At 36.1% G+C, this 144,179-nt stretch overlaps 2 pseudogenes; both read left to right on the top strand.

The window, feature by feature from the left end:
* The first annotated feature begins 54,839 nt into the window (after positions 1 to 54,839).
* LOC125172917 (40S ribosomal protein S27-like) lies at positions 54,840 to 134,957 on the top strand (annotated as a pseudogene).
* LOC125171662 (sorting nexin-19-like) lies at positions 59,185 to 62,676 on the top strand (annotated as a pseudogene).
* Positions 134,958 to 144,179: the final 9,222 nt, after the last annotated feature.

Here is a 144,179-nt window from a genome sequence, read left to right as displayed (position 1 = left end):
GCAATCTCAATCTAATTCAACATTATAAAGGAATCTCTCTATGCCTCTGTTAAAAAGTTTCTGGTTTACATTTTGGACTAGGATCTACTTTTTCTTGATATGTAATTGACAAATAACATTGTATCAGTTTTACATGTGAACATAATGATTTGATATATGTATATACTGTAAAATGGTTATCCAAGTTTAATTAACCTCCATCACCTCACCTAACTACAATTCTTTGTTCTTGTGTTGAGAACTTTTTAACAACTATGATCCATTTTGAGTTATTCTTTGTTTACAGTAGAAGATCTGTGCCTAAGTTAACTTCTTTTTTTTTTCTTCATACATGGGCATATACTTGTTCTGGAACCATTGTAATAAAGATGATTCTTCAAATGCCTTTGCATCTTTTAAAAATTCTTGATTATATCTGTGTGGGTTTAATTCTGGACTGTCTAGTGTATTCATTAATCAATGTATCTTTTATAATATGTTGTATTGATACAGAAGCTTTATGGAAATTTTTGAGTTGAATAAAATGTGTTCCCGAAATTTGTTCTCTTTTAGAATTGTGTTGAATATTCTAGGTTCTTTGCTTGTTCAATAAAACTTTAGAACACTTTTTTAATATCTATCAGAAAATCTTCTATGACAATATTGCATTGGCTATTCTGACCACATTGGAAGGTAATGTTGAAAAGAGACATCCTAGCCTTGTTCCTGATTATAGTGGAAACATTTCCTTTTGATTATTTCTAAAGTTTCTCTTTCTCTCTGATATTACACATCTGGTTTCACATGCTGTCTATTTTTTCCTTTAAAGCCCCTGACATACTAATCATAGTTATTTTAAATTCTTTGTCTGATTATTCTAAATATGTGTTGATCTGAATCTTGTCCTAATGGTTTGTTTTTTAAACTGTGCTTTTTTTCTGATCTTTTAGCATGCTTGTTATTTTTTGTTAAAGGCCAGATGCACTTTACTGGATAATAGTCATTGAGTTAAATAAGTCTTAAATGTGAGAAATTTTGGTAACCAGCTATTGAATTGGGCCATATATAACTTGTTATATTTCTAGGCGTCAGTGCTTTTAACTACTGTGTCTACTGCCCCCCTCCCTCTTTGGCATTGGTGTGTCTCTTCAGAGATATTCTACATTTTGCAGCTTTTCAAATTTTATCTACTGGTATTTTACAGGAACTTTTTCTGTTGATATAGGCATGGGAGATGGGACATGTTCTATGATCTTTTGTTTCAACTTCCTTCAACATGTAAGGAACATGTGCCTGGGACTGTCCTTTACAGGTTTTTTTCCTTCCCAGGTAGAGAGCTTATTCCCTCTTTTACTTCATTCCCAGAATGCAACATTCTTACCATCCCAAATCTCTTTCCTTGAAGTTCTGTTCCTGCTGACATTCCTTTATTTATTTTCTTTTCATGAAGCAGGAGAGGAGGGAAGCTGAGACTACATTTCCTTCCCCAGGTAGAATAAATTTTCAGGTGTGTTGCCTTGTGAATTCCTTCCTCCTAATGACTAGTTCTTTAGAGAGTTAAGTCTAGATGTGTATTAAAAAAGCTGCTCTTCCCTTTTCCTGCTGAGGCTAGGAGGGGATGTTCTCCACATTATTGTCCGTCTTATCATAAGAGCCTGGTGGAGATCCTGGAACTGGACAGACAACTCATAGAGGTGTGAGAATTCCCTGAGGCTGTGGCTCCATGGGTGTTTCACACTCCCAAGCTAATCCACTTTCAACCTCCTCCAATCATCATAAGACCCTTCAATTGTTCCTGCCAGTTTTTCCTCCAGCTGCTTCTGCTTCTGGTGAGCAAATATTAGATAGTGTATCTCATTAGTTGCACTTGTCTAATCAAATTACTGGATGATGTTTTTCCCTGTGACATCAGCTGTCTTGAGAGGTCCAGGACAAGTCATTTAATTGTTTAAGTTCCCCCAGTTTTTTTTGTTAAAAGGACCAGAGTGATACTTTCTAAAATCTTTGCAAGCCAAAAGTGAAATTGTTTACCCCGTTAATTTTTTTTAATATGGTGAAATCTTCTGATTTACATTTGAATGTGAAAACATTACATTTCTAGAATACATCCTGCTGGGTCATAATATACTATTACATTTAAAATGACTGAATATGATTATTATTTAATCAAGAATTTTTGTTCTATGGACATGAGTCTTAGCGGTACATCTTTTTTAAAAGTTTATTTCTCAGGTGTGAGTAACACTGTTGGACTTCTAAGATGACCAGGTATCATGGCTTTCTTGAGACTTTCAGTTTTAACACTGAAAGTTCCATGTCCATGGAAACCCCGCAGTGAGATGCAAAAAGATGTTAGTGATGGATGCAGAAGTTCATAGAAAAAGTACAAAATGCAACACAATGTAAAAAAAAAAAAAAGTAAGAACTAAACATACACTGTTTCTAGTCAAAATGGTATGGTATATCCTAGTAATCCCTATAACTGTTTGTTTGTTTTTTTCCCCCAAATATGGTCAACTGTATGAATGAAGCAACTTAAGTGTGGAACTTAAATGCATTGCAGTTGTGAGTATGGATGGTCTACCTGATTTTGCAATATGACTATTGTGCTTTTCATGAGCTTAGTACTAGTATAATTTTGACCCTTTAGAATATTATGGCCATGTATTCTTCTACAAGTTCAAATAATTAAATGGGAAAAATTGTAACAGTACCTCAGATATGATAGTTGGGAGGACAAATCAACTGGATTAGTGTGGTAAATTACCAAAGCAGAGCACACTGCACAATACACATATATCAATATCATATTGGTTACCTATTGATTACTTATTGATTGCCCCAAAATGTGCAGAAGCTCTTACTGAGATTTTGGACTTTACAGAAACAGAAAAGAGTTTTCTCAGCTTATGAGATGGATATCACTCCTGCTAACCATAGAAAAGATGTTAACATGTTGGCTTGCCATGAAATCATATTTTATACATGTGGGACAAGGAGAATATATTGAGGAAATGAATGGAGAAAAAATATTACAGTAAGCAGAAATGTATATGCTCTTTTTTCCAAAACTCTGTGATGATCATTGAAGAGGCTATTGGACCATAAAAATGGATGAATTGACTGCGCCTGAGTTGTTCAAGGTTCTGTGCAGATAGTGACAAAAACAGAAAGAATTTTTAAAAACTTCATTTTTTTGGAAACAAAACTGTTTCTGAACTAAAAAATATGTCTCAGGAGGTGCTTAGTCGGTTAAGCATCCAATTCTTGATTTCAACTCAGGTCATGATCTCACAGCTTGTGAATTCAAGCCCCACATCAGGCTCCATGCTAACAGTGTGGATCCTGCTTGGGTTTCTCTCTCACTTGCTCTTCCACCCCTGCTGTGTGCTCTCTTTCTCTTTCTCAAAGTAAATAAGATAGATTTAAAAATACTCTGTAGCTATTAAAAAACAAGACATGCAGAAAAAAAAAATCTCAGGAAAAGGGCAGCCACGTTAAACAGGACTTTCTTAAGTTTCTTTATTAAAACTGTAACTCAATTAGTTTCCAACGTCAGCTTCAGAATTTCAAATGATCTCTTCACTTTAAGAAGTGTTTACCTGAGAAACAATTTCAACCTCTACCATCTAATGTTTTTCAGTGTGTTTATAATTGATGGACATCTTAGACGTGGATAAAATATATGATGAATGTATAGTTGCAAAGGACCTGATAACAAACAGCTGATATACCAAAACAAGCATGGTGTAGTGGACATATTTGAAAATCTGCACAACTAATTCCACAAGCCTAAAAACTGCTGTTGGTGGTAATTTCCGAAGTGATCCATGCTTGAACGCTTATTGAGAGCATATTGAACATTATGTGACCTGACAACAGGAATTCTCATAAGGAAGTCTTGATAAAGGAGGAATTGCAAGCCAGAGACGTTCATGTTTAACTGTATTCAATTATACCATTCCATGTAAGAAAAGAATTTCTTAAATTTTACTGACAATTCAACATAGCGTTATTAGAAAGGGAAACAGAACAAATAATCTACAGTATCGTGGGACAAAAATAAAACAGTTCAATATTGGAGCACCTGGGTGTCTCGATAGTTTAATCATCTGACCAGCTCAGATCATGATCTCATGGTTCATGAGTTCTAGTCCCGCATGGGGTGAGCTCCTGCTCCACTTTGGGTAAGTTTGAGCCCTGCGTCAGGTGAGCACCAACCCTGGTTTGGGTGAGCACTGCTTCTCTCTCTCTCTCTCTCAATCTCTCTCTTGGCCTCTTGTGGGATTCTTTCCCTCTCTCTGCCCCTCGTTCACTTGTACCTTCTCTGTCTGTCTCAAAAAAAAAAAGGTCAATATTGTTATATTATTAAATAGGTAATATCTGTTTATATAGTCCTATTACAATTGTATCCTCCCTTTAAAAGTCATTTTTGTAGCTTAAGAATATGTAATGATACAGCATACAGAATTTAAATACTCAATGAAAAATTAAAACAAAGAAAATAAATGTTAAAATAAGTGTTAGAGATCATTTGAAATGTTAAAATAAGGGTTATACACCAGCATACAATATTTTATCCAATGTTTTTCCACATGTTTTATTTGTTTAATTAGTCCTATCATTATTTACTAGTAGCTGCCACTGGTATCTGGCAAGACGGTTGTTTCGTTTCAATAACAGCATTTGTATAACAAAAAATAAATAGAACAACACATAATTTCCAATAAATTACAATATTATTTTTAATACAAATTAATAAAATATGTATGTATGATCATTTATTATATATATATATATATATATATATATATACACACACATATTTTGTTGTTGTTATGACAGTGTCCAAATTTGGCTCTTTAAAAAGTTGATTATCATATGACTTGCCTTATAAACAAATTAAGTGTGCAATTCTCTCTTATAATCTTAAAAGGTTTGCATAAATTTATTCTTTAGTCTTCAAGTTTTGGTAGAATTCACCAGAAAAGACTATTAGTATCAGAAATTTTCTTTAGGAAATGTTTATTGCAAAACCAGTGCCTTCAGTAGACATGAGCTTTCTTAGTTTCTCTTTTTTGTTGTATTGTGCCAGTTTTTGGTAGTTAATGTGCTTTGTTTGTGTTAGGAATTTGTCCTTTTTGCTATAAATTACCTTTTTCACTAGCATGAACTTGCTTCTAATGTTTTTATTATCATTTTATTAAATAGTACTTATAATAATGCTCCTCCTTTATTCTTGCTGTTGATACTTTGCATGTAATATATTTTTACCTACATCTGTATCATTGGGTTATACCAAGTTTATTAATCTTTTCAAAGAATCAAAAATATTTTGGTCTACTGTTTGTTGTTTATTACATTGATTTCTACTTTTGTTTTTAATATTTCTTACCCTCTACTTACCTTAGAGGAAAGGGGAATATGAACTTTTAGAGTAATATGAACTATACTGCTCTCCTTTTTTTAAGTTGTAAATTTAGTTAATAAATTTTAAGCATTTCTCCTTTTCAATATAACATTTACAGCTGTAAACATCTCCCTACACACTAAACTACATCCCATAAGCTGTGATAAATTAGGTTTGTATTGTCCATCAGTTCAAAATACCTTGTCTGTTTTCTTCACCATTTCTTTTTCCACATAGGAATTATTTAGAAATTTTGTTCACATACATTTGTGAAATTTAACATATCTTATTGATATTTATTGCTAATGTAATATTGCTGTGAGTCAGAATCTATGTTTTGCATGATTTCAATTTCTTCGTATTTATTGATTCTTACTTTTGACCCAGAATATAGTCAATCTGCATGAACACCGAATGTGCACTTGATAATATTGTGCATTATAGTCTTGTATAATTATTGGCTAAGTCAAGTTTGTTGATTCTATTGTTTTCATCTATATTTCTACTGAGTTTTGTTCCTTTGATTTTTTTAATTCATTTTATTATTTTTTAATGTTTACTTATTTTGAGAGAGAGAGAGAGAGAGAGAGAGAGAGAGAGAGAAAGGTGGAGGAGGTGAAGGGAAGAGAGAGAGAGTCAGAATCTGAAAGAGGCTCCAGGCTCCAAGTTGTCCTCCCAGAGTCCAACGTGGGGCTCAAACTCGTGAAACATGAGATCATGATCAGAGCTGAATTCAGATTCAACTGACTGAGCCACCCAGGCACCCCTATTTTTATTATTTAAAAAAATGTTTAGTTATTTGTTTTGAGAGAGAGAGAGAGAGTGCGTGTGCACATGCTAGTGGGGAAATGGCAGAAAGAGAGGGAGAGAGAGAATCCCAAGCAGGCTCCATGCCCAGGGCAGAGACCCATGCAGGATTTGATCTCACGACTGTGATATCATGATTTGAGCTTAAATCAAGAGTTAGAGGCTTAACTGACTGAGCCATCCGTGTGCCCCTTCTTTGATTTTTATTTACTGAGAAATATGCATCAAAACCTTAGCTATGATTGTGGATGGATTTGTTGCTTTCTATCTTAAAATCTACCAATGTTTATTTAATAATTTGCAAGCACATATCGTATTATACATATTTTTGAGTAATTAATATTTTCCATTATAAAATGTTCTTTAACTCATAATTATGTTTTCTTGAAATCTTTCTGTGTTATTTATTTATTTTTATGTTTGTACGATAGAACTTTCATCAGCTTTATTCTTTCTACCTACTGGGTCTTTACTTTTAAATTTTCTTACAAACAATACATAATTTGGTCTTTTGCCTTTTTATTTCGATTTGTTTTCTCTGTTATTTTAGTTATTTTTAATTGAGTTGATAATCTCTGCTTTTTTAATTTGTGCATAATCTAATAACATTTAATACAAGTATTGGTACAATTGTGTCAATAGTTTTTGTATTTGCATTTATTCTATACTTACCCCTTTTTTTCTGTTTGTTAGCTCTCCCTTTCCTGCCATGTTTTGGGTAAAAGATCCATTTTCAATTTATTATTTTTTCATTGGTTGCTCTAGAAATTATAATTCTTATCTTCAAGTTATGGAAGTATGTCTTTAAATAATTCACTACCTTATGGACAATGTAAAAACTTACAGGAAATGTAAACTTGTTGACCCCCTTCATACTTTTACTTTCATTGCCTTAAAGTTTGTTTCTATAACTATGCCATAAACACTACTGTATCTATTATTATTCTTACCTTATTTACTCAATGGTATTTTCAAATATAGGGAGACAATTATAAAAGGATATTTCATATTTAACAATATATTCATTGTTTCTGTTGTTCCTTATTTCTTCCTGAGTAGCTGGATTTCCCTGGTATTATTTATTTCACACTAAATTTTTGTTGTTGCTGTTAGCATTTTGAGTTGTACAAGTCTGCTTGAAAAAAATTCTTTCACATTGTGACTACATAAAAATGACTATTTATTTTCAGTTTTGAAAACTATTTTAAGCAGATACAAAATTCTACTTTGGCAGTTTTTTCAATGTCTTATTTATTACCTTCAATATTTTGTTTATCTTCTAACCACCTTTGTTTCTTATGAGAAGTCATTATTTTCTTGTAAGAACTGGTATTTTTTCTTTGAAAGCATTTAATATCTGTTCTGAAACTTTACTTTACATTTTTATAATGGTGTGTCTATGTGTGGTTTTCTATTGCATTTATACTTTGGGGGTTTACAGAACTCCTTGAATCTGCGGGTGGATTTTTTTTTAATCGATTTTAGAAAGGAAATCTCTTCAAATTTTATTTCTTCCCATTATCTCCCTTCTCTCTCTTTTTTTAAATTTTTTTAATGTTTATTTTTCAGAGAGAGAGAGCGACAGAGAGACAGAGAGACAGAGATAGTGCGTGAACAGCAAAGGGGCAGAGAGAGAGGGAGACACAGAATCCGAAACAGGCTCCAGGCTCTGAGCTGTCAACACACAGCCTAATGTGGGACACGAACTCATGAACCATGAGATCATGAGTCGAAGTGGGACACTTAATGGACCGAGCCACCCAGGCGCCCCTCTCCCTTCTTTTTTGAGGGGAGATTCCAAGTATACATACACTTATACTGTTTGGTACTAAACCTTAGATCTCAGATTTTCTGTTCCATTTTGTTCCACGGTTTGTTCTTTGTTTCAGTTCGGGTATTGTCTTTTTATCTGTCTTCATAGTCACTGATTTTTCCTTCTGTTGCCTTCAATCTGCTATTAAGCACAAATCATTTATTCATGATATTGTGTTTTCATTTCTAGCATTTCTATTGGGACTCTTCTCATTTTTATGATTCTACTGAAATGTCCCATATTTTCATGCATGTTACCCTTATATTTTATTATATTAGTTATTTTTTTTCCTTATAATCATTTCAGAGAACTGCTATATATTTATATATGGCTGCCAGGCTTTTGTATCATTGATCTATTTGTTTTCCAGCTTAGTCCACTTTTTTCTGTGCCTCTGGTGATCTCTTACATCTTTATTTCTCCTTCCAAAGACTTTGAAATGCACATGGCAGATGCCACAGGCTTCTTGAAGACCTTGAGGGGTTCTTCTTTTCCTCTCCTTCCCTACATTCATTCTTCAGTGATTGAAATATTGGAATGATGGGCTTCCTGTACAGCCTTCAGTTTTCTTTTCTTTTTTAAAAATGTTTACTTTTCGTTTTGAGAGAGAGAGAGAGAGAGAGAGAGAGAGCATGCACGTGAGTGGAGGGAGGGGAAGAGAGAAAAGGAGAGAAAGGATCCCAAGCCAATCCACAATCTCAGTGCAACGCCTGAAGCGGAGCTCATTCTCATAAATCATGAGATCAAGACCTGAGCCAAAATCAAGAGTCAGACCCTTAACCAACTGAGCCACACAGATGCCCTAGCCTTCAGTTTTCTTAAGCTGAAAGAGAAATACCTCTGATGGGTTTTTTTTTTTTTTCTGTTTTCCTGCTGTCTTCCATTCTTATGTGGGACTTCATATTTGGGAGAGATGCCACATGCCTGAGGGAAGATATCTCTAAACTCTTCTTTATAACTTAGGCACTTGAACTACCTTCTGCCATTGCAGTCCCTGAAACCGGCTGGCAAGTACAAACTTGTTCCAAGTATGGGACTCTTCTGGATTCTAATCAGTCACTCCAGCAGACAAGTGATTGTTAAAATTTGATAAAAAATTAGTTCTTTAGTACTTTATTCTTTTATTCATTCATCCATCAATCCATGCAACAAATACTCCCTAAGTGTCTTTGATATGCCTCAGCATGACGCTGGCGATTTAACAATGTGCAAGATAGAAATAACCCTGGCCTCTTGAGGCTTAAAGAAGATTGGGGAATAACAGCTTCCAATTTAGCACTTTCTTCTTGATACCTTTCAAGGAATAGTGAAACAAGATAGAAATGAATATCCTGAAAACCCTTATCCATGGCGGTGTCTACAACAAATTGTTTCCACAAATGGGCAACAAATAAATATTCATAGACCATTTTGACTATGAAGTCATGCTGTAAATAATTCAAATATCATATTTTTATGTGTGGGTAAATATTCAGTTCAAATTATCTACTTATTCTCAAGGATTTATATATTACATCATGATATAATATATTTGTGCTGTGCTTTTGAGAATTGGCAGAATTTAATTCCATGGAGGTGTTCTTAGTGTGCACCATATGTGCTCATTCATTTCTAATCAATGGCCTATGGTAATTGAGATGACTGGCCATGGTCCATACCGTCATCTGTCCTTTCCTGAAGATTTCTTCACAGATTCTCTGAAACATTATCTTCATAGATGTGTAGAGCTACCAGTGTATAATATGAAGTAATGTCTCCCAATGATTTTGAGTTTCTTAATAAATATAAAGTATAATACAACTGGTAAACCATAATAATGATGGTAATGAAGAATGGAGCCCGGTGTTTAAAGCAGTGGTTGTGTATTTCATAAATAGTAACTATGGTGTCTACCGTGACATCAACAAAATGGCAGAACAGTCACTTCAAAGCTCTCCACAGTCACTTCAAAGCACCCCACCACCGCAGAAACACTAAAACACAAGCAGAAACTGTGAACCAATTTTGTCAGAGCTTCGGAAAATACACAAAGGCTTACAGCATCCAAATGAATGCTACATCAAGAAAAGGGCAATGTGAAAATGGGTGGAAAGCCTGGTGCCATTCCACTCGCTTGCTCTGTTCCATCCAGTTTACACAGTCTTCCTTAAATCTTGGGCAACCTGTATTCCCAGTGTGCAACCCTCCTCTCAGATTGCTGAGGAAGCAGAGCACACCTCACTTGCAAATTATTTCAACATTTGCTCCATCCTGGCTGGGGGCTATATGAAGGACTGATATAAGGCACTTTTTTCCATTTTGCTTAACTAGCAATTCGAATTATATATGTGCATGTGTGTGTGTGTGTGTGTGTGTAGCCACAGTAAATAAATAAATAAATAACTAGGGTGTCTGCTTTAAGATAAGTGTAAACTTTGTTCTGTGCAACTTTGTATGATGGTATTTTGGCAGAGGCTTTTCAGTGGAGCCAGCATTTTGAGAGCTGTACTATACATCAATTTTATTAATTCATTCTTTCATTTATTTAATTACTAATAAAACATTCATTAATTACCAAATTTTGCTATGCTTGTTTCTAGATGCGGGTCATAAAATGATGAATTTGATAATGTTCCTTTCTTCAGAGTACTTACAGCTACTTTGAGAAGATTAAGAAATTGCTTTCATGAAGTGTCCTAAATGCTATGGTAGAGACAGGGAAGATAAAATAATTAGCAGCAGGGCACAGGTACTGACCGTAGAGAATGACTGCCAGTTGTGTCACAAAGAAAGGACGTTAGGCCAGTTAGTTGGATTTGTAGACAGTGTGACATATCTTAGGAAAGGAGATGGCCTCTCTCACTTGGTCAAGGCGGACTAAGTTGTCATGGTGGGTCACTAGTATGGCTTGTGGAAATAGCTGTGTACCACATGGTATGGAATTCTCTCAATAATTTTCCATTGATGTGTGTGCCTCTTCCAGGGTTCACCCACTGGATGTCAGGCCTAGAGAGAACTAAACAAAGGTTCTCTAAGATCTAGAATTAAGACAATATAGAGTTAATCAACCCAAAGTTTATGGGTTAACAGGTTTTACCATTAGTATTGCAGCTGTGGTAAGGCATGGGTAAGAATTATTCATATGAAAAAAAAAAAAAGGGAAGTGTCCAAATTCAGTAAGGCTAATAGTGTACAAATGAAGGGAAGCTTGAGGAATCACACAGTAGTTAACCAAAGCTGGCCTACAATACAAAATGTTTGGGGACAATGAGAAGAAGTCCATCAGGAATGCTTCATAAATGCTTTGTACATAATGTCACTTGTACCTTGCAGTGAATCAAAAAGTGTTTAAGAATTGCTCAAGGGGGCGCCTGGGTGGCTCAGCCGGTTGAGCGTCTGACTTCAGCTCAGGTCATGATCTCACAGTTCGTGGGTTTGAGCCCCGCATTGGGCTCTGTGCTGACAGCTCAGGGCCTGGAGCCTGCTTCGGATTCTGTGTCTCCCTCTCTCTCTGCCCCTCCCCTGCTCACACTCTGTCTCTCTCTCAAACATAAATAAAGATTTAAAAAAAAATTGTTTTTAAAGAATTGCTCGAGGAACTGATATAAAACATTTGCCTCTTAAAAAATCTCACTGTTAAGTCCATTTATAGTTCAGAAGGGGCAAAAATGAAAGCAAAGCATCATTTTATCAAAATAAAAGTCTAAGTGATAATTGTCACATTATAATAAATAAATGAATCAAAGTAACATGCCATAGGATTTAAACTTATGTAATGTTACATGTCAAATTTATTCCATAAAATAAGGAAATTTTTAATTTAAGAGTAAGAAAGGAAGGCTGAGGGCCAAAATTAGGATTGGAAATGTAAAAGAGAGAACAGAGTTTAATAATATCTAAGCAATTTTAAAAGACAACTTATGTATGTGGGTTCTGTTTTCTGCTTTGTCCAGCAAAGCCAAGGATGGCAGAAAGGATTACCCAAGACTTCATGCAAGTCAAGAGAGGTGAGAAGGATGCTAAGGGAAATCTCCCTGAGCTGCTTACAAGCTCCCATATTTATTGAGCACACATTTAGGGAAACAATGAACAGTATGTCAGTGGGCAATGTGCCAGTAAGAATGTGTAGAAAACATGCAGAAAAACAAGTTAAGACAGGGTAAAATATTCCATGGGATAAAACCTGGTCTAAGGAATTTATGAGTATAGGTAGGACCTAATCCCCTAGGTATGCATGAACTAGATAAGTAAAGTGAGTGCCCCCTCCGTAGAAATGAACTAGATAAGCGAAGTGTGGCCACTGTTTTCAGCAAGGCCAGAAAGCAGTTTTCTGCTTTGCAATGTGTTCCCTATAATCTCCTAGCTCATGATATAACTGTTATGATTTCCCACATACGTACATCTGTTATTTTGGTCAAAAACTTACACGATGCCTAACCGATGAAATAAAATACATAACCTAGCCATATACAATCTTATATTCACATACATCCTTGATGGATTACATAGTGTCCCCTAACCAATGGCACAGGTTTAAGAATTGTTTTATGAAGGCATGTTGTTGGAGCCTTGACAATAGCAGACCATAGGAAATCATAATGTGGATGCGTGCATAGAACTATAGGAAAGGGAGGACTTGTTTTTGGCCATAGAGTCCTGTTTGGAATTATGAGTCTGAGATTTACAGGTTACTGCATTTCTTCCAGTGGATTACAGAGCTGTATATATAGTAAACAGGAAGACACCATAGAAGGCAGGCCTGTGAAAATGTAGCCCATCTATTAGGACATCTGGGGGAAGTTCGCTCCAAATAGGGCTATTCACCAAAGAAAACAATGATCGATGGAGTTAAAGAACTATTTAAACAGTTTTTCATGGAGACACACACTTTGCGGAACAGATTTTGAAATATACACAAAACTTGGGAATTGGAGGCAGACTGATCGGCTTTACCGATCTGTTTTTGTTTTTGCTTGTTTATTTTTTTCTACTTACTACCTGTGTAATCTAGAGTTGGTTACTTAATCCTTGTGAGTCTTAGTTTCTTATTCACAAGATGTGTAAATGAATAATGTGTAAATTAATTCACAAGATGTGTAATATTAATAATATGTACTGTGTTTCATTGTATAGATGAAATAATATACTGTATATAGTGATTCAGTTTTTACAGGGATGACACAACGAATACATTAGCAGTTGTGCCCTCTGCCCCTTTGCCCATCTCAAGACAAACCCACTGAATATCTGGCTAAACATTGTCCCCTCACCCCATTGTGACATCGGTTAAGTTTCTTCTAGACATCTGGTAGAGTCTGAACTCAGTAAATTAGTATCATCCTTACCATCACCTTGTAGATGAATGCCTAAAAACTCAGTGACACTATGTGAGATCAAAGAGTTTGAATTTTCAAAAAGAGTGACTTTTAGTTCTCATCTTTTTAATCCACTGCTCTGTCCATGTTAGCCTCCTGTCTTCTAAGAGCTGAAGGAATTTCTGTTAGTTCTTCCTTATTGGGGATACGTTTTGTTCTGTCTCTGGTGGTGCCTGGGCGTTTGTCCATCTTCAAAATATGTATGTGAATTTCACAAGAAAAACTCAGAGCATTGTAGGTTCCATCAGGGCTATGTTTACCCCAAGTCAATTTAAGAGTCTATGGGAGAAGCATCTAAGTGATAAAACACACTAGAAATTCCCATGCCATACTATATCATCCTTACATCAACCAATTATTTTTGTATTTTATTGATTAGTAAAGCAAGTTACATACTTAATATGATGGAGAAAAAACAGTTGGCCCTAGATCTCTCAGATTACAAAGTCCATAATAGCAGACCGTAACTATCACTAAACTGAGTCTGTGCTGGAAAGACAAACTTTATTAATTTCTAAGAAACTATAATCAGTACATTCTCCATAAGAAATTCTGTCTGGCTTATCAGAGCTCCTAGTACACTTAGATAATAAAAATAAAAATAACTGTTACATCGTTTCATTCGGTGCTCAAAAATGTGATTCATGAATTATAAATATAGAATAGGAATACTATATACATCTACACTCTAGCTTAAATAGATTTTTACACATCTAATTTAAATAGATTTCTATATCCATAATTTTATATAGATATCTACACCTCTAAACTTACATAGATATCTACATTCCAACATTTATGTCAATATCTATCTTTCTAACTTTTATCTACTTCTTATGCTCATATAGAATTTATACCTGTAACTTAGATATTTATGCCCTTAACTTAAATAGCTATCTACAACTTTAGCGCTATAAAGCTGTCCACAATCCTAAACCTATATAGATAGCTACACCTCTAAATTTATATAGGTAGCTATGCTCCAGACTTAAATAGATATTAATGCTCTTAATCATATAGATGTCAACATCTAATTTAATTTATCTATAACTCTCTAATTACATAGACATTTATATCTCTAAACTTAAGTAAATATCTATATATCTCATTTATGTAAGTAGCTGTACCACTAACCTTATATTAATATTTTTATAATAGAACACTATTTTTACAAATTAAAATTGGGAACAAATTCAGTGGCAAGAACTCTGTTTCCCTACTATAGTGTTCTTTTATTAGAAGACAGATATTATCATTGAAGGGAGCTATGCTGTCATTAAAAAAAAATGAAAAAACAGTCAGGACTTTTTTCCTAAAGCTCATAATTTCTATCTGCACAACTTTAATCCCATTTGCCCATCTGCTTGGTCCAGATGGAATATGTTGCTCTTCTACTACCATCTGTGTTAGAAATTGACTGATATTACTCAGATTAATAATTAGATGAAGATATATAAGAGGTTTTAAAAAATCACCTTGTGAATATGATGGCTTTGTTGGGGATCAGTTTTGATTTGTGACATAATTAAATACAGCACAGACTCTCTATTGAATTTGAGTAATTACTTATCAGAAAAGGAAGATAGAAATGGTTCTGTGTCTCCCAGAAAAGAGGAAGGAATCTCAGGAGGCTCTCCTGGCCATGGAGTTTCCCTCCTTCTCCCCACCTCCCCCCCCCACCCTCAGAATAAATTTATTGGAAGAAAATTGAATTGCCTTTTCAATCTTAAGAGCCACAGGCTCTAGATCTGTGCATAACTATACAGGTTACTGACAGAGTGAGGGACTGGGGTAAAAACAGGGGTGGGTGGATCATTAATATGCATAATTTGTGCAAAAAGAAGCAGCAAACTAGCTAACTGTCATTTAAAGTCCTGTCTGTGTACTCAATAAAGGTTCCAAAGTTGGCTTTCCCTGGAACATCTCAGTAACTGAGCAATGTCATTAGGAACCCAGGACCCCCCTTGTTGTCGTGTGGCCATCAAAGTAAGCCTGCTCTTGTTTCTAGGCTGGTGCACTTGTGTCTTCAAAGTGGTTGGCTGCAATATCTACTTCAGGTGTTTTCAAACAGCTTTATGTGAGGGAAGGCTATTCTCAACTATTGTTTTCCTGATAATGAGCAAAAGTTTTTCCCACAAGCTTGTCAGCAGACTCACCTCACATTTTATTGTCCAGAAGGGGTTGCTTGCTTACTGTCAAGCAGCTTGCTTTTAGCACTGGTGTGATTGGCCTGAGCCAATCATGATTCACCTCAAAAAGTCGAGCCTCCAAGAAAGTCCCTTGGACTGATAACTTGAGTTTCTGGACTATTTGAGAGAGAAAGAGCTTTTTTTTGTGGATAGGCACTATGCCTGTCCCCCCAAATTCACACATTGAAATCTAACCCCCAATTTGATAGTATTAGAAGGTGGGGTCATTGGCAGATGATTAGGTCGTGAGGGTGAAGCCTTTGTGATAGGATTCATGCCATTATAAGAAAAGACAGGCCATCTAAGCACCCAGTAAAAAGGTGACCATCTGCAAACCATGATACTCATTCTCACCAGGAAGCAGATTGGCTGGCACCTTAATCTTGGACTTCAAAACTGGGAAAAAAGTGATTGTAGTTTAAGTCCCTCAGCCTACATTATTTTTATCACAGCAGCTCAAACTAAGATACACGACCAGAACCATCAGAAGGAAGGCTAGATGGTCCCTTCATGTCCTCAGAAGCACATATGTCACTTCCCCCTGAACTCCAACTTTTCCTTTTAGTTCGTACTAAAGTTTTAGTTCTTAAAAGTCCCGTGGTATCTCTGAGGATTGTATCCTGCTGTCCCTTACTTACTTCCTGATTAGCCTTCCAAAACCATGCGTTCCAGTTCCAACAATGAAGTTAGCATGAGGCCAAGCCACCGAGACAAATTCTAGATCTTAGGTGACAACAAAATTTACACCATTTTCTTGCATTTTGGACTGTTGTCTTCTTTCCAGGTACCAATATATATGGTAAAGAAAAACCTGTAGATTGGAAGAAGAGAGTAGGAAACCCTCTACAAGTTTCTATGGCAACATAAAGATGTCACATCTTGACTTCATAAATTAAATTACATAGTCTACTGGAAGGTTTGAAAAAGCTCTGTTACTATCACTCGTTTTTCAGATGGTCTCCTATGAAATAAATCAATTTGGTATATTGGAGACAGGTAAAATCAGAGCTAAATAATTTCTATCTTGAATTATTTTGAGTTTTATTACCAAGACATGACTAAGGGAGACTTTCTTCATTCATTGGCTGTAGCTCTGGAAGATCCCATCAATAAGTTAGTATTTCATGCCAACAATACATTATTTGGACAGCTGCATACTCCCAATTTCTTCCTATTTAAATATCCTTTCATTAATTCAGAGTGCATCAAGGCAAATGTTTCAATTGAGTACTAAAGATTTTAACCAGAGTGTTCAACACCTGGTAATCTTTTACAGGAAGAAGGTACACCAAGAAAAAGGCAGTGTGAAAACAGAGAGGAGATGAAAGGTGACGTTGGATTGACACCCGGAAGTGATTTTTTTAAATCTCTGAAACTAAATTATTGCACGTGATCTTTATGGAAGACTATATGAATGAATGCATGACTTATAGGACTTATAAACTTTTGGAGCTGAAGAGATCTGAGAACTCATGTCTTTGATTTCCCTATATTTTATAGATTAATAAATCAAAGCATAGAGTGCTTGAGATAACTTATAAAAGATTATTCACGCATTTTTTGACAGAACCATGTCTAGAACCTTGAAGACTTAATAAGCATGCTTTCCGCAATACTATACTACATCTGAATCAGAAAATTGATGAACCACTAAATAGATTTTATTTCTCCCTTGTTAGGATATTCTGCAACACTTGCAGAAACGATGAACTTTTCCACATGGCCCATGCTTAGTCCTTTCTGATGCAACAAGCCCACTCATCTGAAACACCATTAGTAATTTCAAGATAGTTATAGTTTCTTACTCACTCACCTCTTCTCTGAGCTAAGTCACCCCAATAAATCATTGTCACAGGCAGTGGCTGTATTTCTTCCCTTTTTCATTCCATGAAAACCAGACCTATTATTTTACAGGATCCTAAAATAGGTTCTCCCCTTGCTCAATGCAGTTGGCATCCTGCAGGGCAGAGCGTATTTACAACAATGGATTAATAGTAGTATATTTTCTGTTGGTATTCATATCCATCTGTGTTTCGGCTTCCAAATTAAGAGATTCACACCTGTTTTACATTCATAGTTGATGATAAGGACTAAGAGTACTCACCCACAGGTGACTAACCTCTCCTTCTTGGCCAAGAAAATACTACACTTCCCCTCCCACTTTTGGTTTGGTGTAGCCATGTGACTAATTCCAGCTCGTGAAGTTGAGTGAGCATGTGCTATATCATTTCTGGATGCAAACATTTCACAGCGTATGTATTACCCTTCCACAGTTTTCCTTTCTCATGTCAACCAGGGGATCATACAGGTTCCAGATGGTAAAGGCACAGGGTAATGGAGTTGCTATCTCCCTGGGTCTCCGAGAAGGTGGATGGTCTAGAGGGCTGCTGCCTTCTGTGGCAGATTTTGCATGAGTGGGAAGTGAAGCTTTGAGATTAGGAAGCTCTTTGTCTCTTAGGCATTATTTAGCTTATCCTGACTAATAAGCTTTAGTCAGATAACTTAACCTTCTTCCAAGATGCTTTTAATATTCACGTTTGGGAGAGTAAAGTTTGGTCATTCATTTATCTAGTCACACTCATCTATGAAATCTATTTGATTCTAAGAATTTTGCTAAGTACCAGGAACCTTGAGATGAACAGAACACAAAATTGACCTGTAGTACTTCACAGTTTGGTACAGAAAACAAACAAAAGTATAATGGATACTTTTATGGATAGATGATAAAAATGAGGCATGTACTCAGCACCCTTGTTGAACCAAGAACAGATCTAACTCTGCATGGAAAGTCAATGGGGCTTTATCCAAGAGTTGACATTTGAGCTAAAAAGGGAATGAACATGAACTCACCTGTTGGGCAAAAGTTGGTTGATGACAAACCACAGAGAGGAAATAGCATGTGCAGTGGCACAGGGTGATAAAACAACACATTTTAGCAAATTTTCATGGCCTGGTTAAAATGAAGGACAATCATTAGAGATGAAGTTAGAACAAGAGGCAAGGGCCAGATCATGGAGGGATTTTGTGTCATTCCATGGATTTGGGTTTTGGTTCCACAGATCTGTGTTGGTACACAGGCTTTACCATGTCTGCAATCTACAACAAATTGCAGCAGCTCCTTGAAGCTCTGGGCCAAGATGGATTCAGAATGTTTATACTTAATTTGTAAAGTCCACCATGGGAGAACAGAGTAGTATCATACATGATCAAATCTTTGCAATGAATTAGCATCAATCCAGTACACATAGGAGTAATTCACTAACTGAAGACCATACAAATACCCAGGGGTTCCATTTTGTTTTTTTGTTTGTTTTTTGTTTGTTTTTTTGTTTGTTTGTTTCATGAAAAAAAAACAACAATAACCAAACACACACACACACACACACACACACACACATGCGCAGAATTCTGTAACTGTTACATCAATGAGAGTGTGAAATGGAATTCAGAGCTGAAATCAGCAGATAGAATACATCTTTCTAAACCAATAAATAAAAACAATATAATCCTTTAGGGGTCTGTAAGATGTTTCTCCCTTCTTTTTGGCTGTGCAAAGAGGAAATTATTAATCTCAAAAAATAATAAATTAAAACAGGAAACTTCAAATAAGAGCATGGGGAAACTACATTGTCTCCAAATTCCAGCATTCAGGAGTAAGTGTCATTAACAATTGTAGGTCTTCCTTTCAGATAGCATTCCATGTGTAAACACAGGTAAAAGATTGAGAGATGAATGTTTTTGTAATCAATGTGTTGGGGATGCAAAGCTTCTGAGTATGAAATTATATTATTGGTTATCTCATATTTATTTACAGGAAGTGCTACTACTTTATGGGGCATTCTTGGATGGAAAAACCTAATGGCTACCATGGAGGCAAGGAAACTAATTGCCACAGACTGAAGCTGTGGGTTCAGACAATATACCCATAACAGAGTCAAAAATTGTGTTTGTAGGATTTGCTTTTTGTTCAGGGTTACACAGCTGATGGAGACCATAACATATGCTTGACCTAAGGTAATGTTGACTGTGTGGTACATATCTTTGTTCTCCCCATTAGTTTGTGTGGGGGGCTGGGCCCCGGTGCCAGGCTGAGACCGGGTCGAGCAATGTTCCCCGTTGACTCAAGCCAACCCGGTGGTTCCCCCTCCCATTCCCCCACTTTCAATGGCATATGAAAGCCTTGTCAAGGCTGAGAAAGTTAATTCCTGAAGACTGTGGTCTGCAGGTGTTGGCAGTAATGCTACCTCCCTTTTTCTACCCTGAGTCAGATAGAAACAAACATGGGAATTGTGTTTTGCTAGCAATCTTATCAACAAGGTCTTGTGACCCGTCTAGAAAATGCACAAGAAACACAGAACTAAATGTTTTGGTGGGCAGCAATTATGTGAAACCTGTTTATTCTTACAATGACCTAACCCATAAGAGTCTGGTTATAAAAGATTGTGTATAGCAACAATAAAGTCGTCACTTGGGCCATCAGCCCAGGGGACCCTCCTGTTCCCAAACGTTCTCTTCTCTCTTTTTTTCTTGCATTCCCCTACCCTCAGGACCCTGACCTCGGTGTTTGTCGTGCCAGCCGCAACAAGTTTGAGGTTTATCTTCACATATAGAGAATTTCTTTCTGAAAGGCAGAAGAAACAGCTGTCTCGGGAAATCATGTCTTTATCAACAGATTGTTAAACCCTAAGAAACTGAGATACCATATTGCTATCATGTGTTTCCCTTTACAAACATAATCTGTATATATTGATTCTAAAAAAAAATCTGAATTACTTGAGTTGACCAATGATTTGATTAGATCACATAATAAGTATACTTCTCTGATTTTTACATTTTGTAAATCGTTTGCGATGTTATTATTCTGATTGCATTCTAATAAATTTTACTGGGTTCTCAGTTTAATCTTGTCTTCATGAAAAGTGGTTTCCAAATCTTCTCATACATCTGGAAATCTGAAACTAGAGTGCACAGAAACTGGGAAGTCAAAAACAGAGATCAAGAAAAAGGGAAGAATGCCCCAGGATCTATCCTGGCAATCAGAAAGCTTGGAGACTGTTGATTTTATATATAAAACTACTATTACAAGAATGGTTCCCACCAGAGCATTACAACACCTGAAGAAAAAAGAAATCCAATGCTTAGAGATTTCAAAGAAAATTATATTTAATTGACAACATTTTCCAAACAATCAATAGCTTACTGTCGTAATTTGCTATTAAATCTCATATGGCTCTAAGCAAACCATAGTCAGTTGAGTTATAATGTTGCATAAAGGCGAAATGAAAGCAATTATTATCTATTTTAATATAGAACTATAAAGTCACATAGACTAAAAAACGTTTGATAGTTCATATTCTAAAGAGTGTCAGAGGAAGCATAAGAGCAAAGTGGCTAGACGGGAGTGTCAGGGTGAATGAAAACCGGCTTGCCATGACTTGCTTTTGTGCATTCCCCATAGGCATCTTCCTTTAAAAGGGCCAGGGAAGGAGGTGCCAATCAAAGGCTACATTTCCTTTTGCATATGACATCTTCCCTTAAGAGGATAATTCTGGATTACTTCAAAGAACTATCGGCTAACTAATAAGAGGGACATACTCTATCACATATTTTACCATTTAACACAAAAAGCTGCAAGATTCTTGGCATGGATTTACTGCTGCTAGCATCTCTTATGGTCTACAATATGACACAAATTTACTTTTCCAATGCAACTTGAGTAAATATATGTCTGGTGGGAAATATTTTATCTGATGGGCATCTCAATGAAAAATTTTACTTCTAAAGTGGGAGGAACTTAAAGTGTTCAAGAAATATAGCTATAATAAAATATATATTCTAGGGAAACAGTGAAGAAACAGCCCCAGAAAAGAGAAAATCCAGAATAGAATAATTGATGCTTACAAATAAAAACCATGATGAGAGTCTTAATAGATTTGTTTATTTGGAAGCTATAAATGCCACGAGAGGGTTTTTTTTTCTTTTGGCACTTCTATATTTTTGTTTGAGGATAGAAATATTAACAGTAATGGGGTGAATCACAGAGGCAAGAAAAGCCCACAGTCACAGACCTGTGAACTGTATACAGGCATATAAACTTCACAGTAAAAATTCAAGGAGTGTGTACTCTGAGATGAAAAATGATAAATTTAACCTCAAGGTTTGATTGGCTTCAAATTGATGGTACGAAAGGAAAGAGAAACACCATAACAGAGACTAGATACAAAGTCCTAGCCATCCTAGTGCCTAATCCGTAATTTAGATGGCTGGGAAATTGACTCCCCAGATTCACAGCACTCACTGGAGTGCAATTAATTTGTGGTGTGGCCCCACCCTGCTAGGTAGGTGCAGGTGTATGTTCTCCCGAGCCAAATTTCCCATTCAGAGGAATCTTTAAGGTCACAAAAGCTACACTCCTGGACTGAAGAGGAAATTGGGCAAGCACTCAGGGGATAAAAGAAAAGCAATGGAGGAAAATAACAGATATCCTTCCAAATGATTGAATTTCCAATCAGTTTCTGCTTGTGCAGCTGTACAATATTCTACTCACATTTTCAAAGACTTTTCACAGAAACACTAGGAATCCAGCTCAGTGTAGCTATTTAAAAAGAATATGATACTAACCATGATGACAATTATGATGACAGAAATTAGTATGATACTACTCAAAATTTTACATTTTAATCAAACTTTTGGCATTCAAGACAGATTTTAAATTATTGTTTTATTTCATTTTACAACAGTCCTATTTGGGAGGTAATCTCCAAACAAATTATTCTAGGAAAATCAACTTACTAAAGGCCAGAAATTAAGTCTTTGAAATCTGAGAGTAGCAAAGCATCCAATAGATTATGCTACATTATGTCTCATCAAAATGGTTCCTATCAGCAGAGCTAGAAAGACAGATTTATCACTTTAAACAAATAATGTATTAACAATCTGGTGTATGCAAGTCACTGTGCCAAGCCATAAATATGTAGGAATACGTAAGAAATAGTTCATTTCATCATAGCCAATAGGGAGATAACTATGTAAACAAATGGATTAAAATACAATATTAATTTTTATGATGGCTGAGGTATAAGTTATAGAGGTAATGCAGGAGGGAGTGATGGTCACTCTGTCAGAGTGGAGGAAGACTCAAACAACATTTTCTGGGGATAACGGTGCTTTAGAATGCCATTTAATGTTTTGAAATCTTTATAAGCCGTGGAGACTGATGAATTTTCTATCTGATAACTCACTGAAGTTTAGTAAAAGTTACAACGCAACTCAATAAACAAGTATTAAATCCCGCCTTACGCCAGACACTATAAATGCCGCGTGTAGTGCACGCCCCCATGAAGATTATGGAATGGGAGGAGATACAAACATATAGGAGCAAGTTTTCAAAATATTATGGCAATGCTCTGATAAGGAGTAACACAATGTGCTCAGTTGCTCAGTAACTTTAGTCTATAAACAACTTGACCTGAGAGGTCATGCAGAATGGAGGGTAGAGGAGCTTCTGAGAGGATGATATCTGAGCGGAGTACTGACTCTGTAATAGGATATAGCCAGGGAAAGAGAATGGGGTGCTTGGTGGGAAGGGGAAGAAGATGGCAGAGTGTGGTGGTTGTAAAGGAAACACTCCAGACAAGAGAAACATAATGTGCCGGGAGGTACAGGAAAACAGAAGCTCTATGGTGTAAATAAGGCTGGAGGAATTAAGGCTTGGTGGGTTATATGGCCAAGGAAGGACACAGTCACCTTAGTGTTTCCAAAAAAGCTCACTTGTTGTTTTTGAGATTTGTTTTGAAAGGAACAGTATTTGAGACAGGGCAGCAGAGAGACGTCTATTTTAGAGATCCAGGTAAGAGGCAATGAGGACCTGAGTAAGACAGAAGTAGAAGGCAGTGAGAGGAAGAGCAGGTCCAAGAAATATTTTGATGATAAATTGATAGGATGCCTTTATTGTTGTGGGAAGGTGAGATTTTATGGCCTAGCTAACTTGATGGTTTCATATGGCAGGAATTTAATGGAACAATAGCATTATTTCCTTGCTTTTTAATGGAACAATAGCATTATTTCCTTGCTCCATCTACAGAGCATAATTATAAAGGTGCTGTGTTTCATCTTCTGTAGCCAAAAAATCAATATATGTATATCTATGACTTTAAACTCTCTCTGTATATCTCTCTCTCTTCATATTATCTATTATCTATCTATCTATCTATCTATCTATCTATCTATCTATCATTTATCTATATCTATCATCTATCTATCTATCTATCTATCACCTATGTATATCTATCTATCTATCTCAATATCTATATCTGCCACTCAAAGCTTTGCTTTATTGCCACTCAAACAAAAAGGCAATTCTAACAGGCATTATTAAGAAGTTTTAAGCACTGGGGCATTAGTCTAAAGGTTTTCACTTCCTTGATAATATAAGGTAATCATAGTTTCAGAAGATTTGTTAGTTTTTGTTTTAGTTATTTGAATATTTCTCCTTTCTCTTTTAAACACATTCCAGAAGGTCCTGAAAAAGAGGAAAGTCATTTATAAGATAGGAAGTATCCTTGCTCATCATTGATCACTTCAATAATAGTTTCATGCATTTTATTGATATTTATTTAAAAGTTGTGCTAGTTCAGGGGCGCCTGGGTAGCTTGGTCAGTTGAGCATCCAACTTCAGCTCTGGTCATGGTCTCAGAGTTCATGAGTTTGAGCTCCCATATCGGGCTCTGTGCTGACAGCACAGTGCCTGGAGCCTGCTTCGGATTCTGTGTCTCCCTCTCTCCTTGTCCCTCTCCCAATTGTTCTCTCTCTGTCAAAAACAAACATTAAAAAAAAAAAAAGTTGTGCTAGTTCATATTCCCCTGGGAAGCAGATGGTGTGACAGAGTTAAGAGTGCAAGAGACTTTCTGGTACAAAACACAGTGAGGAGAAGCATAATTGGGCAAGTGAAGCTTCCGAAATGTTGTGCAAATCTATCTGTGGAAGAAAAGGATGGTAGGAAATCAGAGGGGGGGCCCCACTGTGCAGCAGAAGAGTCCTACTTAGGACAGAAATGGACAGACTCTCATATCTCCATACTCTCCACTCAAGGGCTGCCCAAGAAGAGTCTTGCTTGAGATATAATGCTGGGGGGATTCTTGCAACATAACAACTGTTCTTTCCTTGAGGGAGCTCCAAATGAAGGATCACTTGACTTCTGTTATCCACCCAACACTATGTGGTCCACATCTCCAAACACATTTGGGGAGCAAATTTCCCCAGCTTATCAGTAAGACTTTTTTTCTTTTTCTTTTTTTCCCCCCTTAGGAGGATTTTGAAAAGAAAAGTTGGTGGGATGAATGACATTCTCAACACTGCACTTGGTCACATGGCCTGAACTTGTACTCCTTCACTCCCTCCCTACACTACACTCTGGACATATTGTCTCTGTTGGTCTTGGAGGCTTGCCTAGTGGTGTGAGCCATACCCTCATTGGGGGGGGGGGGGGCAGCCTGAGTCTCTGGTAACCATTCTAGTTTATTTCAGAAACAGAACCACAAGGGGCACTCCAGTGCATAGGTACTGCTTCCTGCCTTCCTAGGGTATCAGCAGCCCTACCTCCACCCAGGTAATCAGGGTCAATTACCTTGTCAGGATGGTGACTCCTCTTCTTACCCAAAAAAATCTGGTGATGTCAACTGGCCATGTCCTTTTGTCTTTCCTCTTTTTTTTCTTGGATAGACTTGCTAGAAGTTGATCAACTTTACTGATCTTTTCAAAGAACCAGATAGTTCATTAATTTTCTCTGTTGTTGTCTTGTTTTTAATTCTATTGATTTCTGATCCTTTTCATTCCCCTTGCTCTGCTTGCTACAGATTAAATTTGCTCTTCATGTTTTAGTATTCTGAAGTGAAAGCTTAGGATTTTGATTTTAGGTTTTCCTTATTTCTATTATGTACATTTAATACTATAAGTTTCCCTCTAAGTACTACTTTAGATGTATACCACAAATTTTATTCAATTGTATTTTATTTTAATCTAATTCAAAATATTATTTAAATCTCTTCTAAAAATCTTCCTCTACCAATGGATTTAGTGGAGGCATGTCTAATTATCAAATTGTTGGGTATTTTCTAGTTACCTTTCTGTTAGGATTTCTGATTTAATTCTGCTGTGGTCTGAGAACAGACTTTGCTTCATTTCTTCTCTTTCGCCCTTGTTAAAATGTGTTTTGTGGCCCAGAATATGTTCCATGTGAGCTTAGAAGAAGGTGTATTCTGCTGGTTTGGGATGGTCAATTCCAAAGATGCCAATTTAATGTAGTCTATTAATAGTGTTATTCAAATCATCTATTTGCTTTTTACTGAATTTCTGCTTGATTGATCAGTTAGTGACAGAGATATATTGAGGTCTTCAATTATTCCTCCTTTCAGTTCTATCTGGTTTTGCCTTGTGTATTTTGATACTTTATTGTGGAGTGCATACATGTTTAGGGTTTTTATGTGTTCTTGGAAACTTGATTTACTTATGTATGATTATGTAATCATTTTCTGTATCTCTTACAGTCTTCCTCATTCTGAAGCATGCTTTAGATGAAATTAATATAACTGCTTAAGCTTACTTTTGATTAGCATTACTGTGGTATATTTCATCCTTCCTCTACTTTCACCTTATCTGAGTCTGTATGTTTAAGGCAGTTTATTTCTTGCAGACAACATGTTGTTGATCTTTTTTAAGTCACTGTGATAATTTGTCTTTTAATTGATAGGTTGCGACATCTGGCATTTAACGTGATTATTTATCTAGTTAGATAATATCTACTGTCTCTGAAACTGTTTCCTATTTGTTGCATTTGTTCCTTCTGAAATGGTTGATAATTATTTTCAAGGGTTAAAATGCAGTATGTCATTTTCTATTGATGAGAATGGTATCCTGCTGGTTTTTCTGTAAAAATGCTGTCATAAATGATGATTTTCAAAACTGTCCTTTCTACTCGCCTGAAAGCTTCTGATGGTAGGGTGACTGCATTATTCAATATCAGTGATGGCTAGCTGAGTCCCTGTCAATTAGCAAGTTCCTAATAAGTGTTTATTGGAAGAGAAATGAAAATATAAGTTACAGATTCTGGGGGGATAGCATGAGGAAAGTAACAAAAATGTAAAGACAAGATGAGAATCAACATTAGTAACAATAATAATGTTTTAAAATAAAACACTTGCTATATACTACACAATATGATACATGGCATACAAGAATTATCCTTAAGTCATTACAAAAAACCTTAATAAATCATAAAAACATATAAGTGAGGAATGTAAGAGTTTTAAAAATGTTAACCAACCTTCTCAGGAGTTCACAGCTTGTAACTTTCAGGGCCAAGACCCTGTCTAAGGTTTTCTAGGCCTCCAAAGATCAAACTATATTTCCACCAAAAACATGCTCTAGATGCTAACATCAGATTGCTCACAAGGCTGTGATTAACCAGACATCTATCCTTAAACCCCTTACTAACTCCTCAGTTTAAGTGCACAGGTTTTGTAATGAAGCCACAGTTACCAAAGAATAAGCTTTCTGTACTAATTCAGGGATTTGCTTTCAAGACAGCTCTCGCCTCTAAGTTTTAGTTGTTTTCCTGAAATCATTCTTTCCTTTATTTGTCACCAGCAACCCGCTTCACCCTCGAGGAGTGACACAATGCACCTCAAATATATTACTGTACATGAAATTCACCCTTCTGATGCTTTTTGGGAAAAAAATATGTGTGTATAAATATTGGGCCAGGCATAAAATATTTGCTCAGATAGCCAAGTGGGTAGAATATTTATTTCTAGAAGGGGAATAACAGTAGGCAGGAAGAAGACATAGAAGGTGTCTCCCATGAAAGTCTTCATTCATATCACATAAAAGTGGCCAGAAACAGAATAAACTCTATAGAAATAAGTAGAGGGAGAAATGTGCTAATATATTTATCTGAGAATTGTAGACTACAGCAACGTGCTGGGATCTTCCTGTCCATTAGCAGATTTTGACTTTCTGTGGGGAAACATCTGGATGTGTAACAGTGAGGAACAGACTAGGGGAGAACTTCTGGGCTTGTCTAATCTTGGGATCACATCTGTGGTAAGAAGGGAAGAGAAGAACTGTACTGAATGCAAAAGTATTGGAACTAGCATAATTGCCCACACTTATTTGTTGTGGTTTTGGGGCTTATTACTGCATTTCTTACCGCCTCGGAATTTTTCTTACTTGGAATATGGGGAAAACAGCACTTTCAAGGTGGCTGTAAGGGATTATTGAGGTAATGCATGAGAACTGCCTAGCACAGAGATCGGTGCTTTCTGTTCCAGTGTTTTTTCTTCTTAATATTGGGGAACATTTTTTCAAAACAAAGACTGTATGGTATTAATGCTGGAATAGCACTTATTTTCAATGAACTATCCTTTTGAGTGATTAATATGTACTCTGCAATGTTGTACAGGGAGCCCCAAAGATTTCCCCCAGTGATTCCCAGTTCCTGGTACTCATGCCCTTGCTCAATCCCTTCCCAGAGAGGATGGCCTCTATCCAGTGACTGTCATCTAGTGAATGGAACACAGCAAAAATGAAGAAATGCCACTTTCAGTGTTAGGTTATAAAAGACTGTGACTTCCATATTGCTTATCCTCCCTCCCTCATTAGCTAGTTGGTTGCAAAGGAAGCCAGATGCCATGTTGTGAGCTGCCCTCGGGTGAGGCCTCTGGTCAATAGCCAATGCTGAACTGATGGTCTCCCCCAGTAGTCTGTGGAGAATCAAATCCTTCCAAGGAGGCAAGGAGGCAAGGAAGCAAGGAAGCAAGGAATTCAAGTCAGCAACGAAAAGGCTACTTCTTGAAATCTAGTTTTGCAATAACTGAAGTTCCAACCAACACCTTAATGGCAGCTTTGTGAGAGACCCTGAGACAGATTCATTCAGCTAAGCTGTGCCCCAGTTCCTGACCCACAGATGAGTGAGATAACTTATACATGCTCTTTTCAGCCACTACATTTTGGAATATTTTTTTACACAATAATAAATAATTAAGTCAACTCTTCCTGGCATCATGAAGACGTAAGGGAAATTGAAGATCCTAATAAATCAACAGATATATTCAAATGTCTATCATGACTCTGAAATGTTGCTAGACCACATTTCTAGTCATATATATTCTTTATGCTCCAGATGCTAAAATATACCAGGATCTGAAACTGATGGAGCATCAGTACTCCTGGTAGAAGCATGGCTGGTTGCAATGATAGAAGACACAGTAACATGTTATATGTTATATGAAGTTTGGCAATTGACTTTAGATAATTATTATATATTCAATTTCTTTTTGTTTGAAGCCTTCTAAATTACTTTGATTTTTTGTTTTGTTTCTAAATTATTTTGATTTTTTTTGTTTTGATTTTTTTTGCTGTTTGTTTGATTTTATTTGATGCTTTGCTTTCTTTTCTTTCTTTCTTAATCCCTTCATTGAAAATGATTGACATGTGAAAAGCTGTCTGTAGCTAATGTGCACAACTCAGTGAGTTTGGGAATATGGCTACACCCATGAAAATATCACCAAAGTCAAGGTCATAAACATCCATCACCTCCCAACATTTCCTTCCCTTAACATTATTTTTTGTGTGCCCTGGAAAAACACATAACAAAGTGGTAGCAAATTTTAAGTACATAATAGTATTATTAGTTATAGTCACTAAACTGTATAGTGGATCTCCAGAATTTAACTGTCTTTTTTAAAACTTGTCAATAAAAAGTCACCAAAGTTGATCCTACATATAAATATCAAGTCAAAGAATAAAAACACTTTTGACAAAAACGATAGATTCTCATTCAACCCACATAGGCAGATTATTTTGATGGTTTGTATGGGAGTATATGAGTGTGTGTGTATGTGTGTGTGTGTGTGTGTGTGTGTGCGCGTGTGTGTGCGCTTAATTCTGGTGGCAATCACTATGGCTCTAAATAACAATCTTGTATCTCATTTCTTACTTGTTAACATTAGAAAATAACTATTGACTCTTGGATTTAAAAGAAAATTGTTCTGATATAAGATTATTATACAACAGTGCTTTATATTACGTTAGAATGTATTATTCTTATAATTATTACTTTAGCTGCTTTATTTATTGCCCTTGTCACTTAAAAAAATATGATAACTTAGGGGCGCCTGGGTGGCTCAGTGGGTTGAGCGTCTGACTTCAGCTCAGGTCATGATCTCGCTGGGTTTGTGAGTTTGAGCCCTGCATCGGGCTCTGTGTAACACCTCAGAGCCTGGAGCCTCCTTCGGATTCTGTGTGTCCTCTCTCTGCCCCTCCCATGCTCATGCTCTGTCTCTCTCTGCCTCTCAATAATAAATAAATGTTAAAAAAATGTTTTAATATGATAACTTACCATTAACCTAGAAAAAGACTAAAGATTTCTTTTTTTATAAAACATAAGAGCAGGCTGGGGAAATACACAGAGAATTAAAGGGTTTCCCAAACAAACAAAAACTATAGAGATTTAGGAGATACATCTTTCACTTTTGGACATTATAAAATAGCTGTGCTAAAGGGATAGTTTTATATCATTCACTTGATTATTTCCTTACTTTTCCTTATAGTTTTTCCACTTATTTGTCCACCTGTCTACCTCTAAATAATATAATTTAGCTTTACAAATGTCTTCACTCCATATAAATACTGTATGTGATTTTCAAGGCTTCCTTATTTGTTTGTTTGTTTGTTTGTTTATTTATTTATTTATTGTAAATGTTTATTTAAAGAGAGAGACTGCATGTGTGTACATGTGCATAAGTGGGAGCAGTGGCAGAGAGAGAGAGAGAGGGAGAGAGAGAATCCCAAGCAGGCTCCACGCTGTCAGTGCAGAGCCTGACACTGGGCTCAATCTCACCAACTAAGAGATCATGATGTGAGTAGAATTCAAGAGTCTGACACTCAGCCAACTGAGCCACCCAGGTGCCTCATCATTGTTGTTTTTTTTGTTTGTTTGTTTGTTTTTGCTTTTTGTTTTTTGTTTTTATTTAAAGGGCAAGATCCATCCACGTTGTTGCAAGTAGCTTGGGTTCCTTTTTGTTTTTATTATTTAATTTGTATGTACACACCACAATTTATCCTTTACATTCTTTTTTTTTTTTTAATTTTTTTTTTCAACGTTTATTTATTTTGGGGACAGAGAGAGACAGAGCATGAACGGGGGAGGGGCAGAGAGAGAGGGAGACACAGAATCGGAAACAGGCTCCAGGCTCTGAGCCATCAGCCCAGAGCCCAACGCAGGGCTCGAACTCCCGGACCGCGAGATCGTGACCTGGCTGAAGTCGGACGCTTAACCAACTGCGCCACCCAGGCGCTCCTGCATTCTTAAAGTACATGTAGATGGATAGTTTCAGGATCTGGATGCTATGCCCCTATGAACATTTTTGCACACGTATCTTGGTGTTCAAAGTCATAAGTTTCAGTAGGATATTACCTAGCAATTGAATTGCTGGCTGATAGAGCATATGTACGTACGTTCAGTCATATTACGTAGTGCCAAACTATAAGTCGTAATGGTTGAATCGATTTACACTCTCACCAGAAGTGCCTAGGAATTTTTATTGCTATACAAAACCTCAATAATTGATATTACCAGAATTTATCTCATTATTTAAAAAATATGTTGCCAATCAGTATGCAGTGTTATTTAATTGTAATTGTAATTTTTATTTCTCTAATTATTAATGTGCCTGAACACCTTCCCATGCATTTATTGTCTGCATTACAGAAGTTCACAAAGGGAGCTCTCCCTTTGGCAAATGTCTATTGATACCTTTTTAAGTCTTTTGTCCATGTAAACCTCTCTCTCTCTATATTTTTCTTTCGTAACAATATTCAGAATCATTTTTATTTTGTGTATGTCAGATTATTACTTCTAAAGAAGTGTATAATTTATCTATCTTTTCCTTTTTGCTGTACACCACCACTTGGGCATATACACAGTGTTTATGCACATCTGTCTATTCAGGACTCTTCTGCCTGTTGCACTGATTAATTTCTTTATTCCTGTGCCAATACTATTTTCTTTTAATTACTATGGCTTTGCTAAGGGTGTTAATATTTGGTAGGACAATTCATCCATTTTGTTATTTTTCAAGAATATTATGTTTATTTTGGTACCTTGTATTTCAATGTAAATTATAGAATCTGCTTTGCAGATCTAGACAGCCACAGAAATAAAAAATCCCTATTGCTTTTTATTGGAACTTTATTGAGTCAATAAATCATGAGCAGATAATTGCCTTCTATTCAATAATAATGTATGCAATCTACCAACAATGCACATCTCTCACTTATTTAGATTATATTTAATATTTGATATTCACTATCACTCATGTTTCTCTCAATCATATTGTTATTTTTAATGAAATATTGCTTAGTACTCGACATTTTTATGCTATTATAGGTGATACACACATATCTAAATGTTTATTATCTAACTTATAAAAGCTATGTTTAAAATTATTTTTTACACTTTGATTTTTATTTATTCAAACAACTAAACTCTGCTTGATTTTAATAATGTAACCATTATTCCTTTGGACTTACTACATATGGTAAATTACTTTATGTGCAAACAAAAATAGTTTTTTTTTTTCTTTACTGACATTTACCTTTTGTCCTTTTCATCTATCTTCTGTCATCTATCTATCATCTATCTGTTTTATTCAAAATACATACTCTTTGGGCATTCCAATTGAATCTGTATAGGATATTTCATTGCTTATTACATATATATATATACACATATGTACATTTATATACGTATATACATATGTATATACATGTATACATACATACATATACATATATATACATACATAAATATATACATATATATGTGTGTATATATATATATATATATATATATATATATAAACACACACATATGGGAGAAAATATATTGTCTAGCTACAGTTGACCCTTGAATAAATGTTTAAACTGTGTGGGTCCACTTCTATTTTTTTTTTTTTGGTTTGTTTATACAGTATTTACAATACAGTAAATGCATTCTTTTCCTTATGATTTTCTTAATACCATTTTCTTTTCTTTAGCTTACTTTATTAAAAGAATGCAACATATAATACATAGACCATGCAAGGTATGTGTTAATTGACTACTTCTATTATTGGTAAGGCTCCCAGTTAACACTAAAGTGTTAGTAGTTAAGTTTTAGGGAACTCAAAAAATCTACTGTGGATTTTGAACTGCATGAGGGTCGTTGCCACTAAACCCCATGTTGTTCAAGGTTCAATGTATTTTTATTTAATTATTTCTTATGTTCTTGCTCCTTATTGTCTAAATGCCTTAAGGTATTTACAAATGTATGTCTCTTTATGTATCTTCATTTTGTCTTATTTCCTGTGACAGTTTTTCCTTCTGCTAACCCCCTATTTCCTTTTTCCTCAAGTCCAACACCACCTTTTTCCCCATTGCTTTTACTTTCTCTTTCACACACACTTTCTGATACTTCTGCATGATTGTGATTTCAATGAACTTGTATGTTTATAGAAATTTCTCCGCACTAACGTTCATCCTTTGCTTAATTTTGCAATGCTTTCACATTTTTAAGTATAATACCTTTGTATTGATACTTTACAAAATATTGTCAAAGGAATGTTTTCAATTATTTGGAGTTTGCACCATCAGTGCTCTGCAGCCCATTTCGGTGCTCTGGGGGTCAGGGCACCCTATGGATTTCACAGCCCTGAAGATCTCCCTTCTGCCTGACACCAGACTCATTCCTCCAACACAGCACCTCAGTGAGATTTCAGCAGTAATCTGTGGTCTCATAGTGTGTCCATGAGGGTTTCTGCCACACTACTTTCCTCACCCACGAAGCCACTGCCCACTTCAAATAGGACATGCAGCCAGTAACTTCAAGGACATTTCCAGCCCTCAGAGTGTACTCTTGCCAACTGCTACATCTTCTAGAGGCTTTCATTAGGGCCTTTCTAGTCTTCCCCTTCCCTAAACTTGTCCCTTGTGTCTCCTGCTGGATTTCTAAATCGCTAATTCTTGCCCTGGTTCCAGTTATCTTAGGCATGATGTTGTGTTTCAGTGTGAGCCCTCCTTTAGGGTTTTCATGCCGGGTTCTTAGCTGTTCTTGTCCTTTCTTTGGCTTCTGCAAGCCCCACTCTGCAACTTGCCACTAAAAATAGGGTGGGTGTTATTTTAATTCTCTATCTATCTATCCATCTATCAACTTTTGTTTGAATTTTGGTCACATTCCCAGGAAGAGAAACATACACAGGCTACATGCTGCTGCCACCTTTATACCACAGTTGTGATTTAATAACAAAAAAACCCAAAACCCACAATTTCTCTTGTTTTTCTTGATATGTTTGCATTCCTCTAAGTCATTTTTATGACACAGTGTTTTTCAAGTACTTTACAAAATCGCACTGTGGATGCTCACAAATGGCTTTATTGTCTTTCATCAAATTGTTTCAGTATTAGTGGTATTCAGGACAATTTCACATCCTGTTTCATTTTCCTCCTCATCTCTGTTTTTTCTAACTCTTCACCCTTGTAGGCAAGATTGTCACCACATCCTTTTCTTTCTTTCTTTTTTTCTTTTCTTTTCTTTTTTATTTTTAGAGAGAGAGAGAGAGAGACCACATGATCGGGGGATAGGCAGAGGGAAAGAGAATCTTTTTTTTTTAAAATGTATTTATTTAAGTATTTTGAGAAACAGAAGCAGAGACAGAGGGAGAGAGACAATCCCAAGCAGGCTCTGCACTGGAATGATGAAATCATGACCCTGGGATCATGACATGAGCTGAAATCAAGAGTCTGATACTCACCCAAATGAGCCACCCAGGCACCCCTCTCTGACTTTCTTTATCCTGTCTGTCCTGCTCCTCATGACTCCCTGTAACTTCAGTATATTTTCCTAGAGGAGGTGTAGGTGAAGGGAAACTGGGTCACTGCAACAAATAGATTAGAACATTCATATTCATCCAATTTGTTTCTGTTTTACAGTCCATGCTTAGTGAATCAGGCAATGACAATCATTAAGGACATGCTAATGTGTAGCTCCTTGTTCATTCTGGTCTCCATTATCTAATTAATGACGGTATTCAAAAGGAGGTCTTGGCATATACAAATGTATTTAATAAGCAGATTAAAGGCAAAGATTCAGGTTGTGATTTATTTATTATTTTTTTAATGTCTTTGCTATACTAGATTGGTAGCTCATGAGGCAGCTTTAGCCTCTTCTAGAATATATTTAGAAGAGGAGTGCCTGCGTGGCTCATCCCATTAAGCGTCCAACTTTGGCTCAGATCATGAAGTCAAGGTTCCTGGGTTTGAGCCCCACATCCGCTTCTGTGCTGACAGCTCAGAGCATGGAGCCTGCTTAGGATTCTGTGTCTCCCTTTCTCTCTACCACCCCCCACTCACACATGCTCTGTCTCTGTCAAAAATGAATGTATGTTTTTTTTAAAAAAAGAATATTTTTAGAAGAGAACATCTGCTCCCTTCATGGCCTTCCTGTCTTTAAAAGACCCAAGACTGAAACAACTTTTACCAACAAGAATTTAATTACAAATGCTGAATTCTAAGAAACCCCAGGCCTATTTTTTTTTTAATTTTTATTCTCTTGAGTTTGTTTAACCCAGTCCTTCAGAGCCATCATATGTACTTTTGCAGTCTTCTGGGTTCCTTCACCCTCTCAATTTGATCTCTTCAGCTTTTTGAACCCCTTAAATATTTATCCCTCCATCGATATTCTTCCCTTTTCCACCAGTGCTGCCTCACCTGCTTGGATGGACCAACTCCCATAAGATTCCACAGAATCTAATCATCTTTCCTCTCTTTATTATATTATAATTTCTGTTCATCTTTTGGTTTTTGCCTGTATATCATGGTATAGCTCCGATCATATAAAATCCATAGAAACTGTCTTAGCTTAGAAAGCTCCATCTATTTTTTTAAAGTTTTTATTTAATTTCCCAACTAGTTAACTTACAGTGGAATCTTAGTTTCAAGTGTAAAATTTAGTGATTTATCACTTACATATAACACCCAGTGCTCAACACAAGTGCCCTCTTTTTTTTTTTTTTAGGATGTTTTCTTTATTTATTTTGAAAGAGAGAGAAAAAGAGAGAGGACGGGGAGAGAGAGAATCCCAATTAGACTCCATTCTCTCAGCACAGAGCTGAACGTGGGGCTCCACCTCACAAACTGACATGATGCCCTGAGCCAAGTTCAAGAAGCTTAACCAACTGAGGCACCCAGGCACCAACAAGTGCTCTCCTTGATCTTCATCACCCATCTAGCACATTCCCTGCCCACCTCCCTTCCAGTAACCATCAGTTTGTTCTTTGTAGTTAAGAGTCTGTATTATGATTTCCCTCTCTTTTCTTTCCCTCACCATATTCATTTGTTTCTTAAATTCCACTTATTAGTGAAATCATATGGTATTTGTCTTTCTTTGACTTAAATTGCTTAGCATCCTACACTCAAGCTCCATCCATATTGTTGCAAATGGCAAGACTTCATTCTTTTTTATGGTTGAGTAATATTTCATAATCTATCTATCTATCATCTATATCTATATCTATCTATCTCTATCTCTATCTCTATGTATATCTATATTTATGTATATGTATATCTATATCATCTATATCTGTACCCATATCTATATCTATGTATCTATGTATCTAGAAGAAATATCCCATTTCTTCTTTATCCATTTATCAGTCAATGGACATTTGACATTTGTGCTCCTTCCATAGTTTGGTTATTGTTGATAATAAAAGATGAACATAAATTACAATATAACAAAGAGAGGAAAAGGCATTAGATTCTATACAATCTTATGGGAGTTGGCCCAGCCAAGCAGGTGAGGCAGCATTGGTGGAAAAAGGAAGACTATCTATGGAGGGAGAAATAGTTAAGGGGTTCAAAAGCTGAAGAGATCAATTTGAGAGTGTGAAGGAACCCAGAAGACTGCAAAAGTACACAAAATGTCTTTGAAGGGCTAGGGTGCATGTATCAATTTGAATTGGTATTTTGTATCCTTTGGGCAAATACCCTAGTAGTTCAATTGCAGGGTTATAGGGTAGTTCTATTTTTGACTTTTTGAAGAACCTCAATACTATTTTCCAGAATGGATGGGCCAGTTTGCATTCCCACCCACAGTGTAAGATGGTTCCCTTTTCTCCACATCCTTGCCAATGCTTATTGCTTCCTGTGTTGTTGATTTTAGCTGTTCTGAAAGGTGTGAGGTGCTATGGTAGTTTTGATTTGTACTTACCTGATAATGAGTGATGTTGAGTATCTTTCCATGTGTCTGTTAACCATATGTACATCTTCTTTGTAAAAACGTCTATTCATGTCTTTTGCCCATTTTTTTTAACTGGATGATCTGTTTTTTTGGTTTTGACTTTTAAAAACTCTATTTTTACATCCATGAATACTTGTAACCTCCTATCACTGCATGGTTGCTCCCCAGTCTGAAGATCCAACTCACTTGTGTTTGGAATAATGCTTTTGATGCTTGCTTGTATTTTTGGAGCAGTTCAACAAAATGTTTTCTTGAGATAGGCCTGGATTGCAATGTATTGTCCTCTCAGGACTGCCTTCGCTGCATCCCAAAGCATTTGGATTGTTGTATTTTCATTTTCCTTTGTTTCCATATTTTTTTTTAATTTCTTCTCTAATTGCCTGGTTGACCCATTCATTTTTTAGTAGGGTGTTCTTTAAACTCCATGCTTTTGGAGTTTTTCCAGACTTTCCCCTGTGGTTGATTCCAAGTTTCATAGCATTGTGGTCTGAAAGTATGCATGGTATGATCTCAATTCTTTTATACTTATGAAGGGCTGTTTTGTAACCCAATATGTGATCTATCTTGGAGAAAGCTCCATGTGCACTCGAAAAGAAAGTATATTCTGTTGCTTTGGGATGCAGAGTTCTAAATATATCAGTCAGGTCCATCTGATCCAATGTATCATTCAGGGCCCTTGTTTCTTATTGATCCTGTGTTTGGATGATCTATCCATAGCTGTCAGTGGGGTTTTAAAGTCTCCTGAAATTACCACATTCTTATAAATAAGGTTGCTTATGTTTGTGATTAATTGTTTTATATATTTTGGGGTTCCCGTATTCGGTGCATAGACATTTATAATTGTTAGCTCTTCCTGATGGATATGCCCTGTAATTATTATATAATTCCCTTCTTTATCTCTTGTAACAGCATTTAATTTAAAACCTAGTTTGTCTGATATAAGTAGGGCTACTCCAGCTTTCTTTTGACTTCCAGTAGCATGATAGATAGTTCTCCATCCCCTCACTTTCAATCTGAAGCTGTCCTCAAGAAACAAGAAAAATCCCAAATACAAAATCTAACAGCACACCTAAAGGAAATAGCAGCAGAACAGCAAAGACACCCCAAACCTAGCAGAAGAATAAAAATAATAAAGATCAGCACAGAAATAAACAACATAGACTCTAAGAAAACTGTAGAGCAGATCAATGAAACCAAGAGTTGCTTTTTGAAAAAATAAAATTGATAAACCTCTAACCAGGCTTCTCAAAAAGAAAAGGGAGATGACCCATATAGATAAAATCATGAATGAAAAATGGAATTATTGCAAACAATCCCTCAGAAATGCAAGCAATTATCAGGGAATACTATGAAAAATTATATGCCAACAAACTGGACAACCTGGAAGAAATGGACAAATTCCTAAGCATCCACACACTTCCAAAACTCAGACAGGAAGAAATAGAAAACTTGAACAGACCGATAACCAGCCAAGAAATTGAATCAGTTATCAAAAATCTCCCAACAAATGAGTCCAGGACCGATGGCTTCCCAGGGGAATTCTACCAGACATTTAAAGCAGAGATAATATCTACCTTCTCAAGCTGTTCCAAAAAATAGAAAGGGAAAGAAAACTTCCAGATTCATTCTATGAAGCCAGCATTCCTGGCTTCCTAAGCCAGGAGAGACACCCAGAAAAAAAAAAAAAGAGAACTATAGGCCAATACCCTTGATGAATATGGATGCAAACATTCTCAATAAGATACTAGCAAATCGAATTCAACAGCATATAAAAAGAATTATTCACCATGATCGAGTGGGATTCATTCATGGGCTGCAGGGCTGGTTCAACATTCGCAAATCAATCAATGTGATACATCACATTAATAAAAGAAAAGATAAGAATCATATGATCCTGTCAACGATGCAGAAAATGCATTTGACAAAATTCAGCATCCTTTCTTAATAAAAACCCTCGAGAAAGTCGGGATAGAAGGAACATAGAAGCCATTTATGTAAAGCCCACAGCTAATATCATTCTCAATGGGGAAAAACTGAGAGCTTTCCCCCTGAGATCAGGAACACAACAGGGATGTCCACTCTCACAGCTGTTGTTTAACATAGTGTTGGAAGTTCTAGGATCAGCAATCAGACAACAAAAGGAAATCAAAGGCATCAAAATGGCAAAGATGAATTCAAGCTTTCACTTTTTGCAGATGACATGATATTATACATGGAAAACTCAATAGACTTCACCAAAAGTCTGCTAGAACTGATACATGAATTCAGCAAAGTCACAGGATACAAAATCAATGTACAGAAATCAGTTGCATTCTTACACACTAATGATGAAGCAACAGGAAGACAAATAAAGAAACTGATCCCATTCACAATTGCACCAAGAAGCATAAAATACCTAGGAATAAACCTAACCAAAGATGTAAAAGATCTGTATGCTGAAAACTATAGAAAGCTTATGAGGTAAATTGAAGAAGATGCATTGGAAAATGGAGAAATGGAAAAACATTTCCTGCTCATGGATTGGAAAAATAAATATTGTTAAAATGCCAATACTTCCTGGGGCGCCTGGGTGGCTCAGTCAGCTAAGCGTCCGACTTCGGCTCAGATCATGATCTCGCAGTTCGTGAGTTCGAGCCCCACATTGGGCTGTGTGCTGACAGTTCAGAGCCTGGAGCCTGTTTCAGATTCTGTGTCTCCATCTCTCTCTCTGACCCTCCCCCTTTCATGCTCTGTCTCTCTCTGTCTCAAAAGTAAATAAACGTTAATTTTTTTTAAATGCCAATACTTCCCAAAGCAATCTATACATTCAATGCAATCCCAATCAAAATTGCACCAGCATTCTTCTCGAAGCTAGAACAAACAATCCTGAAATTTGTATGGAACCACAAAAGACCCCGAATAGCCAAAGTAATATTGAAGAATAAGACCAAAGCAGGAGAAATCACAATCCCAGACTTTAGCCTCTACTACAATGCTGTAATCATCAAGACAGCATGGTATTGGTACAAAAACAGACACATAGACCAATGGAATAGAATAGACACTCCAGAATTGGACCCACAAAAGTATGGCAACTAATCTTTGACCAAGCAGGAAAAAATATCCAATGGAAAAAAAACAGTCTCTTTAACAAATGATGCTGGGAGAACTGGACAGCAACATGCAGAAGAATGAAACTAGACCACTTTCTTACACCATTCACAAAAATAAACTCAAAATGAGTGAAGGACCTGAATGTGAGACAGGAAACCATCAAAACCCTAGAGGAGAAAGAAGGAAAAAACCTCTCTGACCTCAGCCGCAGCAATTTCTTACTTGACTCATCTCCAAAGGCAAGGGAATTAAAAACAAAAATGAACTATTGGGACCTCATGAAGATAAAAAGCTTCTGCACTGCAAAGGAAACAATCAACAAAACTAAAAGGCAATAGATGGAATGGGTAAAGATATTTGCAAATGACCTATCAGACAAAGGGCTAGTATCCAAAATCTGTAAAGAATTCACCAAACTCCACACCTGAAAAGCAAATAATCCAGTAAAGAAATGGGCAGAAAACATGAATAGACCCTTCTCTAAAGAAGACATCCAGATGGCCAACAAGCACATTAAAAAAGATGCTCAACGTGGCTCCTCACCAGGGAAAAACAAATCAAAACCACACTGAGATACCACCTCACACCAGTCAGAGTGGCTAAAATGAACAAATCAGGAGACTATAGATGCTGGAGAGGATGTAGAGTAATCGGAGCCCTCTTGCACTGTTGGTGGGAATGCAAACTGGTGCAGCCGCTCTGGAAAACAGTGTGGAGGTTCCTCAAAAAATTAAAAATACATCTACCCTATGACCCGGCAATAGCACTGCTAGGAATTTACCCAAGGGATACAGGACTGCTGATGCATAGGGGCACTTGTACCCCAATGTTTATAGCAGCACTTTCAACGATAGCCAATTTATGGAAAGAGCCTAAAGGTCCATCAACTGATGAATGGATAAAGAAATTGTGGTGTATATACACAATGGAGTACTACGTGGCAATGAGAAAGAATGAAATATGGCCCTTTGTAGCAACGTGGATGGAACTGGAGAGTGTTATGCTAAGTGAAATAAGCCATACAGAGAAAGACAGATACCATATGTTTTCACTCTTATGTGGATCCTGAGAAACTTAACAGAAGACCATGGGGGAAGGAAAGGAAAAAAAAAAGTTAGAAAGGGAGAGAACCAAACCATAAGAGACTCTTAAAAACTGAGAATAAACTGAGGGTTGATGAGGAATGGGAGGGTGGGGAGGGTGGGTGATGGGCATTGAGGAGGGCACCTGTTGGGATGAGCACTGGGTGTTGTATGGAAACCAATTTGACAATAAATTTCGTATTTAAAAAAAAAGAAACATGTCTCATACTTTGTAGATGTTGACCACTTAATCCACCAAGGTGACCATTGACAGTTTTCTTAAAAAATTACCATTTTAGGGGTGGAGACAGCCACTTTGAATATCAAGGACTCATTTAGTTACAATAAACTCATCTAAATGTGACTTAGATAAAAATGGGAATTTAATGAGTTACTTAATTAAAAGTTCCAGGATCTTTACAGGGTCCCAAATGATAGCATCAGAAATTTCTTTTTGTTTTTTAATTTTTTTAACATTTATTCATTTTTGAAAGGCAGAGAGAGACAGAACACAAATGGGGGAGGAGCTGAGACACAGGGAGACACAGAAACAGAAGCAGGCTCCAGGCTCTGAGCTATCAGCACAGAGCACGATGTGGTGCTTGAAGTCAAGGACCACGAGATCCTGACCTGAGCCAAAGTCGGCCGCTTAACCGACTCAGCCACTCAGGTGCCTGCATCAGAAATTTCTTTATCAAAATCAATATCAGGGTGTTTAAGTGTAGTAATCAGTATTAACAGTTGGCTTCCCAAATGATTCTGGCAGAAATAGTTCAAACTTTACAGAAGTTTTCAGACTAGCCTTTGGAAACAGTTGAATTAAAAAAATATATATATCTAAAGCCCTTCTCCATGTTTGTACTTGTGTTTTTATCTAGGCTGATCATGTTATCATTGTTTTTAGACTGAAAGTGCTTTAATGTTAGTAGTGGTGTCTTATAATTCTATATATTAGGTAGTTCACAACATTGGGCACCAAAAGAGGAGCTCAGTGAATATTTGATATATTTTCCAATGTCTCCATAGCATACTGTTAAGGATAATTGAGTAAACTGATAGGCAGAGGTGTCAAAATAGGGGTGCCTGGGTGGCTCAGTTTATTAAGCACCCAACTGAAGCTCAGCCCATGATCTCACGGTTCATGAGTTCGAGCCTTCCATTATGCACTGTGCTGACAGTGCAGAACCTGCTTGGATCCTCTGTCTCCATCTCTCTTTGCCCAACCCCCCAAATAAATAAACATTAAAAATAAATTTTTATAAGTGTCAAAATAAAAAGCCACTCCTGTTTCTTTATTAGTGTGGGTCCTTCCTGGGGTTGGTGGGAGAATACACATTTCCTGAGGAGCACTTAGTGGTAATGTTCAAACTTTGAGCAATGAGTATATAGTGTCTAAGAAAAAAGATCTGATCTGTAAATGGGTGAAATTATTCTTCTTTTACATCTGTCTCCCAGTTAGTTTCACAGTTTTTCACATTTAAGTAAGTTTCTTTCAGTCACCTAAATAAAGTCTTGATAGATGTGAATTTCAAATTGAATATTGCATATAGCCTCCATTAGCACTTTAAAAATGTGTCAGCAGAACTATAGTAAGTATTTACTTCCCCCAGCCCTTTTTTCCCCAGGTTTTCAGAGTACTTTCTAAGCACTAGGCTGAACACTCTGGGTTTATGAGAGGAAGATGGTGACATGGGGATTTCTTTTCTTTTGTAACTCCATAGAAATGAGTGGCATTCCAAGAATCTAATTATAACTTGAGTCTTTTGAAATGCTTTATCACTATTGTTTTGAGTGTGAAGCTATAAAATAAAGGGAGTAAACAAGGATGTATTGAGGTCATATCATGTGTCAAGCCATTCTCATAAATTATTTCGTTTAATTTAAGGAATCTGAGATCTAATATCTTTAGATACAGCTTATCTTAAGTCTTGCTGTTTATGGTCCAAATGAAACTTTTTCACAAGTTATCATTTTTTATACAATGTATTTTTATGCTTTGTCTTCTATAATAGTAAAAAAAATGGGGGAGGGAACTGATGTAGAAATTAAGAATGAAAGAAATGACTCTCAACAATTATCCTAGATAATGACCCTAGATAACTGTTTTAGTATTTGGTATATATATTCTATGCACAAGATACTTGCACAATTAATACAATGTTACATGTATGATTTTCTATCCTTATAATTATCATTATGTCGCCAGCATTATTTTATGCAAAATGATGCTATGTGTGCTATCAATCTACATGTCTGTCCTAACTCATGGTCAAGAACTGGTATCTAGTTGAAATTTGAAATACAACTGTCCTTTATCTTCATAACATGGAGCTGAGACAGAAATTCCAAAATATTTCTCTTCAAGTTAATACTAATTTGTATAGATGGATCTGTTGTTAAATCAATCTATCCTCTTGAATGGGGTACACAGAGAGTACAAATCTTAGAATGAAGCCATATATAGAAACCAGAGAAGAGAATCGATTAGATTACCAGTGGATCAGGGGCAGATCCTATTTTCTTTCTTCTAACCAACTATGTGACCATCTGTCATTTAAGAAAATGCTGAACTGAACATTGGATGTTTAATTCGATTCCTGAGATTTTATATTAGATGATCATGATTATGATGATTTTTAAAGCATATGAGTGATATGTATTTAGTATAAGAACATGATAACATGAGATCTTTGAAATAATTTGGGGGTTGGAAGAGATTAAATTAATCTCTTATTTTCCATGCAATTGTCTACGAACTCTTTTTAATACTTTTGTAAGTTGCTTCTAATAAGATGCTTGTATTCTTTGGTACTTACTATAGGTTTCATTCCTTTTGGAACTGGAGAATTTAAAAATGATGCAGTATTTGAAAAATAAATGTTAGCAAGCACTTAGCAAATAATTCCTATCTACTTACCTACTCCACTGAGCCTGTAGGCTGTTACCTTACTTTATCATCGGGCCCTAACGTTAAGCCAAATTGAAGTGCCCACTGTTTGCACTCTTGAGTTTCCTGAAAATAAGTCCTCAGCAGCTATGTGGTTCTCAGAAGCAGATCCCTCATTGACCAGTCTGCATTACCCCTACTTGGTCCCAGTTTGTCCACTGTCATGTCTCCAGAGTGCAAATTCTTGGTTCTCCAGCCTGGGCTGTGACCTCTGCTTTGTCCCCTTTGGATTTGCTGTCATTCTGACCTGCCCTAGAGACTTGTGTATTGCACTGGGAGTTTTTCTATTTCCCAAATGTCATGTTTCTCCTTGTCCCAGTGGAGGTTCTTCTGTGAGTATTGAGGCCTCTGGGTCCCATCCTTGCACCAGCTACCAAAACCCCTCCATGAAAGATTTCGGGGAAATATTATGGATCTCCCATGTAGATCAATAAAAATAATCAATGCAAATATATTTTTTTCTAATATCTTTGGCTAGCAGTTGGTCAGGTTCATTACTTTCCTTCTGCAGTTACACTTAAAGTCCCCTGAAATCACACAGCAGCAACTCTTTGCCTTGCACAGATCATAATGTCATAACTTCCCAAATATAATCCTCCCAAGGCACAATTTGCCAGATGAAATATATCTACAGATCTTCCTTCCTGATTAATTATAACTTTCAGTTCAGCTCTTGATGTCCTTAAGGAACTTTGATTCTGTTCTATCGAACTCTCCTCATATGGCTTATGATGAATATCCCTATTCTTCCTCAAGGTGGCCTTTTAAAGTCTCATCATATGACCTCCATGACAAGGTGACAGGGTGCAGAAGGGAGGTCACTCTGGATCTGCATGAATGCACAGCAGAGCCTGACAGACTGGCTCTTCCTCAACATCCTCCCCTACTCAGTCCAGCCCAGGGGAGGCACAAGGGAGGCATCACATATCATCTTGCCTGGACACATTTGTGATGATGAAAATAGCCAATAACATTTTCTGGACACTTGAGAATAAGTTTCCAGAAGGTGCCTCATCTCTGACATTAGAGATTTCACTTTCTTGTGGATACCGTGATCCTTGGGAACATAGCATCTCTGTCCTTGAAGCATTTTAACCACCTGCCAGCTTTGCTACAGATCCTACCAAAAGAGGTTGGGATGACCCTTCTTATGTTGTGCTTTCCACCTTGGGGACTTGGGAATTGAGAGTGGATGTTGATATGCTGCAAAAAAAGTGATCATTAAAAATGCCCCAAGACATAAATAGTTTTTTTTATTCATGATTGTTAAACTTGATATCTTGGACCTTTTCCAACTTGAGTAATTATATTTTGACAAGTCCAATCTCCCCATACCTCTTTTTAAATTGAGGATTTATATTTTCTTTTCCTCTTAAAATCCACTCAAGATGGTTTGTGTGTTTTTTGTTTTGTTTTTTTTGTTTTTTTGTTTTTTCATTTTAGCAAGGCAGATGGGACATGGTGTCCCAAGGCATCCCCACCTGATTTGTGAGGCAGTCAACATTCTGAGAAGATGGTCTGTTCTTGAGCATAGTAGTGGGGCTTTGAAGGAGGAGTGGTTAAGCAAAGTTCATTTGGGTATTTTTGCCAATTGTTACCTGATGTTGGTGATGCCAACAAGAATCAAAGATTTGAGAAGAAAATGAAAATATATTTAACATGAAGAAAAAAATTGCATTATTTGCATACAGTAGACAAGCCCCAAAATGACCAGCTCCGTAATATAGCTGAACAGCGGAAATATAAACCATAACTTTTTCTCAAATGCTTATCACAGGTTACAGTTCACAGGGTAAATGGAATTAGCCTATTTGTGTGTGTCTGCCACAGTGTCAATGCAATCTCATATACATAAAGCTTTAGTAGGCCTTATAATAATACACTCTTATTTGTACTAACATTTGTTTCAGGAGATTGAATGATCTATAGATTGGCTAGATTAACTACATTATTCTCTTCCTTTTTGTTTCGCTTCTACTATCAATGCCTTTTTTATAATGAACAACTTCATAATTATGATGACAATAACAATTATAACATCACCAGTTTGGCAGTTATTTTACTGTATTCTAGAACTGACCCAGAAATATTAAATATATTATCTCATTTGATCCACACAGAAACCCTCTGCAATTATCACCATTATTCTGATTCTGTATAGAGAGAAAATGAAGCTTCAAAAGGCAGATAACGTACTCAAAGTTACACAATTTCTGGGTGTTAGATCAAGATTTCAGAGCATATCAGACTTTAACCTGTGCCCATAACTGCCATACTTCTTGCTTCTCTTCCAAAGCCAGAGGTACAGTTAGATCAGAGCTTTATAAAGCCCACAGACAAGGAAAAAAAAAAGAGCCAAGACGATGAACTATCTGCTCATACTGGATTGGGGAGTTTAGTTAGAATGTTTGCTTGGAGCTACCACAATGCCTTTTGGAAAAGTTACTCAAGCTTGAAAACTGTAAACTCTGATGTGTTTATTTTTATATTTATAAAATAACAAGGCTCTAGGTGACTGTCTTTATAAATTCTCAACACTCTGAAACTAGACATTCATGTTATGAGGATTCTTTGGGACGATTAATCACAGTCAAGAGACTTAGGTACAGCCTCTGTCTAGCTTGAAAAAAAAGTGGGGGGAGTTCACTCAGAGGTCACCTTAGGAGGAGCATTTACCCCAGTTCCCCATTCTTAAGGCAGAGAATTACAGGGCAGCAACCACTCAGTGCATCTTTCATACTATTTGCCTTTGCGATAATTAATAAAATGGGTATTTATACATCCCATACAGAGAGTTCCTTAATTCATTATCTTCATTGGATAGTAGGATCTGACACAGGACATAATGAGTGAGAAAAACTCAGATTTTTATGTTTGCAAGAGGAAAAATATTTTTTTTTTAATTTTTAGTAAGCCATACCACATAAACCTGTGAGGAACAAAATGACTATAATGACTATGTAAGTAGATCACAAAAACACCAATAAGGAAAATAGTCAAAATACCCCTGGGGGAAATATGGTGTCCTGACCAGGAGCCTTTCCAGTAGACCATGCCTGGTTTCTCAGTACCCTATGATGCATTTCAAAGTGAGCTTCTCAATGTCACCAGTGATGTCTTTGAGAACAATACTGAGCCAGCTGGGAGCAAGTCTGCCTTACAGGTCTAGGGGGCATCAAGTCCTGTGTTACTGACACCTACCAACTTTATTTTCCTGATAACCACTCAAATTTGCAACTATTCTCATCATCAACAGATGAGAAGCCTGAGGTTCTAAGAGATTAAATGACCTTCCCGAGGTCATACAGAACAGTCAGAACCCCTTCGGTCAGGTCACCTTATCTCTATCTCGCCAAAATGTAGCATCAACAAACTGGTGGTATTCTACTTAATGAAGAGAGGCAATTGTGATCGAGCATTGCATGTGTTTTAGGAATTATACCAGCAACCACGCATGTGCATAATCTCATCTAATCTTGTAGCCAACTGGTGAGGTAAATATCACTATTGTAACTTTACGAAAACAGAAAATAAGAGGGAGAAAGAACAAACTGCCCCAAAAGACCATCCTGCTTGTGTCAGCACAAGATTTGAACCGAGGTTTAGTTCTCTGCAAAGCCCAACTTGACTTTCCTAATTTCTTGAAGGAAGACATTTTATAAATGGTCCTTACTGTCATCACAAAATGTCCTTTATTGTCTTCAATGGTTAATGTTCTACAAAACATACTGATAATCCACAATGGCAGAATTTCCCCAACAATAAAATGCAATTACTTTCCTACTAAATTATTGCCTTTAGAAGATATTCTGAAGAAGGACCCTCAGAGCAATTGGGCTCACTCACTTCTGCAATTTCAAAGGAAGAATGAAATTTAATTGTTCATTAAGTCAAGAAGGATTCCAGGTAGAATAATTTCCTAATATCTCACTTCAATATATTGGGCTTCAAGCCTATCTCAGCTCTTCGAGGATTGTCAGCTTACTGCTCTGGGTAAAGGGAATGAGATGATTTCCCTCCTAATTTCCAACTTCATTTAAGTAGTGCTCATTCTGCAAAACTCTGCTGATCTCCTAAGGCTGAACCAGAAAATACAGCACGGTTGGAATTCTGCAAATGAAAGATCCATGCTAATATAAATTCTTTCAGATCTGTAAAAGCACAGAGCAGGAAAATATCACCCCATGATTTTTATGGTTTATTTTTTATTTTTTATTTTTTATTTTACTTATTTGGAATTCTGCCTTTGGCCGTGAGAAGCTCCACAAATATTTACTGAACAGTGTTTCTGTGTCAGACCCTGACACAGTATATGGAGTATATGCTGGGAGTATATGCGGGGAAACAAATAAATAAGGTGCAGTCTTATTGCACCCTCTTATAAAACCCTCTACACACTTGTCCCATGCAAGATGTGAGGCACAGTCATGTACTTGGGTATCTCCCAAGGCTCTGCTTCAGGGACTGGGGTGTCTTCATCAAGTGCTGTCACAGCCCTGGTCCTCAAGGACACTTTGAACTTCTTGGTGGCAAAGTAGATCATTAAATACATGAAAAAAAAACCAGGACCCTCTACATACAATCTATCATTCCATGAAACTCATCCCCAGGAGTGCACCTGGACACTTCTGCTTTTAAGATGAGACTGCAAAGAGTAGGAGGAAGTACTTGGCTCCGGGACATGGTTTGAACTCCAGCTCTGATACTTACACATTGCATAATCATAAACCAATTAAAGTCTCTAAACCATGAGGTTCTCATTTGAGTAATGCATAGCTACCACTTCACAAGATTATTGAGACACTCTAGAGAAATGAAGTATGGAATGTCAATGCAGAGGACAGCTTCACTAGTTAGTAGCTTCTTTATATTAAAAACACAAACAAAAACATATCATTATGTCTTCTGGGAAACATACCAGCTCATTTCCAAGTATGAGATCCTGTGATTAAAGGAAATGCAGGCTTTTCTGGAGATTTACATTTATTGGTGTCACTTCTAGATACATTCCGTAAAAGCTACGTTTCCCTTTTTTCATTTGAGTCAAAATAAATGTCCTTTTTTATATTTATCCACTGATCTTCGTTTAAAACACAAACAACTAATTCTTTATTTCATCAGGAAGTATTGAAATATCTAAAAATAGTTTCAGATGGAGTCACTTATATGCCCCCATATTAAGAAATCTTACTTCATCCATATGTGGGTAGGGTAAGTAAACTTCCTATCTTCCTGGATGTTTGAATGAAACTTTATATTTGTAAATAAAAGTCACTGGCATTGTTGTGTTTGTGATACTCATGTTCTAGAGATAAAATATTTTTCCACATTGAGACAGAAAGGAAAATGTGGATAATTTTGACAGAAGAGGAATGGCTTGCAGTCACACTAAAGAGGGACCTAATGCTATCAGATCCTTCTGCCCTAAGGAAATTTTCTGGTAAGTACAGGGGGAGAATGGGTGCCTCTGTGCACTGAGAGAAAGCAGGATGCCCATGATCCTGAGTGTGAAACATCTGAGGATGGGATGGCAGACAGGTGGAGTAAAGGAATTCTTAAGGGATTCTTAGCTAACTGGAGAGTTTCACCAAAGGCTAATTCTGATCATAAGGAGCTTAAAAGTGGGTATCTCGCAGCACCTGTGTGGCTCGGTCAGTTGGGCATCTGGCTTCAGCTCAGGTCATGATTTTGCAGTTTGTGAGTTTGAGCCCCACATCAGGCTCGCTGCTGTTAGCCCATCAGCACAGAGGCTGCTTTGGATCCTCTGTCCCCCTCTCTCTGTCCCTACCTCACTTGTGCTCTCCCAAAAATAAATAATAAAAAATGGATATCTCGTTGCATTTAAAAAGAAGGAAATAGACATTAAAACAATTGTAATACGAAAAAGGCTTAAAGGGTCGTCTGTCCAGTAAAGTCCACATTTAACTGATAATCTGAACCACCGGGGGAGTCTTTTCAGAATACAAGTTCCTGAATTCCACCTTAAACTTTCTTGAGCTGGGCATAAGAATATTTATGAATCAAGTGTGATTCTTTATTCCAAGTGATTGACATCCCAAACTGACCTGGGCTGACTTTATCAAAAGGAAAGTATTGAAGGCATTATGGGGAGGCTCTTAGATTGAACCAAGCTTAGATAGAACCAAGCTTGGGGAGCACGCAGTGACACAGAGCAGAAAAGTAACCAGGACCACCAGCAACCTAGCCAGCCTGGGAGACAGGGCTCCTGAACCTCCAATGGTCCTGCAGGTACCACTGCCCTCAAATGGGGCAGACACAACTGCCACCAGCACCAATGACCCATGAGATCCCCTTCACCTGCTTCTTTGTGCCAGTATCCCCAGGTTCAAGATCCAAGTGGCTGTATCTGGTTGGCCGAGACTAGCTCCTGTGTCCATGTCCCACTAGCTGGGGAAGCTTGGAAAAGTGATTGTCTGCCCTTCTCTGACTCTGTAGACAGAATTAAGCTCCTATAGCAGAATTCTGGGATAGATTTAAATTGAGAAACAAAGAGAGTGGATGATGTCAAACAGAAGCTGGATGTAGGATCCAGGCTTGGTGCAGCGATTATCTCTATTTTATTATTCTCCCATCCTCAGCCTCCTAGCTTGTCACCTCTTAGTCATAATATGCCTGCTATGCTCTAGGCAACTTCTTCCCACACCAATACCAATTTGAGACAGGAAGAAAAATGGCTTAGATTTTCTCTTCAGAAGACTTCAGTTTTTTTTCTGGGAAGAAAATAGTTCCCAGAACGTTCTCCCACCACACTCCCAATCCAAAACATTTACCTTACATTTTATTGCCCAGAACTACTTGCTTGCCATTTCCTAACTCAATTACAATCCAAACGTAATGGAATTGTCATGGTGGTGATCGATTTGTAATTGTTTCTGGGTTTAGGATGAGCACCTGCCTTAAGATTGAAGGAACAACTGTCTTAGGCAAAGCCAGTCTGAGTAGGTTGAGACAAAGGGAAAGAATTGGCCCAGTGGTAGGCAATGAATGACCTCACCATTCACAGATAACAGATAACACATAACAGCAGACACTGCACCATGATCATCTTCACCAAACCTATATATAGCTGAATTATTTGGATTTTGTTCTGTGCTTGAGAGCTACCAGAGCAGATGAGGTGATTATTATATGATCGGTGGCAACATGGTAGACTTCCCAGTGAATATTTACCCTCATACACGTTTCCCATAAACCTCTGTCTCTCCCCAGTGCAAACTAACCCAGTTTGGGTTAGGCATTATAGAATTTAGATGCAGGTGAATATCAAAAGGTGAGTAAATTTTCTTGTGTAAATAGAACTACATATTTTAGCCCAATCATGTAAATTTAACAATGGCTTTGTTTTACAAACACAAAGTCATATGAGTCATATAGAAGAAATAAGAAAATAAAAAGGATTTCATAATAAATGGGCACTTAATTATGCTTGTTATAGCACTCTCAGAAAAAGGCATACATAATTTTCTTCTCCCTCTTTGCTCTCCTTTATCAAGTGCATATTTAAATTCATTATGAAAAAAGGGGAGAAAGTTCATAGTGTTTTTGTGATCAAACACCTTTTCTAATTAATCTTGGCATCTCAATGTAATGACATTGAATACTATTAAATTAACTTTTTATGCCCTATTAGGGGCATCTTTATAAAAAATGTGTCATTTGTGGAAGTATTTTTTTAGATCAAAAGATACAACTCACCTTCAAAAGTCTTTGAATTAAGGAATACTAGAAAATCATTTATTTTATTATATTTTATCTTTCCTTTATTTATATTTATATTTTCTAATTAAGATGACAAACATGGTATATTCAATATATAATAAAAATATAATTTTACAAGAGCACTTCTACAGAAATAACCCAAATGATCTTTTACCTTATTTCTCCCAAAATGAAGAACCACAATTTACCTTCATCATTCAACTTCAATCCTTCCACAATCATGGCCAGAAGATGTTCAATAATGCTAAGTATATGAAAACTTGGATGTAACTATGGGATTTCTACAGAGGTTTTCTTGGGATCTTTGTTCTATTGTCTCCTTTGAGAAGCCTCTGGCAAAGCAAATGTTAAAATATCTTTATTTTCTCATTAAAGGCTTGGGTGCAAAAAAAAAGGTACAATATAAATTGCTCCCTAAAATGAAGCAGGAAGGAGAAGACAGTTTGGAAGGACCTAATCAAAATCTTGTGAATTCTGTTCATAAGGGCCATAATTATACACATAAGATTTTTTTTTTTGGACTCTACTTCCCATGGCAACAAGTGTTAGCCTTGGGAGAAGTGAGGGGTTCACAGAGGACTGCTTCAGGGACGACTGAAGTCACTTACGCTATACTCTTTCTTATAATACTGAGCTTCTCAAAGGTACGATTTGTTGTTTCTCGCTCATTTTGTGTCTTGAGCACTCAATCACAGCACCGAGTAGAAAGTAGATCAGGGTACATTTTGATTCAACTGAATGGAATTGGCTTCTTTAATTAGGTCCAAGGAGGATCTATGGATGCCTGACAATCTACTTCCACTGGCCAGATGGTATGTTCTTTTTGGCTTATAATCCTTCAAACACTTGACGAAACAGGCATTGCCAAGTGTTCTTAGTACCTGTTCTCTAGTAATCCATAATGTCTGGGGAAGTGAATGAACCATTTTAAATTATCCAGCACTCCTTCCTCCATTCTTAATTCCCCAATGCTAAAAGTTGAAGGCAGTTAAAGATCAAAAGAAGGAAAACCCAAGGATGTCACAGGTGGAACTTTAGATTAATACAACTTGTCTGTATTCATTAATGCCCTTAATCAGGTAATGTTTCTGGAAGAGTCACCCAATCTCGCTCGGGAAATGAGGCATGTTTGCCGAGAAAATTCAGTTACAGTTTGAAATCAAAGCCAATGCTATCTTTTATTGGTGCTATGACTCTGGATAAATCAGGTAAGTCTAAGGACCTCATCCTCTTCATGTTTAAAACAGGGGCAATGATAATTGATACAGAGGATTATTATGAGAAACATGTAAATAAAACAACGGATATGAAAGAATATCCTGTAGTGGGCAGACTTCTAAATACTCTTCCTCACCAATGTTCCCATCTCCTTGTATTCTCGGCCATGTAAAACCCCCTCATGTTGAGTAACTTGTTTCTAGCTAATAGAATGTGGTAAGAGTAAGAGAATGATTATTTTGTGACTAGGTTAAAAACACTATATCGAGGTGCCTGTGTGTCTCAGTGGGTTAAGCACCCGACTTCAACTCAGGTCATGATATCACAGTTCCTGAGCTCGAGCCCTGCATCAGGCTTTCTGCTGTCAGCACAGAGTCTGCTTCAGATCCTTTGCTGCCTCTCTCTCTGCCTCTTCCCCACTCACTCTGTCTCTCTCTCTCTCTCTCTCAAAAATAAACAAACATTAAAAAGAATAAGGATATTTTATTTTATGACTCTCTTTCTCTGGCTAGCTTTGAGAAAGTCAACTGTCATGTTGGAGAGACCCACATGGGGAAAGCACTAAGGGTGATTTCCAGTCAAGAGCCAGCAGGGAACTGAGGTCCACAGTCCAACATCCTGCAAAAAGTTGAATCTTGCCAACAGCACCATGAATGAACTTAATATCCTTGGCCAGTTGAGACCGGACCTGAGACCATAGCCCTGTCAGATACCTCAATTGTAGCCTAGGAGAGATCTTGAAGTAGAGGACCCAGTTAAGCCACGACCAGATAAGAGACCTCAAAAACAAATGTGAGAAGATGAGTGCGTGCTGTTTGAAGACACTAAGTTTTTGATATGTTAAGCAATAATTGATAATTAATAAAAATAAAAGCTAAATATATATACACATATGTGTATATATGCACACACATATGTGTATTATACATATATGTGCATATATACAAATTCATATGTATGTATATATGTACGTGACAACCATAGTTTTATGTAATGTAATATATATGTAATACAAAACACGTAACTATGCTCATATAAATATGCTGTCCTTAACTGCATTATTTTTCTTTAACCGCAATGAGAGCAGCAGCATGAGATGACAATGTCTTGCTACTAACTCAAAAACTTTGCAGTAAACTTTCGACAAATGATGAGTATCACTAGGAAAATGCTGGCTGGTCAAGGGCCACTATGTGTCACAGAGAAGCTGTCTGGCCCTTTGCCTCGCAGGTGTAGAAACTTGATTCATAAGTGTCTTTAAATGGAGTGGATTTGAAGGCTGTTTCATGCAAAAGAAACACACAGGAGATAAATCTAAATGTAAAAGAAATGGATAAGTCGTAATGAAAACTGTCAGGTACCATGAACTAGAAAGCTTGGGGCAGGATCTAGAGCCTTCTCTCCCTGCAGGCTCTCTGGCACACCTGTCAGCCTGCCATTTATTTCTATCACTTCATGTGTCCCTGTAAGGCTGGGAAGGAATGGAACTTTAGTCAAAAGACCAACCTTCCTGGAAACTTCTGGAAAGAAAGTGCTGATACTGGTGTCTGTGCTATTCCTTTCAGAAATTTCTGTTGCTTAATGGCCCTTATGACTGGCAAAGCCTTTCCTAGGAGGATTATGACCCTGTTCACCCAACTGTGCACCCAGGGAGTATTTTGTCTCCGAGATGACTTTTGTCCCTCTGTGCTTATTAACCGTGTGTTAATTGCACACTTAGCTTTCCCTATCTGCGCTTCCATATGTGTGTGTGTAAATGGTGCGACGCGTGCTCTCCTGCATGGCCCATGTCATAGAATCTCTAACATCGTGATGTCACAAAAGCATGCTTTCCCAATATTTATTGCTTCATGGATTTATGTAAGAGCAACCAGGAAGTGTGTACCGTGGCGAGCCAAGCTCCGGCTTCCGGTATCTCTCACAGCTTAATCTCCCTTTTCCTCACCTCCAAGGAGTTAGGTATTTATGTAAGCTTCAGGTACTCCCTTCCATAGCTGACATAATAATTCCTGCTTTATACTTTTAATTTGAGGGCTCAAGAAGTAAAAACAAACAAAACCGAAAATGAAGCAAAACAAAAACAAAGAAGAAAACAGTCATTAAAACTTCCAAACTTTTGGCTAAGACCTTTATAGAGGCATTGATTTGGGTCATTAAAACTGTAAGATAGGAATAATTGTTATTCTAATTTTATTGACACGATAAGGCTCAGCTAAGTTAAACAATTTGTCCTAGGTTATTGAATTTATAAGTAATGGAGCTTAGAGTGGAGCCTGTGTTGTCTTCTCTTAGAAAGTCTATTTTTTCAACTGCTCAAGCAGTTGCTGGTATTTCTGAGCCAGCCATTGCCCCTCTGCAGTCTATTCCTTCCATAACAGAAAATCTATGTTAAAATAAAATAATTAATATGTTAATTATTGAAATAATTTGATAACATATTAAATAAATAACATTCTGGTAATTAAATTATAAATAAATTACATATAGAAATTAATAAATTAAGTTAAATCTGTTTGTGTAGAGAACCCAGAATAGTTCCAAGCACATAGTAGTAGGCAATATATGATACGTAACAAATACTTAATTCTTAACTAAGATCATTAAGATCCATTTTTTTTTAATGATTATTTATTCTTGAGAGAGAGACACACACAAAGTGTGAGCAGGGGAGGGGCAGAGAGAGAAGGAGACACAGAATCCGAAGCAGGCTCCAGGCTCTGAGCTGTCAGCACAGAGCCCAACACAAGGCTTGAACCCACGAACTATGATATCATGACCTGAGCCAAAGTCAGATGCTTAACCGACTGAGCCACCCAGGCGCCCCAAGATCCATTGTTGGACATACATCATTTAATTTCAACCTTTATCCTTAGTCACATGTATGATACTAAGCTTTGTGCCTCTGACTTCTTTTGTTCTGGAAAATTTCAAGGGATTAGCCTAAAGGGATGTAGATGAAAACATTTCACTCCCTCCTGGTTTATTCTCCAACTTCTTTCCTTCCTTCCCTCCTTCCTATTCATTCAATGAATACTTATTGTATGCCTGCCATGTGACAGATTCTAGTTACTGCAGATACAGACCATGGTGAAGGTTGGATTGAGGTAAAGAGTCTATAACAAATCAGCACAAAGCCACAAAGGTTTATGTCCAATCCATGTGATGTGTCCATCTCAAGTCAACAAGATGGTCTCTGCTCTATGCTGTCTTCACTCAGGGCCCTGGATGGTGGATACCCACCTATGTGCTACCATGACAGCTGAGACAAGAAAAAAAGGAATGTGGTAGCTATGCATTATTAATAGTGACATATATCACTTCCATGAATTTCTTCTGGGCCATGGAGTCCCATGGCCACACCTAACTTGAAGGAAAAGTATAATTTTCTCTTTTCCCAGACAGCAAACCTGGTAAACAGCATAGAAACCTTGAAGGAAAACTCCAGTTATTTGTCTCTCACCTCACTTCCAGAAAGTTCAAGGAGGTGTGCATATAGACAGTAATTGTTCACTGTCTTGTTCCTAATTAATCACTTTATTCTCTTTCCATTTCTTTGCATTCAGCCATCCAATCATGTATTGAATATAATAGTACATGTTAGGCACTATATACAACAAATAATATTTTTTTTAAAAAAAAAGAAAGACATGCTGTGCTTATGTCACATGTTGTAAAAGATAAAAAGTAAGTAAAATATTTATATTTCAAAGGATGATTATGGTTTTATACTAAGGAGAAGTAAAAGCAGGGAAGTTGGGGGGATCATGTAAAGACAGAAGATGTGTGAGAAAAATGTAATTAGGACCAGTCTTGCTGAAATTGATGTTTCAATATGGAATTCATAAGTAAAGCTTCTACATCTAAACAAGTCTAGAAGCAATGTCAAACACTTGCTTATAAGAACTGTTTGGTGACCTGTGAAAATCAGTGATTTGGAATTACATACCTGCACCTCAACGATAACAATAAAAATCATTGGATCCAAAAAAAAAAAAGGACACCAAATTAAACTAAATGAAAACAAACATAAATAAAAACAATTTTCAAAAATGAAAAAGGAAATCTGAACTCAAGAATGGGGCAGTGTTAGCTATAAAGTAGATGAATTGTAGATTTTCTTAAAAAATTCAGAGCCATATTTTCTATCTTTTGGATAAAGGACAATAATTTTCCAATTCTAAAACAATAAACATGCATGTGTACCCAAAATATATTTAAAAAGAGAACGAAGAAGGAAATATATTTTTAAAATATTTTTGTTGCTATTGTGAATTTATGTTTTCATCATGCACGACTGTAATCACTTAGCATACAAAACCTTTTTCTTTCATTTAATATTAGCAGTTTTTAATGGCATGTTGTTATCTTTATGTAAATCTTATCTAGTGTTTTTTAATTTTTTAATGTTATTAATTTTTGAGAGAGAGAGAGAGAGAGAGAGAGAGAGAGAGAGAGAGAATGAGTGGGGGAGGGGCAGATAGAGAGGAAGACACAGAATCCGAAGCAGGCTCCAGGCTCTGAGCTGTTAGCACAGAGCCGACCCGGGGCTAGAACTCATGAACTGTGAGATCATAACTTGAGCGGATGGTGGAGGCTTAACTGACTGAGCCACCCAGGCACCCCTCCAGTGGTTTATAATATACCTTGGAGTGGGTATACCATTGTTTTGCTTAGTTGCATTTTTGTAAGGTATTTAATTTATTTCCCAGTATTTCAATGTGCAGCTTATAAAAATCATTTTGTCTATTAAATATTTGGCAGAGTGAAATAGGACTTGAGAAAATAAACACGTAGATTAATAGGATCATCCTTTCAAAGTAAACATGGGGAGCACCTGAGTGGCTCATTCTGTTAAGTGTCGGACGCTTTGTTTCAGCTCAGGTCATGATCTCATCATTCCTGAGATTGAACCCTATGTCAGGTTCTGCACTGATACTGAGAAGCCTGCTTGGGATTCTCTCTTTCCCTCTCTCTGCCCTTTCCCTGCTTATGTACTCTTTCTCTCTCAAAACAAATACATATTTAACAAAAATAAAGGTAAATCATGGGATTTCTAAGAGATGGAGAAATTGGTAGCACTACTTTGGCACCCAGTTGTGAAGAACGAGACTGTTCACCTCCAACCCCCTCAGGAATAACCATAGAGTCTTTATAAGGTGCAATATATCATAGATATTTCAGCTTCATTCTCCATCAGCCAAAACTTGGAGAGACAACAAGTCACACTTCAGCATGGAGCATCCATAAACAGACCTGTGACACTTGTACCATTCAAGTGCAGTGATAAGCCATGTTAATTCATAAAACAGACATTGATGCGTATTTGGCATTTTATTTTGGAAGATGAAATTCTTTGATATGTGAGTATGGAAGTGTTAGGCTATTACATGGTTTCAGCCAGGGCTCTGTAATTTGTCTATCCACTTTTTTTTTTTTAACTCCAATATAGTTAGTATACAGTGTTATATGAGTTTCAGGGGTATAATATAGTGACTGAACAATTCTATATATTACTCAATATTCATCAATCGTGGTAAGTGTACTCTTAATCCCCATCAGCTGTTTCCCCCAGACCCCCACCCACCTCCCCCCTAGTAACCATCTGTTTGCTGTCTATAGTTAAGAGTCTGTTGGCTTGGTTTGTCTCTCTCTCTTTGTCCCTTTGTCCCTTTGTTTTGTTTCTTAAATTCCACATGTGAGTGAAATTATATGGCATTTTTCTTTCTCTGACTGACTTATTTCACTCAGCATGATATTCTCCAGCTCCATCAATTTGTTGCAAATGGCAAGATCACATTCTTCTTTATGGATGAATAATATCAATCTATATCTACATCATCTATATTTGTATCTATCTATAGACATATATATATATATATATATACCACATCATCTTTATTCATTCATCTGTCTATCCATCCTTTAAAGTCAGCTCTTGAGACTTTTCTGTAGAACTGAAAAGAAAGACCACCCTACAATGAAGAGACTTTCCAGTCCTTTGATCTCAGTGGTGTGATTTTTTCCTACATACTCTTCATTCACTTACCATTTAAATAAATAAATTCCCCTGACTTTATAAAATTAACCCATTATTCTATAGTTAATGATGATTCTTTTTGTCTATTCTTTTTGTTAACGGATAAGGAAGAATATCCAAGATAAAATTACACCCAGAACATTCACTGTACCTATCTCTTTGACACTGAACAGTGCTAAGTACCATGGAGAAGAGAACAAAAGAAGCAGACATGTGCCCTAGAGAAGTTAATTTCTATCAGGTGTGTGAATATGCCACAGATAATATTCTGTACGGAAATGTACTTATTTTTGTTTTGTGACATTTGGGCAATGAGTCCTCATGTTACAATTACTTTTGAGCTCACCCCTTAATTCCTCCAAACTTTCTCCAGGGACAGGAAACATCTAGAGCCTAATGAAGCTTCTTTGAGAGGAAGAAGGCATGACCATCAACTGACCGTTTACAGTGTTGTCTCTATACCACATAGTAGGATTGGAAAACACATTATTTACCAGTTTTCCTCTCAACTATCTGCTGGGATTGCAAAGCGTTTTTCCAGTGCAGATGAAAATATTGAAACTCCAAGATACTTAAATAAATCTTGTTCAAGGCAGGTAAGAGTAATTATATAAATATGGTCTTGTGTATTAGTTGGAAAGTATCAAGACAAACACTGGTATCTGATTGTGCAACATGGTCAGAACAAAGTACTTATGTGCTTTCCTACTAAATAGCAACAATTGTTCATTACTTCTAATATGACTGTGGTGATAGGTATAAATCATAGAAATAACCACTTACACAAGTCAACCAATGGAAGGCAGGAAAAAGAACTCCATCACATGATAAAACCTATGAATATTCCTAAATTAAGTAATAATTCTTGATAAGATCTAGAATACTCTTAAGCCTACAAGATATTACTGAGACAGGGACATCTGAATGGCTCAGTTGGTTAAGCATCTGACTTTGGCTCAGGTCATGATCTCAGTTTGTGAGTTCGAACCCCACTTTGGGCTTTGTGCTGACAGCTCAGAGCTGGGAGCCTGCTTTGGATTCTGTGTCTCCCTCTCTCTCTGCCACTCCCCTGCTTGAGCTCTGTCTCTCTAAAAAAATAAATTAACATAAAAATTGTAAAAACAATATATTACTTACTAAGACAACAAAGAAAAGCGTTACTCTTATTGCACTTACTAATGTTTTTAATAAATTAATATATTAATAAAGCAATTACATAGATGTCATAAAAAGAACAAATTCCTTATTTATAAAATTCTGGTATTGGTACAGGTTGGAATTCCTCTAATCAGCAAAACACTGTTTCTATTCCTGCAGCAGACAAAAGAGAGCATATAACTTTGTATCTTCCATCAAGGGTGATCTGCAAAAAAAAAGAATAGAGTAGGAGGTAAAAGGGTAGAAATAGAACCATTGGCTTCTACTATGTGCAATGCAGTGTGCAGGGTGCTTTACATAGAACACCAAAATAGATCTCACCAAAACTCTCTTAAACCAGGACCGCTATCTGCACTTAATAGAGAAAAATATGCTATAAAATATGGTTGGGTCAGAATTTTAACTATGCTACAAAGCAGAAGGAAACAACTAGATAATAGAGGCAGACAGGGAATTTTGAGATGACAGAAGAATGAATAATTCCTTTTCAGAAGACTCTTTTTTTTTTTTATTTTGATGTCATTGAATCTAGGAAAGTTTAGGTTGCAAACACTAGAACTTTTCCAAGTCCCTTACTTGGGGTTGGAAGCGAAAGAGCCAAGAATGTATCACGGTAATAAAGATTAAGAAATTGATTCTTGTTCTAAATATCTTTGCTCATTTGGCTGCAAACTTGCAATGCTTCCTTGGAACTAAAAATATAAATCTAGGCAGTCATGGCTCATTCTTTATAGTAAAACTTCTTTGAATTCATCTTGCTGAGAGTCAATTAAGAATTGAATGTTAGTCCTCAAATTTTCCTACATGTCTGTTTGGGCCCTCTCTTTTTTCTAGGCTAATGAGGTCTCCACTTTCACTTTGACCTTATCATGCTCATATTTGCACTTCACATTTTTCCAGGTGAGAAATATCAGTTTGCTGGTACTCATCATCTTCCTGCTTTGGAAAGAATCTCCTGCCCATCTTTTCTTGGGTTCATGTGTATTAAACTGTATACTGTTGTCTCACATATGGGGATTGAACTGCTATTCTTAAAAGGGAAATTAAGTGACATGATCAGAAAAACACTAAAGGCGTTGCTTGAAGCTGAGAAATCCATCACTGCCCAATAATTTTCAACAAATACATGATTATAAAATATAGACAATTCTATAGTCCAATGGTAAACTTAGGACTCCCTTTAATGTAAAATGAAATATAACCACTAGTTAGACGCTTAAAACTATTTGAAGAAAAAATTAGCCCCTTTTGGTTACCTGAGCTACAGGGTGCTCTGAGAGGCATCTTGATAAATGAAGTTCCATAACTATTTATTGGTAGAGGTTTCCAGAATATCTTTAAAGTGGTTTGTGGGAACAAAAATGAAATGCGCCTTCAACAAAGTTTAGAAGTAAGAGCACCACTCAAGATAAAACCACAAAGTTGTTGTCTGGTTCTGGAATATTGAATTTGAAGCTATCTGGGAATACACAATGGAGAGATAAGGAATGTCTATAGCAGGAAGAGCCTTAAAGGCCAGGCAAAGGGGCTTCACCTTTCTGTGAAAGCACTAGAGAGTCAGGAAGTTATTTTTTAAGGAGGTGAGACGCTGGAGTCAAGGATTTCATTCATTCATTAACTCTTTCTATTTCTATCATCTAGCTATTCCTCCCAATTGGGGACCTCTTTTCCATTATGTATAGTATTCAAGGAAGCTACTGCCCACATCGTGCAATAGAAGCAATGCAGGCAGAGAGATCCTTTTTGGCTTGACCAAATGAACTCTCCAAACTGGGGTTTTAAGTATCAATAACAACATTGGGATGTTAGGGATTTACAGCCACTAGGTCACTAATATTGATGGCCGCTGGTTAGTACAATAGCAATGATGATTTACTGGCTAGAATACTAACATACCAGCTACTAGAAATGCAGCCAGAAAAAGCCCCAAAAACATCCTGAATGAATCCCAAAGGGCATGTAGACGGTTACTTGTTAGACAGCTGTGCAAACCCAAGACCTCAGCAGTGGTGACCTGGGCACAGAGACAGAGTTCACTGACACAACTCTGGATCTGTTCCTTTGGCTGCTAATGGAACAGAGGAGATGACTGTGTGTAGAAAATACGCAGAAAGTTCTTCATTTTAACTTTGGTATTCTGATTCAGAAGTGGCTAGAGGTGCAAGTGGCCGATCTAACATGTCTGGAATATAGTGCCTCTGGCTTCTTTAGGAGTCCATCTGGCATGGTGGAATTTTGTGTAAGTATCCACAGTCTATAAGGACCCAGGAACAGAAGGTGGCTTCTGAGACATAGTCTTTGCAAAGCCTGATGGGGGTTCTACCAGATGTTATAGTAGAAATTCCTAGAGTGGACAAATGTTGGCTGAGCTGCAGTCTAATTCTGGAGTCTACTGCAACCCCTCATCAACAAGCATTTGATTTACTGCCTTTAGGATATAATCCTGGGATTCTCAGATAACAGTACCTCTGTTGAGGGATCTACCATGATCACATCAGTCTCAGGTACTCCAGGGTAAGAGGATGGATGTCTCCCCTTAACCATAGATGGGAAATGGTTGGGAAAGGAGAACTACTTTGCTACTGAGAGACCAGTTGGGAAGCCTGTGCCCTCTGGAATTGGGTTTATCTCAGAAGTCCTGCTTGGGGTCTCCATGGAAATCTTCTTCCCAGTTCTACTCCATTTGTATCAGGAGATAGGGCAATGTATGTGCCAATAGCATGCATACCTATTTCTATACCTGTAAAAAGAGTATATATGACATTGTCTGCTTCTTGTCTTGCAGAATAGCTTTGGCTTACACCCATTATCCTATCCATATTTTTTCAATCTCTCCCATTTATTCTGTTATGTATCTAATACTTATACTCAATTATTTGGTGTTCAAGCTAGCCAGATTCATGCAACTAGGAACTCTGCATGATTGAATAGTTTTGAGCAGAGGAATGACCAAGTTTGCATTTAAGGTTTTACACTTAGGGCTGAACTTGAATAGACTGAGACTGAATCAGATTTATGACAGGAGCACATAGGCAGTGGCAGTTAGAAAGGAGGAAACAAATAATTTTTGTGTGATTATGTAACGATGCTTCCCCAAAAGGTTTTATTGGATTCTGAACGGGGAAACATTCTTAATAGTCTCCCATCAACCGTATCCAGTCAGAGACAAAGCATATGGTGCAATATGTTGCACATTTAGGCAATTGCTTAAACAATTTTTGACAAACTTATATTGGGTCACTAGTTTAATGAGAACCCACACGTTATTGCTATACAGTTTGTGAAGCCATGGCCTAAAATGTATGATATAATAATAAGGATGTCTCTATAATTTTAGGGACTTAGGTTTAAGTTTCCTTTTAAGAGAGGTGTGTGTGTGTGTGTGTGTGTGTGTGTGTGTGTTTACTAATAACATTCTATGGATATAGAAGAATATGAAGAGAAAATATCTTTCAAGGACCTAAGAGTAGTGATGTGTAAATGATTCTGTTCTTAAGAAGCAAGATAAAACCATAAAGTCTGGAAATTTCCTTACCAAGAATATCCTTACATTTTTTTTGTACACTAAAGAAATGCATTTTTCAAACTTTTAGTATCTATGTTGATCGTATGGGATGTTGCTAGAAACCAGAGTCTTAAGTGGGCTTTTTTTTGTGTATGACACATAGGGAATGATAAGCAAATGTGAGACCCTCATCTATGGACATTTCCAAGTTTATGTACTACATCCCATAACTGGCTATAACTCATCCTCAAGGAAACCACATCTAAGTATACATTCCTGAGAGTGACATCATTATGAAGAAAACTTACTAATTTAGTTAGTTAATTTTTTATAAAAATTATATATTCATCTGTTATTTAAATGAAGCATATTTTTTTAATAATAAAAAAGTGACAGTACCATTTCCAAACCTCTACGTCCTTAAACTCTGTGTCTAAAGTCAACTTCATTCAAATACCTAATATTGGTTTATTCTTTTCTACTTCCTCCGCTATAATTCCAATAGTAATTTGGCAGGATTATATGACAAAATCCTACATCTTGATCATAATTCTCTTACTTTTTGATTGAATCATCAAACATGTCAGCATGTTAACTGTTGTTAGCAATGAAAGTTTGTAATTCATCTGTAAGTTATTTACACTAACAGGTTCTGAGTCCAGCTTTGAAAACTGACAACCTGCCAAGTGGGGACTGCTGCTTAGATCCCCCTATTTTGGGATAGCCCACATTATTAGAATAAGTCCCCTAGATCATATAACCAGAAGTTCCCAATGAACCATACACTCTCTATGCCCCATACACTATGATCTGTCTTACTTCCCAGCCTCTACTTGTGATTTTTCTCCCCACTTTGGCATACTAACCTTTACTTCACTAAGCAAGCTGTCCATTCAAGGCCCAAATGAAACTATCTCTTCCATGTAACATCATTTGAGTAAAAAGATATACTATAAACTTTCCTTTTTACTACATTAATTTAGTAATAATATTAATGAAGTCAATATTTATCACCACAGTTACTCCTGGGGTCTCCCTTACCCTTTCCTCTTCCCAACAATCTGTGAAAGCAGATTAGTGATCTGATGCATAGATCCAACGTACAGGGAACCGAGGCATGAAGAGATTTTAAAACCTTCTCTGGGCCCCATAGTTCTGTGATTCTAGGGCTGTGATTTGACTGCAGCTTAACCTAAAGTAAAAATGAACAGTGGATACATTTAATCATCCTTTGCTGATGCTAATTTCCCTCAACTTCTGTGTTGCCTTTTCCACCACACTAAACTTGCTGACGAATTCATACTCTGACTTCTGATAAATTGTTTATGTTTCTCAACTTCTCGTGTGTGTCTTCCAACCACTGCCTTGAGGGCAGTGTATCCTTCCAAATGATTAATCCATAGAAGGGAGCTCAAGAAATAGCTGTTGAATAAATATCTGTGCACATTATGGAGATCATTCCCTGTTGGCTGATATGCAAGATCAAAGCTCTATTGATTCTAGACTAAAGTGACTGAGAAAAATGCGAAATTGTAATAGGCATCACAATAGGCCAAACAAGTCTAATAAAGCTGTTTGTTTGTTTTGTTTTGTTTTGTTCGGGCTTGGTTTGGTTTGGTGGTTGTGTAGTTCCTGAATTTACTCAGCAATAGAGTCAAGATAGCTAATAATGTCAGTGATGGTAGGAATCTAGTGCCTAGAATCCTGTAGAGCCTGTACTGAGGATTTTATTCTAAGCTTTCCCTTTCTTTGTGATTCCCAGTTTCTGAAGAGTGCTTTATTTAGCATAACTTGGTAGGATTTGAGATATTATATTCTTATAAAGGGGGAAAATGAGGTGTTTCAAAGTATCTATAAATATTATTCATTTGGTCTTTAAGAAGATTTTGCCTCAGTTTGGGTTCTAAAAATAGAAGAAAGAAATCTCTTTTACAACATAAACACACAGGAGCCAAAGTCCCTTTCAGCAGAGAAAGCTCTGTGGTTACTGGAGTGTATACAATTATAAACTCAATTGTTAAATCAAAACACATCCCAATCACCCTAGCATGTCGCTTTTAATGGGCAATACATTCCCAAGAAGGCAAGTTCTCTGCTAACAATATTGAACCAAATCATCAAAATTCAAAGACGGGTCTATAAAATGTGAAATTCCATCAACAAAGTGCGCAGTGGGCCACAGTGTGTAGATTAATGGGCAGCCTGTCAAGTATTTTAATGTATGCCTCAATCGTTGAAACACATGTGATGATTAGTAAAGTATTTGGCCCAAGCAATAAAAGATATAAAATAAATTAAAATCATGACACCTTCTGAATTAATAAAGCCTTTGGTTAGGCTGTATTGATAAATCACAAGCACAGATTAAAAAGCCCCCATAACTAGATACATCCCCACCCACCCACCCCCACCCCCCTGGGGCACGCTGAGATCTCACACTGACCTCTTCCAATGGCATCTTCCTAAGTGAGGATCTCTGTTAAAAGGTGAATACTATGTCTCTGAAGAATCTTAGAATATGACTACTCATTGGTTTAAGCCTTGAATATAAGCCATCATCTATACCTAACATCACTCACTCACATTTCTTTTGGCTTCCAAAAGTTAGATTTCTTTTTCCTAAGCTCTTAATGTCAACTTTGCCCAACAGGGGCACTCATAATTTGGAGGGGTGAGAGAAAATCTTCATCATTAAATACTGCCTTTTGTAGGTAGGCTATTCCAGAAGGTAAGGCACATTACTGTTATTGAAGGATTAAATTGTATTCATGGTTTGCTTTCCTCGGTTTGCTATTCATTTCAAAAGTCCATTCGATCCAGCACCAGAAGTTGAAACACATGTGAAGTATTTTTGCACCAAAAATATAAAAGCCAAAGTATTTTTGCACAAAAAAAAAAAAAGATTCACGGTCATTGCTCTTTAGGACCTCACAGTTCAAAACCTGAAAGTTACTTACAATAAAAATACAACGTGGGAAATTCTATGAAAAGAGTAACAGCGGGATGTGATGTGAGTAATTTATGTGGGACCTAACTGAATCGGGGTGTTGCAAGAACATCAGGGAACTTTCCTCAGGGAGTCAGTACAAGAGGGTCATCTTGGACAATGATAATGAAGATATTTCTGGATGAGGATATGAAATGAAGAAAGTATTCTTCCATGCAGTGGAAGATATTTAGCTTGGACAGGAGGAGACACTCAGGGTGACAAATGGGAAAGAGTTGCTGCACATCTCTTTTCAATTATTTGACATTGGATTAACCTTTTCCCAATAATCAAAAGACAGGAAATCTATCAGGAGATAAATTTAGCTCTTTCTTTCTTGAACAGCTTTCAAAAAAAATAAAACGAACTATTTCTGAAGGCAACAAGCTCCCCATTGATAAAGTGGCTCAGATGTTGAGCGACAGTGTGGCAGCATTGTGGAAGGTTTCAGCCTTTGGTGGTCTATATCCCTGTGAAATGAGTCAGATGTTTCAAAGGGGAGAGCTAGCCTCTGAAAGTCATTTTCAGGGCAGTGTACTCATGATAACTCAAAGTTGCCTTTTAGCATAGAATTTTGCAAGAAATAGGTAAACATCTTGTCATATACTTACACTTCTTGCCGGATGTGTAAATACCTTGTCTTCGGCCCAGATAATGAAATGTATGTTTACACTTCTGCCCCTGTTTCTCCTGTACTTTAGTAAAATTTCTCTAGGTTATGTAAATTGGTAAATTGTTTTAGTTGGTTAATGGTTTGGGCAAAACAAACTTTGGGATGAAAAATAAGAGAGTTAACAGCTATCATACCCATGGAAAGTAAAAATGTACGTGTGTGCATTTTTAATGATTGAAACAGAGTTAAATGACCACTGCAGAAAATACTGGAAAATAGGAAAAGTAAAATGCACACAAAAATATGTTTTTAAAAGTCTCAGCTATTGGTTACCTTTTTCCCAGGATATGCATTTTAATTTGGAATCACTACTTTGTATATTGTTTATATATCATTTTTTAGTGTTTATTCATTTATTTTGAGGGAGAGAGAGAAAGAGAGAGAGAGAGAGGAGAGAGAGAGAGAGAACGCATACAGGGGAGGTGCAGAGAGGGAGGGAGAGAGGACAAATCCCAAACAGGTTCCATGCTGTCAGCACGGAGCTTGACATGGGACTCCATCCCACAAACCATGAGATCATGACCTGAGCTGAAATCAAGAGCCAGATTCTTAACCAACTGAGCCACCCAGGTGCCCCTATATAGCTTTTTAATTTTCTATTATATAATGAGCAACTTATATATGATTAAGCACTATTGAAACTTTTTAAAGCTGTACAATAGTATATCCTACATTTGTACCATAATTCATTTAATTGATCCCCATTGTTAACTTGACCTATTATCTACAATATGACAAAACTTGTATTTCAAACAGTATTTTTAAGCTCAACCAAAAAAAATATTTTTGTATTTCATTTTTCTTAAAAATGTAGAAGCAATAAAGGACTATGTTCTTATTTTTAAAATATTGAGATAACTAGAAAGAGATTCTATGATCCTTCCTAGAAGTAAGAATTATTAGAAATTGAGGGATCACATGTCCCAATTTGTACCTGCTGATCTGGTGTAGTTGTTAATGTAGTGGAGATATTTTCAATTCATAAAAATATCCCAGTTGGAATGACAAATCATATAATCACCTTAGTTAAGAGTTTGTAGGGTAAATGTGTATTTCTTTTACATATTTGTAACTATATAACTTCTTTTATATTTATATATATAAATTTGTTGTCAAGTTAGCTAACATACAGTGTATATACTGTGTGCTCCTGGTTTTGGGGATAGATTCCCATGATTCATTACTTACGTACAACACACAGTGCTCATCCCAACAAGTGCCCTCCTCACTGCCCATCACCCATTTTCCCCTCCCCTTGCCCCCCATCAACCTTCAGTTTGTTCTCTATATTTAAGAGTCTCTTATGGTTTTCCTCCCTCTCTGAAACTATTTTTCCCCTTCCCTTCCCCCATGGTCTTCTGTTAGGTTTCTCAAGTTCCACATATACAAATTTTAAAATAGAGTTATTGCATATATTTTAGCAACTTAGTTAATATTTCTCAGAGAACTTTCCATAACGAAATATGTGGCTCAGACTGACTTCTTTTAGCTTTGTGATATTCCTGAATATAAATGTACAAAATGGTATTAATTCAGATGATAATTGTTTCTAATTATGATGTCAAAGGATGATTTTTTTTTTAAATTTTTTTTTCAACGTTTATTTATTTTTGGGACAGAGAGAGACAGAGCATGAACGGGGGAGGGGCAGAGAGAGAGGGAGACACAGAATCAGAAGCAGGCTCCAGGCTCTGAGCCATCAGCCCAGAGCCTGACGCGGGGCCCGAACTCATGGACCACGAGATCGTGACCTGGCTGAAGTCGGACGCTTAACCGACTGCGCCACCCAGGCGCCCCTCAAAGGATGATTTTTAAAAGGCAATATGATGACTTTTACACGGATATAAAATGAAAACTTGTCAGATTTCTTTATCAACGAATGAAACTAATGAGATGCTAGAACTGGTTCAAAGAATTTAACACAGAGACAAATAAATATACAAAATGAATCTATAGATACATTCAAAATTGGTCAATATTTACAGCTCCAATGGATATAATTCAGTTGTATTTAAATGTAAATACACTATTAACATTATTACTAGTTTTCTACAATTTTCTACAATTTTTCAAAGAAAATGACAGGCAGAGGTAATTTGGAGGGTGTGCTAGAGGACCTCTAATAGAATTTTATATTCTATTCATGTGTTTGTCATTGTTAAGACTGCTACAAGGGGCATTTTTATATGTAATATTTTCTCATGTGAACAAATATGAGATACCTGGAACCACTGGGTCAAAGTGTCAAATTCCATCCTTCTTCCCTTCCCTTCCACTCCCTTGCCTTCCCTTGCCTTCCCTTCCCTTCCCTTCTCTTCCCTTCTCTTCCTTTCCCTTCCCTCCCTTTCTTCATCCTCTTTCTTTCTTTCTATATTTTTTTATTTCACTTTATTTTACTGCCAGCTGCCTTAAAAGTACTATTCCAATGTATATGCTACCATGAACTATCTATAAATGTATCATTTCTCCTACAAATAAATTCTCCTTAAAATTTCTGGAGTTACATTTCTCCTTAAAAATACTGGAGTTACTCTTTTATTTTATTCTTTAATCTGATCATTGTTTTGATTCACATTGCCTCAATTACTAATAAAATTGAGCATCTTTTCACATATTTTTTGACTTTTGATGTTTTTCTAATTTAAATTAATTATCCATATGCCTTTTGCATTTTAAGTTTTTGTTCATCATTCATATAAGAGAACTGCTTATATATTTTTGACAGTTATTACCTTGTATATAAGTTGAAAATGTTTTTGCAATTTCTTAGTTGTCTTTTAAAAATATTTCTCTAATATCTATAATCTATCTATCTATCTATCATCTATCTATAATATTTATCATTTGAAGAATTTGTAAGAGTAGAATTCAGTGCCATTAAATACATTTACAATGTTGTGCAACCATCATGATTATCTATTCCCTGCATTGCCTAAATGGGGTTTCTCTTAAGTGGATGGGGGCTCCCAAATGTGGGGCAACTATTGGGTGCAAGCGTGTGGTGGGGGAGGTGAAAAAATTCACCTGATGTCAAACAAAGGAGATAGAAGTTTGTTGAATACATTGCCAAGGGAGTGGAGGCAGGACAGCCGAAAAAGCCTGTCTGCAATGAGGTAGTGGGAGAGGGCTGCTTTTAAGGAAGGAAAGTGAGAAGGTATGGCGATGCATGAAATTTTCCCTTTTTTAGTAACTGTGCCTAGTTGTAAGTAGTCCATTGGGTAGTTAGGGCTTATGGACTTTTTTAACTTTATTTATTTATTTTGAGAGAGAGCGAGAGAGCAGAAGCAGAGGAGGGTCAAGGAGAGGAAGAGAGAATCCCAAGCAGAATCTGCACTGTCAGCTCAGAACCATATGCAGGACCTCAAGTCACAAATTGCAAGATCATGACCTGAGCTGAAAACCAAGAGGCGGAGGCTTAACCAACTGAGCCACCCAGGCATCCCGGGGTCTATGGATATTTTGAAGTGTGTTGCCTGGTTGGCCTGTTTGCATTCAGCCAGGTGGTTGCTGCTGGCCCTTTGCACATTCCATTGCTCAAGCCTGTTTGCCTGAAAGCGGCCTCCACGTACCCCTCTTTTTTATCATCCTCAATAGAAACTTCACCACATCAACAATAATTCCCCATCTTTCCCTTCCCCCTCTCCCAACCTCCATTCTACTGTCTGGTTGTCTAAGTATCTCGTACATGTGCAATCAGACAAGATGTGTCCTTGTTTTTCTGGCTTATGTCACTTAGACTGATTCCAAGGCTTATTTATGTTGCAACATATACCAAAATGTATTTTCTTTTTATGGCCAGTAATAATACTTTTTTATTGTACTGTATGCCACATTTTGTTTATGCATGCATCTGTTGATGGACATTGGATTGCTTCTACCTTTTGGATATTGTGAATAATGTTATTATGAACATTGGTATAAAATATATGTTTGAATCCCTGCCTTCAATTCTTTTGGATATATATGTAGGGCTGGCATTGCTGGATGATAGGGTAATTCTCTCTATGACTTTTTGAGGAATTGACAGTTTTCCACAGCACGTGCATCATTTTACATTCCCACCTTCAACGCACATGCCCCAATTTCTCTACATACTCCTCAATGATTATTGTTTATTTGTTTTATCTTTTTATCCTCCTTTTTCTTCTCTTTTAGAATTTTTGTTCAAATTCTAGTTAACATACAGTGCAATATTCGTTTCAGGCATAGAATTTAGTGATCCATTGCTTACATATAACACCCAGTGCTCGTCCAACAAGTGTCCTCCTTAATTTCCAGTAATAGTCATGCCAATGGGTATAAAATGGCATTCCATTATAATTTTATTTGCATTTCCCCATGACTAATGATGTGGAGTATCTTTTCCTATGCCTCGTGACCATTTGTATATCCTCTGTAGAGAAGGGTCTCTCCTTCCTTTGTACATTTTTAGATTGAGTTTTCTTTCTTATTAAATTTGAAGAGTTTTCATAAATTCTAGATACCAGACTCATCATTTCCTCACTCCCATTTTCTGGGTACTTCCTTTGATGCACAAAAGTTTCTATTTTTGATGAAGTTCGATTAATTTACTTTTCTTTGTTGTTGTTGCCTAAGATTTTGCTGTCACATCTATGAAATTGTTCCAAATGCGATATCTTGAATGTTTTCTTCACTGTTTTCTTCTAAGAATTTTATAATTTTAGTTCTTCCATATTTCCCATTTCTGCAAAAAAAGGCTGTTAGAATTTTAATTGTAGACCACTCTGAGGATCTTTATTGACATCATTATTTATTATTTGTTACTTTTACCAGCCCCCCAAAATTATATATATATACACATACACACACATCTAGATAGATAGATAGATAGATAGATATATGTAATTTGGGAACGCACATATTACTTTTTACTTATTGTTGTCTGGATTTTGTATTATGCTCATGATATCTTCATTAACCCCTTCCTTATAGTAATAAGTCCATATTATATAATTTCTTATACTTAAAAATGTAATGTTCTTTACAACATCTAAATTTTTAAAATATAATTAATATAGGCATACTTAATTTTATTGTGCTTTAGTTTATTATGTTTTGCAGTACTGTGTTTTTGATACATTGAAGGTTTTTGGCAGCCCTTGATTAAGCTAGTCTATTGGCACCATTTTTCCAACAGCATTTACATACTTCATGTCTCTGTGTCATATTTTGGTAATTTTTGCAATATTTCAAGCTTTTTCATTATTATTATATTTCCTATGGTGATCAGTGACTCTGTGAAAGCTCACCTGATGGTTAGCATTTTTAGCAATAAATTAATTTATAATTAAGGTATAATTAATGCTTTTTTATACATAATGCTACTTCACACTTAATAGACTCCAGTACAGTGTAAATATTACTTTTATATGCACTGAGAAACCAAAAACAAATCATTTGACTTTCTTTATTATGATATTTGCTTTATTACAGTGACCTTGAACTGAACCTGTCTGTGTATGGATCTGACCTAATTTTTCTTCAATTCCACACTAATTGCTCTAGGAATAACACTTTTCTCAAAGAGTAAGCTCTGAATAAGGTCAGAAAGTCACAACACTCTGAGAATAAGATTTTTTGAGAGTTGTAAAACATTTTGATCTTTTTGAGGAGTTCGAAAACCCATTCACTCATCAACAATGCTGCTGATTCTCAAGACTGCCAAGAGTCTGGAAAAGGGTCAGGGCATTGGTAGTAATGCATTTCTTTCTGTAAAGAATATATATATATATATATATATATATATATATATATATATATTTGCCTTTTCCAGCATCTATAAGCCGTCTTTATCCTTTTTTCCATCACCACATCTTCCATCTTGAAAACTAGTAAAGGTGAGTCCATTTCTTCACATATTGCACCTTTTCTTCTGTTTCCCCTTCACTTTGAACACATGTGGGTAACTGTCTATTACCTATCTTAAGATCAGCTGATTAACAGCTTCAATTCCATCCACAATATTAATTCCCTTGACCATGTATCATAACACATAAATAGGTGCCAGAAATTAGAGCATAGATATCTTTGGAATTATTATTCTTTTTATTCTTTTATTTTATTTTATTTTATTATTTTATATTTTTTATATTTTTATATATTTTATGTTTTATTATTCTTTTTATTATTACTATTATTCTTCCATAGTCACACTCTGGCCCTTCCAAACTTTTGTATCCCAAGGTGGATGGGTCTTTTCACCATGTCTTCATGTTTAAAGCCTGTTAATTGTCTTCACTTTGCACCAAATCTCTCTCAGAAAAAAAAAATTGCATGAATATTTTATATTTCAGAAAACATTGTCTAACTACACTGCTTTATTCTATTTATGTTTTCTTTCATACTTGATCACTTAACTTTGCATTAAATTCTAGATTCAAAATTATTTTAGTTCAGAAATTAAGTCACTTGCTCTACTCTATTTTGAAATTAATTATAGCTGATAATATTTAATGAGTCCATTGTGGTGATTATTTGAAATTAATCAAACTTTCTTTGGAATTGCTCTTAGAGTTTCTATTTGGCCTAAGTTTGACAACAGAAATAACCAGATTGATTAGACCCAAGTGATAAACTAACAAAAAAACCTGTGCTTGTTAAGTTCAAGAAAATAAAGCCAAACTTACAAGCCATATTGGTTTTTTACTGCTGACCCAGAATGACCATTGACCGGGAGGTTTCAAACAACATTCATTATCTCACACTTTTGTACTTCAGAAGTCAAAGTTGGTATCTTTGCTCAGGGTCTCATGAGGCCAAAATCAAAGTATTGGCAGGTTGCTTTCTCATCCAGAACTTAAGATATTCTTCTAAAGTAATCTATGTCATTGGAAGACTTTATTTCATTGTTGTTGTTGATGTATGAGGGTTTTTGCTTCTTTCATTGGCTGTTAGCCAGATGCCACTTTCAATTCCTTATAGGCCTGTCCTGGGTTCCTTTCATGTGGACTCCTCCAACTGTAATGCCAGTGGGAGATAGTCCCGAGTGCTAAATCCCTGTTATGCCTCATTTCTTTTATGACTTCCTTACCTCTACACCCAGATATAAAGGACTAATGTGATTCGTCAGACCCACTTGCCTAATCTCTTTCTCTTAAAATCACCAGTATCCAGGGGCACCTGAGTGGCTCTGTTGGTTGAGGGTCCGACTTCAGCTCAAGCCATGATCTCACGGTTCGTGAGTTCGAGCCCTGCGTCGGGCTCTGTGCTGACAGCTCAGAGTCTGGAACTTGCTTCCAATTCTGTGTCTCCCTCTCTCTCTCTGCCCCTCCCCCACTCACACTCTGTCTCTCTCCCCTCCAAAAATAAATAAACGTTAATTTTTTTTTAAATCACCAGTGTCCACCCACATAACCTAGTCACAAGTAAAATCCACCCTATTCACAATCCCAGGGATTATGAAGTAGGTGTACTCAAGAGGTGAGGATCTTGGAAGCATCCTTAGGAATCTAACACCATTGCAAGTCTATGAGGAAATTGGAATCTTGAAATTAAAAATCAATGTTGTAGAAACAAAAATGTAAAATAACCCAAATTAAGGGCTAAATAATCAAATTTGTTAATTGCTTAGTCACAATTCAAGAGATAATTAGAAACCTATTATAAATGAGAAGAAAGCATTTATAATAACTCAAGGAGGGACAAAAATATATGAAATACAAGTGATAAAATGGAGATAAAGTGAAATAAATCAGAGAAAGACAAAAACTGTGTGATCTCACTTATAGTTGGAATCTAAACAAATGACCCTGAGCTTATAGGAACAGAGAACAGATTGGTGGTTGCCAGAACTTGGACAGGGAGCGGTAATGATGGGTGAAGGTTGTCCAAGGGTATAAACTTTCAGTTATAAGTTAAATAAGTTCAGGGTATGTAATACACATGATGATGACTGCAGTTAACAAAATGATATCCTATATTTTAAAGTTTATAAGACAGTAGATCTTAAAAGTTCACATCACAAAAAAAATTGTAACTATGTGAGGTGATGGAATGTAACTAAAGTTACTGTAGTCGTCCTCTGCATTATATACATCTATCAAATAATTATGTTAACACCTTAAACTGCCACAATGTAATATGTTAATTGTATCTCAGTAAAACTGGGAAGACAGAAAATCTAATATAGGTTAAACTGGAGTCACAGAAATAGAAATAGAAAAATTAGAATTAGAATTTACTACAAACATCCATACTAAAGACACCATAAAGGATGTTCTTTTGGAAGAAACAAAATAATCCCACCACAAAGGTAATAATTGCAGCATGGAATAAAGATAAAAAAAAAAATAAATATGTGGGTAAATTGAAATAAACAATGACATAACAGCAAGAACAACAACAATAATAATATTTATTTCTACAAGATAATGTATCTGTGATGAATAAAAATATAATCATATAATTCTAGAAGTAAATTAATTTAATTACAAATTAAATTAATCAATTAATAAAGATTGAACGTTTTAAGGTTTTTACATGATCTAAGATGAGAAAAAATGTAGTAGAAAATGTTGGATGTTGATAAGGCACTTTCGAGGTTTTATGCTTTAATTCTTAAAATAATCAACAAAAGAGTAAGGAACTAAGGGCCTACTTTCTAAACTTATGGAAACAAAATGGTTTCATGAGAATAACATTCAAAAAGTGATAAAAGGCCAATAAAATATCATGAAAAGGCTTCCATGTAGAAAGCTTATGATATAACTATATATTTAAATCCAAGTATATTAGTATTATATTCAATATTAATTGACCAAGTACTATAACTAAAAGGCAAATGTTTTGAAACTGAATTTAAATAAAATAATTATATATTGCTAAAAAAGACCTCTGAAGAAAATTTTACAAGAAGATTGAACAAATATTTGTATAAACAAATATACCTAAGAACCTATATCCATCATGGAGCAAAGAGATTCTGAGGCATAAGCTTTATTATAGATATAGTAGTTGATCCCACAAAAATCAAGTGTTTCAGTTTAGTGAGAGATACTACATTTCTAAATATGCACACCTTTAACAGCATAGCTCCACAATAGATAAAATTCAAAAAATGCTGTAAACCTTGCTTTAAGTTGGGCTTCTTTGGATAAAGGTCATGAGAAATATACTCGAGTAAAAGTAGTGTATTAAGGAGATGGTTTGAAGAGGTGGAAGAGGGAACCTAAATGGGGTGAAAGCCAACAAAGTTTGCGTCAGTTCCTACTTTGGGCTTCTGCGGCTTCATACCCCTGGTGAACTCCATCAACAATTTAGCTCACAACAATTACATCTGAGAGATAAGGAAACTGTAAGATTTAGTTTGTATTATCAGCTTCAGGCGTTTCTAGTGGCTTTAAATACCCTGGTCATTATATCTTGCTGCTCAAGCAGGCCATGGTCAAACTCCAGCCAGAGACTGCCAGGTGTTTACTGTCCTCAGCTGGGCTGTTCTAGGGACTCTGTGAGGCAACATTCATTCACAATCAGAGTCGGAGATTTGAAGAAATCCCTCTCTGAAACTAATAAAACAAGCAGGCAAAAAATAACCAATAAGGAATCAAGAATGAAATGGGACATATTATAAATTCTTACCAACATCAAAAAGATCACGAGAACATATTATGAACACAATTATGTAAATAAATCTGAATATTTAGAAGACATGGTTGTAGAGTGAAAAAGAAAACATGAGTAGTCTTATTCCTACCAAAAAATTGTTCAAGTTTTTTTTCTTTCATTTCCAATTCCAGAAGTCATTACCAGTGCAGTTTTCACCAAATATTTCAGGAAGAAATTTTCTTTCCAACTCATAGGGCTAGCAGAATCTTCATACCATAACCTGAAAAATTTATTTTAACAAATTCAACTTATAGACCACATACATTCAGATTAAAATTAAATCCTAAAAAAATTAATAAAATGAATCAGCAATAAATACATACAGATAATATAACATAAATAAGCTGAAAACTAAAATGGTCATTCAAATTCAATTAATATAATTTACTATACTAACACAATGGAGAGAAAATAAGTAATATTAATAAACTTAAAAAATATCTATACAATTTAATATGCATTTATTTTTAAAAAACAAACTTGGCAGAGATGAAGTCAAGCTTTCACTTTTTGCAGATGACATGATATTATACATGAAAAACCCGATAGACTCCACCAAAAGTCTGCTAGAACTGATACATGAATTCAGCAATGTCGCAGGATACAAAATCAATATACAGAAATCAGTTGCATTCTTATACACTAATAATGAAGCAACAGAAAGACAAATAAAGAAACTGATCCCATTCACAATTGCACCAAGGAGCATAAAATACCTAGAAATAAACCTAACCAAAGATGTAAAAGATCTGTATGCTGAAAATTATAGAAAGCTTATGAAGGAAATTGAAAAAGATATGAAGAAATGGAAAAACATTCTGTGCTCATGGACTGAAAGAGTAAATATTGTTAAAATGTCAATACTACCCAAAGCTATCTACACATTCAATGCAATCCCAATCAAAATTGCACCAGCATTCTTCTCGAAGCTAGAACAAGCAATCCTAAAATTTGTATGGAACCACAAAAGACCCTGAATAGCCAAAGTAATATGGAGGAAGAAGACCAAAGCGGGAGGCATCACAATCCCAGACTTTAGCCTCTACTACAAAGCTGTAATCATCAAGACAGCATGGTATTGGCACAAAAACAGACACATAGACCGATGGAATAGAATAGACACTCCAGAATTGGACCCACAAAAGTATGGCCAACTAATCTTTGATAAAGCAGGAAAGAATATCCAATGGAAAAAGGACAGTCTCCTTAATAAATGGTACTGGGAGAACTGGACAGCAACATGCAGCAGAATGAAACTAGACCACTTTCTTACACCATTCACAAAAATAAACTCAAAATGGGTGAAGGACCTGAATGTGAGACAGGAAACCATCAATACTCTACAGAAGAAAGCAGGAAAAAAAACCTTTCTGACCTAGCTGCAGCAATTTCTTACTTGACACATCCCCAAAGGCAAGGGAATTAAATGCAAAAATGAACTATTGGGACATCATGAAGATAAAAGTCTTCTGAACTGCAAAGGAAACAATCAACAAAGCTAAAAGGCAACCAACAGAATGGGAAAAGATATTTGCAAATGATATATCGGACAAAGGGCTAGTATCCAAAATGTATAAAGAGCTCACCAAACTCCACAACCGAAAAACAAATAATCCAGTCAAGAAATGGGCAGAAAACACGAATAGAGACTTCTCTAAAGAAGACATCCTGATGGCCAACAGGCATATGAAAAGATGCTCAACGTCACTCCTCATCAGGGAAATACAAATCAAAACCACACTCAGATACCACCTCACGCCAGTCAAAGTGGCTAAAATGAACAAATCAGGAGACTATAGGATGTGGAGAGGTTGTGGAGAAACGGGAAACAGGGAACCCTTCCTTGTTGGTGGGAATGTAAACTGGTGCAGCCACTCTGGAAAACACTGTGGAGGTTCCTCAAAAAATTAAAAATACATCTACCCTATGACCCAGCAATAGCACTGCTAGGAATTTACCCAAGGGATACAGGAGTGCTGATACATAGGGGCACTTGTACCCCAATGTTTATAGCAGCACTTTCAATGATAGCCAAATTATGGAAAGATCCTAAAGATCCATCAACTGATGAATGGATAAAGAAATTGTGGTTTATATACACAATGGAATACTACATGGCAATGGGAAAGAATGAAATATGGCCTTTTGTAGCAACAAGGATGGAACTGGAGAGTGTTATGCTAAGTGAAATAAGTCATACAGAGATAGACAGATACCATATGTTTTCACTCTTATGTGGATCCTGAGAAACTTACCAGAAGACCATGGGGGAGGGGAAGGAAAAATAAAAATAAAAAATAAAGAAAGGTTAGAGAGAGAGGGAGCCAAACCATAAGAGACTCTTAAAAACTGAGAACAAACTGAGGGTTAATGGGGGGTGGGAGGGAGGGAGGGTGGGTGATGAGCATTGAGGAGGGTACCTGTTGGGATGAGCACTGGGTGTTGTATGGAAACCAATTTGACAATAAATTTCATATTAAGAAAAACTTGGAATAGAAGAGAACTTCCAAATAAATAGAAAAGAACTATGCTCAGTATGTTAGGGGTAAATAATTTTGTAAGATGTTTGCAACAATAGATAATAATATAGGTGTAAAACAAAATGCAAAACAGACTAAACTATCAAATAAGGGCAATTAAAATAAATGAGCATATACATTTAAAAGAGGAATAAAAGTTATTGAATACTACTATATGTCAAGTACTGTTCTGATTGCTATTCATGTATTGATTATTTTAATCCTACTAACAATCAAGAAGGTACTATTGTATGCCCTTTTACAGATGAGTGAACTAAGGCACAGAGTGGTAAAAGACAATGTGGGCCACACATCTTGGAAGGGAGAAAGTTTGAATTTCATTTTATATAGTACTGCTCTAGAAGTGAGAACTTCATCCTTGATCTACACTATATACTGCCTCTTAACCACAAACACTTTGTTCATGCTCATTACTTTTATCTTTGTGCTAGGAAAACCATACCAGAGGCAATAGGCCTGCATCATCTCCTAGACTTCAATGTTTCCAGGGCCAAGCAGAAAATGTAAATGAATAGGTAGGCCCTGTCTTGAACTGGAAAACAAAAGACCATGCCCAGATGGAAAAACATTCTTTCTAGTTAGCCCAGTATTTTCTGTATAAACTAGGCCCAGTGTTACCAGATCTTATGGTTTGAGAAGTTAAAATGGTACTATGGAATTCTTAATGGAATATCTTTGCTTTTATGTTAGCATACAGGGGATATTAACTGTCCATCAGGAGATTTTCATCATAATAAAGTTCATCTAGGCACATTAGCTACACAGTTATGCCAGAAAACTCACCAGAAAACGATTCTTCTCTCTCATAGTTAAATGGGCAAGCCAATAATACTGTAATAGTGATGTAATGGGACAGATGGTTGCTATACTTGTGGTGAATATGGCATAATGTATAAACACATCATCAGATCACTAGGTTGTACACCTGAAACTAATGTAACATTGTGTGTCAGCTATACTCCAAAAAAAATGACAAGCAGAACTAATAAGTGATGCCATCATACCTGGGGAGAGGGAGAAAACCAAAAGGAAAACAAAAAAAAACCCAAAATAAAACAAAACAAAACAAACAAACAAACAAACAAATAACCATGAAACCATACATTGCCACTCTGTTTTGGAGAGGTCTTGTGGTGAACTGTCCAGAGTTGTCAGTGCTAACAGGTAATCCAATATTATATGGTGCCACTCTTCTCCCTTACAGTTCAGATTTTTTCAATTCTATCATTACCTAGAATTCTGAAGTCACATTACACTTCAATCTAGATTTCTAAGAAGACCAGGGAGCATTTGGAAGTCCCCAGTTCCAACAGTGAATTGACATTTCCAGAGTGACAACTTCAGGAATGGGATTCTGGAGCCATGAATTGTCTTGGTCAAAGTTTATTTCCACTCAAGTTTATTCACACGTAGAGCTTGTTGTATCTTGCCAGAGGTATCTTCCTTAGCTACTAGGACAAAAACATGCTCCTAATATATTCTAAATATTTTAAGTTCATGTGTCACATTTAGTTCTTTTCATCAGCACGGATTTTATTTTTGTGCAAAGTAGGAAACATAAATGTATTTTAAGCTTTTCTGCATGAATAGCCCAACATTCCAGCATCATTTATCGAATAGTCCATCCTTTCTGCTTTCCTCATGATTTCTAAATGTCTCTTCTGTCACATACATTGTCTATATTCGTAGAAGAATCTACTTTAGAGCTCTCTCTTATTTTCTGTAAGTCAATCTCACTCTGTCTTAATGAACACCACTTTAAGTGATAAAATTCCTTCTAATATATATTTTAGCTTTGTCCCACAATTTTTAAGGTAAAGTTTATTTTTTTTAATTACTACCAGTTTTAAGCATGATGGAAATGCTATTATTTTTTTTTTTTTACTTTAACCCTTCTCCCATGTGTTCAGACCTGAAGGATTTTCTAAGTATCCATAAAGTTAAAGATTTTTAGCTTTTTACTTAACTATTATTTTGTTCTGTTCTGTCTTTCCAATGTTATTACATTATTCTTGACAATAGGTTATGATATGATTTATTGTCATACTCAGGGCACTTAATGTGAATGAAATGAGAGTACTATTAATGATCATGCCAAGATGACAATCATATATTGCAATTGTAAAGGATAAACTTGGGTATATTTTTACTGTAGATAAAAGAACATTTTTCTTTTCAGTATCTAGAAAAGTCCTTTCTGTGAGTGCACCAGGCTTACTTGAAAGTTATGTATAGTCAGTAACATTAGATGGATTTTTTTTGTTATGATATAGTTTTTTAGGAACAAAATATTATATATAATTTATTGTCAAATTGGTTTCCATACAACACCCAGTGCTCATTCTAACAGGTGCCCTCCTCAATGCCCATCACCCACTTTCCCCTCCTCCACACCCCCCCCATCAACCCTCAGTTTGTTCTCAGTATTTAAGAGTCTCTTATGGTTTTCCTTCTTCCCTCTCTGTAAGTTTTTTTTTTCCCCTCTTCCATTCCCCTCTGGTCTTCTGTTAAGTTTCTCAGGATCCACAGATGAGTGAAAAACATGTGGTATCTGTCTTTCTCTGCCTGACTTATTTCACTTAGCATAATACTCTCCAGTTCCATCCACATTGCTACAAATGGCCAGATTTCATTCTTTCTCATTGCCAAGTAGTATTCCATTGTATATATAAACCACATCTTCTTTATGTTAGATGGATATTTTTAATCAAGTTTTTGAAATCTTTATTTTTATTTATTTTTGTAACCTTAAGCCAACATATTTAGACAGGTGCATTTTAAATTATACAGTAATATTTATGTAATTATGTAGGCATATTTAACATTGGATTTTTCTATTTATCACCATCCCTTTCCAGTTGTTGACTGACATATAGCAAGGTTTTAAGGTTAGGCAAAATATATGCTCATGACTATTATAACTTGTTGATCTAGTTTTACCTTTAGAAAATTATAGCATTACTCTTTCCACCTTATTCTGCCTCATATTAAATTTGCTACTGTAGCTTTCCTTTGATTCCTTTTCTAAGTCTATTTTGTTTAGTAATTTTAGGTTCACAGCAAAATTGAGAGAAAGGTACACAGATTCTTATACATCCACTACCTCTACCCATACATTGTCTCCCCTATTACCAATATTACTTAGCAGAGTGGTACTTTGTTACATATCCAAGATCATCTAGGTTTTTGTGTGTGTTGAATAGTTTGAATTTAAGCCATGATCCACTTTGAGTTAACTTTTGAAAAGAATGTAAGATTTGTGTTTCATTTTTTTTTGTTTGTTTGTTTCTTCTTTTTTTAATGTGGATGTCCACTTATTTCAGGACCACTTGTTGAAAACACTATCTTCGGTGGGGATGCCTGTGTGGCTCAGTCGGTTGAGCAGTAGACTCTTGATTTTGGTGGCTCAGGTTGTGATCCTTGGTCTTGACATCTGGCGGTGCTTCCGGGGGCTCCATGCTCAGCATGGAGCCTCTTTAAGATTCATTCTTCCTCTGTGTGTCTCTCTTTGTCTCTCAATCTCTCTCTTTCTCACCCTCTGTCCTGTTCAGATGCTCTCTCTCTCTCTCTAAAATAATTTTTTTAATTAAAAAAAAAGAGAGACTATCATTGCTCCTTTGTACTGCCTTTGCTCCTTTGCCAAAGATCAGCTGACTGTATTTATGTGGTTTTATTTCTGGGATCTCAAATCTATTCCTTAGGTCTGTTTGTCTATTCCTTTGCTAATGCCATACTGTCTTGATTACTGTCTCTTTATAGTAAGTCTTGAAATCAGATAGTGTCAGTCCTCCAATTTTATTCTTCCTTTTTGATCCTTTGTTGACTGTTCTGGGTCTTTGTTCCCCTCCACATAAACTTGAGGATCAGTGTGTTAATGTCCACAAAATAGATTGCTGGGATTTTGGTTGTGATTGTTGCCTGTATAGATCAAGTAGGGAAGAAAGGACATTTTGACATGATTGAGTCTTTCCATACATGGACATGGGATATCTCTCAATTCATTTAGTTATTTTTTCATTTCATTCATATGAGTTTGGTAGTTTTCCTCATATAGATCTTGAACATATTTTGTTAGGTTTATACCTAATTATTTTATATTTTGAGTGCTAATGAAATGATACTAAATTATTTATTTAAAAAATTTTAATGTTTATTCATTTTTGAGAGACAGAGGCAGGAAGGGGGAGAGCAAGAGAGGGAGACACAGAATCTGAAGCAGCTCCAGGCTCTGAGCTGTCAGCACAGAGCCCGACATGGGGCTCTGACCCACAGACTGTGAGACCATGACTTGAGCCAAAGTCAGCTGCTTAACCGACTGAGCCACCAGGTGCCGAAATGATATTATATTTTAATGTCAAATACAGGAAAGTGATTGACTTCTCTATATTAATTGCAAACATGCCAATTTTTTTTATTGGTCCTGGGAGATTTTTGTCAATTACTTTATATTTTCCACATAGAAAATCATATCATCTGTGAACAAAGACAGTTTAATTTCTTCTTCCCCAATTAGTATGCCTTCTAATTCCTTTTCTTGCCCTTTATGAACTAGTGAGAACTTCTAATATTCTGTTGTCATGTTGTGAGAAGGTATCCTTGCCTTGCCTCTACATATTTTAGTAGGAAAGCAATGATTTTCTCACCATTAAGTATAATATTAGCTGTAGTGGTTTCTTTTCTTTTTTCTTTTCTTTTCTGTCTTTTCTTCTTTCTTTCTTTCTTTCTTGTCAATAATTTTTATCAAGTTGATAAAATTCCCCTCTATTCCCAGTTTAGGAGAGTTTTTATCATGAATGGGTATTGTATTTTATTAATTGCTTTTTCTGTAGATTAATACAGAAAATGTACTTATAGATATGATCCTGTCATTTTTCATTTTTAGTGTGTTGATGTGATGGAATATATTATGTGGACAAATCTGGCTTATCTGGGAGAAGTCCCACTTGATTGTAGTGTATTATTATTTTACACATTGTTAGATTTGATTTCCAAATATCTGGTTGAGGATTTTTGTGTTGATGTTTATTCATGAGAGATATTGGTCAATGGTTGTCTTGTATTGTCTTTGTCTGGACTTGGTGTTAGGGCAGTATTTTCGTCACAGAATGTGTTAGAAAACATTCCCTCTGCACTCTCCTGTGAGGTAAATTCTATATATTTGGTATATATTTGGTATAATTTCTTCCTTAAACGGGGCGCCTGGGTGACTTTGGCTCAGGTCATGATCTCGCGGTCTGTGAGTTTGAGCCCCGCATCGGGCTCTGTGCTGACAGCTTGGAGCCTGGAGCCTGTTTTGGATTCTGTGTCTCCCTCTCTCTGACCCTCCCCCATTCATGCTCTGTCTCTCTCTGTCTCAAAAATAAATAAACATTAAAAAAAATTTAAAAATAAAAAAAAATAATTTCTTCCTTAAATGTTTTGTATTATTTGCTATTGAACCCATCTGGACCTCCTGCTTTTTGTTTGGGGAAGGTATTAATTATTGACCTAATGTATTTAATAGATATAGGCCTGTTCAGATTTTGTGTATCCTCTTGTGTGAGTTATGGCAGGTTATGCCTTTCAAGTAATTGATCCATTTCGTCTAGGTTATCACATTTGTTGGTATAGAGTTGTTCATAGTATTTCTTTATTTATTATCCTTTTTAAAAAATGTCCATGGGGACTGTAGTGATGTGCATTTTCATTTCTGATGTTAGTAGCTTGTATTCTCTCTCTGTGCGTCTCTCTGTCTCTGTCTCTGTCTCCCTCTCTTTCTCTCCTAGACTAACTAGAGGCGTATCCATTTTATTCATCTTTTTTCAGGAACCAGGTTTTGGTTGTATTGTTTTTCTGTATTGATTTCCCTTTTTATTTCACTTATTTGTCCTCTCATTTTTCTTATTTATTTCCTTTTATTTACTCTAGATTTAATTATTTTTTTTTCTTTTTCTAGTTTCCAAACATGGAAGCTTTGATGACGGATTTAGGTCTTTCTTCTTCCCTAGTCTATATATGCAACAGTATAAATTTCCCTCTAAGCACTGTTTTCATGGCATCTCACAAATTTTGATGAGTTGTGTTTTCATTTTCATTGAGTTCAAATCATTTTCTAATTTATCTTGAGATGCCTTCTTTGACCCATATGCTGTTTAGAATTTTGTTTTTAATCTCCATGCATTATGGGATTTTCAGTTATCTTTCTCCTGTTAATTTCTAGTTTAATTGCACTGTGGTCTGAGAGTGGACATCATGTGATTTCCCCCTGTTAGGAACCAAGGGGATTTTTCTCCAATATTTAGTGTAAACCTGGCTGAGCTTTTGTTGGTAAATCTCACATTGTGGGGGCTCCCCTGTGACTGGGTCTCTGGAGTTTTTAACTCTTAAAATATCCACACTGCAGCTCCAGCACTTGTTAATTACAGTTCAGTTTTCCTACCTGACATGTGTTCTCTGCCAGGTTTCTGCCTGTGAGTCTATGCTCCAGTGAGCCATGACTTCCTGCACTCACCTGTTTGTCTCCGTAATCTGGGAAGTAGCAATTGTCCTTCTTTCATTGGTCCAAGAATACTTGTTATTTTACACTCTGTTCAGCTTTTCAGTTGCTGTTGGAATGAAGTGGCACCTTCCAGGTTCCTTACCAGTGTAACTGGAAACTAGTATTCTCTCCTGCCAATTCTTTATTCTTTCTTTTGTTCTGTATTTTTTCCTCAAATCCCATGTGTGTGTGTGGTGTGTGTGTGTGTGTGTGTGTGTGTGTGTGTATGTGTTGTGAGATACTGTTTCTAGATCATTTTTCTTCTGCTGCCATTTTTCCCCTCTACTTTCCGTTGGATATAGAGAATTGTCTTTTGTGTGTTAACACTATGATTCCATTTTCATTCTATTTGTGATTGTCACTGCTCTACTAATTAATCCAACTAATGTCCATTTTTCTCTATCAAATTTTAAATGTAACAATAGTTACATCTCCCTCTTAAAATGACAGGTATCTTAGTAATTGTCTCTTCTTTTACTCCCCACTTTGTGGGTATCATCTAGAGTTTTAGTGTGGAATTGTTATAAACATTCTTTTTTGCTTCGCCATTTAGCAGAGTGCTTTCTAAGTTCCTTACTTATCTTTCCTTACCATTTATTTTGACATATCCTCCTGAATTGTTTTTATACTAGATGGAGCTATTCCTCCAGGCCATTTTTCAGGATATAAAAATGTGCTTTAAGCTTCTGAGTCCTTATATCATGGAACATTTTTGTACTCAGAAGTCTTTTTTCCAAAGTGTTATTTAAAATTTTTGAAAATCTTAATTTATTTTGGTTTTGTAACTGGTCATCAGTTTCATTGGGAAACTTTTTTTTTTAAATCATAATGACCATTTTTAAGTACACAGTGCAGTAGTGTTAACTATATGCACCTCGTGACAGATGCTATTGGGAAGTCTTATGCCAACTTGAGTCTTATTACACTGGAGAATGTTGGTGTTTTCTCTGAATTTTTTTTTTTCATGGTTACCTTTAAATTTCATTGATGTGATGTTTCCTTTTTTTCATATTTCTCTTTTAGCATTTTGTGTGCCCAGGGATTTTTGGCTTTTCATCTTCTTACAGTCATTTCCTTTTAAAACATCCCTTCAGTTATATATTTTTTTCCTGTCCTTGGGTGATTTCTACTATAAAAATATCAATATTTCTACTTCTGTGGTATAACATTCTTTTAAGTCTTCTACTCTTTCAGCCTTCCTGATGCATCCTGGCTTACTTCTTTGGTTGGCTCTCCAGTTCATTAATTCAAATATTTTGTCACAGAGTATCATTTGTGCCACTTAAAGATTTGAACTTAATTTACACTTTTTGTCGTTGGTATTGATATTTTTGTGGTTTTACTGGCAAAGAAGAAGAAAAGGTCATTTCCTTCTATATCTTAGCCCATTTCTCTGTTTTGGACATTTACATAGTCTCATCTTTTTAAGGGCAAGTTCTGGGAGTTAGTCTTTTTTATTGAGGCATAATCAACATTTAACATTATACTAATTTCAGCTGTACAACATAATGATCAAATATTTGTATATGCTGCAAAAAAGATCACCACAGTAAGTATAGTTATCCTCTGTCACCTTACTTAGCTGCAAAATTTTTTTTCTTGTGATGATAACTTTCAATATCTACTCTCTTAGCAGCTTTCAAATATGCAATACAGTGTTAACGATAGTCACCACGCTGCACATCACATCCCCATGAGTCATTCATTTTGTAACTGGAAGTTTGTGTTTTTGCCCACCTTCACCCCTTTTACTCATACTCACACCATCCTCCCCCTCTGACAATGACCAATCTGTTCTTCATATCTCTGAGCAGGTTTTTATGTTTTGTTTATTTGTTGTGTTTCTTAGATCCCATATATTAAGTGAAATCATACAGTATTCGTCGTCTGACTCATTTCACTTAGCATAATACCTTCAAGTTTCATCCATGTTGTTACAAATGGCGAGATTTCATTTTAATGGAGGAGCAGTAGTCCACTGTGTGTGAGTGTGTGTGTATGTTGGTTCCATATTTTGACTGTTGTGAATAACGTTGCAATGACGATAGAACTTCTATCTTTACTTATTTTTTGTTATTTTTTAAAAAACTTGCCCTATGCCAGGCATTATACTTTCTTTTTTTTTATGCTTATTTATTTTTGAGAGACAGAGATAGAGTGGGGGGAGGTGGCAAGAGCAGAGATAGATGGAGACACAGAATCCGAAGCAGGCTCCAGGCTCTGAGCTGTCAACATAGAGCCCCATGCGGGGCTTGAACTCACACACTGTGAGACCACAACCTGAGCTAAAGTCAGATACTTAATCCGCAAAGACACCCAGGTGCCCCCCCTCCATCTTTAAATTAATATTTTTAATGCCCAGAAGTGGAATTTCTGGATCCTAGGGTAGTTCTATGTTTTTAACTTCTTTGAGGAAACTCCATACTGTTTTCTGTAATGGCTGCACCGATTTACATTCCTGCCAACAGTGCACAAGGGTTCCCTTTTTTTCACATTCTCACCGACACTTGCTATTTCTTGTCTTTTTGATGATAGCTATTCTGGCAGGTGTGAGGTGCTATGTCATTGTGGCTTTGATTTGTATTTCCCTGATAAGTAATGTTGACTATCTTTCCATGCACTTGTTGGCCATCTTCTCTGTATGACTTCTTGGGGAAAATGCCTATTCAAATTCTCTTCCCATTTTTAATTTGATTTCTTGTTTTGTTGTCCTTCTCTCCTGCTACTGAGTTATATGAGCCTTTATATATATGTTGGATATTAACTCTTTTTTAGGTACATGATTTGCAGATATTTTCTCCCATTCCCTAGGTATTTATTTTTCATTTTATTGATGGTTTCCTTTGTTGTGTGGAATTTTTTGTTTGATGCAGTTCTACTTATATATTTTCATTTTATTGTGTTTGACTTCAGGGTCAGATCCAAAAAAATCTTTACCAACAATGATGTCAGGAGTTTGGATTTATTCTTTTTTCAAATATTTTTAAATGTTTATTTTTGAGAGAGAGAGACAGAGCATGAGCAAGGGAGGGGCAGAGAGAGAGAGAGAGAGAAGGAGACACAGAATCTGAAGCAGGCTCCAGGCTCCAAGCTGTTAGCACAGAGCCTCACATGGGACTGTAACCCACAAGCCATGAGATCATGACCTGAGCCTAAGTCAGAAGCTCAACCAAATGAACCAGCCAGGCACTCCTGGGAGTTTGGATTTATTCTTAAGTGGCTCTCACAATCCTTGTCTTTTGATAAAATATTTACATTTGTTTTAAAAACGTGTGTGTGTGTGTCTGCTTTATGTGTTAATACATTAATCTTGCAGTTTTTTACACTTAAGTGATGAAGCATCAACCCTCCCTCCCCTCTTACTCTCCCTGGGTTGTCTGTGCCTTTTTCTTTATTTCCCTTTCTCAGCTATGTCCTAGTCTGGAAATTTGGCAGTTCTACTATGATTTTCAATTGAGTTAGCATTTGCCATCTTTTTAACTGTTTTATACAAATGGATATTTCTTAAGTAATACATCTGCATTAAAAAAATATTTATGCTTTCTATCAAACAACTTAATTGGCTACACCTTGTTTTTCACCAATGGGTGTGAATTTCTGCAAATCTGTATTTTCTATTTTTCCTTATTTTTTTCTCTGATATATCTAGTTAGACCATTACTCAGTTTTCCCTTTTATATGTATATATTTTGTTCCAGTAAAAATTACTAACGTATTATAAATTCCCTATCATAGTATCATCAGACACTTTTAGATACTCTACATATTGTGAGTTTATATATACATCTGCTTCTTCTACTTTTATTTGTTCATCTTGAGATCACTCTTCAAGTTTAATTGACTTTACATTTGGTTAGAAGAGATGAGTAAGTATTTTTTCCATTTAGACAAAGTTTATGTGTTTTGTTTTGTGGCACTATGATTATAGAATGCTAGAGTGATGATTTTCTCTTTGATTTCATGGTTTAAGTAAGCTGTATTTCTACTTGGAAGTTTGTAAAGTTTAATACCTATCCTAGATTCAAAAATTTCATATGAAGCCTTCTGTAGATAAAACTTCCCTGGGACTGGTTGCCCTCCTTCAATATGAAAAGACAAGTCACAAAAGCTTCTTTAATAATGTAGGCCCTAAGTTTTCTTCTTTTAATGTGACAAAAACTTCTGTTTTGTCACATTATGTCACAGTATCAGGTATTCAAGTCCCCATCTTACAATCTATTCTCTCATTGTTTTCCCATATCTGTGGGGGTTTGCCTGCACTGTGAGATATTTTCTTCCAATCCATTTTCTAGAATACTAATTCAGCCCTCAACCGCAGCTACTGCTTCTCTTTTAGTTTGTTTCATGTTATTAACGTTTGGAAAATAACTTTTATATGTATCTCTTAAAAATTATTTTAATGTTTATTTATTTTTGAGAGGAGAGACAGAGCATGAGCAGTGAAGGAGCAGAGAGAGAGGGACACACAGAATCCGAAGCAGGCTCCAGGCTCTGAGCTGTCAGCACAGAGCCCAATGGAGGGCTCAAACCCACAGACTGTGAGATCATGACCTGAGCTGAAGTAGGCTACTTAACCAACTGAGCCACCCAGGCGCCCCAGTCTTTTCTGTATTTGTATGCAAACATACTCTAAAAGCAAGGTCCCAAAAACTCTGCTTACTTTTGTTGTGGTTTTTTAAATTTTAAAAAAAAATTTTATCTTTGTTTTTGAGACAGAGAGAGAGCATGAGCAGGGGAGAGGCAGAGACAGAGGGAGACACAGAATTGGAAGCAGACTCCAGGCTCTGAGCTGTCAGTACAGAGCCGGATGGGGGGCTCCAACTCCTCAACTGCGAGATCATGATCCCAGCCGAAGTTGGAGGCTCAACCAACTGAGCCCCACAGGCGCCCCTTGTTGTGGTTTTTGTTAGAGTTTTCTTTGTTCTTGTCCGCCTTTTTTTTTTTTTTTTTTCTTTTGGCACTTTGGCAGTTTGGCAGTTTGCCTTTCTTTCCTCAGTGTACTATTTCTCATTAGTCTCCGTTAATGGAAGTTAGGTTCTGGCTGGTCTAAGGTAAGCAAGTTGCATAACTGGGTTTCACCTCCCTCACAAACTTTTTACCTTCTAGTGAGTTCAGGATGAACTCTCCGCCTTTAGGCTTCTTTGGGTACAGGCTGGAGAGCGGTCCCCCAGCACCTACACAGCCTGTGGGAAATCTATTCCTGACGCAGTTTTACTTTATAGGAGGTTGATAACACCGGCTTTTAATTACAGAAGCATTTTGTTTGGCCTTGGGAGGGCTCCAGCATGTGCTGCGATTTTCCTTTCTTCTTTACTTTCTTTGTTATGTCTGTATCGCTATCAAATCTATATGTTACTATTTGAGTTTTTTTTTTTCATTAAACATTTGAAGGATAGAAATTTAAGAGAAGTTACCCTCAGCTAGAATCACCATACATCTAGGTTTGGGAAATACAACCACGAGGTAGGCATATAGGAACTTAATCTGTCTGCCAAATCAGTTTGTTTACAAACTGTATCATGTTATTTACCACGTGTTGAATACATATATACAATTATATGCATATATGCATGTATGTATCTAATATGTGTTTATTTATACAAGATATATTTATATCTATACATTTTTATCTATACATTCATATCTACTTTAAACTTCTTTATTATTAAGATGTAATTGGCATGTAACATTGTAGTAGTTTAAGGCATACAACATGGTGATTTATATGTATGTACTGTGAGGTAATTACCTTGAAAAGTTTAGTTAACCTCTGTCACCACACGTATTTGCAATGCTTTTCCTGTGATTAGAATTTAAGATTTCTTCCCTCAGCAACTTTCAAATACAGAATGTAGTATTGTTAACTACAGTCACCATGGTGAATATTACATCCCGAGGACTTATTCATCTTTATAACTGGACATTTGTTACTTTTGACCCCCTTTATTTATTCCTCTCACCTCCATCCCCTGTTTCTGGCCAGAACCAATCTGTTTTGTGTATCTATGTGTTTAAGTTGTTTGTTTCGATTCCACATATAAGTGAAATTTTACAATATTTGTTTTTCTGTCTGGTTAATTTCAATTAGCATAATGCCCTCAAGGTCTAACCATGTTGTTGCAAAGCCAAGATTTCTTTCTTTCTCCCTTCCTTTCTTTCTTTCTACACACACACACACACACACACACACACACACATTTACCTATGCATATATGTACATTATCATGTATATGATATATATTTTGTATATTCATGTTATATAGAATATATTTATATATAATATATAGTTTATACATTTAATATAGAACAGTATGGAGGTTTTTCAAACAGTTAAAAATAGAAATACCTTACCATCCAGCAATTTGCACTACTAGGTATTTAACCAAAGGATACAAAAGTACTGATTTGAAGGGATACATGCACACCAATGTTTATAGCAGCATTATCTACAATGGCCAAAACATGGAAACAGCCCAAGTGTCCATCAATTGATGAATGGATAAAGAAGAAGTGGTATATATATATATACAATGGAATATTACTTGGTAGTCAAAAAGAATGGAATCTTGCCATTTGCAACAACATGGATGGAACTACAGAGTCTTATGCTAAGTGAAATAAGTCAGTCAGAGAAAGACAAATACCATATGATTCCTCTGACCATTTTGAAACTGGATCTTTATCTACAGTGTTGGGGGTTCTTTGTACATATTAGAGATTAACCCCTTATCAGGTATACAGTTTGCAAATATTTTCTATTATTCTGTAAATTGACTTCCTACTTTGTTGATTTTTTTTTCCATTGCTATACATAATCCTTTTAAAAGGACTTTTTTTTTTTTTTTTTTTGCATTCACAACTTGCCCACCTGTTTGGGCAGGAGGCTTAGTTTTTGGCCTGTCTCACCATTTCATATGTCTTCTTCATTTCTAGCTTTTGATTTAAAGTGAGAGATTTAAATATATACATATAATATGTAAATAAATATATATTTATATAAATAAATATATACTTATATATACTATATAATATTAATATCATATAGTTATATTGATATTACATATTATATATAATAAATATGAATTATATATAAATAAATATATATATAATAAAAATGAAAATAGATGAGATGTTCAACTCTCCATTTCACATGAATACTTAGAATTTATAGTAGGGTTATTAACTGGCCCAATTTTAATATTGTTGTGTCTTAAGGAATAGGAAGGCCCGAGGAGAGAGAGAGAGATGGGGGAAGGACCAGTAAATGGAGCAGTCAGATCACTCACCTTATAAATTGTTTGCCATCATATGCGAGCACAGTTTGTGGTTCCCCTAAACAATTACAATAATAACATTAAGCATCACTGATCACACAGATCATCCAAAAAATATAATAATAATGAAACAGTTTGAAATACTGGAAAAATCAATATATGACACAGAGACATGAAGTGAGAAATGCTATTGAAAAAAAAATCATGCCAATAAAGTTGCTTAAATGCGGAGTTGTCACAAACCTTTAATTTGTTAAAAAAATATGTATCTGTGAAGTGCAATATATCAGAGCATAATAAAGTGAGACATACCTATGTGAGACATAAAACATTGTGGACTAGTGAAATCATGTACAGTGCATTTTTTTTATTTAAATTATAGGTTACTTTTATTCAGTGCACTCGTGTTGTTCACAGTATCTATCTATCTGTCTGTCAATCTATCTATCTATATCTATCTATCTATTATCTATCTATCATCTATCTATGAATCTCCACTCATTTGCTCCCCATAAAAGACAGTTAGTCTAGGTAATAAGCCAAAAAAATTCTTATATTTTGTGTAAGAGTCAGAAGGCCCAGAGAAATGTGTTACTTCTAAATTTCAGAGTGTAGAGAAGATAAAACCTTAGTAGTTAGGTCTGTTGCTGCAGAAGGAGGAAAGGAAAAAGGAAGGTAGAAGAAAAAGAGAAAAATATATATATTGGAAAACATGTAGCAGAACTTTCCTTATTTCTCATTGATTTTATCTTCATCATAGAAACCACAAGGCCATCTGCAGAAAAGCTTCTATAAATAAAACGAATTTAGTGTGTTGCGTTCAATATCATAATACAAATATTAATTCATTTATGTGCAAGCCAAAAATAGAAACCATAATTTTTAAAACACAATTTATTACAACAAATATGTAAGTATCTTGGAACAAAATTTAACAAATATTTTATTTGTATCAACAAATTCCTTACTGAAGAATTTTAACCTCATAGATGAAACTTCAGCATAATTCATCAAATTTTAAATTTGATAAATTTCAAATATAATAAATTATAAATACAATAAATAATAAATATAATTTATTTCACTTTTACATTGACAATTAAATGATGTGTATATGTGTACATATATGTATATATATAAATAAGATATAGATAGAAGATAGATAGATATAGATAGATAGATAGATTAAAAAACATACAGAATCAAAGACACAGAAAGAAGCATTAGAATGATCAGAGTTAACAGGCTCTACCGACTGAGCCAGCCAGGTGCCATAAAATTTATATCTTATAAAATTATAAAAATTCATAAAAATGTGTGGTGTAGGAGATAGCGATTATCATTACTAATTTAAGAGTAACTTAATTTACAATGATTGTTCTATATATATATTTTTTTAACTGTCCCTCTCTTGGTTGTAAACAAAAACATTAACAAAATATTAAAAAGCAAACAAATGAAAATCAGAAAATTTTAGCTTTGACATAAATTTACTGTTTCACTCTACAGGCAAATTTAACAAATGTTTATCAAATGCATATTTTAGCTTTCTAAATCTAAATACCACATGGATCCTTGTCTATAATATAAAATTAAAAAAATTATTCCAAAAAGAAAAGTTTTATACTTTTCCAAATATGTGGTTATTTCATTGGTTTTAAATGTTGGTATATAGTAATTGATTATTTCTTGTTTTATTTATTTTTTTTTCAACGTTTATTTATTTTTGGGACAGAGAGAGACAGAGCATGAACGGGGGAGGGGCAGAGAGAGAGGGAGACACAGAATCGGAAACAGGCTCCAGACTCTGAGCCATCAGCCCAGAGCCTGACGCGGGGCTGAACTCACGGACCGCGAGATCGTGACCTGGCTGACGTCAGACGCTTAACCGACTACGCCACCCAGGCGCCCCGATTATTTCTTGTTTTAAATGATATGATGGTATCTGCAAATATTTCTGTTTTAGCATTAGTGTTTATTTGCATCTGTTTTTTGTTTTGTTTCTTCATTAGTCTTGGCAGAAATGTGTCATTCTTCTTAATATTTTCAAACAACCAAATTTACTTTGTTAGTTTTATTCTTATCGTCAATGTTAGTGTCCTTTGATTTGCCCTTTATTTTATAACTTGTTCCTTATAAAATCTTTGCCTCATATCCACTGATTCCACCCACCCCAAAACCTTGTCTATTTCTCTAAATTGTCAACATTGTAACCTTTTGAGTTGTTAGCAATAATTCCTTGTAACCAGTGAAGTGCATAGTCTATGATGTCCCTCTGTATTTCCTGTTCTTGGCAATGCTTGCCTCTGGGGACATTTTTTAACTTTAATTTTTGGATTTTATTCCATTTATTTCTGCTTCTATCTTTATTATTTCTTTCCTTCAGCTTTTTTTGGAATTAGTTTGCTCTTCTTTTTCTAAATTCTAAAATTGGAAGCTTCGATCATTGATATTAAGCCTAGACAGAATATTCAGGAGACAAAGCATAAAACACAGATCTTAATCAATATATACAGTTCCTGTGGTTCAAAGATGGATTTTCTTCCATTCCCACCTGCCTTCCATTGTTTTTCAGTGTGTTCAAAGTGCCGTTTATGTCTTATACTGAATTTATAATCAATATTAACCTAATGCTTTTGTGTATGGCTACTATGATATTAGCATGTATTTGGCAAATTTTTGCAGCTTGATAAACACAGCTAGTCTATAATTTTAGTTTTGTATGTAGTATAAAATTATAATTTTTGTATAAAATTGAACTATTTTATAAAATTAATTTGAAATTTTACTTTTCTCTCAGAGCTCTGGGATATTTGTCTTACTAAGATAGAGATTATTCATCAGGAAGTTTTTGAAATGTATAAGCATGTTGGTCTGGTGTCAGGTGAATAAATTTACAGGTGAATGGTAATGATCTGATTCAACCTTGCATTACCACTTGCAACATTGCTATCTAAGTGTTACAAAACTCAGTGTTCAGTTATTGGGAAAAACTTCATCACCAGGATCCCAAACGCTTAAGTAGTATTGTTACACTCAAGAAGTTTAAAGAGAGGAATCACAGCAAGATGGCGGCTTAGGAGGACGCTGGGCTCACCGCGCGTCCTGCTGATCACTTAGATTCCACCTACACCTGCCTAAATAACCCAGAAAACCGCCAGAGGATTAGCAGAACGGAGTCGCCTGAGCCAAACGCAGACGAGAGGTCCACGGAAGAGGGTAGGAAGGGCAGCGAGGCGGTGCGCGCTCCACGGACTGGTGGGAGGGAGCCGGGGCGGAGGGGCGGCTCGCTGGCCAAGCAGAGCCCCTGAGTCTGGCTTGCAAAAGCGGAGGGGCCTGACGGACTGTGTTCTGACAGCAAGCGTGACTTAGCATCTGGGAGGTCATAAGTTAACAGCTCTGCTCGGAAAGGGGGAAGGCTGGAGGACAAAGGGAGGGAGAGCTGCTGAGCCCCCTGACAACAGAGCTCAGTTTGGTGGGGAACAAAGGCGCTCGCCAGCACCATCTCCCCCGCCCATCCCCCAGCCAAAATCCCAAAGAGAACCGGTTCCTGCCAGGGAACTTGCTCGCTCCGCACAAACACCCAACTCTACGCTTCTGCGGAGCCAAACCTCCGGCAGCGGATCTGACTCCCTCCCGCTGCCACAGGGCCCCTCCTGAAGTGGATCACCTAAGAGAAGCGATCTAAGCCTGCCCCTCCTGCCCCCGTGCACCTTGCCTACCCACCCCGGCTAATACGCCAGATCCCCAGCATCACAAGCCTGGCAGGGTGCAAGTAGCCCAGACGTGCCACACCACCCCACAGTGAATCCCGCCCCTAGGAGAGGGGAAGAGAAGGCACACACCAGTCTGACTGTGGCCCCAGCGGTGGGCTGGGCGCAGACATCAGGTCTGACTGCGGCCCCGCCCACCAACTCCAGTTATACACCACAGCACAGGGGAAGTGGCCTGCAGGTCCTCACCACACCAGGGACTATCCAAAATGACCAAGCAGAAGAATTCCCCTCAGAAGAATCTCCAGGAAATAACAACAGCTAATGAGCTGATCAAAAAGGATTTAAATAATATAACAGAAAGTGAATTTAGAATAATAGTCATAAAATTAATCGCTGGGCTTGAAAACAGTATACAGGACAGCAGAGAATCTCTTGCTACAGAGATCAAGGGCCTAAGGAACAGTCACGAGGAGCTGAAAAACGCTTTAAACGAAATGCATAACAAAATGGAAACCACCACAGCTCGGCTTGAAGAGGCAGAGGAGAGAATAGGTGAACTAGAAGATAAAGTTATGGAAAAAGAGGAAGCTGAGAAAAAGAGAGATAAAAAAATCCAGGAGTATGAGGGGAAAATTAGAGAACTAAGTGATACACTAAAAAGAAATAATATATGCATAATTGGTATCCCAGAGGAGGAAGAGAGAGGGAAAGGTGCTGAAGGGGTACTTGAAGAAATAATAGCTGAGAACTTCCCTGAACTGGGGAAGGAAAAAGGCATTGAAATCCAAGAGGCACAGAGAACTCCCTTCAGACGTAACTTGAATTGATCTTCTGCACGACATATTATAGTGAAACTGGCAAAATACAAGGATAAAGAGAAAATTCTGAAAGCAGCAAGGGGTAAACGTGCCCTCACATATAAAGGGAGACCTATAAGACTCGTGACTGATCTCTCTTTTGAAACTTGGCAGGCCAGAAAGAATTGGCACGAGATTTTCAGGGTGCTAGACAGAAAAAATATGCAGCCAAGAATCCTTTACCCAGCAAGTCTGTCATTTAGAATAGAAGGAGAGATAAAGGTCTTCCCAAACAAACAAAAGCTGAAGGAATTTGTCACCACTAAACCAGCCCTACAAGAGATCCTAAGGGGGACCCTGTGAGACAAAGTCCCAGAGACATCACTACAATCATAAAACATACAGACATCACAATGACTCTAAACCCGGATCTTTCTATAATAACACTGAATGTAAATGGATTAAATGCGCCAACCAAAAGACATAGGGTATCAGAATGGATAAAAAAACAAGACCCATCTTTTTGCTGTCTACAAGAGACTCATTTTAGACCTGAGGACACCTTTAGATTGAGAGTGAGGGGATGAGAACTATTTATCATGAGACTGGAAGCCAAAAGAAAGCTGGAGTAGCCATACTTATATCAGACAAACTAGACTTTAAATTAAAGGCTGTAACAAGAGATGAAGAAGGACATTATATAATAGTTACAGGGTCTATCCATCAGGAAGAGCTAACAATTATAAATGTCTATGCGCCAAATACCGGAGCCCCCAAATATATAAAACAATTACTCATAAACATAAGCAACCTTATTGATAAGAATGTGGTAATTGCAGAGGACGTTAACACCCAACTTACAGAAATGGATAGATCATCTAGACACACGGTCAATAAAGAAACAAGGGCCCTGAATGAGACATTGGATCAGATGGACTTGACAGATATATTTAGAACTCTGCATCCCAAAGCAACAGAATATACTTTCTTCTCGAGTGCACATGGAACATTCTCCAAGATAGTTCGTATACTGGGTCACAAAACAGCACTTCATAAGTTTACAAGAATTGAAATTATACCATGCATACTTTCAGACCACAATGCTATGAAGCTTGAAATCAACCACAGAAAAAAGTCTGGAAAACCTCCAAAAGCATGGAGGTTAAAGAACACCCTACTAACGAATGAGTGGGTCAACCAGGCAATTAGAGAAGAAATTAAAAAATATATGGAAACAAACGAAAATGAAAATACAACAATCCAAACGCTTTGGGACACAGCAAAGGCAGTCCTGAGAGGAAAATACATTGCAATCCAGGCCTATCTCAAGAAACAAGAAAAATCCCAAATACAAAATCTAACAGCACACCTAAAGGAACTAGAAGCAGAACAGCAAAGACAGCCTAAACTCAGCAGAAGAAGAGAAATAATAAAGATCAGAGCAGAAATAAACAATATAGAATCTAAAAAAACTGTAGAGCAGATCAACGAAACCAAGAGTTGGTTTTTTGAAAAAATAAACAAAATTGACAAACCTCTAGCCAGGCTTCTCAAAAGAAAAGGGAGATGACCCAAATAGATAAAATCATGAATGAAAATGGAATGATTACAACCAATCCCTCAGAGATACAAGCAATTATCAGGGAATACTATGAAAAATTATATGCCAACAAATTGGACAACCTGGAAGAAATGGACAAATTCCTGAACACCCACACACTTCCAAAACTCAATCAGGAGGAAATAGAAAGCTTGAACAGACCCATAACCAGCGAAGAAATTGAATCGGTTATCAAAAATCTCCCAACAAATAAGAGTCCAGGACCAGATGGCTTCCCAGGGGAGTTCTACCAGACGTTTAAAGCAGAGATAATACCTATCCTTCTCAAGCTATTCCAAGAAATAGAAAGGGAAGGAAAACTCCCAGACTCATTCTATGAAGCCAGTATTACTTTGATTCCTAAACCAGACAGAGAGCCAGTAAAAAAAGAGAACTACAGGCCAATATCCCTGATGAATATGGATGCAAAAATTCTCAATAAGATACTAGCAAATCGAATTCAACGGCATATAAAAAGAATTATTCACCATGATCAAGTGGGATTCATTCCTGGGATGCAGGGCTGGTTCAACATTCGCAAATCAATCAACGTGATACATCACATTAACAAAAAAAAAGAGAAGAACCATATGATCCTGTCAATCGATGCAGAAAAGGCCTTCGACAAAATCCAGCACCCTTTCTTAATAAAAACCCTTGAGAAAGTCGGGATAGAAGGAACATACTTAAAGATCATAAAAGCCATTTATGAAAAGCCCACAGCTAACATCATCCTCAACGGGGAAAAACTGAGAGCTTTTTCCCTGAGATCAGGAACACGACAAGGATGCCCACTCTCACCGCTGCTGTTTAACATAGTGCTGGAAGTTCTAGCATCAGCAATCAGACAACAAAAGGAAATCAAAGGCATCAAAATTGGCAAAGATGAAGTCAACCTTTCGCTTTTTGCAGATGACATGATATTATACATGGAAAATCCGATAGACTCCACCAAAAGTCTGCTAGAACTGATACATGAATTCAGCAAAGTTGCAGGATACAAAATCAATGTACAGAAATCAGTTGCATTCTTATACACTGGTATTGAAGCAACAGAAAGACAAATAAAGAAACTGATCCCATTCACAATGGCACCAAGAAGCATGAAATACCTAGCAATAAATCTAACCAAAGATGTAAAGGATCTGTATGCTGAAAACTATAGAAAGCTTATGAAGGAAATTGAAGAAGATTTAAAGAAATGGAAAGACATTCCCTGCTCATGGATTGGAAAAATAAATATTGTCAAAATGTCAATACTACCCAAAGCTATCTACACATTCAATGCAATCCCAATCAAAATTGCACCAGTATTCTTCTCGAAACTAGAACAAGCAATCCTAAAATTCATATGGAACCACAAAAGGCCCCGAATAGCCAAAGGAATTTTGAAGAAGAAGACCAAAGCAGGAGGCATCACAATCCCAGACATTAGCCTCTACTACAAAGCTGTCATCATCAAGACAGCATGGTATTGGCACCAAAACAGATACATAGACCAATGGAATAGAATAGAAACCCCAGAACTAGACCCACAAACGTATGGCCAACTCATCTTTGACAAAGCAGGAAAGAACATCCAATGGAAAAAAGACAGCCTCTTTAACAAATGGTGCTGGGAGAACTGGACAGCAACATGCAGAAGGTTGAAACTAGACCACTTTCTCACACCATTCACAAAAATAAACTCAAAATGGATAAAGGACCTAAATGTGAGACAGGAAACCATCAAAACCTTAGAGGAGAAAGCAGGAAAAGACTTCTCTGACCTCAGCCGTAGCAATCTCTTACTGGACACATCCCCAAAGGCAAGGGAATTAAAAGCAAAAGTGAATTACTGGGACCTTATGAAGATAAAAAGCTTCTGCACAGCAAAGGAAACAACCAACAAAACTGAAAGGCAACCAACGGAATGGGAAAAGATATTCGCAAATGACATATCGGACAAAGGGCTAGTATCCAAAATCTATAAAGAGCTCACCAAACTCCACACCCGAAAAACAAATAACCCAGTGAAGAAATGGGCAGAAAACATGAATAGACACTTCTCTAAAGAAGACATCCGGATGGCCAACAGGCACATGAAAAGATGTTCAGCGTCGCTCCTTATCAGGGAAATACAAATCAAAACCACACTCAGGTATCACCTCACGCCAGTCAGAGTGGCCAAAATGAACAAATCAGGAGACTATAGATGCTGGAGAGGATGTGGAGAAACGGGAACCCTCTTGCACTGTTGGTGGGAATGCAAATTGGTGCAGCCGCTCTGGAAAGCAGTGTGGAGGTTCCTCAGAAAATTAAAAATAGACCTACCCTATGACCCAGCAATAGCACTGCTAGGAATTTATCCAAGGGATACAGGAGTACTGATGCATAGGGGCACTTGTACCCCAATGTTCATAGCAGCACTCTCAACAATAGCCAAATTATGGAAAGAGCCTAAATGTCCATCAACTGATGAATGGATAAAGAAATTGTGGTTTATATACACAATGGAATACTACGTGGCAATGAGAAAAAATGAAATATGGCCTTTTGTAGCAACGTGGATGGAACTGGAGAGTGTGATGCTAAGTGAAATAAGCCATACAGAGAAAGACAGATACCATATGGTTTCACTCTTATGTGGATCCTGAGAAACTTAACAGGAACCCATGGGGGAGGGGAAGGAAAAAAAAAAGAGGTTAGAATGGGAGAGAGCCAAAGCATAAGAGACTGTTAAAAACTGAGAACAAACTGAGGGTTGATGGGGGGTGGGAGGGAGGAGAGGGTGGGTGATGGGTATTGAAGAGGGCACCTTTTGGGATGAGCACTGGGTGTTGTATGGAAACCAATTTGTCAATAAATTTCATAAAAAAAAGAAGTTTAAAGAATGTATTAGTCTTGAATTAACATAGCTGAGGGTCTATTATAAAAGACATTTCTTATGCCTCTGAGCCTGGTGCAGAAAATTTTGATATATACTCTCTCATCAGTAATTAATCTATGACCTCATAGACCAGTTAAGTGTCCTTTGGCACAATGTTAGAACTGAATGAACTTAAATTCTAGCTCAAAGGCAATCATTAGCCTTCATTGGTTACCGAAAATAGGAGAGTATCATTGAACGCTATCTACAAATAGTTACGAAGTCTCTCTGAAGAGTGAAGTAGGCTGAAGTAGATCAGTGTTTCAAAAGAGATTTTATTTTACGTTATTTTAAATACTTTGTTTGTTATGTATTAAGACTATTTGTCAGTCTCCTTGTCAGAAAATGTGTTGATGTGTTGGAGGAAAAAGGGTGGAATGTACTAGGAGCAAATGAAGAAACGGTCCTTTGCTGAGGTCCTCTACCTACGGACACCTGCAACGCATACAATGAGTTCTTCAAATATTCTTGTCTTTCCATAATATGTGGCTTTTTAGTAATTAAATAGTTGATTGGGTTGGCTTTTATGTAGTTCTGTGTGCTTAGATAAGGACCCATAAAACATTAAAAATTTAAAGCAGAAATTAAATAAGTGTCCATAGGAGCTATATTTATAATAAGTAAGAATCATATTGAGATAAGGTGATCAAAGTACATAAAAGATGGAGATCCATTCATGGTATGGATGGAGTGAATGGCCATGCCCTCTGACTTACCATGTCTACTGAGATTCATAAATCATTAATTCTACCTGGAAGTTTTCTGAGCTGTATCAATTACTCTCTACTTGTAAGAATGAAGCCAGAGTAATATTGGCACTTGTCTGAAAGCACTTTGCTTCATGCTTACCCAAATAAGCGTTACCATTTACTTCTTTTTTTTTCCTTATCTCCCCTCACACAGTGTTTCTAGTGGGATGTGGAAACACAGGAGTGACTGCTGTCAATACATTCACCAGCTTTTCAGTGTGTGACTAGACCTTAGCACTCTGAACCTTTATCTCATGAAGCCTGTCCAATGGCATGTAATCTGTTAATTGTGCATATAAGTTAATGAGAGCTATTCAATGTTTATTCATTTTTGCAAATACTTGATAATTTCAGTTTGTTTTCATGCTGATATCATTTGAAGATGCACTGTTACATATCACATAATCTAACAAATTGACCGTTTGTAAATGCCTTGCATAGACCTTGCAAAACATCAGTAGAATTATCAAGAAACAAAACAGCGATACAAAATAAAATTAGGGGTGCATGGGTGGCTCAGTTGGTTATGCATCCAACTTCAACTCGGGTCATGATCTCGTGGTTCATGAGTTCAAGCCCCCCAATCAGGTTCTGTGCTGGCAGCTCAGAGTCTGGAACCTGCTTCAGATCCTGTGTCTCCCTCTCTCTCTGCTCCTCCCCTTCTCATGCTCTGTCTCTGTCTCTCAAAAAAAAATAAAAGTTAAAAAATTTAAATAAAAAAATAAAATTAGTCTCTTATAGAGGCAGCAAAAAAAAAAGAAAATATTGATGAAACGGTTATTTATAGACAAGAAATAATGGAGCCTCCTGCCATGTTCAGTGTCTCTTCAAATACATCTTTCAATCTGCTAAAATTTTCTTTGCTACTCCTATCCCTGCTCTCTAGATAGTTCAGAAATTCTGTTCATATTTCAGTTTTTAGCACAAGTGTCTCCCCTTCTATATATGGACTTTTCTGTCCATTCATATATGAAAGGACTTTTCTCCCTTATTACTTCTTTATGGTTTTCTATCTTTCTTCACTGTCACTACTTCTTCAGGGAGAGGCCTTATTATGTGTATTTACAGTGACAAAAATAGCCCTGCTGAATACGAGACATCATCACGTAAGTCGTAAATGATTACCATCACAATTTCTCCTGAACATTCTGAGTTCAGATGTCTTAAAATCTCCAGTGTTGTTGGAAGAAAGTAAATGACTCCAATGACACCCCTTAGAAAAATATGCTTGGTTGCTGTTAATTAAGCTGCAAGTAAACTCAAACGAAGTTCCCAAAGGATTTATTATAAATAAATCCACTATGACAAAGAATTGGTTGCACTTTTTCTCCTCCTTCTAATATTAAGATGATGCCATGTCACAAAATCTCCCACTCTTAAACCATTCAATGTGATCATACCTGAACTTTAATCGCACTGTCTCATTAGGCAAGGTAAATCTATGGCTTTTGTTAATAAGTGTTTGAAGGATATATGGGGGATTTAACCACAGAATGAAATTACTTTATTGCTCATTTATTATTTTCTCTTTAACTATCGTATCTTCCTCTTATCTCCTAATTTATTGCCAATGCTCCAAAACAACATAAAGCTTGACTCTTAATGAACATCCTGAAGGTCAGTGCAGAGACAGAAATTGGATTCCATTTTTTTTCCCCTCAACTAAGATTATTAGACAGGACACTTTTCCCAATAATGTCAAAGACTGGAGCTCCATGTTAACAAAGATGTGACACAATTCAATTATTCAGGGTCATTCCATGGGACGAGTGTGATCCAAGGACAAACTGAAGGAAATATGGGGCAGAATGCAAGACTTTGGAAGTTACAATGTACTCTTTGTAAGATGACCTTCCCACTTGGTTCTGTCACATCCCTGGTCTCTCTCTGGCCATCTTATCTTCTCTTGTTCATGGCTGCAGTAGTACACCTTCTCACCCAACTAATACTTTGTCCTATACGATCAAAGCTGCTACAAAGTTTGAATATCAATTGTGTACGAGTAAACATAATAGTAGCTTTTAATATATATTATTGTCAATAAAACATTATAATGTCTATTTTATATACATTAATGGAAATTAGTTAACTTGTGCAAAGTCAAATCGCTACAGCTTGAGAGTACTTATTTCTCCCTGCCCCACAAGACTGGTGCTTTGTGGAAAAAATAGTTACTCTGTGTTTTGATCTCATAAAGAATAAAAATGATTTAAAGAGTAAGCAAAAAAGTAAAATGGGATAAAAATGATTGGATAAGTTAGAGCATTTGCTTTAAATGAAGAACCTCTGGGAAATCAAGGGTAACTCTCAGACAATGTTTTTTACAGATGTGAACAAATATTTTATAGGTAAGTGCAAGAAAGCTTTATAGCAGAAAATTACTGTTTTTATTCATCCAACCTCTTAACCCACTCAAGTGGTTATACAGCAAAGAGCTAGTTGTGACCCAAACCTCCATACTACCCTTGGATGTCACCTTGTTTTAGATTTTCAACATTCTGAAAAGCTTAAGTATAAGCTTATGAAGCCCACATCATTTTCCCTTTCCCTATGATCACCATTTCTGTATCTGACCACTCCCTGCACAACTTCTTCACAATAGGTACTAGTGACCCAGATCTCTACAGTCCCCTCCATGTACCTTGAGTCACGTCCTGCTCCATGAACTCTGTACCCAGGGGAGAGGACTTGGGTATAGTAGAGAATTATTTATCATCCTCTTCTTTACAAAGTCAATTCTGAGTCTCTTAGGAACACCTTTCACACATTTCTACTCATGCAAGGGAGTTGTAAATGCTTTGAGAGAATACCTTGCATAAGCCATAAAATCAATTTATAAGATTACAGGGAGGAGTGGGACACACAGACCAATCTCTGCATGCTTTTTGATCAAACTCCTTCTGCCCATTCTGTGCCCTTCTTTCCTCTTCTCTGATAAGGACCTGGTATCCAAGAGGATGCAATTCACTCCTGGGACCCTTGTCATAAGCCAAAGCCGAAAAATGTAATCCTAGAAATATAAATCTTATTGAAGAAATAAAATTATCAATCCAAACAGTCACACTTCCTAGAGTGGAAAGAAAAGGTCTCCCAACATCACAAAAATGACATATGAGTGAACTAACAGACTCATGGAAAATCTTTACCCAAAATGGCAGTTAGAGTTAGTCTGACTTTATTTCCATTCTGTTGTTAATGACCTTGGAAATCAAGAAAAACTTTTCTATGAACTTGCAGCTACAGAAAAGATCAACACTTGTCATAAAAAAATAGTTATTTCATCCATCTGCTGTTTGATTTCCGTCCTTCAATCTGACTATTACACCCGCGTTTTCAAAGGTCAGAGAGTTTTGCTGCATTTGATCGTCAGTAGGTGGGAGGCATCACTTTTAAAAAGTACCATTTTCAGGACAGGCTCAAAACAGTGAATCTAATAAAGTTCTACAGAGAATGATTACAAAGTCAGACCTCAAAGGTTTGATTTACTTGCTGAAGAGCAGAGAGATAATAGTTATGGAGTAGGAACAAAAATAATCACACAATGAGAATGGCATGATTTTTTTTAAGTGCCTACTAATTATCATATTTTTGAGACTTAATAGAAGTCAGCATGCAATCCTGATGATTTATGTGGCTCTCTCCTACTGTGATGTATTTCCGCTATCCACACCATTATTCCTCAATTTTTAACCTGCTTGTTTTTGTTTTTATTATTTTTTCTTTAATCTGGAGAAAATCAAGGATGTGTTGGTCTTCAGTTTAGTAAACACATACAAAATACTTAATCATTTAAGAAAAGAATCCTTTGTAAACTATGCACATTGTGAACAAGACCCTAGAAAATAAGTAGCGAAACAAATGTCCCAAGAATCAACTTGTCATCTTAATTCTGACCCACTTGAGTTTATTTTCATAGACTATAAATGAACACAAAAAAACTTGGAAAAGAGAGACTAAATGGGGACGACTTCTGTAGGATCATAAAACAATTATATGGTCGGGTACTCAGATACCTTGAAGTAGACATAATTATTTTTATCAGTTTTGAAAACTATTATATCTATGTTCATCATTTCAAGTACTTCTGGTATCCCAAAGCTGTGCCACTTACTACCACACCGTGTCTCACGATTCTGCTACTCAGAATTACAGTGTAACAGTTAATATCTATTTAATTTTTACAATGTGCCAGGCAGCCTGGTAAGGTCAAATGTGAATTATGTTAGTAAGTACAAAAATGCTATCAGGTAGTGTTGTGATTTTGTCAAATTTACATTTGTTAAGTAGAACACTGGGTGTCAGATGGGAAGCCTTGGATCAACAAAGACCACAAGGAATGAAATAGAGAAGTTTGTTACTCATATGTCCTAAGGAAGCACATGGCACTTCTCGAGGGGCCATAAGGGAGGGCAAGGCAGCATGCAGGCAGAGACTTTCAGGTCTTGGGGTTCTAAGAGTCTGTAGGTGAAGTGTTTTGGGATTTCTAAACTAAGGAAAAATAGGGTAATTCAAACTGAGAGGGAGTTGAGGTTAACTCCACAGGGGGACTAAGAGGTACACAAGGGAAGTCCACAGAATTCAGTGAGATTGCTTAGCACAAAGTCTGTTGGGAAGTCATATCAGAAACTGACATTTACATATGTCACTGTGACTTTTTATCCACGGCATGCCTTGCATGAGGGACTATGCCCTTTTTTAAGGCCCCGTCAGGCCACTTGGCCAAACAACATGAACGCTGACACAACAATACCATGGAATAGCTTAACTAAAGTCTTGACGGGTAGGTTCTATTATTTCTCTCTATTTTGAACAGGAAATATGAGGACCATAGAAATTTTGCAGTGTGTTAAAGAGCACACAGCTAGGGGGGCACCTGAGTGGCTCAGTCAGTTAAGCATCTGATTCTTGATTTCAGCTCAGGTCATGATCCCAGGGTCATGGGATTGAGCCCCGCATTGGGTCCCACACTGAGTGTGGACCCTGCTTACAATTCTCCTTCTGCCCCTCTCCCCTGCTTGCATTCTCTCTCTTAAAAAAATGACACAGCTAGTGTGGAGTTGAATAGTTGAAATCAGGAATAACTTTATTTTATCTACTTCCAGATCACAAATATTACCTTCAATGAAATCTCCCCAATTATTTTTTTTCTTAGACAGTTTACAGCTTAATCTAGAGGAGATGATTTCTAAAGATAAAAGTACTTATTTCCAAATAAATATAGCCATTAGAGTTGTATTGAAGATCTGTATTATACAAGACACTGTGGAAAATGTACGGACAATGATTTCAAGAGAATGAGGCTATTTGTAAGGAGATCCAGAGTTGGCGGCTTTTGAAGAAGTGTGGTCTTGAAGAAAGAGGACACAGTTTGAATCAGCTTGGTGGTAGTAAAATGGGAGAAAAGAGAAATAGTTTGTAAAATCTTTAGAGGAAAATGCTCAAGAAAAGTTGACTGAACAAACTTGAGAATATAAAGAACCAACAATCAAGCAAGGAGCAAGATTTATGAATAAGGCATGTATTCTAATTTCTTTTCCCAGGATAAGAACAAAGTTTTCGGTAGTATACTGACCAAAAATTGGAAGATGCTATTAAATATATTTAGTACAAAACTTTTAGATGATATTGGGCAGTCATCAAAATTTTTGAGTGCTCATAAGAAAAAACAAAAACTTCAGTACCTACCATGTATTTCTTATAAAGACCAAATAATATATAGTATTTGTAAAGCATCCAACGGACAGTTCAGTACAGAAAATGAATTTGCAAAGTTTGTATCTTTCCCTCCGTAATCATGGCCAAAATTAGTCCATATCTCAGGGTTGTGATTTTAATATATTGGAGTTTCCCTTTTCATTTCTATCCAATAAATATTTTTGAGCACTAGACACTGTGCCAGACTCTGAAAATATAAAAATAAATGATATTCAGCCCCTGACCTTAGCACATGTAAATAAGGAAAAGTTAGGTGAGACTGTCCATAAAACTGTGAGCATCTACTGTTTCTCAGACATTGTGTAGAGTGGTTCATTTTAACCAGGGGTGACTTTTTCTAATGACTGAATGTGTAAATCTTACTATTACCATTTTGTTAATCACTTTCCTTCTGTCTTGTAGATATTTTTTTTCTTTCTTTTACTCTTTCTTCTCTTCCTTTGTAGTTTGTTCAATTTTTGTAGAAGCAAGCTTTGCTTCCTTTTTCATTTAATTTTATGTATCTTCTTTGGGTGTTTTCTTTACAGTTACCAAGAGACCTATATAAAACACACGATAGTTATAACAATATATTTTAAGCTGGAAAAAAACTGAATTTAAATAATGTACACAAAATCTACACTATACTTGTCCCACTCACAAACTCTACTCTTTGAGTAGAGAAACAATAACAAATTATCTGAAAAAAATGAATTAGTAGCTAACATAGAAAGAGGACACTAATCATCTAATTAATTGTTTGGATATGAAGATAATCACAGATGTGGGAGAGGAAGGTTGCAGAGTGATGCTGTTACAAAGAGTTACTAAGATTCTACTAACTTGGTGGTTTTACTTTGTTATTTTATTTACCCCTGTTTAGTGGACTATTAAATCAAGAATCTCAGATTACATGCCTTGTCCATCATCATACAGCTAGCTTTGTGGCTGAGCTAAAATTTGCACACAAGGATTGTGGCTCCAGTCTGCCTAAATGACATTCTGATAAGTTGAATGTCATGAGGACTACCAGGCAAATTAAAAGGCAGCAAGAGAGAATGACACATATTTCAACAGAAGAGAGAGGAAGAAAACAGGAAATCAAAGTTATTCCTTACCTACTATGAATTATATGTTCTGTTAGGTACTTTATTTTATTAACCACAATGTAACATATCGAAGTAGGCATTGTAGTATTTTTACAAATGAGTTTAAGTTGTAATAAAAATTGCCAAATGTGGGTTGAGGAATTAGAGGATCCACAAAGGCCAAAGACACATTCTAAATCTTCTCTAAAATTCCCTCCTCACCCCCATACCTATCATTATCTCATTGCATACTGGTCATTAATAATTTACTTTTCTCCTAATATAGTAGTAATCAGAGAAATGGGGAGGGGGGAAAGTACAAACATATATACATGCAACACCCAAACAGGATGTATTATCATTGTTGTTATTAATAAAATTGTTACTTTTAGTCTTTTTGGCTTGCTAGTCTAAGAGGACAGTGATGCAAATTGCTATAGCCACAGCCACCTAGGTGGCTCAGTTGGTTGAGCATCTGACTCTTGATTTTGGCTCAGGTTATGATCTCATGGTTTTATGGGTTCGAGCCCCACATCTGGCTTATGACCATGCAGAGCCTGCTTGGGATTCTCCTCACACTCTCTCTCTATGCTCCTCCCCTGATCATACTTTCTCTGTCTCTCTCAAAATAAATAAAATTAAGAAAGAAAGAAAGAAAGAAAGAAAGAAAGAAAGAAAGATTGCTACAACCACTGTGGAAAATGGTAGAGAAATTCCTCAAAAAATGAAAAATAGAAATATCATATGATCCAATAATTCTACCATTGGATGTTTACCCAGGAAAAATGAAAGCAATAATTAAAAAGATACATGCACTCCTATGCTTATTGAAGCATTATTTACAATAAGCAAAATATGGGTGCTACCTAAGTGTCTGTCAATAGATGAACGTTTAAGGAAACTGTGGTATACATACACAACAGAATATTACACAGCCCCAAAAAAGGATGAGATCACACCATTTGAAAACACATGGATGGACCTAGAGGGTATAATGCTAAGTGACATAAGTCAGTCAGAGAAAGATAAATACCATATGATTCCACTCAGAAATAGAATCTAAAAATGAATAAATAAAAAGCAGAATCATAGCTATAAAGAGCTATAAATGCAAAGAGAACAAACTGATGGCTACCAGAGAGGAGGGGAGTTGGGGTTTGGACAAAATGAGTGAAGGAGAGAGAGATAACAGGCTTCCAGTTAGAGTGAATAAGTCACGGGAATAAAAAGCAGAGCGTAAGGAATATAGTCGATGATATTATAATAGCAATGTAATGGGACAGATGGTAGCTATACTTGTGCTAAACACAGCATAATATTTAAACTTGTCAAATCACTAAACTGTACACTTGAAAAGTGGTCACAATGTGTGTCAACTATACTCACATTAACTAACTAACTAACTAATTAAATAATAAATAAATAAATCCCATGCTATAAGCAATGCTTGCCCATCATCAGGTGAAGTTTCCCTTTTCTCTCAGTGGAGTGTATAGGGTCATATCAATTCACTACATTCTTATTTCCTGGTCAACCACAAGATGCCGACCTGACTGGAGTTATTCTTCCTGGATTTCCGTGAAGGTCTGAAGTACCCTGAACCTTCCCTGGAGACTATGGATTACAGTACTCAAAAAATTGTTGGAAGTAGATGATGTTCATGCTACTTGAAATGCAGTTAATATGTTTCATTGGCCCAGTGCATTCTTGGTAAAATTAGGAAAACCAACACTTATTTTTTGTTTTACATTTTGTCCAAACCTTTCTTTGTAGTAAGTTTGGTTTCTTTTCCTTTTTTGTTTAAGTTTATTTATTTATTTATTTGAGACAGAGACTGAACGAGTGGGGGAGGGGCAGAAAGAGAGAGAGAGAGAGAGAGAGAGGGAGAATCCTAAGCAGGCTCCACACTGACAGTTAAGAGCCCTACAAGGGGCTCAAACTCCTAAAGCCAGGAGATCATATCCTGAGCTAAAACCTAGAGTTGGACGCTTAGCCAACTGAGCTAGCCAGCTGCCCCAGTTTATTTTCTTTATTAATAAAAACTTGTAACATTCCACTCAATCAATATACACGTTAACTGGTTAATAATTTTTTGGCTAATCAACCACTAAAATTTTTACTGACTTCAATCTTTAAAACTTACTTCAAAGTAATTGTTTTGTCAACCTTGATTTTCATTGTTTTCTAAACAGAATTGAACAGTTGTTTTAGCCTTATAAAGATGAAGCCTGAAGAAGTGCTGAGGGGAATAGAAAATATATAAACACATAATAGAGATGGTGCATATCACAGCAAATACTATTCTGACAGATGTTGAGATGGGAGCAGGAATTTAATAGATCTTTCTTTTATATTGGTTTGTATGTAGAAGCTTTCTCTCTTATTTGTTAGGGGGTGGTTAAATCTAGTAAGGAAAACTGACACTCTAGTTTCAAAGTGTGTCTATATTTTGTTGGATAATATATGAATTATACCTTAAAATGACCCCATGTTTTATGAAAGTAATAGGACTGCAGATACTCCCAATATCCCATGTTGCTGGGGAAAAAATGGAAATGAATACTTTCCTTTCATGCAGTTGAGAAATTTTAGGACTGTAACCTCTAAACTAACTTTTTCTTATTTCTAAAAAGATAACAAAACAAGTTGGTAGGGATGGAGGCAGGCCTTTATAAAGCAGCCCACTAAAGAGTTTAATTATTTAACATTGTTATTAAGTATTGTTTGTTAATTTAAATAAAATATTCAATAATAATAATAATAATAAACCCTTAACAAAAGCCATTTGTATTCAAGATACATATCGCATTTCATTCAGTCATTACAGGTAAATACTATTATATTTTTACATTAATTTAAACAATGAAACTGTATCTGTTTTATAATTTAAGGAAACTGAAACATAGGAGTTATTTAAATTTCTTTGGTTTGCCTAACACCAGAACTATATTATTTCCACTCAATCACTATGCTACCATGAACTTCCTATTTTTAGAAACAGGAGAATTCATTTTTATGCACTAGCCTTTAATTAGTAATTGGTTCCAAATTCTTCACACTAGATTAATTATTAAATTTCAGCATATACACTGTAATTATGTTTACCTTTTTAAAAATCCAAATCCCTAGACTCCACCTGAAGAGCTGCTTAGGATGCAGTGCCTAAACCTGGTTTTTAATAATCTCCCCATGTTGCAAAGTTTAGGAGGTCCCAACACACTTTACTATATTAGAATCTCAACATAACTTACCTTAACCAGATGACTAGCATTTATTGAACACTTTCACAATTCTGGACTATGATCTAAGAACCTTATAAATCTCTATCTGTTTATACTCAATCCCACACCTAAAATCTTTCTTCATAATAAACTCCCCTTTGCCTGAAAATCATTCCTCTCACCTTTAATTAATTATTTGTTTTCTTATGTCTTAAGCTCTGTTTCACTTCTCACTCCCTCTGGAACGACTTTTCTAGCCATGTCAAACTACATTTTTCTTCGCCCTACTACACCAAAAGCACATCTCATTTACTTACACATTTTATTATTTTAACACATAAACACACTGTCATAGTTTGAATAATTTAGTGTGTGTGTGTGTGTGTGTGTGTGTATGAAGAAAATCAGCTTGAAAGGATTTGGCTCCCCATCACGGGACTCCTGCAGAACTATATTTAAAAGACATAGATGAAGACAATTTGGGTGAACAGATTCTGTTGAAATAAACAAGGTATTTGTTTTATTGCCTATGAGAATCAGAAACCAGAGGCTGGGGGAACTATACTAATTTGTGTATCCATGAAGGTGTTATGCCTTGCACATCCAAATGAGTTTATCTACATTAGCATGTTCACCTTGGGACATTGCATCTATTATATAATACTGAAGGTTTAGGTCTTTTCTAAAACATAAATCAATTCCTATGAATCTTTTTCAAGGTGGAACTCAAACCCTTAATCATGACCTGGCCTCTGCATCCCTTTTGAATTATCTTATAAACCCAATCTCTTTTTCAGCCTCATAGAAATATTTACATTTTCTGGAATGTAGGATGGCTACGATGGCTAAATTCCCATTCCTTGAAATACATGGTTCACTGTGCTTGTGTTACCTTTTCCCTATTGGGTGAGTTTCATCATAAAGAACTTCCTTTTACTCTTCTTTTAGGAGACACACCAGCACTCTTATTAGAAGCACAAGAATGGAAATCTATTTATTTCTTCTATTTAATTTATTTAATTCTTCATAATTTAAACACAAAATTGAAAAACCCATATCTATTTCTGTAACAATACAAAATGGTACAGACATTTTAGAACACAGTTAGGGGGGTGCCTGGGTGGCTCAGATGGGTGAGTGTCCCACTCTCGATTTCAGCTCAGATCCAGGGTTGTGGGATCAAGCTTTGTGTTGGTCTCTGTGCTGAGCATGGATCCTGATTGGGACTCGCTCTCTCTCTCTGAAAACAAGAAAAGAAAGGAAAAGAAAGGGAAAGAAAAGAAAACAAAAGAAAAGACAAGAAAAGAGAAAAGGAGAAATGAAATGAAATGAAATGAAATGAAATGAAACAAAACGAAACAGAAAAAAAGAAACAGAAACAGAAAAGAGTTAGGTGGTTTCTTACAAAACTAAACATACTCTTACCATGTGTCCCAGAAAACACGTTTCTTGGTATTTACCCAAAAAAGTTTCAAACTATGTCCACACAAAGACCTCAACACAGATGTTTTTAAGCAGCTTTATTCATAATTGCTAATATTTGAAATAAAAAAGGCGTCCTTCAGTACATGCATACATAAATAAACTGTGATCCATGCAGACAATGAAATATTATTCAGCACCAAAAGGAAGTAAGCTATTAAGACATGGAAAGATGTGGAGGACATTAAATCCATATTACTAAATGAAAAAAAGCCAATCTGAAAAGGGTACATACTATGTAATTTCTAGATACATGACATTCTAGAAAAGGAAAAACTGTGCATACAGTAACAAGATCAGTGGTTGCTAGAGGTTGAAAGTTGAAAAGGCAGAGCACAGAGGTGTTTTAAGGCATTGAAAATACTCTGCATGATATTATGGTGATAGATCTGGCCCTATACATTTATGCTAACCTATAGAATGTAAAAGCCCAAGAGAGGACCCTAATGTAATATATGGACTTTAAGTGATTATGTGTCAATGTAACTTCATTAATTGTAATAAATTGATCACGTTGATGGGAAATGATGATAATGGGGAGGCTTATACATGTATGGAGCAGGGGTTGTATAAGAAATGTGTGTAACTTCCCCCTTAGAAATATCTGGATCATCCTCTGCAGTTCACTATTCTAAAGAAAATTCTTTTTTTTTTTTTCAACGTTTATTTATTTATTTTTGGGACAGAGAGAGACAGAGCATGAACGGGGGAGGGGCAGAGAGAGAGGGAGACAGAATCAGAAACAGGCTCCAGGCTCTGAGCCATCAGCCCAGAGCCTGAAGCGGGGCTCGAACTCACAGACCACGAGATCGTGACCTGGCTGAAGTCGGGCGCTTAACCAACTGCGCCACCCAGGCGCCCCTCTAAAGAAAATTCTTAAGTACAGAACAAAACAAAACAAAACAAAACAAAACCCTAGCTGAATTCAGCTCTGGGGATGACAGCATGAGGAGCTCTGTGGACCCACTTCACAGCAAAACAAATCCAACTGGTAAGAACTACTAAATAAAACAGTGAATTAGAGTACCTAGGAATTGTCCAAAGTGTATACAGTAAATAAATAAAAATTTATTTAAGAAATCTAGGTGTGCCTGGTTGGCTCAGTCTGTTAAGCATCCCACTCTTGATTTTGGCCCATGATTTCATGGTCATGGGATCAAGCACAGTATCAGGCTCTATGCTGGGCATGGAGCTTGCTTAAGATCTCTCTCTCTCTCTCTCTCTCTCTCTCTTATTCTCTCTCTCTCTGGACCTTTCCTCACTAGTGTGTATGCACACTTTTTTTCTCTCTCTCTCAAAACAAAACCAAACAAGAACAAAAACAAAAAAAAATATATTAAAGTCTGCTAGGAACAGCAAAACTCTGGGGTATTTGATCCACAATATGTTCTCTCTTTCCTCCACCTTCCCAACCCAGCTCAGTCGAAGCCTCAGCCCTGACAAGTATAGTCAAGAAAACAAGATTCCCTTATGTTCGGTCCCCAGTCAAGGCTTACTAAATCTCACTGGAAGCTGGGAGAGGCAGCACAGGACAACAGCACTTCTCACCCCCTTCCAATTATAAGCTGAACAGACAAAATTTCTGGTCAATGTGGCCAAAAGCTCAGGGATTCTCTCCTTCCATCTGACCTGAATCCATCAGAGGGAGGCTATACCTCAGGTACAATAGGATGTGAATATTGGGACACTGAGTCCAGTCCCCCCTCATCATAGGTTAGAAGTTCCACAATGAAAAAGGTAAGCCAAGTTCAGAGTTTACTGACAGGCTTAGATTAGTGACTAAAAGAGTCTTTCAAACAAAGATGTTTCGGGATCAACAAAAACTACCACTTATATTTAGCAGATTCACCCTTTAATAAATACTAAAGAAAATCCTATAGGCTGAAACAAATAAATCCAGGGAGAAATCTGAATCCATACAGAAAAAAAAGCACCCGTAAAAGATATTTTGTAATTATAAAGACAGTACAAATGCATATTTTTATTCCTTCTAAACTTATTTAAAAATTTTTAATGTTTATTTATTTTTGAAAGAGACAGAGACACAGCATAAGAGGGGAGGGGCAGAGGGACATGGAGACAGAATCTGAAGCAGATTCCAGGCCCCCAGATGCCAGCACAGAACTTGACACAAGGCTCAAACCCAGGAACCGTGAGATCATGACCTGAGCTGAAGCCGGGCAGTTAACTGAGTCACCCAGGTGTCCCCTCCTTCCTAACTTAATATAAAAAAAAATTGTACAATCATCTATAATATGGCCAAATAATTTTTTAATAAGGTGTCAAGACCACATAATAAGGAAAGAAAGTCTTTTCAACAAACAGTGCGGGAAAAATTGAATATTCACATACAAAAATGAAGTCAGATTCCTACCTCACACCATATACACAAAATAACTCACAATGGGTCAAAGCCTAAATGCAACACTTAAAACTATAAAACTTTCAGAAGAAGAAAGAGGAAATGCCTTATGACCTTAGATGTGGAAGTGATTTATTAGATATAACAGCAAAAGCACACATTAAAAAAGCAATAGATAACTTGGACTACCTCAACACTAAAAACTTCTGTGCATAAAATGATACAATCAATAAAGTGAATGCCAGACTCTGAAAAGGGAGAAAATATTTGAAAATCATCTGTCTGATAAGGGGTTACTATCCACAATATTTTAAAAACTCCCAAAACTCAACAATGAAATAACCACCAACCCAGTACAAAATGAACAAAGGGCTGGATAAAACATTTCTCCAACAAAGATATACAAATGGCCAAAAAACAAAACAAACAAAAAAAAGATGCTTAAAATCACTAACCATGAGGATAATGCAAATCAAAACCATGAGATACCACCTTATTGGTATGGTTATTGCTCAAAACAAAGAACAAAATCTGGAATATAACGAATGTTGAGGAAGATGTGAAGAAAGTGGAATCTTTCCACACTTCTAGTGGGAATTAAAATGGTGCAGCCACTACAGAAAACAGTATGAAGTTTCCTCAAAAATTAAACATAGAATTATTATATGACCAGCAACTCTGCTTCTGGGTATATACCCAAATGATTTGAAAATAAGATCTAAAAGAGATGTTCATAGCAGCATTATTCACAATACCTACACAGTGGAAGTAACTCAAGTGCTCATAAAAGATGAATGGATAAATAAAATGCATTATATAGACACAACGGAATATTTTTAAGCCTTAAAAAAGAATTTCTGACACATGATACAGCATAGATTAACCTTGAGAGCATTATATTAAGTAAAATAATTCAATTACAAAAATTAAATGCAATATGATTCCAAGTATATGAGCTACCAAAACTATTCAAATTCGTAGAGACAGAAGGTAGAATGGTGGTTGCCAGGGCCTGAGGGAGATTGGAATGGAGAGCTGTTTAATGATACAGACTTTAAGATTCAAAAGATGAAAAGAGTTCTTGGGGCGCCTGGGTGGCTCAGTCAGTTAAGCATCTGGTTTCCGCTCAGGTCATGATCTCCTGGTTGGTAAGCTCAAGCTCTGCTTGGAGTGAATCCCGTTTCTCTCTTTATCTCTCTTTCCTCTCTCTTTCTCTCCCTTTGCCCATCACTCACTTGTGCCCTCTCTCAAAAAAGAAGAAAGAAAGAAAGAAAGAAAGAAAGAAAGAAAGGAAGAGTTCTGGAAATTGACTGCACAAATGTGTGAATGTGGTTAACACTACTGAATAGTACACTTAGAAATGTTTGAGATGATACATTTTATGTTATGAAGGCTTTATTATAATTAATTTTTTTAATTATAAAAAAAGATACATATAATTGTATCATCAGGTCTATGCCATATACATTTGACAAAAACAGCACAAAGGAGATAGATGGAGCACAGTTGCATTGGAATGAAAAGATCATAGCATTTCTCAAGTTGAATCCATAGAAACAGATGAAGAAATCCAGAGGAGATAAATAAGAAGTAAATAAAATGAACTATAAAAATATATACTTCCTCTCACTCCTTTCCTCATCTTCTTAATGGCTATAAAATTATGTACTGTAATAATTAAAACAATATATTGGCATATTTGTATGATATATATGTGTAATATGTATAGCAATATTAACACAAAAAGTGGGGGGGGATAGAGATACTTTCTCTATCTCACTGCAATTAATTTAATATAAATGTGAACTTGATGCTGGTAAATTCAGACATGGTAAAACCTAGAGCAACCTCTAATTTTTATATTTATATGTAAAATATATAATATATGTAATATATGATGTAATATATTGTATAATTACATGCGTTATTATATATGATATATTATAATTCTTTTATATTTTGCAATGGTATATTTATATGTGACATATAAAATATATAATTATATACATTATATATGATATAACTATTATCATTATGTATTATATATAGATACTTGGTATATAATTATATTAATATTGATTAATGTTAATTTGATATGATCAAATTAATATTGCTATGATACTATCTGTCAATATTAACATTAAATGTAACTGTAATAAACAATCCAAGCAAAAGTCAGAGATTGACAGAATAGATTTTTTTAATGTTATCAATAGAATACGCACTTCATATGCAAAGATACCAGTAGGTTGATAATAGAAAGCTAGAAAGAGATACATCTTGCAAAACATCAATCATAAGAAACCTGGAGTGACTACAAATACCAGACAAAATACACTACGAAACAAAACAAAATGTTAGTAGCTATAAAGTCAAATTTTTTAATGATGTAGGTACCAATGAACCTGGAAGTTACAACAAAACTGTACCTAACAGATATAAAAAACACTCCACCCAGCAAGGGCAGATTGTGCAATCCTCTTGAGTGCAAATGGAGAATTCTCCAGCTTATTCCAGACACTAGCCATAACTCAAGACTCAGTAAATTTAAAAAGAATGGAACTATACAAATTATGTTTTCTGATGAAAATAGTGTAACATTACATATTAATAGTAAAAAAAAAATTGGAAGTTCACAAACACGTGGAAATTATGCAACAATGCTAAATAATCATTACAACAACAACAAAATCCCAAAAAGTTACTTTGAGATAAAGGAAAGTGAAGATATAACACCAGCATGTATGGTAAAAGGCCCAAACAGTGCTGGACGTAAATTTATACCAAGAAAATGCCACAACTGAACAAGTGGGAAGATTTCAAATCAACCACCATAGCTTCCATCTTCTAACCCTTGAAAAACAAGGGCAAAATACACTCAAAGTAAACGGAGGGAAGGTAAAAATAAAGATTATAGCTGAAATTCATGAAACAGAAAGTAGGAAAACACAACAAAGGAAAATATGATTCCTCAAAACGACTAACAAAATTGACAAATACTTAACCTTCACTGAGAAAAAAAGAGAAAGACTCAAATTACTAAAATCAGAAAGGGAAGAAGAACATTACTACTAACTCTGTAGAAATAAGTCTATATGTGAACATATTAGGATAACTTAGATAAAGTTGGCAAACTGATTCAATAATAAACGGAACATCTTCAAATAATAAAGAGATTAAATTTGTAGTCTAATAACTTTCCTCAAAGAAACACCCAGAATCAGAGGGCTTCACTGATGAATTTTATTAAATGTTTCAAAAAGAAAAAAACAAATTCTTCACAAATTTATCAAAAAATGAAGAGAAGGAACTACTTTCCAATTCATTCTATGAGGTAATTATTATTCTAGTACCAAAGCCAGACAAAGACATTTTAAGTAAAGAAAATTACCAACCAATTCCTCTCACAAATATGAATGAAGAAGTTCTTCAGCATAATACTGAGAAATGAATCAAAATCATAAGGTTAAGAAATGAATATAAAAAACTCATACACAATGACTAAGTGGGATTTCTTTCAGGAATGCAAATTGGCCCACTTTTTGAAAAATGAATTAATGGAATTCACATATCTATAAAATAAAAACAAAATCATATTATAATTATCTTAAGGAATGCAGAAAAAGGGTGTGACAAAATTCATTAACATTTCATAAGAAACACACTCAGGAAACCAGGAATAGGTAGGAACTTCTTCAACCTAATAAAAGATATTTTTGAAAAAAAAAAACAAAAAACACAGTTAACATCTTACTTAATAGTAAAAGACCAGATGTGTTCTCCCTAAGATCAGGAAACATACAAATATGTCTGCTCTTGCTACTTCTAATAAATATTGTAGTAAAGGTTCTACTCAAACAAATTAAGCAAGAAAATGAAATATAAACCATCCAGATTGAAAAGATCGAAGTAAAACTATCCCTTTTTGCAAGTGGCATGATACATATTTAATTTTAAGGAATCCACTAAGACACTATTAGAACTAATAAAGGAGTTCTCAATGCTGTGTTCAGGATCAAAAATTAATGTATGAACATCAATTATATTTCCATACAATAGCAATAAGAAAGCCAAAAATAAAACTAAGAAAACAACACCATTAAAATGATACCAAAACCAATGAAATACTTAAGAATATACTTAATAAAAGGGGCACCTGGTTGGCTCAGTCAGTTAAGGGTATGACTCTTGATTTTGGTTTAGGTCATGATCTCCGGTTCATGAGATCTCTCTCCCTGTCTCTCTGCCACTCCCATACTTATGATTTCTCTTGCTCTCTGTCTCCAAATAAATAAACATAAGGAAAAAAAGAATATACTTAACTAAAGAAATACAAAAATTTTATTCTGAAAACTACAGGTCATTGCTGAAAGAAATTAAAGATATAAACAAATGAAAATATCTTGTATTCATGGGTTAGAATATTCCATATTGTTGATATGGAATACAGCCTCAGTTGATATAAATTTTAGCATAATTACTGAAAAAATACGAGTAAATTTCTTGCATACATTTACAAGGTGATCCTAAAGTTTATATGGATATTCAGAATGAGTAAGACAATCTTGAAAAAGAATAAGTTGAAAGACAGACTTCCAAATTCAAAAACTCACTCCAAAACCACACCAATTAAAACAATGTAGCACTGTTATTAGAAGGCAGGTAGATCAATGGAATAAAAGTCCAGAAATAAATCATCTCATTTATTGCCGATTGTGTTTTGAGAAGGGTGCCAAGACAATTACATAGTGCTTTCAACAATTTGTGCTGGGACAACTGGATAGCCACAAGCAAACAAACAGTTGGACTCCTATTTCGTATCATAAAAACTTAACTAAGAAGAAAGACATAAATATGTGATTTAAAACTATAAAACTCTTACAAGAAAGTGTGGTGCAACTCTTTGTGACTTTGATGTAGGCAAAGTTTTTTAGATATGACACCAAAATATAAGATTTAAAATAAGGTAAAAAATAAAAGATCAACTGGGCATTACCAAATTTAAAATATTTTGTGTTCTTTGGGCACCTGGGTGGCCAAAAAACATCATCCGACTTCAGGTCAGGTCATGATCCTGCAGTTTGTGGGTTCAAGCCTTGCATTGGGCTCTCTGCTGTCAGCACAGATCCTCTGCCCCCCTCTCTCTTTGCCCCTCCCCCATTGGTTGTCTCTATACATAAATAAATAACTTTTAAATAATTTAAAAGTTTTGTGTTCTTAAAAGACACAATCAAGAAAAGTACAAGATAAACCAAAGAATGTAAGAACATTTCTTAAAAATCTTATATCTGACCAGGCTTATATCTAGAATATATAAAGAGCTATCACAATTCAATAATAAAAAAATTCAATTTTTAAGATGCACCATGTGAGAAGCTATGAAAATGGCAATAAGGCCATGAAATGATGCTTAACATCGTTAGTCATCAGGGAATTGCAGATCAAAACTATGAGATACCTCTTCCTTCCTGCTACCATGGATATAATCAAAATGACAGAAAACAAATGTTGGCAAGGTGGTGGAAAAATTGGATTCCTCAGATACTGTTGGTAGAAATGTAAAATGGTGCAACCACTTTGGAAAATAATCTGACAGTTCTTCAGATGCTCAACATAGAATTACCATGTTGTCCAACAATTTCCCCCCTAGGTATACACTCAAGGAAATTGAAACGTGTATACACAAAATTTTGTATGCAAGTGTTCATAGAAACATTAGTCATAATAGCAAAAAAACTGGAACAAACCCAAATATACATTTTCTGATAAATGGTTAAGTAAAACCAACATTTCCTTGATATGGAATATTATTTAGTAATAAAAAATGGATATCTGCTTCATACTGTGACACGGATGAACCTGAAAAACATTATGCTGAATCAAAGGAACTAGTCACAAAGTACCACATATTATATGATTCAATTTATATGAAATGTTCAGAATAGGCAAATTTAAAGATACTAGAAGAAAATTAGGGATCGTTTAGGCTTGAATGAAATAGAGGTATTGAGATAATGGCTCAGAAGGGTTTGATAGAAAAATAAAACTGGCAGGTAAAGCAATATTTAAGGGAAAATATGTCTCCAATTGCTTATATTAGAAAAGAAGAAAAGTTAAAAAGAGAAAGAATCCCAAGCAAGCTCCATGTTGTCAGTGGGGAGATCATAACCTGAGCAGAAATCAAGAGCCAGATGCTTAACTGCTTAATCTACCGAGCCACCCAGGCTCCCCTCTGCTCAGTGATTTTTTTGTTTTTTTGCATGTGGCTTTCTACTACAAATTACCTTCTGTTCATAAGAAGAGTCTTTTATTTCTACTTGCCCATAGTATTTCCTAGCAGGAAAAATAAATAAATAGATGGTGATTTGCAAATGTGACATATTCACAGAAGTCCCAGCCCCTGACCCAAATACGACTTGTTCATGTCTCCTCACCCAGCACCAGCTAATATTTGTTTAATTGGTTTTTGGGGTTCTTTTTTAACTGGGTATAGGTGGTAAGTGGAGAGACAGTTAGGTATTCATCAGCATGAAGTAAGGGAAGAATTAATATTGGGTAGAGCACCAGGAAAATGAGCCCATGACATCAATGATTTGAAAATCATTATTTGAAACCATAGTGGGAATAATTCTTACCAGTTTAATGTATCCGAATGCATGTTTGGATGTTTTAATAGCATGTTTCACAGAAAGGGGAGAAACTTAGAGGATCCCTCTCTACCCCAACCCTGTGTCTCCTCAGAAGCCACCACATTTTACCATTTCTGATCTTTAACTCAAGGTCACTGGTATAATTCTACATAAACATATACAATTATTTTTTAATTCATCAAACTGATATAATACTTCTGGATATACAATAAAAGAATGGATATTTAGTTCATTTATGTTGCCTTTCAACACCACCTTTCCCAGTATTGAGTTTTAGTATCATTTTAAATTTCTGCAATTACAGTAAATTTAAAGCATATACTGAAACATTTCTTTCAGATATTTTAGATCTTTGAGGTATATCTTTTGATCACTACTTGCCAATGCAATAGGAATATAAACACTTTATTATATTTTTCTCCTCCGCTACATCTTTCTAAATTCTGTCAACTATGTCTTTAGAGTGAAACTTTCAGTCTATTCTGTGACCATAGTTTACTCTTGTCTTCTCCCTCTGTAGACTGATATAGTTAGTTTTATGGTCAGATTGTCCATTTCTTGTACAGTTCAGGAGTTTTTCTAAAGTTTCTTCTATTTTTTTAATCAAATTTTGTTAGAGAGAAATTATGTCACTGTTACTGTATCATTACAGATGATCTAGCTTCTTATATATCTGAATTCCACTTAGTTCATTCTTATTGGAGAGTTTCTTATCACTCAGTGATCTCCTGATCTCCTGTGGACCTTCTGTTTTCTAAGCCCACCGATTAGTTTTCATTCTGCCCTCTCTCCGGTTGGAATTTTGGGTAAGTTCTACCCTTCATTTTCCATGGAAGTCTATCTTTTTCTCGGTTTTGGCACTATTTTGTTGATTTTTGTTTTGTTTTAAATTTCTTTAGAAAATGTGCATAAAAATACACTTTGTGAATACTTTCAAGTCTGGATATGACTATATTTTTGCCTTACCAAAGTTAACTAATATTTTATCATGGTATTGGGATAGTACATTCAAAATATTTCCCTCAAGAACGTTGAAGGCTATTTTATTTCTGACATTCAAGATCGTTAAGGAAGAATTTAACATCAATTGTTAATACTTTCTTCCTTCCTCCCTCCCTTCTTTCCCTCTCCCCTTTACCTTCTGTCTCTTTCTCTTTCTTTCTTACTTCTGATTTCTCTGAACATTTGTAGAATCTTCTGTTTAATCTTCGTGTAGGTAGAAGTTCTTTTATAATTATCCTATTTGGTACTTACTGAGATTTTCTCCATAAGAAGCCTCATGTTTCTCTCCATCGCTGGGAAATGTTTGCTTGATATTTTCTTCTTCTTCTTCTCTTCTTTTCTTTTATTTTTGGGACGTTTATGGAACTTTCTGTAGAAAGATGTTAAGAGCTAGATTATTTACTTATATTTTACTTGTGCAAAATTCCTGTCATTTTTACCTTTTTTTAACTTCATAGTTTTCCCCCAACTTTATCTACAAGTAATTGATCTTCCCACATATGTATACTCATCCAGACTCCTTTCTTTAAATTTTCTGATTGTTCTCATTCAGTAGAAGCAAACATTTTTCAAAGCCCTCTGAAATATCGGTGAAGGTATTCATGTGTGTGTGTGTTTGTGGTTTCTTTGTTTATGCTCATTCAGTTGTCTCTGCTTCCTTGAGAATCAATTATTCACCCTTACTTTTTGTTATCTTTGGATTGTTTTCATGTTCCATGGTGATACTTGGTTGTTGTGAAAGAAGTTTTGGGGAACAACTTCTATTTAATAACTTATCTTCTTCACTGTTGAGTCCATTGTCTTTGAATTGCCTTCACAGCTTTAGGTTACTTTTCATTATGGCCCCACTCTTACTTCCTCTGAAACCAACTCTGATTCCCACCAGGTGATAAATTGGGTTGGAACTTTCCTCACTATGTCACCCGTTAGTGTGTTTCCAATTACTTTTAACATTTTAATATCATAAAGTATCTAATTCACTGAAGAGCCCTATATATATCTACATTAGTTGCTTATTGCTGCTACAGTAAATTTAGTGAACAAACTTAGTGAATTACACACACAGCAAACTTAGTGAATTACATACACAAATCCATTATTTTATAATTTTAAAAATCAGGAATCTGAAATGGCTTTCAGAGGGCTAAAGTTGAGGTGTTGGCAGAACCATGTTCTTCCTGAAGGTTCTAGAGGACAGTCCACATTTTTGTCTCTTGAAGCCTTTCCAGGCTGTGTGCACTGCTTGGCTCACGGTCCCTTCACCTTCAAACCCAGAATCATAGCATCTTCAACTTTCTCTCTGACCACTGTTTCCATCATTATGTTGTCATCCCTGTCTGACATGGTTGCCTCCTTCTAAGGACTCGTGATTCCACTGGGTCCACATTAGTAATTCAGGACAGTCTCCCCATCTCAATGTCCTTACGTTAATCACATCGGCAAAGTCACTTCTGCTGTTTAGGGTAACATATCCACAGGTTCCAAGGATTAGAATGTGAGCATCATTGATTTGGGGTAGAGGGTGTCATTAATCAATTGACCACACAGCCTATGCTGTCACAGATAATTCTCTTTTTGTATGGTTCTTTATCATAATGGGATCCTGAAACACAAGTAAAGATTGTATTTTCATGCTGCCAACTTGAATGAGGAAATTTAATCAGTTCCTTCAGACCAATGGCTATGACTTATGCATCCTCAGATGTTAGCATGTTACCTGTTATGATGCAGGTTCAGAGCAATTATTAATAAAATGAATTATATTGTTAATTTTATGATATATAAATATAGTCTCCATCTTATATGGCACAGTCAATAATTAGAAAATAAATTTTATCGTTTATGACATATTTATGTATATGTCTGTATGTGTGTTGTTCACAGATACCTGGGACTTTTAAAAGTTGTGGCTGAGCTTCTTCTTATATGCCTCACATCCTGGATCATGCACCTTGCACATAATAGGTGTTCAGAAAATATCAAGTCTTTGTGAGCAAACTGTCATGCCGTGTTAATGGATGTTCCATCTGTGGGAGGAGCCAAGCCTGGCAAGCATCCACACGATAATGATTATGATCCATATTGAGCAGTAAATTCTGGTTTAATTTGTTAAACTGTGTAGTACTATCTTCATAATAGGCTATTTACATGCACAATTTTAGTGAATGTTCATAGCGAACCTATTGGTAATTATCATTATCCTTCTCTTCATAAAAAGGGAACTGGAATATAGAGATTTTTTCACCAACTTTTTCAAGTTCTACAACTAGGATTTAGTTGTACTGGCATTTCAGGCCCCAGTTTACAGGTCAAAGCCCATGCTTTTTCTACAACACTACACTGATGTTCCTTTGTTAATTTTGAAGCATTGATGTGGAGAGGCCTCACTCAGGCATATGCTTTGTGTTGCATTTTCTGGGAGGTATAATTAATACCAAAGTGTTTTCAGTAGTCTGGTGTTTGCAAGGGGCACTTGTCTCAAAGACTGATCTTCTCTGCTGTGAGACTCCAGAGGGGTTACAAGTGCAGGAATAGAAAGGTCTGCCCTGCCTGTGTTTGCTTTATGGTACCAGGCCAATGAGACTCCATAAATCTGTTCTTGCCTTTGTTCTTATTGAGTTTGCTCTTCCCTATGCACAGACATTCAGGTAGCAATCTCCATCCATCAGAGCTGTCATGCGACTTACCTCTGTGCTTCTTGTGTTTGCTAATGTTATCAGCAGATGTTTTAGCCTCCTATCTGCAAAATTATTCATTCAAAAAAATTGCTGATTGACTGAAATGGGCCAGGCCTTGTGCCAGCATGCCATATTGGAAGGGATAGGAAAAGAGAAATGCAATGAAATTTGGCATTCGATGATGGAAATATATTTAGTGTAGGAACAAATAAATAGTAATTTATCTCTGAATGGAGATAGTATACATCAATAAGGGTGAAGCCAAGCTGACTTTTGAGCAGTGAAGAAAAGCAGTGGGATAGAAAGATGAGACGGGAGTAACTTGGTGTGAGGTCCTGTTGAGGGGTGTGGCTTCACACAGCCGCCTGCATGCATGTAGATTGTCTTCTAGCGGGAGAATACAGACAAGTATCTGAGTGTGTCTGTATGTGTGTCTGCATGTGTGTGTGTGAGTGTGTGCACATGCATGTCCAATGTGTATGTATGTGTGTGTATAGTGGTACCATTTAGTAAAGTGCTGAAGACGAGAGTAGACCAACTTAGGGTAAACATTAAAAGTTTGGTTTTGAAATGTTAAGTTGGAGATGATCATTGGAGATAACCAATAGAATTGCTGAGTAGGTAAGAGATTAACATCTTAGCATTTGGGGTATAATTGGTGAAGGGAGATATACGGCTGGGATAATGGGCATGTAGATGATATTTGAGACTATCGGACTTGAGTGAGAGCAAAAACATGGCAGACAAGACTGAACTTTGAAGGAGGAGATCTAACACAGACTGAGCAGGACAGATAATAGGAGTAGAAGAAACCAAAAGAGGGTCAGTTTGTAGGATCCAAATTAAGTTTATACTTCAAGAAGAAGAAAGAAAAAATAAATGAATTAATTAAAAAGAATGAAAAAAAAATAATAAAAAAGAGCCATCACTTGTGTCAAGATTGTGTTGTGGACTAAAAAACAAACATGCAGTGTGATAATGTGGAGATCAAAAGCACACAGTATAAGGAATGGCTGAGTGGCTCAGTTGGTTAAGCATAGGACTTGATATCGGCTCAAGTCATGATCTCATGGCTCCTGAGATCCAGTCCTGCTCTGGGCTCCATGCTGAAGGCGTGGAGCCTGCTTGATATTCTTGCTCTCTTTCTGCCCCTCCCCCCACTCATGCACGTGTGCCTGCACTCTCTTCTTCTCAAAAATAAACAAATAAACATTTTACAAAGTGCCCAATGTCATTTAAAGGAATGAAAAAGCAGTATTTGCTGTTTTTTTTTAATATTTGTAGCCCCACCCCCTCCAGTCCAGCATATACATCACCTGTTGTCTATTTTGCTCTGTGCCCATAAAGATAGATCTCCAGCTGCCTCACCAGGTTGCCTTGCCCTCTCTGGCTTGGGAGTTTCGAATATTGTATTTAAACTGTAAAGTAGTTGATGATGCATGAGAAGAAATCATAAACACCAGATAACCTGAAATGCAGGCTCCTACTGTAACATGGCAGCCATGGGCAATAGCTGGTGGTGGCCGTGTCTTGGAAACAGGGCAGTGCTGCCCATTTGCCCACAGTCCCCAACGACCACCCACATACATCTAGGCACATATTCATGGATTCTTTAAACCATGTATGTCCTGGGTCCCTCTGGGCATATGGAATTTAACTCCTGCCATCTGGTCACCAATGAAAAATTTGTGTCAAAATGTTTGTGTCATAGCAACATGTCCTAGTATATAGAGAAAATATCTGTTATCCACGCTAGTACTTCCTTGCACCAGATTAACTGTGGGGACTCTTAAACTCTTTCTTTTGGGTGCCCTAGTCTATCAGCGCTGGTACAACTCCAAGCACTGCAATGAGACATCGCTGCCCCAATAGCACAGAAATGGCTGAAGTGTCAGCAGGTCATTTCCATATTACACTGAACTTTGTTTCCTTGGTTCTGTTTCCTGGAACTCTGCAAACCTTACACTTTTCAGTGGCTGTTCCCCTGTGAAGTGCAGGGCAATGAGGGTTCCAACCAGGGTCACCTTTCTGCTTGCCCATACCTTGGCAGAATCAACCAAAGGAGGTAATACCAGGAAGACTGAAAGAGAGCAGAGGATTGGTAAATATGATCTTATTCAAACAAACCACATAACCTAAGAGAACAATTTGTGGATCCAACAGTAGATATTGCAACTGAATATCACTTTGCCACAGCAGAATTGTTGCTACTGCTATCAGTACACAGCAGGTGGTTGGAAGTTGGCAACTTTTATGAAAGTCATTTATATTACAGTGCATTTCATGTAAACAGTGACAATAGAAAGCTAAAATATTCCAGGAATAAGATGCAAATATTACAAATGAGTTTGCTTCAATCAAAATTTGGGCAGTTGTGCCTTAATTAAAATAAACAATAACTTTAAGAAGCCATCCACACATTTGATACATTTAATGGCTCTGAGTGCTGCTGGCAAATTATTCACCGTGGTTACCCCATAGAGATTCCTGTTGACTTTGGTAAATCTGCTGTTTGGAGGCTACAATATTATTCCACTTATTTTAGGTTCCCATTTGGTTTAGTGCTTTTGTGTTTTTGAAGGCTAACTAACTAACTAACTAACTATATATGTATGTATATATGTATGTATGTATACATACATACATACATATATACATACATACATACATACATACATATAATTTCTTTCTGTATAGTTTCAATGACACCCACAGTATTACCATAGCACTAGTCCTGGGAATATTGGAATATCCAAGTGCTTTTTCTGTTCATCCCTGGAAACCCTCAATTTTTAATGATCACATAGCTGTAGAGGCTAGACTCTTCCTGAAGATTTTTTTAAGTAAAATCTGTTATTAAATTAAAACCTAGAAGCAGATAAGGTTCTAGTAGTTTGGGTTCTCTAGGTTATTTTTATTCCAGTTAGTATTTAGTGAACTAATTCAGATCAAATGAAATTCAAAACAACTAAATAATGGTAGCTATATAAACTGCACTGTTACATCAAGTGACAGAAGAAAGTACGAAATACGTTACCTGCATCAAACTGCATACAATCCTAAAAACGCAGAAATATATATATATATATATGTATATATATATATATATATATATATATATATATATAATGCTATTTTATATTTGTAAGTTCCCACAAAGTTTCCTTGAAACAATTGATTTTGTTTGTTAGAGTGACAATGGATAAATTAGATATTTGGTATAAGATTTAAACACACTTAAAAATTAGGTATTTTTTATTTATTTTGAGAGAGAGAGAGAGAGAGGGAGGGAGACAGAGAACATGAGTGTGGGAGAAGCAAAGAGAGAGGAAGAGAGAAAATCCCAAGCAGTTTCCACGCTGTCAGCAAGGGCTCGACTTAGGGCTCTATCTCAGGAACTGTGAGATCATGAACTGAGCCAAAATGAAGAGTCTACGCTTAACCGACTGAGCCATACCCCGATGCCTCAAAAATGAGATATTTTTAAAACCAGAAAATGAGGCTGTGGAAGTTTGTTACTTTTTAAAGACTTTATATAATTTAAAGATTACTTGGGATACAAGCAAGGTATTCCTCTTTCTCTCCCTCTACTCTCCCTCCCTCTCTCTCTTTTCTCTGCCTCCCTCCTTCCTTCCCTTCCTCCCTTCCTTCCTTCCTTCTTTTACTTCCTTCATTTATATACAAAAAATAAAATTTACCCTCATATCATTTTAAGAATTCACTGGTATTGGGGTGTCTCAGTAGCTAAATCTGTTAAGCATTTGACTCTTGACTTAAGCTCAGGTCATGATCTCATGGCTCCTGAGATCAAATCCTGCTTCAGGCTCTGCACTAACAGTATGGAGCCTACTTAGGATTCTCTCTCTCTCTCTCTCTCTCTCTCTCTGTCTCTCTCTCAAAAGAAATGAATAAACTTAAAAAATAAAATAAAGTCTTTCTCAAAATATCCTATTTAAAAAAATAATTCACTGGCATTAAGTGCGTTTACAATGCTATACGCTTATCACCACTATCTATTTTCAGAAAATTTTCATTGTTCCAAGTAGAAACACTATATCCATTAAACCCACACTCTCCATTTCTTTCATCTCCAGCAGTAACCCTTTCACATTTTGTCTCTGGAAATGCGGCTGCTCTAGGTACCTCATACACGTGCAAGCATACAGAATGTCTTTTTTTTTTTTTTCCATCTTTTTGTGACTGGCTTATTTTACTTAACACAATGTCTTAAAAATTCATCTATATTGTAGCATGTGTCAAAGTTCCCATCATTTTAAGGCAGAATAACATTCCATTGTAAGTATATACCTTGTTTTGTTTTTCTATTTACCTGATGATGTCATTTAAGCTGGTTCCACATTGTGGCTGTTGTGAATAGTCCTGCTACAGACATGAACGTACAAATATCTCTTTGACACTTGCTCTCAAATCATATGGGTATATGCCCAGAAGTTGAATTGCTAAATCACGTGGTGATTCTATTTTAAATATTTGGAGGAACCACCACATTGTTTTTCATGATGGCTGCACTGTTATTTTTTTCCAAAACAACAGTACACAGGAGTTCCAGTTTCTCCACATCCTGCTAACATTTCTGTTCTTTCTTCTTTTCTTTCTTGAGAATAGCCATTCTAATAGGTGTAAGGTGCTATCTGACTATAGTTTTGATTTATATTTTCCTAATAATTAATGATGTTGACCATATTTTCATGTGATTTTTTGGTCATTTGTATGTATTTTTGTTGAAAAGTCTATCCAAATACCCTATCTAAAAAATAGCCCCCCCTTTTTTTACTTGGTTTGTTTGTTTTTTGTTGATAAAGCAGATGAATTCTTTATATATTCTAGATATGAATCCCTTATTATATATATGATTTGCAAATATTTTGCAAATTTCATGGGTTGTTTTTAATTATGTTGATTGTGTGCTTTGATGCACAGAAGTTTTAGATGTTATGTCATTCAGTTCATCTATTTTCATTTTTCTGGTGCTTAGTGGCATATCCAGTAAATCATTCCCACATCCAATATCATGAAGCTTTTCCCCTGCGATTTTTTCTGAGTTTATAGTTTCAGGTGTTACACTTAGGTCTTTGATCCATTTTGGATTTATATTTGCATATGATGTAAAAGAAAGGTCTAACTTCATTTATTTTGCATGTGGACATCAAGTTTCCCAACACCATTTTTTTTTGTCCTCTCTCAATGAAAGGTTTTGGCACCATTGTTGAAAATCATTTGACCATGTGAAGATTTATTTCTGATTATATTCTACTTCGCTGGTCTCATCTACCTCACCTGTCTCCAAGCCTATACCACACTATTTTTATTACTGTAGCTTTGTAATAAGTTCTGAAGTTAAAAAAAGTGAGATCTCCAACTTTGTTTCTCTTTTTCAAGATAGTTTGGCTATTCAGTGTCCCTTGTTGGATGAAATGGATTTTTCCACATCTGGGGAAAAACATCTTGGAATTTCGATAGGAATTGTATTGAAAACATCATAGGGATTTTGATATGGATTGTATTTGACATTGTATTGGATACTATTGCCATCATACCGCTATTAAGTTTTCCATTCCATATACATGGGATGTTTTTCCATTAATTTGCATCTTCTTTAATTTATTCCAACAACATGTTTTTAGTTTTCTGCATATAACTTTTCATCTCCTTGGTTAAGTTTATTTCTAAGTATTTAATGCTTTATGGATCTATATTAAATGTAATTGTTTCCTTAATTAGTTTTCAAGTGGCACATTGTTATTATACAGAAATATGACTAGTCTTTGTGTACTGATTTTATATCTTCAAGCTTGACTGCACTTTTAATTACATCTGACATTATTTTGTGCACTAATTAGTGTTTTATACATATAAGATCATGCCATTTGTGAAAGGAGACAATTTTACTTCTTTTCCAACATGGATTCATTTTTACTTTTATTTTTCCTTGCCTTTTTTTCTAGCTAGGACTCTCTAGCTAGAAAATGTTGACTCAAAATTGTGAAAGTATCTTTGTCTTATTTTGCTAAGAGAGGAAAAATTATCAGTTTTGCATCACTGAGTCTGAGATGAGCTGTGAACTTTTAATATATGACCATTAAAACATTGTGGTGCCTTTATACATATATACATATATATAGATATGTGTATATATATATATGTGTGTATATATATATAGATATGTATATATATATATACATATCTATATATATATGTTCTTTTTACTGCTTTTTTCATGAAAGATTATTGAATTTTTTTTCAGATGCTTTTATTACATCAGTGAGATAATCACATGTGATTTTATTCTTCATTTTGTTAATGTAATTTTTGCATCGATTGATTTTCATATGTTGAACCATCCTTGCATTACGAGAATGAATCACATTTGGTTGTGGTATACGGCCCTTTTAAGTTCTATTAGATTATCTTTACTAGTATTTACTTCAGGATCTTTACATCAATATGCATCAGAGATAATGGTCTATAGTTCTACTTTCTAATAGCGTTTTATCCTGCTTTAGTATCAGGCAAATGCTGACCTCATAGAGTTAGTTTGGAAGTGTTCCCTCTTCCTCATTTTTTTTTTTTGCAAGAATTTGAAGAATATTGCTGTTTATTTTCTTTTTAATGTTTGGTAGAATTTACCAGTAATGACTGCTGGTTTTCAGCTTTTTATTATTTGGGGGTTTTGCTTACTGATTCAATTCCTTACTAGTTTTAGGTGTGCCATACTTTCTATTTCTTCAGGATTCAGTCTTGATAGGTTGCATTTTGCCCAGAATGTATCCATTTAATTTAGATTTTCTAATTTTTCAGTATACAGTTGTTCATAGTATTCTGACAATTTTTTTAATTTATTTAAATCTTCTCTGTTTCTTTTTTAGTGCAGCTGATGGGTTATTAATTTTGTCAATCTTTCTGAAAAACTAACTCAGTTTTATTTATATTTATAATATCTATTCTGGTTATCTCTGCTATCAGTATTTTGTATTCTTTTTGCTAGTCTCAGATATAGTACATTCTTATTTTCTAGTTTCTTAAGATAAACATTTAGGTTGTTGGTTTCAATATCTTTGTTCTCTTTTAATACAAGCACTCATAGCTATACATGCCCCTTATCTGCACTGATTTTCATTGCATCCCATAAGTTTTATTACATTGAGCTTTCATATTCATTTTTCTCATTTTCTAAATTCCTTATGATGTCTTCTCAGAACCATTGTTTAAGGGTATATTGTTTAATTTCCAAATCTGTTCAGACCTTCAGTTTTTCCTTCTGCTATCAATTTTTAATTTAATTCCATTTTGATTAGAAAGATACTTGGTTTTATTTCAAAGTTTGTAAATTATTAAGAATTGTTTTGCGACTACACGTATGGTCTATCATACAGGATATTCCATGTTATTTTAGAAAACTGTTTAATCCACTGCCATCACATGCAGTGTTCTCTAAATGTCTTTTATGTCCAGGACTTCTGGCAGTGATGACCTCCCCACAAGAACATGTCGCTTGTGAAGTACCTCCTCCACCCATCCCCAGAGGACGAGAAGAGGAAACACAAGAAGAAACGCCTGGTGTGTTCATGGACATGAAATGCAAAATCACCACCGTCTTTAGACAGGCATACATGGTAGCTTTGTGTGTGGGCTGCTCCACTGTCCTTTGCCAGCCTACAGGAGGAAACCAAAGGCTGAGAGAAGGATGGTCCTTCAGATGGAAGCAGCACTAAAAGTGCCCTAAGTCAAAATGGGTGGGAAGCTATCCCAATAAACAGATTTTGGACACACAGAAAAATGTCTTTTGGGTCCAGCTTATTCATAATGTCATTGATGTCCTCCCTATCTTTTTCGAACTCCTGTGGTTGTTCTTTCCATTATTTAAAGCAGGATTAGGAGTCTTCCACCATTATTGTAGAACTTCCTGTTTCCACTTAAACGTGTGCCAGATATATAGGAGCTCTGGTGTTTGATTCATATGTGTTTGCAATTGTTGTGTCTTTTGAAGAAATGACACTTTCATCATTATGTAATAACCAAATTTGTGATTTATAAAGGATTTTATTCAATTTATTTTTCAAATATTAATATAGCTACTCCTATTTTTGTTTGGTCACAACATTCATGGAATATCTTTTTTTCCATCATTTTATATTCAACCCATGTTTTTCCTTAGATCAAAAGTGAGTTTCTTATAGATATTATATAGTGGATACTGTGTTTTATGTATTCATTCTGCTAATCTATGTCCATTAATTGGGGAGTTTAATCTGCTTAAATTTAAAGTAATTGATGATAGGGAAGGACTTGCTCTTTTGTTTTTTTGTTTTATTTATGATGTATATATAGATTTTTTTGTCCCTCTTCTCTTCTAGTTTTGCCTTCTCTGTATTCAGATTATTTTCTGTGATATATTCTATATATTTTTCTTTGTGATCACCAAGGTGTTACATAAAACATCCTAAAGTTGTAGCAATCTATTTTAATTGATAACAACTTAATTTCAATCACATTTAAAAAATTTACCTTTTTACACTCCTGCTTCTTCCCACTTTTTGTTATTTATGTCACAAGATACATCTTTATATACTGTGTACCCATTAATATAGATCTAACATGATTTAGTATACGTTTCTCTTTGAAATTCTATGAGAGAATGAAAAAAGTGTAGTTAAAAAGAAATGTATAGCAATACAGTTTTTACATTGGTTCATATATTTACCTTTATCAGAGAACTTTATATTTTCATACAGTATCTAGGTACTGTCTACTCTCTCTTTTTTTCAACCTCAAGAACTCTCTTTAATGGAAACTGGTAATGAACTATCTCAGATTTTATTTACCCTTGGAAGTCTTAAGTTATCCATCATTTTGAAGGACACTTTTGCTAAATATGGAACTATTGGTTTTGTTACCTTTTCCTTTCAGTCCTATAAATACTCCATCCTACTACAGTCTACCTGCAAGATCTCTGCTGAGAAGTCAACATATTACAGTGTAGAGCTTCCTTTGTATATGACAAGTCACATCTCTCCCTACTTTGACTTCCGACAATTTGGATTACAATGTATCTCAGTGTGAGTCTCTGTGTTTTTTTTCCTTCCCTTCATTTTGTTGGCTTCTGGTATTTGTACTTTTGTATTTGTCTCTTCAAATTTGGAAATTTTTCAGCCATGATTTTTTCAAGTCAGGTCTCTGCCCTTTTCATGCTCTTTCCTTCCAACACTCATATACACATATGAAGGTCAACTTGATGGTGCCATATATGTCCTTTAGTTCTGTTCATTTTTTTTTCCTATTGCTCCTCAGATTGAGTGATTTCAAATGATCTGATCTCAATCCCCAACTTGTTATTCTAAGTGTTCTAAGTCTGCTGTTGAACCCCTCTAATGATTTTTTTCAATTTAGTTATTATACTTTTCATCTTCAGAATTTTGGTTTGGTGCTTTAAAAAATGATTTTGGGGTTCCTTGGAGGCTCAGTTCCTTGAGTATCTGACTTTGGCTCAGGTTATGATTTCATGGTTTGTGAGTTTGAGCCCCACATTATGCTCTGTGTTGACAGCTCAGAGCCTGGAGCCTGCATCAGATCTGTGTCTCCCTCTCTCTCTCTGCCTCTCCTCTGCGTGCACTCTGTCTCTCAAAAATAAATAAACTTTTAAAAACATTAAAGAAAATAATAATTTCAATCTCTTTGTTTATATTTTTTGTTAATATGCATATTTTTAATATGTTCAGTTTCTATTCTCTTTTAGCTTACTAAGCATATTAAAGAAAGTTTTTCAAATTCCTTATTAAGTAAGTCAGAGGGTTGAATTTTCTTAGGGTCAGTTCCTGATTTATTTTGTTTGTAAAAGTGGGTGTTATTTCCCTGTTTCTTTGTAAGTCTTACAACAGTTTGTCGAAAATTGGGCATTTGAAAAACAACTTTTCTCAAACTTTGCAGTCTGGCCTTCGCGAATCAGCCTGTCATAAATGTGCAGGATCCTTTCAAAGGGTAGTGCAGAATGTATCTTCCCTGAATCTGTGCATGCATTATTTCCCTCCCCCCCCCCCACCGTTTTCTAGTATACATGGCTATTTTTAAACCTCTTTATTTTCCTAAGAGTATTTATTACCTTTGTTTCTTCTCAGAACCTCAAGTGTTCTGTTGTATCCCTCTTCTTATACTCTGTTGCCCCAGGCAAGCATGAATATGCAGTCTCCCTGCATGTCTCTTATACCTCAGTGCCTTTCTTTGTTTTTAGTGGACTTCATCCTGGTATTCAAACTGCCACCATTCTCATCTGTGCTCCAAGTTAGGATAGAGAGAAGCCAGTCTCTTGGGCAGTTCTTAAATAAGCCAGAATGTGCAAGCAAGTTTCATTTCTGTATTTCCGTCCTGAGGGAGGAGCCAGGGACTGTGGCCATGCCACATTTTTCTGGGAATGGAGAGAGACCGAAGACAGCAAAAATGCCAAAAGTTTCCAACCATGTTGAAAGTGACTTTGTCACATTTCGGCAATCACTTAAGCGCTGCAGAGTCTTGACTGATAGCTAGTGTTCCCACAAAGTTACTTTGGTCTTTATGTTGTTTGTTTGGTATTTGCATGGAGAAAAGAGGGCCTGGGGCTTCCTGGTCCACTATTTTGCTGACGTCCTGTAGTGATACATTTACATTCCCTTCTCATCTCTTTTCATGAATATTCTATAGATATTTTCTTTCCAGTTGCCATGGGGATTACATATAGCACCCTAAAGTTAAAACTGTCTAATTTGAATGGATGCTAACTTAAGTGTAACCTCATATAAAAACTCTCCTTCTGTACAGCTCCATTTCCCAACCTCCCTTGTTTTTTGTTACTGATGCGACACATTATATCTTCATACATCATGTGCTTAATATCACAGATATATAAACGTTTTCATGCATTTGTCTTTTAAATCCTGTAGAAAATAAAAAGTATTAATGAAATATTAATTACCTTAATACGATATGCTATATAAGACTAATGTAATAGCATAACAACAATAACATTGAGTTTTATATTTGTGCATGTATTTACTTTTACTGGAGAGTTTATATCTTCATATGTCTTGGAGTTATTGTCTAGTATCTTCTCACTACAAACGAAAAGATTTTTCTCTTCTCATAAGACAGATCTATTGGTAATAAACTCCCTCAGTTTGTTGTTTATCCTGGAATATTTTGTTTTTCCCTCAACTTTGAAGGGCGGCTTTGATGGATATAGAATTTTTTTGTTTTCTGGGATTTTTTTCTTTGGTGCTTTAAATAGATCATCCCACTGCCTTCTTATGTCTCATGAGAAATCAGCTAATAATCTTACCGACATTCTCTTGTATATGACAGGTTCCTCTCTTGTGACTTTCAAAATATTTCTTTGTTTTCAGCCTTTTGATTATAATGTGTCTCCCTGTACTCTTGTTTTTTCCTAGGTAGAGTTCATCACATGTCTTGCATTTGTAGGTTTAAACATTTCATCAAATTTTGGTAGGTTTTACTTATTAGTCTTCAAATAATCTTTTGACATTTATGATGCTTGTAAGGCAAGCAGTGGACAGTGGATGGGGTTTGAAATTGTAACTTAAAGGTTGATATACTTGGAGGTCAGGGAGGACATTTAAGCTAAATGATTTAAAATGTTGATAAATTAGGGTAATCATTAGAATGATCGACAATATGTAGTCATCACAGACAGGTAATTTTATAACATGTATCCCAGCTCATGGTTGCAGGCTGAACTATGTGCACTGTCCCAGCTTTGCAATATCTAAGTATCAAGACCACTCTAGGAGATGAACACAGCATTAGTCAACTACATGTTCTAGAATTCTTTTCCTTTTTTGGGGGGATAGGTCTAGAAACAATTAGCTACTTCAGAGATAAACCATTCTTTTGAATTAGAATTGGAGAGGTGGGGAGGTTGAGAGGCTGGAGAGGTGGTATACAATATGTACACGGGCACACCTACTCAGTTACCTTAGTATCATAATATGAGGGGCCACTGCCTTTATGCTCACTTCAGTCCATTTAGATCAGGGTTCATGGCAAGGGAAGCTTTGTTGGAAGAATGTGAAAACCCAGTGGGCATAAATACCTCTGAGATGTAACATTTCATCTTCGATAGTGGTAGGATTTGATGATATTTAGTATAAGAGCCTGAAATACAAACGTATATCAATACGTTTGATTGAATACAAACGTATTTCAGGATTTTAGACCGGGGGCTTTGCAATCCATAAGGTCAATGGCATAAGTATTCAACTCTGCTTTGTAGTAAAAATGAACCATAAACAACGTGTCAACGAATCAACTTGGAACTTGTGTTTCAGTATAACTTTACTTAACGAAACAAGCATCAGGCTAGATTTGGCTTGTTGGCTATGGTTTCTCAACCCAAGTGTAAGAGTACTGATTCTGAGCACCTGAGCACCAATTCTGAGCAACCTGATACAAGGTTGAGGTCCAAGAGGGTGCATTGTGATCAGAGGATCCAAGGGACTTTTATGTACCCTGCAGTTTGGGAAACCATCGCATTATATCATAATCCGTAGAGAAAATACATAGGGAAATCTTTTGTTATTCAGAACAGAAACAGAAATCATTTCTGGAGAGACTGGAGGCAAGGAGCAGCATTCAGTAGCTCAGTCCTCCAATCCTGCTGTAAGAGGAAAATTAACTAAAAGATAAGAAAGTTAAGACGAGAAGCAAATCTAGAGAAAAGTTTCCCACATTATAAGTGATGCGAACTCTTCGTCCTTTTTCTAAATTTTGCAAAATATGCTTGATTTAACATGTTTAACAGCCTTCAACAACTTTCCAACTGAAAGATTCGGGTGTCGGAATTGCTGGAAGCTCCCTCCTAGCCATTGCCTGGAATTGTTTCATCTCTTTACAAGAAAATACACAGTCTAAGGTTAACTACAGGTCTATGTCTGAGAGAAAGTCTTGCCTGTCTACTTGAAATAAATAATAGCAGGATTCAAAAAGTTCATCTTCTTTCCTGCACCATTGGCTGTGCTGCACCTCCAGCATAACAAACACCCGTCACAAAAACCCTGGGGACCCTTATGGGAATGTAAATGAATGGCACCATAAAGAATAATAACTGCCCCCCCCTCCCAAGTGAATTTCCCTAATGCAAAGGGAAACAATCAACCCATTGAGGGTTTCACTTTTTGTAACTGAAACATGTTTAGCCAGTGAGAAATGCCAGAGCCCAGTGACCATGGGTGACTTCAGATGACTGATTCTATAGAATACATTGCCATTCTTCATTGGACTCCTCTCTATAACTAAGAATTATACGAAGCAGTTAACAAACACGATGTAGTGGTTTAACTACTGTGGTTTCTGCAACATAAAATATTCATCTCCATTCTATAAACGGATAATACTATACCAGTTGTTATGGACAAAGTCACATCAGAATCACTTCTCCTCTGACTGTAAGTGATTGCTAATGATAGAGGTAATAGAGGTGACCCTACCAGTGTGTCCTATCATTTCTTCTAATGTAGAATTCAGAGAACATAGTATCAAAGTGGTTGTGGTATTTAAACGAGGTAATGCATATACAGTCAATAATGAAGCAGTTGCTTAACAAATGTAGCAGCTGCGTTCAAGAGTTGGCTATTGGGGCACCTGGGTGGCTCAGTTGGTTAAGTGTCCAACTCTTGATTTTTTCTCAGGTCATGATCCCATAGTTGGTGAGATCAAGCCCCACCTCAGTCTCCATGCTGAGCATAGAGCCTGCTTGGGATTTTCTCTCTGCCTCTCTGTCTGCCTCTTCTCCACTTGTTCTCTCTCTCTCTCTCTCTCTCTCTCTCTCTCTCAAGTAAATAAACATTAAAAAATTGAAATCATAAAAATATTTGGCTATTAGTAACATATATAGATAGGGAGATGATAGATAGATAGAGAGATAGATAGACAGATAGATAATAGAACCTGGAAGCTATGTGAGTTTTCAGTCAGTAAGCACAGAGGTAAAGGAAAGGTAAAGGAAAACAGAATTGTACATTAGATCTTATTAGCTCTGTAACTTTAGGCAAATAATTCCCTTGCATATATGTTTTCTCAACTGTCAAAGAGGGAATAGAACCTTTTCTGGCTCTGTCTGATTTTGCTATGAAGATCAGATAAGAGGCTATGTGAAGATTCTTAGATAAAATGTGTTCTTCCATAAATTTGTTATGCAGGTATTAGAAACCGGGTAAGGGAGTATGCATATGCTTTGCCAAGGGATTCTAAAAGGGGCCAGTTCTTTGCCCACCTAATTCTTTTGTTTTTAGGATTTTTAAAGAGTTTCATATCATCTCAAGGAAAATCCAGGAAGACCAGGACAAAATGGATCCAAAGTCTAATGATACATTATTAAAACTCTTACAGTTAAATCAACAGGTAAATTTCCAGCCTCTCTTATGTCTGTTGTATGCAAAGCTGTTTCTGCACCGTAGTAAAACATCTGATTAAAAGTATGGGGCCATGTTAATAGAGTGATAATTTGCCAAGCATCTTCAAAGCACCACGGAAGTGTTTCTAGTTTCAGATACAGGTAAAAGAATGAGCTCTATTATCAGAAAGCTCATACTTGTAACAACACTGTTGTCTTGTCTCAGATAAATTTCCAAAACTTAATTTACCCACAGGACAAGTGGCTATTTCTAATAGGAACACATTTGTACAGAATGACAAAGAACAACAGCAATACACTTTTATAAGATGGGGAGAAAGTTGCAGGTGGTAGCCAAAAGTATGGGCATGCCTATCAAAGAAAGACTAAGTAGCATCTTTACACTCATACAGTAAAACAAAAATTGCAACAAAACGTGATTTTATATTTTTGTGCAAAAAAAAATCACACCACAATATGTAATTTTATTAATTAAAATTTAATAGGTCTATAGTTTCTGAATAAAACTAAAGTAAAATTAATGATCTTAGATTAATTATGTTTGTACTAATGTTTCCCCTTATCATAGCCATTGAAACAATTTCAGTCGCATATGACTATTTTCATGTCAAATCTATATTCCAAAATGTGATATGGTCTATAGAAACCTGTTCATGAATTCCTGACTTGCTGAAGAAGAAATGTACTAGACAGATTTTTTACTTTTCACACAGAGTCTCAGGTGAATTCCCAAAACTGGGAAGATTATGAGAATGAGAAAGCTTTATAACTCAAGATGAAAGAAAAGATTATTGTAATTAATCTCTAGTCTCTGAAAATGTCCATGCTTGAAAAGAGAAGTTCTTCTCTCTTTCTTTTCTTTTCTTTTCTTTTCTTTTCTTTCTTTCTTTCTTTCTTTCTTTCTTTCTTTCTTTTGTTTCCTTCTTCACTTCTTTCGAGAAAGAGGGAGAGAGAATGTTTCTGTGGGAGATGCAAAGAGGGAGGAAGAGACAGAGAATCCCAAGCAGGCTCTACACTGTCAGTGCAGAAGTCAATGCAGGGCTGGAACTCACAAACCATGAGATCATTGCCTGAGCTGAGATCAAGAGTTGGTCGCTTAAATGACTGAGCCACCCAGGTGCCCCTTGAAAAGAAAAGTTCTAATATAGCATTTGGACAATGCTAACTCTTCCCTCTGCATCCTTGTATACACTTGTATCTTCACAACCTAAACTTTAGCAATTTATTCCTGAGGTAATCTAATTAGCAAGAATATGTTTATATATCTTTATGTTTTCATTAATCTATATTTGACTGCTTCATGGAAAATGGTTTGCTTTAATGCCACAACAGGTAGATGGGGTGGGTGAAGTAGAAGATATATTCAACCAGATGTGGCTCCAATTGCTCTGCAGCAGGGTCCAGGGTCAGGCTTCTGGAACCTTCTGACATGTATTTGCTATGTGATGTTAGATAATTCTGCTAAGCCTCTGCTACTCATCTGTGAGTGACAACACTTAGTGTATAGAGATCTCATAAGGTTATAGTGAACATGACTTGAACAATATCCATGTAAATAACACTAGCAAAATTTGAAACCCATAAAATTACATCAATGCATATGATGATGGTGACAATGATGGTGAGGGTGATGATGACAAAGATGGCACACTGATAACAGGTAATAATAGTGATAATAGTTATATATGTGGTTACCAAACACTGAAGACTGCTGCCTGAATGTGAAAAGGTTTTATAGAATCTTATTAGGAATAAACTATCTTTAAATTTTTTTTTAATGTTCATTTATATTTGAGAGACAGAGAGAGAGAGAGAGAGAGAGAGAGGCTATGCAAGCAGGGGAGGGGCAGAGAGAGAGATGGAGACAGAATCTGAAGCAGGCTCCAGCCTCTGAGCTGTCAGCGCAGAGCCCGATGCAGGGCTCGAACTCACGGACTGCGAGATCATGACCTGAGCTGAAGTCCGACGCTTAACCGATTGAGCCACCCAGGCGCCAGAGCCAGTTGTTTTAATGTCACTTATTTATGAGCCTGAACACTTTATTCTCTTGATTGTGCAATCAATTTAGTTTCTTCCTGGGGTGGCTGGCTGGGTGGCTCAGTTGGTTGAGCATCTGACTTCAGCTCAGACGTGAGTTTGAGCCCCAAGCTGGGCTCTGTGCTGACAGCTCAGAGCCTGGAGCCTGTTTCAGATTCTGTGTCTCCCTCTCTGACCCTCCCCCGTTCACGCTCAGTCTCTCTCTGTCTCAAAAATAAATAAATGTTAAAAAAAAATTAAAACAACTGGCTCCAAACACAGCAATTGGTAGGAAGTGGTATTGAGAGTGTTGTTTCATTTGGGTCATTATTTTCATAGGGAAAAAAAAGTCAATGTTCAAAATAAAGTGCCAGAAAAAATTAAGTCGTTTAAATTATTCTCTGGGTTTCTGGTTGAATAAAATCTCCAATTTAACAAATTTGACCAAAAGAAAGAAAGGTTACTGCATTTTATATCAATAAGGAAATTTGATCACAAATGGTTTTGCACTAAAAGTGTGTAT

The sequence above is a fragment of the Prionailurus viverrinus genome, chromosome C1, assembly GCF_022837055.1.
Source record: "Prionailurus viverrinus isolate Anna chromosome C1, UM_Priviv_1.0, whole genome shotgun sequence".
In the NCBI taxonomy this organism is placed as follows: domain Eukaryota; kingdom Metazoa; phylum Chordata; class Mammalia; order Carnivora; family Felidae; genus Prionailurus; species Prionailurus viverrinus.
Note: the sequence above shows the minus strand (reverse complement) of the source record. Positions and strands in the feature narration are given on the sequence as shown.